Raw genomic sequence first — 144,179 nt, forward strand, 5'->3', positions numbered from 1 at the left:
TTGTCTTTTCGTGCTCAAACAGAAACTAACATTCACACACATTCATACACTGGCGGAACAGCCGCCAGGGGCGATTTGGGGTTCAGTATCTTGCCCAAGGATACTTCGACACGCCGGCCGGAGGAGCCGGGATTGAACCGCAGACCTTCCGATTAACGGCCAACCCACAGCCGCCCCACAGTGTGTGTGTGTGTGTGTGTGTGTGTGTATTAAAAATAGTCTATTACATAGGCTACTTATTGCAAAGTGGATGTTTATATTATTATTTCAGCAACTGTGGTAGCAAGTTTTCAATTAGGGGAGAGTACAATTAGTAACAAACATTAATTCTTAAGAAAGAAATTATAATAAAGAAAATAATTAAGTCAAAATAGATCTGGGGTGACGCTCCTTACACAACAAAGATTACTGGAATGAAGTTTAAGTTTGCCAAACTCAGAAGGCAGACACTGCAGCACACCCAGCCAAGTGGGTGCACGAGATGTGATTCACCTTCTGAGAGAGACAATCTACTCAAGCCAAACTATGGCCAAGGAAGCCCAAGCTCTTGGGAACTGAACAAGAGGAACAGGCTGGCTGAACTGCACGTGAGACAAAGCATCCATATATGCTGTATTAATCCACACACGCAAAGAATTGAACAGCACCTCCCTCCATCCTTCCAGTGCACCTTCACTGGCAATCTGAACCACATATTTTTCCTGTGATTTTATAGGTTGATACTATGCGTTATTACTAAAGATGATTTAGCATCTTCTCATATTTAATATGTTCTCAGTGGCTGTACTGGTCAATGCAAAAGTTTTCCACTTAATCTGATTACACAGTTCCTCAATCATTTATCGCTGTATTCATAACATTCATGGCTGCATTGATCCATTCATTTGTGAAACTGAGCTAAATGTTAACTACATTTAAATACAATGAGTCATGAATCATCTTGTCTTGCTTAGAATAACCATTTAATACCTGTATAAAGGATTATTAGCAAAACTTTCTCATTTCTTAGCAGCAGCGTTATGCAGGCATTCCCTGAGGTGGACCTAGCTAAGGATCTGAAGGACATAGATGTGTCAGTGGAACCATTACCTCTTCAAAGGAGTCCAGGTCTCAGCTGGAACCTCGAGACAGACAGTTTTGCCTTCTGTGTGTCCAGAGAGGAGAAGCCTTTATCCAAAAGAGGCATTCTCTCTACAGTGAACAGTTTGCTTCGACCCCTTGGGGTTTGTAGCACCAGTCACAGTGGGAGGAAGGAGCGTAATGAGAGAACTAGCTGTTGAACAGCTTGATTGGGACCCACTTCCAACAGTGAAACAGGAGCAGTGGACGCTCTGGACAGACTCCATGAGAGTATTAGAGCAGCTCCAGATTCCAAGACCTTGCATCCCTGTTTCCTTGGGTACAAAAACACATAACAGAGAGCTTTGTGTCTTGTGTCATTGCCGCTGTAGCCTAATCGAAAACAGTCTGTACAACTGGCGACAGTCATGAAGGATTTGTTATGGGAAAATCCAAGCTAGCTCCACGTCCAGCTCACACAGTCCCTCGTCTTGAACTTTGTGCTGCTGTCTTGGCAGTTGAGATAGCAGTCATCAAAGAAGAAACGGACATTGACATTCATTCAGTGAAACACTACACAGACAACAAAATTGTGTTAGGCTACATCCATAACACCTCACAACGATTTTATGTCCGTGTCTCCGACAGACTCACGTGGATTAGGAAGTCTTCTCATCCCCACCAGTGGAATTTTATTGACACTGAAGGAAATCCTGCAGACTATGTAACCCGACCAGTGGCTGCTGCAGCACTCAAAAGCACCAACTGGTTTTCCGGGTCGTCGTTTCTGAGGAAACCTCAGTAAGAGTAGAGAGACAAATTTGAGCTAGTATGTCCTAATATAGATGAAGAGATTCACCCTGAGGTGACAAACTTCAGTACAAAAGTGTCAGAAAGTCTGCTTGGATCTCATCGGTTTGAGAGGTTCTCCAGTTGGAAGTCATTGACTCGAGCAGTTTCCATAGTCATCAAGAAAGCAAAAGGTGTTGCACAAACTCCAGATAGTGTTTGCCCTCTCCCAGGGCAATCAAATCCCAAGACAAAGCTCACTGCGGGAGTTGACTCCGTTTCTGGATAGAGATGGATTGTTGAGAGTTGGTGGCCGTACATCGTACACAGACATGTCTTATGATGAAAACACCCTCTGGTCGTTCCCAAGACGCATGTCGCTACATTGTTAGTGAGTTATTATGAACGAGTTGCGTATCAAGTACGCCACTTTACAGAAGGAGCCGTTAGATCTGCTGGACAGTGGCTAACAGGAGGAAAGAGGCTTGCTTCTAGTGTGATCAATAAGTGCTTCATTTGCAAAAAAAAATACAAAGAAAAAGAACAAAAGATGTCAGACTTGCCAACAGAAAGATTCTCTTTGGAGCCTCCATTCACACACATGGGGTTGGATGTTTTCGGCCCAAGGACAGAGACATCCCGAAGGACAAGAGGAGGCCATGCAGAGAGCAGTGGGCCATTATATTCACCTGCCTGAGCACCAGAGTGGTGCACATTGAGGTCACGGAGACCATGACCACTGCAAGCTTCATCAATGGCCTCAGACGCTTCACTGCCATTAGAGGACCAATTAAAATGATCAGATTGGATCGAGGTACAAATTTCATCGGAGCCTGTAAAGAGCTCAATCTCAACACAGAGGATTCTGACCTGAAGACTTACCTCCATGACAACAAATGTACCTGGACCTTGCCACTCTAATGGCAGAGGTCACTGCTATTATGAACTCAAGACCATTGGTTTCAATATCAAAGAAAATGGATACACTGCACCTGCAGGAGACTTTGATTTTAATGACCTTGCCAACAAGCACCGGAAAAGGGTTCAAGGTCTTGCTGACGCATTTTAGAGGAGATGGAGGCAGGAATACTTAACGACACTTCAACCTGGGAAAAAGTGGCATTCTGAAAAACGTAACCTGCAGGTGGGAGATGTCGTACTGTGACAGTTTGGCTAAAGGTTATTTTGGGGTGCCAGTCAGGTTTCTCTCCTGACACATTAGATATTTTGATTGTATCTCAGAATAATATATTAACCCACCAAAGGACACACAAGGATACATACACAACGTTATAGACCCTCCCATTGAATGCAAGAAAATGAACAATAATGAAAAACCACAACTCGATAATGATATGCAATCAAAGGCAAACATGTATTTAAAAAAATGAGTGTTCCACAAACAATAAACACAACTTAGATTTTCACTTAGGGTTCAGTTCAGTTCTATTCAGAAGCAGTTCAGTTCATTGCAATTCAAACACAGTTCAGTTCAATTCCTCAGAAGCAAGAAAGAAAAACTGCCCATCAAATAATGAAAGGTTGCTCCAAAACTTCCTACAAAGAGTATGTATGGCTACATGAATGGGCGGCGCTCATAGGTGGTGCAACCTGAAAGGTGCAGGTTGTCACAGTACTGCTGAAGGACTCTCAAGTCAAAAGAACAGAATGGCCCGTGGGACTTATTGTTAAGACTGTACCCAGCCAGGATAATAAAGTACGTAAGATGGAAGTCAAGGTAGTCAAACAGGGTAATCCCAAAGTGTATTTGCGACCTACTTCAGAAGTCATCTTACTCGTCTCGTTTTCATGAAGACAATGTATAGTGATATAAAGTATCATACCAGGTGGGGAGTGTGCAGCCTTTCTTAGCATGCATATCTCCACCATTACTTCTGTTTAGTATAAAGCTGATGATACACGGGGCAACTTTTTGAGCAATGTCGCTGGGTGATCTTGCTGGTGGCAAGCAACTATGTTTTGAATGGATAGTGGCGGGCCGGGGTGGGTCAGCAGGGCTAGGGATTACGGTAGTAATCTTTACTCATTACCAATGATGGCAACATTGCCCAACAACATTGCTCTAAAAGTTGCTCTATGTATCATCAGCTTCAGACATATTAACGTGAAAAGGGCTTCCGCTTAAGATCAGCAGAAATTTTACTTCTTTCATTTGCTTTCTATAAGGATCCCTCCCAGTGTTGATGTAGCCTGACAAAAGTTGAGTTAAAGACCAAAACATGTTTAACAACTGTTGGTGGACATGTGTCATTTTTGGCATTTGCCATGTATACACCATTCTATTGGATAGCTATTTGCAGAGATTTTTAGTTTTAATGAAGAGCGATTGGTGGCGAAAAAAAAATTGCACAACCTCTGTGTGGCACAGGAAACTACTGGCCCAAGTTTGGTGTTAATTAGACAGACCAAGAAATGATATCACTTAATTTTGCATAGAGCCTTGGTTTGGCATGCGTAACTGTCAATGTTGCTGGGAATAAGGGACCCCCCCCCCTCTATTTTTTGTTCACACATATCTATTTTTAGTAGCTTATGCGTGTCAAATACTCTGTAGATCTATCTTCTTCTTCTTTTATTCCGTCGCTGTTACAGCTAATGTTCTACTTGCTGCAACCTGCTTTATCGTAGGGGAATGTAGCAAACATTTCCAATACGCTAAGCAAGGTTTCTTTTTTTTATAGAAGGTTATAAATATGGGAGATTTATGAGAAAATATTTCAATGGGAGGACAGCAATAGAGAATGGCAAAATAAGTGAGAATCGATTGACAGGTATGGCAATCTACTGGCCCAAGTTTCGTCTTAATCGATTAGACCTATGTGGACATAAGAAATCGCTTTGTATTTTGACTATAACCTACAGGAAGTCATTCAGTATCCTTTTTGGATGATCCAAAAACTTTTAAATTCTTCAAAATTCTCCTTTACTGGGTTGCAAGCTGCTTTACATGTGTGGCCCCCCTTGGGCTTGGACTCCTAATTAATCACACAGTATATTAAAGCATACACTCCATGGTTTGATTTGATCAAACAATAGTAAAATTGATTTTTACAGCTTAACTCTCAGGTCAATAAGTGAGTAGTGGGTGGAATTTGCAGCCCACCTGCCATTTTTTATATTTCAAAGTTTTACAGTTTTTGCTGCATAAACAGTCTTAGCAGAGAAGAAGAAGAAGAAGAAGAAGAAGAAGAAGATAAAGAAGAAGAAGAAGAAGAAGATAAAGAAGAAGAAGAATGGGAACAAAAACAATATATACAACAAAAATATGAAACACAACTCAATATAACAATAGAATATGGGACATGAAATTGCAAAGTTGGGGAAAAAGTGTAAAATAAAATAAAACAATGAGCTATAAATAGCATGGCAAGAATACCCACAACATGCTATTAATGAAATAAAAACACTTTTATTTCTGTAGTTGATTCTGGTTATAATTATTATTGAATCTAAATCCTGTAATAAGATTTCCATGTAGTGCATCAGTTTATGTGGTGGATTTTTTAAGGAGCCTCTCCTGAGCTGGAAACAGAGCTGGGCTACTCAGCAAGCAGCGAGCTAATAGCTGCAGCACCATCACTCATTCTGCTCCACTGTGTCTTTGAAGAAACCATTGTATCTGCCAAATCCATCAACCTTTCCCACAGAGGCATTTGCCAGCCTGTAAAACTGATCATCTACCTTGGGGATTGTGGACCATAGTCCGGAGAGCCATATTTTACTGCCTCCTTAAAAACTTAATGCAGGAAGGTGCCACAGGCCCAGCCATAAAAAAGTCACCATGAATAGGTGGCCGGGCCACTCTCAATCAGCCCAAAGCATCCTGAGACACTCTGAGACAGAACACATTTGGTGAATTTGACTATATCTGCAACACTTAATCAAGATGAAATTTAGTTTCTGGAAAAAAAGCAGATAAATGTAGTGTTCTTCAAGGTAAGGTGGTTAGATTTGCATTAGAAACACATTATCCTTTGATTTGACCAGACCAAAATATTATAATCAACTTGTGTCTTATCTGTACTATTCTTTTTGAATAACAATATGTACTTTAAAATTTTCCCTTAGGAAAAGAGTAAGTTCCCGTTATTGCAGATGGAAGACTACAGATTTACTATTAATATTTTTAGTATTTAATATTCATTGCTTTACCAAAGTAAATATAGATAAAAAGTAGGTCCTGCAAATTCTAAAATTAGAATAATTATTCTTTCCATTTTCAGAAAGTTTTGAAAATGTGCAGGGTCCAGATGTGTACTGGTAGGTAAGTTGGCTATAACCCAAATGAAATAAATCATTTTGATTTGGTCTGAAGCTTGTTTTTACCGATCGGAACTGCTGTAGCAGAGGGTACGTGAAAATGGCATTGAACTAATAAAGCAACAATTTCAGCGAGTGTCCCTGTGAATTATTTTTATTTACTTACATTTAGCTGATGCTTTTGTCCCAAGCACGCCTCTGGAGCAGCTAGGGGTTAAGCGTCTTGCTCAGGGACACACTAGTGGATATGTCACAGTGGGGAGTTGAATCTGGGTCTCTCACACCAAAGGCATGTGTCTTATCCACTGTGGTAAATAGTAAACAGAAATAAACTATCATCAATGGAGCAGTGCTGAGGATGAATTAGAATTTAAAAGTCTGATAGCTTGGTGAAAAGAAACTTCTATATCTCTTCCCAGAAGGCAGCAGGGTGAACAGGCTGTGGCTGGGTGGGTACTGTCCTTTAGTGTCCTTTGGGCTCTGCAGGCACCTCACCTCACCGATATCACTGATGCTCAGGAGATGGGTACCAATGATCTTCTGAGCAGTTTGAATCACCCGCTGCAGAGCCCTCTGGTCCTGAGCCGTGCACATCCCATACCAGTTGTTTCCAGTCAGCATGTTTTCTATTGCTGCTCTGTAAAAGCTGACAAGAACTTGGTGCGGGAATTTGGCCTTCTTAAGCTTCCTCAAGAAATACAGTCAGTCTTTAACTTTCTTCACCAGCGTGGAGACGTGAGACGACCATGTCAGATTCTCTGTGACGCTGATTCCCAGGAACCTGAAACTGTTCACCTGCTCACCTCAGCTCCGCTGTTGTAGACAGAAGTGTATGTCTGTATCTCTTTTTTCTTAAAATAAATGATCAGCTCTTTGGTTTTGTTGACATTGAGGATCCTTCCTCTCACCTACAAAACTCTTAATGGTCAGGCATCTTATCTATGGTTCCCCTTCGAGGGAACTCGAACTGCGTCGGTTACGACACTATGGGAACGCCTCTAGGCGAAGCAGGTCTGAACGTGAATGAAATCACTCCAATCCTATTGGCCTGTTGCTAGAACGGTAAGGTGTGACGGAATAACCGGAGGAGTATAAAGCACACCTGTACACACTCATCATTAGCTTTTTTTTATTCAGCAGGCGCTCTGTATGTTGTTTGAAGAAAGCTCCAGTCCTACAAGCAGTGTGTCTTACCTGAAGAAGAAGTCTACCAGCATGTCCGGCAACCAGATGTACAGAAGGTGTGTTTTTTCTTGCCCTCGGTACATCACGGATGGAGATTCTCATGAGATGTGTGTCTCATGTTTGGGGATGGAGCACGCACGGGCAGCTCTCGAGGGGGCTGCCTGCGCCCGTTGCGAAGCCCTTTCCGTGCGGGTACTGAGGTACAGCATGGCTCTCTTTCCGAGGATAGCCGGATGTGTTTTCCCCGCGGCGCGGGCCCTGCGGCCGCTGAGGCGGCCCGGCGGCTTCACTCATGGGTTCACAGCGTGATCTGTCGGAGGATTTCGGGACGGCTGAGGCTTTTTCCCGACCTTCATCCGCTGGCTCCGACGCTTCCTTCCCTCGTTCGGGAGCCCGTTTTCGGCTTCTCCCGCTCGCGGTTTTGGATCCGGAGACGCTGCAGCAATCCGACTCCGAGGAGGCGGACGTGCTCAGCGCAGTGGACGATGACTTCCGGGTGTCGGGGCGGCGTCATCTGGCCGCGCCCGACTATGACGTGCTGCTGGAGGTGGTGACTAGAGCCGTGGCTAAGCTCAACATCAACTGGCCACAGGAGGAGCAGACACCACAGGCTAGTGGTAGCTTGATGAAAGGTTTCTTAAGCACCACACGCCACCTCCACGCCGGTCTCTGCCATTCTTTCCTGATTTACATGATGAGTAAATCATGGGGCAGACCCTTCTCTACATGGCTTTCCACACCCCGATCACTGAACTACAGTAATGTGATGGGGGTTAGGGACCGTGGTTATGGGAGGATGCCTCGGGTGGAGGATGAGCTTGCGAGCTATCTCTCCCCTCGACTTGCGTCCTCCCTGGAGAAGCCGGCATTACCATCCAAACCATGTCGCACCACATCCACGCTTGTGGGGAAGGCGTACATGGCAGCGGGCCAGGCAGGTGCGAGCTTGCACACCACGGTGCTTCAAGCCTACCAAGCCAACCTGCTACAGGAGATGGTTCAGAGGGGGGGTCCCTCCGAGGAAGATCTGGCGGAGCTTCGCAGAACCACGAAGCGTTAGACGCAGTGCGAAGCGTTCCGCCAGTACCTCCCTCGCCGGTCTGGACCCAAGGCAGCTGAGGCTGCCAGGCGTAGGTCCCTTCCCTCTACGAGCTCCTACGGAGAGGAGGGAAGCAGAGTGTCGCTTCTCGGGGGCCCCCCGAGGAGCTGGGGCAGCGAGACGGCGCTCTCACCCTCAGCCGTCTGAGAGACGCGATCTGAGGACCGTCATCCAGTCCCGACGGAGCTCAGGGAAGACCGGGGTAGGGGAGTCTTTCTCCCCTCCCGCACCCCCCCCCACCCCCCCCGGAGGCCGACCGAGGTCCCCTCCGCCGTGGCAACAGGTGATGTTATCCCGCCGTTTACACGTTCAGGACGCACCTGCCACCATCGAGTCCGCACCGTACTGCCTGCCCCGAGGGTCTGCAGACGGACGGCATCCCGACTCACTCACCGTGGATCTTCGGCGGCTCCCCCCTGCCGTTCTGGGGCTTCAGGGGTCCACCAGAAGATCACACGAGACACCGACCACCAGCCCCGAGGGGCTGGTTCCGTTGGCAGACTTTGCAGACGCTTGGCGGAGCCTGACGAACATTTCTCCGCGGGTCCTGCGCACTGCCATAGATGGGTATCGACTACAGTTCAAAGCCCGCCCTCCAAATTCAACAGAAGAGAGGGGGTGGTTTGGACTGTGGTCCGCCCGGAGCAAGGTCCGGTGTTGGGACAGGAAGTTTGTACTCTGCTGAGGAAAGGGGCCGTGGAACATGTCTCCCCCCCAGACAGAGACTTCATAGTCCCCAAGAAGGACGGAGGGCTGCGTGCCCTATTTTGGATCTGCGGGTTCTAACCGGTCTCTGAGGAGATTCAGGTTAAAGATGCTCATCATCCCCGCCACCGTGACGCACATCCAATCTGAGGATTGGTTCGTCACGATAGATCTAAAGGACGCCTATTTCCAGGTCTCCATCCGTCCTTCTCACAGGAAGTTCCTGAGGTTTGCCTTCGGGGGTGTGGCTTACCAGTATCGGGTTCTTCCATTCGGCCTGGCACTTCCCCTAGCACATTCACCAAGTGTATGGATGCAGCACTGGCCCCGCTGAGGCTCCGGGGCATCCGGATTTCAACTTCATCGACGACTGGCTCATCCTAGCCCAGTCTCGAGAGTTGGCGGTTCGGCATCGAGATGTCGTTCTGGCTCGTCTGCGGCGTTTAGGGCTGAGGCTCAACGCAAAGAAGAGCGTGCTGGCGCCCACCCAACAGGCTACGTTCCTAGGGGTTGCATGGGATTCGACAACGATGCGGGCACAATTGTCTCCGGCACGTGTCGACACCATATTGGCTGCCGTGAAAGGGGTGAAGTTAGGCCACGCCATCACTATGAAACACTTTCAGCGAGTGTTGGGTCTCCTGGCGGCTGCGTCCAGCGTAATACCATCTGGACTGCTGCACATGAGACCCCTGCAGTGGTGGCTAAGGAACAAGGGTTTTTCCCCGAGGGGAATCCTCTCCGTCTGGTTTGGGTTACGCGCAAGTGTCTTCGTTCCCTATCAGTTTGGAAGGAAACTTGGTTCCTGTCCCAGGGGCCCGTGCTGGGAGGGTCTTGTCGCCGGCTGGTTATTTCGACAGACGCCTCCCTCACGGGCTGGGGCGCGGTCATGGACGGCCGCTTTGCAAGGGGATCCTGGCAGGTGCATCGATCCGAGATCAACTGTCTCGAGATGTTGGCGGTGTTCCAGGCTCTAAGGAGTTTCCTGCCCGATCTCCAAGGCCACCACGTCCTGGTTCGTTCTGAGGAGAGCAACACAGCGGTGGTGGCCTATCTGAATCACCAGGGCGGTCTGCGCTCGCGCCCTCTGTACAGACTGGCGCGTCAGATCCTCCTGTGGTCCCAGCAGAGGTTACTATCGCTCAGGGCGATGTATTTCCTGGGGACACAGAATCAGGAAGCAGACCTGCTGTTGAGGCAGGGGCTGAGGCCCGGGGAATGGAGACTTCACCCCGAAGTGGTGGAGCTCTTGTGCGAAGAGTTCGGCCCCATAGACGTGGATCTGTTTGCGTCTCAAGAGACTACGCACTGCCCGCTATGGTTTCTCTCGTTCCTCCAGCCCCGTTGGGTCTGGACGCCATGGTACATTCGTGGCCGAGGCTACGTCTGTACGCTTTTCCCCCAGTCGCTCTGCTCCCGGGGTTCTGGAGCGGGTCCGCCAGGACTATGTCGGCCTACTGCTCGTAGCCCCGTTCTGGCCAACCCGGGTGTGGTTCTCGGACATCATGTCGCTCCTGGACGGCCCGCCGTGGCGGGTCCCTCTGAGGAGAGACCTGCTGTCCCAGGCGCAGGGCCGGGTTCTTCACCCTTGCCCCGCCATATGGTGACTGTGGGTCTGGCCCCTGAGGGGGCACAGTACCTAGAGGCGGGTCTAACAGCCGGAGCAGTCGAGACCCTCCTGAGCTCCAGGGCCCCGTCCACACGGAGGATGTACGGCCTGAAGTGGAGTGTTTTCTCCACTTGGTGTAGGGAGCGGTCGGTGGACCCTGTTACCTGCCCGGTGGTTCAGGTACTTGAGTTCCTCCAGGACCGGTTCTCTGCTGGTCTTTCCCCTTCCACCCTCAAGGTGTACGTGGCAGCTATTTCATCTTTCCACACCCCTCTGAGGGAGGGGTTCTTGGGGAAACTTCCCTTGGTTGTACTTTTCCTCCGTGGTGCCCGGAGGATGAGACCTGCGACTCGGTCCAAGGTTCCCACTTGGGATCTGGCAGTGGTTCTTGGGGCGTTGGCTGAGGCCCCCTTCAAACCCCTGGAGTCAGCTGAGGCTAAGCACTTGACCCTCAAGATGGCCTTTCTCCTTGCTATCACCTCTCTGAGGAGGGTGGGGGAGCTCCAAGCGCTTTCGGTTTCCCCGCAAAGCCTGGAGTTTGCCCCGGGGAATATTAGGGCTATCCTGCACCCTCATTCAGGATACATCCCTAAAGTGCCTTCTTGTGCGGCAGGGTCCACAGTGCTGCAGGCATTTCATCCTCCACCTCATGTGACGGCGGAGGACGGGAGACTTCATCTGCTCTGCCCTGTCAGAGCACTGAGTATTTACACTCTGAGGTCCTCCCGTTGGAGGAAGGCTGACCAGCTGCTAGTGTGTTTTGGGTCTCCCAGGGCCGGGCTCCCTGCATCCAAACATACTATTAGCAACTGGATTGTTCAGACTATTTCCCTCGTTCAGGTGCGCGGTTTGCCTTCACCTGTGGCTGTGAGGGCTCATTCTACCAGAGGCAAGGCGGCCTCTCGAGCCCTCCTTTCCGGGGCCTCTTGCAGGATGTTGTTTAGCGGCTGGCTGTGCCACTCCGCACACATTCATTCGGTTTTACAGTCTTGACCTTCCTTCGCCACCTGGCACTCGTGCGCTCTCCTCTTAGTAGTGCCACTTTATTGCACACAGGGGCAGGCGGGGTTTCGGCACGGTTTAGTGGGTATCTCGTTCCCATAGTGTCGTAACCGACGCAGTTCGAGTTCCCTCGAAGGGGAACGTCTCGGGTTACGTATGTAACCCTGGTTCCCCGAGAAGGGGAACGAGAGACTGCGTCGGTCCGCCGCACCTCTCTCCCCGCCTGAAGCGCCTGCTTCATAGTTTAAGCTAATGATGAGTGTGTACAGGTGTGCTTTATACTCCTCCGGTTATTCCGTCACACCTTACCGTTCTAGCAACAGGCCAATAGGATTGGAGTGATTTCATTCACGTTCAGACCTGCTTCGCCTAGAGGCGTTCCCATAGTGTCGTAACCGACGCAGTCTCTCGTTCCCCTTCTCGGGGAACCAGGGTTACATACGTAACCCGAGACGTTTATAGCAGGGGTTCTCAACCTTTTGCAAGCTGGCCCCCCCCAAAGCTGATTCATTGCAGTTGGGCAATGTATTTAGTTATCCTGATGTTATATTTGATGTAGCTGTCTGTGTCTCACTTGGCCCTGAGTCTTCCTGCAACAAATGTTTGTGAACAAAGAACTGTTTTCAATGCTAACTATGATGACATGCCGTTGGAAGTCTTTTTACTACGTGAGTTTTAGAATTTACAACGTCTACTAGCTGTAGACGTAGTAAAAAGCATAAACTGCTGGCTCTGACTCTGTGGTGCTGTTGCCCTCATCTCTGCTGTCTCATGTTCACCACGTCAGTGCTAGTATTGGTGGTGCTGGCCAGTTGCAGGTACAGTACTTAAAATCTTTACTCAAGAAAAAGTATAATTACTCCCATAAAAAGTAAAAGAAAAAAATGTTTATCAGAAACAGCTGCAATATAGTTATTTCTAGGGAATACAATTTGCTTTGCTGGCTGATAATGTTTATCTATTTCTGTTTAATAATTATTTTCCTTTTTAAATCTCCATGAATGTGTTGATAAGATCAATTTAAAATATCAGCTTGCTGCCCAGCCACTTTTGGACATGTAGCCAACTAAACCGCTTTCTTTGCAGTAGCACAGAGCACAGCCAAAACAATCTGATTATTCCTAAAGCTTCTACACAATCTTCACAACGCAGAGAATTATTGTGGCAGTAACACGGAGCAGCTCGTTGTTGAAGCAGGTAACCTGCATACAGAGGAAGCTGTGCGTCACGCGTAAAACCCAACAGGACTGTTTTATCCACCATATTTTCTCTCTGTGCATCTCAAAAATTATTGTTTCCTAAATAAATAACAGCTGGTAGCTGCTGAGCGAAAGCCAAGATTTGTTTCACCGGTGACATTCTGTTCACAGTAGCCAATGTAAAAAAACAGACTGATATCAAAAGAAAGCGATGCTCTTTTCAACAACAGGATAGGCTACTGTTAATATATCAGAATCAATCTAGTGATCAGACTCAGATGTTACAGTGTGAAGTTTACGTTTGCTCTGCAGAGACTAAATACACTTAAATGCGCCGTTAATGGAAAGTGAAAGTAGGTGCTTTCCAACAGGCCAGCAGTGCCATGGTGTGACTCACTGGATTTCAGTTGTTTCAGTAGAACAATAAAGCCTTAAACTGAAAAGGTATTTGGCTGATTTTCTAAATGTTTGCATCCGCCCAGCTCATTCATATCTGTGATAAGCGCCCGTCTCTGTACCACAGAGGAAACCTGTCGCTCTTCTGTGTAACTGCGTGCACACAGCCTGGCTCTTTCGGTTAACGAAGCCCATTGCAGATTACAGACTGCTGAAATTATGAAGATATAAAGGGAAAATGTAGTGAAGTTAAAAGTAGATTACTGGCCCACAGAAAATACTGGAGTAAAGAGTAAAAGTAGACTACAGTTTTAAAAAAGGCTTTTTTATTTTATTTATTTTGCAAAATGACGTACAAGTCACTACCCCCCCCCCCCCCCCTGCAGCAGGAGTCCTCACTGCTGTCTTCAGGTACAAAAAGAACAGCACAAAATAAACGTAATATTGAGGCACCACATTTGCCTTCTGATGCATGTTTTCTACAGGCCTACATGATTTTTGTCTGCGTTTCAACCGTTTAATCATGTCTGATGCGGAATGTGTGATTGATTGATGAACTAGTCACTCAAACCGCCTGGCTATGAGCCAACTCCAAAATCACCCAAAAAAGTGAGGGGGACAAAACATAGATTTTGAAATGTGGGGGGGGACATGGCTCCTACGCGTATGGTCCAAACACTTGCATTTCAACATGGGGGGAATATTTGTGAATTTTGGATTTTGGATTTTTTTCCCTCCCTCCCATCATGCCTACTCTTGGTGGGAACTGTTGGGCTTCTGTAAATAGCATCATAGAGTACGGTCTAGACCTGCTCTCTGAAATCCGGCCATTGATGGTGCTGTCATCCTCAGTCTTCACAACAGAGTTCTCTCCATGTCGGGGGAGGCAGTTGTGGGTGTACAGCGTGAACAGGAGGGGGCTGAGCAAACAGCCCTGGGGGGCTCTATTCAGCACTATCCGAACTGACTGGGGTCTGTTTGTGAGGAGGTCCAATATCCAGTTGCAGAGCGTGCTGAGTTTGCCGATCAGTTTCACGGGGAGATTGTGTTGAACGCTGAGCTGAAATCCACAAACAGCTTTCTGATGTAGGTGTGATGTAGGTGAGGGCTGAGTGGAGGGCAGTGGAGACGGCGTCCTCTGTGGATCTGTTGGTGCTGAAAGCAAACTGGTGAGGGTCCAGGCTGGCTGGGATGTTGTTCTTTATGTGCTGAAGAACCAGTTTCTCAAAGCACTTCATCAGAATGGGGGTGAGAGCCACAGGGGGGGCGGTCGTTCAGACTAGACACTGCAGACTTTTTAGGAACCCTCTCCTGAGACAGCGAGATGTTGAAAACGTCAGTAACAACATCAACTAGCTGATTGGCTCAGGTTTTTAGAACACAGCCAGGGATGTTATCAGGCCCAGCTGATTTACTCATATTCACTCTCAGCAGGACTCTCCTCACATCTGCTGTGGATCCTGGAGGTGGAGTAGACTTTACAGCAGCCTCCTTGTTGAGGAGATCAAAGTGAGCATCAAAGGTGTTCAGTTCATCTGGTAATGTGGCCTCACATGATGGGGGAGCTCCTGCTTTTGCAGCCTGTGATGTTTTTGATGGCCTGCCACATATCTTTGGTGTTGTTGGTGCTGAGGTCTCTCTCCAGTTTCTGCTGAGGTCTCCGCTTTGCCTCCTTAATGCCAGCTTTCAGTCTTGCTCTGGCTGTGCTGTAAGCTTCTTAATCACCTGACCGAAAAGCAGCTGTTTTGGCTCTGGACAGAGCCCTCACCTCTCTGTTCACCCAGGCCTTCTGTTTGGGGAATGATTTTATCATTTAATGATCATCACATCATCATCAACACATTTGCTGATGTATGATGTCACTAATAATGTATATTCCTCAAGGTTGATGTGGCTCTCTGAACACACTCCAGTCTGTGCTCCCAAAACAGTCCTGCAGAGCTGCTGTATCCTCATCTGTCCACACTTTCACTGTTTTAATTGTTGGCTTGACCCATTTAATCAGCTGGGTGTAAGTGGGCTGAAGAAGCAGAGAAATATGGTCTGATGAACCAAAATGGGGATGGAGCAGGGCTTTGTAGCTGCCAGGAATGTTGGTGTAGACGAAGTCCAGCGTGTTTGTTCCTCTGGTGGGGATGTGGACATGCTGGTGGAATTTAGGTAAAACTGTTCTGAGATCTGTTCAATTAAAATCACCAGCAACAATGACAGGTTGTTTTGTCATGTGACTGCTGATGACATCATGCAGTTTCTGTAGTGCATTTTTTGAATTTGCATCTGGAGGAATGTAAAGAGCAACAACAATAACTGGAGAATACTCTGGGAAGATAGAATGGCTGACATCTCAAGGTTGAGATATCCCTGATATTGCTCTGAGATTTCTTCCTCCACCCCCAATAAAATGGAGGTGAATAGAATTAACTGGGGACAGAAGGGATTATTCCTTCTTAAGTAAATAGCCCACATGAAAACAGTACAGCACATGTGGATTAGCCATTCACCTCCATTATCTGAGCACTGAATTGCAAACAGATTTTTCACTAATGAAATTCTATATTCTATCTATGTATCTGCCTATACAAATAAAATCATAATAATTATAATTAATAAGTAATTTGTGTGAACACTTTTAATGGACCAGGAAGTGAAAGGCACCAGTGTATTTCAGGATAATAATCCATCTCCAGATATTAATATACTGTACATCACAGACAGGAGCTAAATGCTCCACTATATTTACTAACTAGTGGCTAAATTTGTCTGTCTACAAAATCTGCATACGTAATTACAACTTATGGGCAGGTAGCTGCAACCTGTAGAATAGGATTGAACACAACTGATGGCTGCTTGATTGAAACCAAAGGCTGTCAATTTATACAGCAAATATGCCCTGATCTGCAGTTTAGATTCCTCATTTCAATTCAATAGATAGTTGGCTTAATTTTGAATAATATTTATTGTGGGTTTTTTCCCAGAAAGGAATGCATACAGTATATGAGTAGGATCATCTTCCTCTCTAAACATCTGATTATATATATAACGCCACTGCTTATAATTTATTAATTATTATTTATTATTTTCTAATAACCAGAGTTTCTGTTCAGATGCTTTTGTAACCGTCACCTAGACTTCTTAATTACCTCTGCCATAATCGTTTATCCGGATTTGTCGATCAAGAGGGCTTCAGAGGAAGGCAAGTGCTTTGTGCTGAAAATATAATGTTTACCCTCCTAATGATGAAACCAGAGAGAAGATTAAGCTGGGAGACGATGTTTGATTTTCAGATTATTTTGTTGACATCTACCACATCAAGCCTGAGTAGCTTTTTACTCAGGATTACACACAGCATTAAAGGGAAAATCAAGGGGAAGTTCCCCTGTTTGTCAAATCAAAAAGCACCTCATCATCTTCAGTGAATTTGAACAGTTTTGATGGTGGGTAGCTGGGCTTTGGAAGTGGGGGTAGTGATATCTTTGATTTGATTTGAAGGCTAAATACAGAGCAGCAGAAAGTTTTATTATAGTGATACAATTATGTAGTTTTGTCTCTTTACTTGGATTAGAAATGAACTAGTATAAGGTAAAGTGCTGTAAAGTTATTGTCATATCTTACATTTTCTGTTTATCGAACTCAATTGACCTTTCACTAAGCCACGCCCCGAATACACAGCTGGCCAATCACAGCGCAGTATAGGACTCGCTCTAACTGAGGACTGACACTTTCATGGCTGTGCTCAATTGACTGTAATGCAAAAAGAGTAATTTTCTATCTTTTTTTGGCTGTATTTTTCCAAGATATGGTCAAACGCTGTTTCTAGGGCACTTGTAATACCGTAAAACTTCAATTAATAGACGATTCCCAAATAGCCGCCTACCTCCTTTGCTGGCCTGGTGTGAGAACACATTTTGACAAATAAATGCCTGCCTCAATTTAACGCCTGGTCTGGATGTATAAAACCTCTTTAACCCATTTATCAGTAATACAAATATTTATGCTTAAACTATGATCAATATGTCAGTATGGACATGCTGCACATTATTAGATCGGTTTTCTCCGTCGTTCAGTTCATTTAACGGAAACAACAAGCTTCAAAGTCTAATTCTTATAGATTTACCGATGTAACCTGCATGGTAGGCTACAAGAGAGGAAAGGAAAAAAAGTGCAGACTCCTGTCTGTAAGGGCCCACCCATCCAAAGAATCAAAACAGCTTTTCATAAAAATTAATCCAAGTTATGAATCCTGTCATGTGAAGCCCATCGCTCTCTGTCTGCTAACTTCTGCCACACTTCTCTCATCCTGCACTGCGTTTACATTACGTTGCTGCCTTCAAAATAAAAGCGCACGTGACGTTTGTCGGAGCTAGATCAAATGAATGAGGTGTATTTGATATAATTTGATATTTTTTATAAAAGTAATATTGTTTGAAATAAATAAATAATAAATAAACTTTTTCATAGTAGTTTCAGTTTTGTGCAAAAGGAACTCAAGGCCTGTCTCATATGGATGCCTGTCCCAAATAAAGGCAGGGCCAATTCAGTGATTTTAGCAAGGCTATAATTCAAAAAGTTTTATAGTAATTACAGTAGCTACCCAGAGAGGTTGATAGGAGAAGTATGATTTAGGCCTATTCTCTTTCCAAAACCTAAAATAAATCCAGAAAAATGTCGGCTGTTGATTGTTCCTAATGTAATGTTAGTTAGCTAACTAGCTAACTTCCTACTGAATGTAACGTAATAAAGCCCTACTGTTCTGCTTTTTAATGATTGTAATAATGAACAGAGGCCTACCCAGCTGTACAGGAACAGTGTTGATCTTTCATATCGTTGTCTTTTGTCTCAATCGTCAGGGGATGCAGTGGTTCACAACTTCCATCTTTCATTTTTTTTCACATCCGTTTCAGTCAGTTTGACAGCCTGAATACAACCTTCAAATGTATAATGCAACTGCAAAACTGTCTGCTTCTTTCTGAGATCGCTTTTTCCAACAAATTTGACAATATTTCTCCAGCTCTGACAGTTTGTCGGACATAGCAACAGTAACTAAGGGGGGCGGGGCTTAGCGAAGGGGCAATTGAACAGTGTTGAAAAGGTAGCCCTTTTCGTACATTATTTCGTACATTAAACAGCATTATTAAATATTTTTTCTTGGGTTGAGGCCAACCTGTAACAAAGGTGAGCCCACAGTAGTACAAGCGTACGACCAGTAGCTGATGCGTGAGATGGGGTCTGACAAAAGGAGGAAAACTAAAGTTGAAACCAATTCAAAACTGATTGCACATCAGGACAGATTATGTGACTGAGCCACAGGTTAGTATAAGTAATAATATAAAATACTAATGTGTACAAACATCAACAATTCTATTCTTAGTAAAATTTAAAATAAAAAAGAAACTACTACCATCTGGGTGTTATTATTTATTGTATTACTGGATAAATTGGCATTTTACTGTTCTTTCTGGAGCTAATTATAACTTTTAGATAATGTTGGGTAGTTTCATCTGTGGTAGTGAATCTTATTTTATAAACTGATGTTATGTAAAATGGTAATTTGTAATGTAACTCTTTTTTATGTTTCATTATGCGTCAATAGCACCTCAAACTGTATTCATATGAAATTTTGCCCAGCCCTGCTATGTGTTGTAATATAGTATACATGCATGTACATGTCAGTGATCAGGGCCTCACACATTAAGTTCACACAGGACCTCGCACACTAGGATCCGTGTTTTGAGGAACCGTTTTCCCATGAATCACCTCTATTTTTCATTCAGACAAGAGCAACAGATTAGGCGTGAAAAGTTTACTTGATGCATTCATAAATATCATATTATATTTCCCCAAAGGATACACGTGAATTGTGAAAAGCAAAGCCCTTGTTTTATAAATGGGTCTTGATCTTTTTTCCCTGTGGAGTCCAACAGGTAAACCATTAGACAGGCCTGCACGTTCCTCCTAATCAATTTACACAGCTTAAAACCATTCATCTCCATATCCCCATTTGACTTCTATATTAGATGCAAAATGTCAGATACTGTAATAATGGTGAAGCAGGGCTCAGGATTATTGCTTTACCCGTTATCTTCCTCTGGCGGTCTGCCAGATTCCTCTCTTTCTCTGTGGCAGTACATCAGTGTGTTGGAGGAATATTGTGCTCTGGGTTTTAGCTAGCAATTGTAATACAACTGACAGAATCTAACATGCCATCTAAATATAAAGAAGAACTTGACTTATTTTGGGAAAATAACCTGTTTGCTTTTTACTAAGAGCCAGATTGATTGCTTCTCTGTGTGTTCAGTACAATTTGGGGATTAAGCTTAGTTTAGCACAAAGGCTGAAAGCAAGGGGACGCTGCTAGCTGTCCCAAAAAAAAAAGAAAGAAATTCCCAAAATGTCTTAAGTAAACACATATTACATCTGTTTGACTGATGGGTGTATAAATAAAAACAACATGTGAAAAAGTGCAACGGAAACAGACCTAGCAAATAATTTGGAAGTATGAAGTATATGATTAGGGGCGGCTGTGGCTTAGAGATAGAGGTAGAGCGAGTGGCCACCCACTAATTGAAAAATTGGCGGTTCGATCCTCGGCTTCCCCCAGCATGTCCACAACCTTAGTTTCTTTCTGATGAGCAGTTGGCACCTTGCATGGCAGACTTGGCCAATGTGTGTGAATGGGATGAACGTCACACACACTGTGCACTTTGAGTGAAAGGACAACTAGAAAGTACACTCCGTTTACCGCTTAGACGTAAACACGGCAGACAAAATCATCAGTCTAAGTGGAGTGATGAGGACACTGTAATCTTCCTGAAATAAATATGCCACACTTCCATTAAGTTTTTGCTCTTCTGCAATGACTTCATGGCACTGACTTAGCGATCTCGATGAACCAACTCTGAATATTCACATAACTGTAGTGGTTGGAAAAGAACATTTTGCAGAAGTTCCAAATCCAAATGCAGTAAATTTGGATGGACACAGAGTTGAGTAAACAATCTCACCACTTAGCCCATTTAATAGCTATTCAGGAGCTTTCAGCCATATCACATGATCTTCATTAGAAAACGGAGTCTGCTCATTGCCATGGAAACAACTGCTGTTGCTTTTTCGCTGTGTGTGTGTTAGTTGCTTAGCTGTAAGAATAATATTCCAAGGAACTACATTCTACCAGGGTCTCCGTTATCATCATGTCATCATGTTATCATGTCATAACGGGGACCCTGTTCTTGAAAAGAGATGTTGCTGTTGATTATTGATGTCACTGGAACTGACCGGTTACGTCTCTTAGCTACTAAACTGCAGCTTGACTAAGCCATCGAACTAATCTAATCCTGTGATTTATTTGACAATAACAGCTAAAAAAAGGCACAGTGGTTCTCAAGTGAGTCATATTAGATCATAGATTCTAAATACCTCATTTCAGTACTGACTATTAAGCATCCATCTTTAGATTTTTAAGACAGGCCCTGAGACAAAGCACCAGAGCACCATTTTCTCCTGCACGTTCAGACTCTTACTGCAGTACTCCTGCAGATGATCTAACCATTTAGGCAGGATTAGTGTGTGCAGCTTAAGTTAATGGGAAGTGAGTAGTAGCCACGAAGAAACACATGGAAGGAAGCCAAATTCATATGAAAACCAAACTCATGTTTTCAAGAGACAGACGAGCAGGCTTGGAGACAGCATGTTGAGCCACTACTGGACTTACCAAAATAAATACTAAAACTGCTGAAAGATGTGATCAGGAGGAATCCATTCAAGCTCCTTCAACGAAACGGAATGTCTGGAAGATTAAAGGACAAAACAGGGAAGTTTGGAGGGCTGTTTGGACAGCTCTGTCTGTCTTATCATGTTTGCATGTACAAACACGCTTGCAAGCATGTCCACACGGTCTCACAAGTACATGCACGCACACACCCCTCAATGGTAGCTGTAATCCAGGAGAAGATATATAATAGAAAATGCACTGTATCAGGATTAGGATATATCTGTGAACCATATGTGTTTCTGTGACAGATGAGATGTTGACGATGATGAAACAAATTTCATGAAACAAAAACAGTGACTACATCTTTATATATTTTTGTTGATGAATAAACAGGAGGCAAAATTCATGTAGATCCATGACTTCTTTTCCTGCACATTGGGACATCTCCCCAGTAGCCAGCTCAGTTTCCCTTTGTTGGCGCATTACTAAACTTTTTTGCAGTTTACCACTGTCGCCCGTGACACAAACAAAATGGGCATCCATTCATAAACACATTGCTCCATAGTGCTATTACTGGTCAAAAATATACAAGGTACTTTAACCATAGTTCATTTGCCATAACCATGATCTTTCATAGCCTGCACAGACATTGTAGAAAGCAAGAATTTAAGGTTGGCACTGGGCTTAATCCTGGTTTTGAAGAATTGTCCATCATCAGTGTTCTTGTCTGGCAGCAGAGATGCAGTAGCAGTGTAGCACTAACAGTGCTGGAGCCTGGAACTAGCTGCACCAGCTACAGCCTTCATGAGCTGTGAGGAGGTGACAAGAAAATAAATCATAGCAAAAGCAGAGCTTGGCAGAAAAACGCATATATGTTTGGACCCACTTTTGTTGTGCAAAGAACGAGTAAGGTGTGTAGTAGCGTCAGAAAAGATCATGATGGCATCTTGACATTATTTGGGTCTTTCACTTTGAAACAAAATTGGAAAGGTTCAACAAACGTGTTCATGTGTACATAGTAATTCTGAATAAAATGTTTCAAAACTACACAAACAAAAATAGATAATAGATCATTGTTGGCCAATTAAGGCTACACTGTTTAAGTTCAGGTGTGCTTTACTGATTGGTAGTGTTCTCTTATTTTCCTGAGAGTATTTCCTATGACGGTTTCATCTAAAAATAAATATGTTAATCACAAAGAGTTTAATGTCAAGATGTATTCCTTAAATTAGTACCACTTTCTAATAAGGCAGCATTTTATAAAGGTTTTATAAGTTAATAATTACTGACTTTAATAATGGGTAATACATTTATTCCTAATGCTTTATAGATAATATTTGAGCACTTGCTAGCCAAAATATGTTAACTTACAAATATTCTACCTGGAATTAAACCAAGCCAACATTTCTTGTAGAGTAGATTTAACAGCATGGACAATTTCCAATTAAGTTATCATTTATACAGTCTATACTTATGAAGCAAGGACTTTTCAGACATTTTGAATTCAAATGGCAAATCTCCATCATAATGTCAATGCCATGTTTTCTGTTCCATTGGTCTAATTATAATGCATTTACTCAAGTTTGGTTCAAATAAGATGCTGTAGATTTGGGTTTAGGGACGTGTCGCTCTGGTAAAAAAACAATTTTGAGCTGGCTTTGTAAAACAGAAAAAAAAAATGTTTTATTAACGTCTTAGAACATATCTATGAAGTCATGGGTTTCATCTTGTAAAAACCCTTTATAAAGGCTGCCTTTAGTGGTACCCTTAAATTCTGTGACATCAGGAAAGAGAAAGAATCATTCTTAAATCATATAATCTAATTTGTTTCAAATTAAATCAGTCAGGTGGATTTACCCTGGGAGTCTAACTAAAATGCTCATGCATGGTTCAAAACTAGACTAAATTATTCACAACATTTTTGTCAACATTTATTAATGACATAAGAAAGACTAAATGTTTCTGGGTTTCTTTGACTAAGCTAGAACTACGTTTTCATTAACAAAAACAAAGATGTTGTCTAATCATGACCTAAACTCTGAAAATTCTGAGCTCACGATTATACCTCTCAAAAATAACTGATCAAATTAACACCACCCAGGGTATGACAAATTTGAAAAACACTGCAAAGGACACCCAAAACTTCGAGATTGTATTATATTTCCAAAAATATATGTACAGTCTATTACAAAGGTTACAAAGCAAAAGGAATTGTCTATGTAACAAGAAATTGTCTAATTAAATGATCTTATAGTTCTACTGTTGGGGAAAATACTTTTGACCAGTGAATATTCTCAATACTTTCATCACATAAAAATAAATAATAAATTGACAATTTGTAGTACTGTACAACAGACTAAAAGGCAAAATCAAAACCAAGTCAAAGTAAAGATGGAAATCCTATAGCTGTCTTTGGTCCTAAATGAAAAATTATGTACAACTGAAATCTTGTGGGTGGCAATAATTCATCTGCGAGATAGAAAAATATAGTGCATTTTCAATGTATTCAGAGCTCTCTACTGAGTAATAGGTGTAAAAAACAATATAAATAAAATTTACAAGTTTTACAATTAGAACATATACAAAGATTCCCTCAAATCTCAGCTCTCTGACACAATCAACAGTGCTGCACTCTTTGGAATTACCCACCACCTCGCCAAAATGGTGAAACTAATTTCCAACTGCTGAACCACAAGATTTGAAAAATAACTTCATACTCTATCTACTATTCCTGATTCCTACCAACCAACTAGATCTTGCAGGTTTCTGTTTTTTATTTTTTTATGTTTTATTCTTTTTGTGTTTTTGCTGAAATAGAGTCACCACAAAACCTTTTTTGTCCAGAGTTAAGCAACCTGAAGTTTAAAATGTGGATGAAACAAGCTGAAACAGACAGTAAAGTGACTTTGTTGGTGAAGGTTACAGGTGATGTGGACGCTGAAGTGATTGTATCCTGGCCTTAATCTCAATTTGGCTCAAACTGCTATTTCCCCAGCAGAGGAAAAAACGGGACAGAGGCATTCCACCCTGGGGTGTGAGGGGCCTCTGAGGGCCCGGTTTAAAACAGAGTAGGGGTGAGAGAGTGTGGTGCCTGTGAACTGCAGAGTTTTGTGCTGACTGAATGACTTTATGCCTGTATTCAATTCAAAGGCCTGGCCAAGGCCCAATTGCTGAGCTCTGCTGTATGGATAAAGGGTGTGTGACACAGGGGCTCAAAGCTGGTCAGGGCTAAGTCCTGGTGTCTCCTCACAAAGGTGAGTCCCACAGTCAAAAGTGATCTAAACGTACATCCACACTAAGCAGGATCGTTCTGAAAACACAGTTTATGTTTTAAAATGACGTCCATCCACGTTAGCTGTTTAGATCAATTCCATTAAGACCTCTGGTCTGGCTGGACAACAGCAAGAGAGCAAGATTTTGTTGTCCTTTGTTGGTGAACAACAAAACTGCATATAACAGTGGCGTCTGTGATCACTAATACAGTATTTTAATACAGCCGAACTTGACAGTTAGTCGCCCTCATTGCCTTTTTTCCTGTTTCTGTTGTCAGACATTGGGACAAGTGTAAAATAGTAATTTGACTGCACCTTATCAATAGTACATGTTTCAAAGGCAGACAGTACTTCCTACATAACTGTACCAATCTAGAGCTGAAACAAATAGTTTTAAGTCAGTAAATGTATAACTGACTGTTTGGTGTTGTAGTCCCTGTGATAGTTATTTGGACAAAACAAGACATCTGAAGATGTCAACTGGGCTTTGAGAAAATGTGATTTGTGATAATGTTATAGACCAATCAATTCACTGAGAAAATAATTGGAAGAGTAATTGATAATAAACATATTAGTTTTATCCAAAATCATTTGTTCTTTTCATGATTGCAAAGTTTTCAGGCAAAATACACTAAAATCAGTGAGAACACAGCTGTATTACTTTTAAAATGAGTGATCACAGAGAGGGTTATGCCCAAGTTATACATTCCCCATCCTCATGTCTGTGAGGCCGGGGCGAACCATCTGCATGCAGACCCAAAATATATGTACATACGTGAACACATCTGTCTTTGCAGCCGTGCACATCTGCTCTCTACATCTGTTTTAGGACTACAGCTACCCCTGTAGAGGTGACAGACCAGACGCTATCAAGGTAGGCTTACACCTTCTTTGTTTCTCCTGCTTTTCAGCCTTTTCAAAAGGCTCCACGCCAGCTTCGTCTGGACAGCGGGCCAAAATGGAGAGAAAAAAATGTGTTTTCAAATGTAGCTGGCTTAATGTGGACGCAGTTTAAGAGACAATGGAGAGAATGAAGAAAGCTACAAATAGATGTACTGCTTGTCAGTGAGCTCAAGGTTGATTCCTGATGTACTTAGGCTTTTCCTATGCATTTGAGATTAAACAAGTTGACAGAAATGACTGTAGCTGTGAAAATATAGATTTATCTCTCAGTTTTCAGCAGCAGTGACAGAATAAGTTATAATGGTGTTCTTTCTTTTCTGTAAACACCACTCCTCTTTACATGACAGCCGAGTAACTCAATTTTCTTATCAAAGAATGAATGCACTGAAACATACCTCGACATGGAAACTTTATCTCTTTTTTGCATTTGAGGTGGAGACAGATGGCACCGAATGGGCTGATTGGCTTTTAGCACATCATTTGCAAAGCCCCCTCATGTCTGTTCTCCATCCAAAGCCAATGGAAGAAAAGACGAGCAATCTAAAAGACACCTTAATGTGCCGTCACATCTACGCCTGTGAGGATGAGCGGCAGAGACACATGAATAAACAGGGGAGCTGCATGGCTGCCCACAGAGCCGGGACGGTGGTCCTGCATTTTCAGACCCAAACCCTGAAGGGCCTCTTTGATTTCTGGGCGGTGCGTTGGTGTCAGAAGATGATGTCAGCATGGCTAATCGGCACCTTTGTAGTGTGAAGGGAATGGCGCCTCTTTCATCTCTGCAGCCCCTCAATTCAATATTTCCACGCCATGTTAGATTTCCATCAAACGTTTAGCATATCATAGTGGCAAAATGCGACATGATTATTTCTCTGATGACTTGGCACGGCAGTTTTCCGAGCACTTTCCAAAAGGTACATTCCTTGCCTTTCCGGCGATGACTGAATCTTTCCTAAGGGTTTGACTCGGCATAGCACACACATGTGAGAAAACCTAGCACCTGAAAAACCTCAGGTGAGGACCATTTCTACCTGGTAATTATTGCTCTGTTTAGTCCACCTCTTCTTAGCTGACTCTGTCACTCGTGGCACTGAACCATGTCCGTGCACTTGATTTCACCAGTTCAAGTTCTAGATAAAAAGACATCACACTACAAGGAAAACAAAAAAAATATATAAGGAGCTTGTCCACCCTTAAAATAAACCGCAGAAAGCATTGTCATTGAAGTGCCTAAAATAGTGACAATACTTAATCTAACAAATTTTAAGGCAGTATTACATTTACACCTTTCTTGGATCCACCCTTAAAAAATGTATTTGTAGCTGAATAATGCACCAAAACAAACACTGTGTGCAACATTTTAGGCAAAAAGATGGCAAAACAATTCACGGTGGCTTCAATTTCAATACAATCTTTCAACAGTGCTGCAACATTTTAGTCAATAACCAGGTACCGTTCTGCATTTGCTGTAGTGAACACTAAGCCAAAGGATATTGCTACTCTGATATAAAAGTCTGGTGATTCGAAAAACAGTTCAGCCTCCTGAATCTTCTCAGTGCTGCACTCCTCAATTCCTTAATAAAAAAATTTGAAAGGTTGAAACCATGTCAAAACTCCACTCCTGTATGCTGCCTGCAAACAAGCATGTAAGGACAACATTTTCACTTCAACAGCACATGAAGGAAAACACGGGTCACTGCAAACAGTTCAAACAGTTCAACTGTCAGCATGTGTCAGCACAGAAAGTACCTTTGAGACTGCACCTAAAGAGTTCCCTCTGCATTTGGATAAAAGTTTACCCTGTTGTCAAGTCCAAATAGAAGAGAAAAATTAAACTGCTGTTTGGGCCACAACATATCAATGTGGCAGACAGAAAGAAAATTAGAAAAATGAACAAGTGAAACCACCGCAGGTAGACAAGTTTTTTTGTTCTTTTTAAAGGAAATCCATAGCCATGGTGTGCATTTAAATCATTCATTAAGTTAAAGAAATGTAAGCATCAAACTCCTTTCCAATGCACCATTTGATATGTGGTTGAGTTCATAAGCGCTTCTAAATAAAAAAGAAAACAAAGTAACAAAAAAGGGAGTTGTCTCGTCCAGGTAGTTTCTCTTTTGTTGCTGTTTTTTTTGCCCTTTTCCTCTCTTTAGTGGCCATAGAAGAGTTGGACCACAATCCTTCAGTGAGGAGCAAAGGAATGCTTTCACTCCAGACACAGCCGAAAGAGTCAGACATAACAGATGTCCATTTACTTTGACGATTATCCCGGGTACGTCCCAGGCACTGCTCCGGATGAGTTCTGTTTTTGTTTTCACCCTTTGTGATGCAGCCCGTTGCAGTCCATCACACCTGGACACCTGTGCCGTGGAGATGCAGCATCTGGGCTCTCATAGTCTGTATGCTGCTCATGATCTTTTTCTGATGGCCCACCAGTGTGATCCCCAAGCTCATCACGTCCCTGGAAGACAGGACAACACATCAGTATGGGGCAAACCAAGTCAGATTTACAGCCTCAGCCTTTTCATTATTCTGAGTGAGGGCTACAAAAAAGGCAGCTAGACGCAGCAGTCTTGTTTAGGCATATCAATAAATAAATTTGAGCATCAACTTCAAGGATGATGTAGGAACAAAGTATGACAGAACATCAAACCTGCTTTATCCTGTGAGAGTTTGGATCAGTAATAAAGCTTAACTATCACGCACAAGTCTGTTTAAATTTGTTGTGTTAACAAAAAAAAGTATTTATCAAAGTGATGAGGACTACTGTGGACTGAGTCTTTTACTAACTCAGGTGTTTGAAAAGGTGACAGTCCAAATCTACAGTACCTGACCCACCTGAGACTCTGACCAGGTCAGAGGCTTCAACATTTAAGCTTTTACAAACCTCCAACTAAAAGAGAATCTGGAAAGATGACAGTTCTTTTGTTTGATAAGCCACAGCTCTCTTCTAGTCTGTAGTCAGTTGTAACTTTGTACTAGTTGTAATTCTCAAATACAAGTAGTTTGGTAAAAAAAATTTACAGAAACACTTTTCTCACTAGTTCCAACCATGTCTACCTTGTTGTTGATGTTTTTCAACCAAACTCAATCATTTGGGCAGTCATTCAATATCTGGAAGAGTTGTGCCCTCTGAAAGGCTTTTAATTTGAAATATCTGTGTAGAAAGTATTGAATTTCATTTAGGCACTCAATGAAGAAACTGTAGAAGCTTGTTTATAAATGCAATTGGATTTTTTTTTCTGATATTAAGACAAACTCAGAACAATAGAGCTGTGGTTATAACATGAACTTGTTGAACTGATGGAATTAATGCGGTGGAAATGGACAACAGATAAACATGGAAGTGTTGGGTTTGCAATAACAGCAAATTAAAACAGAAGTCAAACAATGAACAGGGTTGCTTCTTATTAAAATATGATATCAAGCATACAAATGAAAGAGGAAGGAAATTAGGTCCTGTCTCTAATATAAACCAGCTACAAATAAAGGTCTGGTTCTCTCTGCAGTTTGGGTAAATAGAATTCCAGGCCACTGTTTGAAAATTGATGCCAAGTTACAGAAACACATCACCAGAATGCACAATGCAAAAAAGGTTGATTTGTTTACACAGGATCGTATAGAAGGATGTGAAGTGTAGGTGAGTTCACAGTCTAAATGTGGCTGGTATTAATGTTCTCTACTGATGTTTAACCACTTGGGCACTTCATATCTACTTACTCGATTGACATCCTGGCTACAGATTCCAGGGAACTGTAGCCAGCTGCTGTGAAGTTGTCTCTGTATCGCTCCATCTTGATGGCTTCCAGCCACTCTCCCACTGAGCGGAAAGCGGTGAAGTCTGGTGTGCTCTGATCTAACAGTGGACTAATTGGTCTGCGGGATGAGCACAGAAAGATGTTTATGTCTTATGTGAAAAGGAAACGTTCCACTGAAAACACAATCAAGCAGGAGACGAGACAAAACGACAACCAAAGGCATCCAGCGGTGCAGTAAATTGCGAGAAGAGGGGAAAAAAACAGCTGATTGGAGGCTTCAATCAATAGGAAATTAACAAACAGATGCAGCATGTCAGCTTTCTGCTTCTGGAAAATATTTTTGTCAATACCCTTTCAATCTGAATACATTCACCCCATACAGTCTCCATATAATAAAGTGCTTTTTCGCCAGCTGTAACCTCTGAGTCTCAATTTCACCTCGGAAAAAGTATGTTCTGACTGCAAATAGAATTCATCTGACAAATGTCAGAGTGAGGCCTGGAGTTCCCACTGCACTTAAACGTACCAGGAACTCATTATAGAGATTGATTCAAAAGCCCTGCTATTGACCATAAAGCCATGGAAGCTGCTCTGGGGTATTGATCCCCTGGGATTTATCTTTCATCTGTGAACTACAGGGGCTAAATCATCCACTGGACACTTTGGATCACCCACTAATGCGCTAAAATAAAAATTAAAGTTCTTTATTGCATGAAGCCACATTTTAAACTCAGTCATTTGAAGTTTTATTTGCTCACCTAGTACATGTTCCCACTGGGGTTTTCAAGGTGTTAGGGTTGCGAATCATCTTATCAAGGATGCCAACTATTTGATCGAATTTGGGTCGTTCGGCTCTGTCTTTCTGCCAGCAGTCCAGCATTAGCTGATGCAGGCCTGGTGGACAGTCCATTGGAGCTGGAAGACGGTAGCCCTCCTCTATCGCCTTTATTACCTGGAGAACGCAAAACAGATGAAGTTATTAGTATCAGCATTTAGTATTATCCTAACCATAAAGTGTTTGTTGTATCAGCCTAATCCTAACCCCTTACTCCTGACTCTAACCCTTTAGAACCAACCTTTAGTATCAAGCTAACCTTAAACTCTTTAGTATCAGGCTAACGGTTTCTGACAAAGTGAATAATTAACTACGCTTCATGTACATTTTATCCTTTAATCACCAAGTTTATAAACAGCAGCAGCAGAGCTTAATCATTTCTTAATCATTATATACAGCAGATGTCCGTGGCCCTAACCAGATTTGATGGTTGTGTGCCAGTTACAGTGAATGGGAACATGAGGACTCAAAGCAGAACTTACTGAAAGTAACTACACTGATGAGCTTTGAGCAGTAATTGTGGAGCGACAGGTTTCTCATCACACCCCATTCCATTACCACAATATGCCTCTCAGATATTAAGTATTTCATGTCTAACAGCTTCCTCTATTGAAATGAGGCTGCTGAGATTTTTTTCTATACTGTACCTGCCCCTTCTAGAGCTATTAATGAATTCCATTTCAATCTTTGAAGCCTGTCTGCAAAAAATACTGCCTGAAAGAGAGTGTTTTAAAGGGCCACTTCACAGTGTTTACATTTTATGTCCAAGTCAATTTACCAAAGGAGTACCACTCCTTTTGACGCCTGTGGAAACTGTTGTATGTCTTTCTTTGGCTCTAGAGGATGGTTGTCAAGTCTGAAAAAACTGGGGCCACGGAGTTTAAAAGAGCATTTACCAGGCGAGAAGGGTCTAACCAAAAACACTATAATATTGTATCATGGGAAATGTTAAAGCCAGTCATTTTGGAACGTGACCAATTCTAGGGACTAAAAGTGAGCATATCTTTGCCTCTGCAGCATCAAGTGTGCCCTTTCTTTTGTAATATCTGTCTCCACATTTGTTCCCCCAACTTTATGGAGAATTGTTGGAGGACCCCTTTAGGAAACATGGCCTTGTTTTATTAATGCTGTCCATCCCCTCTGTCAGTTATGACAAATCTTGGGTTTATCCTATTGATTTAGACCGCTTGGAAGAGAATGTGAATGTAAATGGATGGAAAGTCTTCATTAAAACAGTTTATTGCAGTAGCCCAGACAGACTGGGCAGGGTCTGGCTGTGTCAGAAATCAAAATGCTTACAGTTTTTCTGAATAGCCACACTGTCATAGAGTGGGGGGAGCTGCAATGTTGTTTCAATATGTGGATAAAGGTGCAGATTTTTAGATAGTCTCTCCTGAGAGGTATTAAAAAAAGAAAAGAAAAAAGAGTGCGAGAGAGAGAGAAGTTCAAAGCCTGCTTACTTTCTCACCTCTGCACAGCTGACCAGCTCAAGTGGGTGTGAATGTCGAATTGCCAGTTATGGAAAGTTAACCAAAAGGTCAGATACAGTCCCAATGTTGGAAAGATGTGAGCAAAATGTTATAATAATTCATAGGTGACATAGGTGATGTAAATTAACTTGGTGGTCACATTATGTCACCTTAAAAATGTTTTGCACACTTGATTATTGCATGTTGTATTGTGTGTTGCTTGGCACAGTCTGAAAACAATCGCCTGCCTTCAGTGCTAAACGCTGCAGCTAGGCTTTTAAACTAGGAGATGGCCTCATATTACATCCATTCTTTGTCTCTTCACTGGCTGACTGCAAGTTTTAGAACTGATTCTAAGATTTCACTGATGACCCTAAAGGCACTACAGGGTCATGCTTCTGGTTACATAGTAGACATCTAGAAAAGATCATTCCACAGAGCTTTTAAATCTAATCTATTGTCAATCCGCATCATGTATGCAGTTTAGCACAGAGTTCATTAAAAGTCAATGCAGTGAGAAAAGTAGGTGCAGCAGGCTCTTTGTTTTGAGCCTCTAGCTCCCATTCCCTTATTGTGTGGATGAGGAGCTGTGTACGTTTCTGCATATGTTCATCAGCTATTCCTGTCAGGACCACTCATACAAGAATGAGTCGTGGAGGGAAAAGGTGTCATAACACTGAAACTGTTGGGGAAAATGCAAATAATGTTCTTCCTCCATCCCCGGAGGATGTTTGCTGACATCTTGACAAAGCGCAAGAGTTCTGACATTGATGTCTGTCAAGAATTAGAGCATCAAAACACCACATACGCCACTTTACGGCGGCCTTGTTTAGCATTTCTAACACGTGATTGTTTAATCAGCAGGCCTCTGCTTTGGAGCACCGAAGAATCTTAATCATGTTTAGCCATATAGGAATTTTAAGGCCAGAACTCGCTCGCCTTTTCACATAAATCAAAATGTGTCAAGTGTCCGACAATAGAGAACAGCTTCAAGTGGTCTGGCTCAGTTGGACTCCCTCAGTGGGAGTTGGCAGGAAAGCAGGCAACAGCACTCAGAGAACTTCTGGTGAGTCAATCATGATAGCAATTTGTGACATTTGTAAAAAGAAGTGTGGGTAAATGTGTTCTTTGAAGAAGAATAGGGTGGGCAATGTCAGGAGTCAGCTATTACAATTTACTTGATGTTAAGGCAGGATTGGTACAAAATGATCATCTTGATTATGAATCACGATTACCCGTGTGAGTTTTAGAAATGCAATGAGTTTTATCCTAATAGAAATCTCTAAATTTCCCTTCCAGTTCAACCAACACCAGCAGACAGAGATGTGAACATTCTGAGACTCTGAAGCACTGTATTTATGGTGTGTGAATTTGTAGCTTTTTTTCAGAGCTGCATTGTACAGAGCCCTAATTGCGCACACAAGATTTCTTCTGCAAACAAATAATCAAGATAATAACTTGTGCGCACAAGATAAAAAAATATGATCATCTTTGAGGACATCGGGGCTCTGTAGCATTGCTACAAGTCGCAGGAACTAGAATACATTACTTTGACTGTATTGTGCTTGACAAATTGCTGTATAGTCACTCCTATTTAGTAAGTATTATCGTATCACTTAACACCAGTGTGTTGACTCATCTTGTATAATGAGGTACAAGAATAATGTAAACTAATTCAGTACACTATATTTTACACCGAAAGGTATCAAAACACCCTTAAAAGGGATCATTTAAGAATAATTTCTGAATGTGTAAGGAAATTGTCAAGAGTTTCAAAAAAAATCTTTGGCTGTAACTATTATTTATTTATTATTGTGTTATTTAATCATTTTGATTTGTTTATTTGATTGCATTTTCCTGTCAGATGTTTCTTTTTTTTATTTTTAATTTAGAGCAGATTTTTAAAAAGATGTTAAAAAAGATTTTTAAAAAGATGTTAAAAATCAAAGCAGCAGTCGATATCCTGACTTTTCGACACAAGCATGGGTCCAGCTCTAAAACTCTGGGTACTACATTTGGACTGGTAAATGCCCATTTCTTTCTTTACCTTTATTTAAAAAATGTGTAGTCTCTCAGTTCAAGCTAATATAACATAATGACATTCATATGACATGATCGGCATACCTATGTCTTAACATCCCTGACTTCTATGTCTAAAATAAAATACAATAAAGGAACAAGCAACAAACTGCACTCACTTGTTGCTGCATGTGTAATTTGTTCAGCACTGCGGCTCACAATGGTCACATTACTATAGTCATTATAAAGCATTAAGCATGACAAGTGTTTTTCATTGTTATTTATATTAATACTGTACCAGCATCATGTTCTCAGGTCTTTTGTGCGGGTCCTATTTCAGGGATGTTTCTCCTTCAGATGGATTCAAACTGCACAATAATAGCAAGACTTCTGAACTAATTAGGCCCTAGGTTAAGTCTTCACCGGGCTGTACTTGCACGAAAGCCTTGAACAAAACCCACAAATGTTTTAGTCGGATGACTTCATTAGGGATAAGTCAGGATAAATCTGTCACTAAGACAGTAGTTCTCCCAGATTAGAAGTAACATCCAACACTAACACTCTTTATTTGTAAGCAATAAATGATTAATGGTGTAGAAACTCATCAAAACAAAAACGTCAAGAAATAATAAAAATGATAAGATTGAACCAACAGATATTGAATCTTAAACTATATTACAGACAAAAAAATCCTTTAATTTGACAAGAACCACTGAATGTTTGGCATTTTTGCTCGAGAAATTACTTCAGTAATTAAACAATTGTCAAAATTATTGGTGACTCATTTAGTGTCTATTGACTATTTGCATCAGCAATAATACTGAAAATGACCGGACTGGAGTACTTTAAATAAAAATGGTTTTAGGTGAAAATATCAATTTAGCAAATGAAGTGAAGATGTCTTATCTCCAACCTAACCCTGCCTTTCACAAGGGTTACAAAATCACTGACAAAGGTCTGGGATGAGAATGTGTACTTGTAAAGATAAATCACATCTTCAGTACAGATGGAATAATAGTAGTCCAGCAGCAGAATGATAACACATTGTGTTAGTTAGTTAAGGAATTTAGTGACTCACATCTTGATTGGACATATCCCAGTAAGGCCGTTCCCCATAGGACATGACCTCCCACATAACAATGCCGTAACTCCACACATCACTTGCAGAGGTGAATTTCCGATACTGTATGGCTTCTGGCGCGGTCCATCGGACAGGTATTTTGCCGCCCTGTTCAGAAAAAAAACAGATCAGTGGCTGGAGTAAAAATCACATTCATTAAAGCCTGAATCTTCCCTTACAACAACAATTAGACAGTATAATTACACACAGGTTGGAAACACAAATGTAAATAAAAACAATGGCACCACTTTCAAGTAAGACCCTCTGTGGATTTATGAGCTGTAACTGATTAATTAAATCATCATTATTAAATCAGAGCTATAGCTCATTCATAAGAACAACATGTTCTGTGACAGATGACTGGCAGGTGTTGCTGCAGTGCTGCAAAGCATCTACAATAAAAACCATTAACTGCTTATTTACTTTTCAAACAATTTTAAATTATATTAAAACATTTACTTGTAAATTACTATTTAAATTACTATGTATTTATAAATGCAGACTTCATGGATTATTACAATATACAAAACTCAGGACCTTTTGTGAATAATAAAACAATTGTTTACACATTTATCTCCATTAGAAGTGCATTGAAATATTGCCCTGATATATTGTTTAACATTATACTTTATAGTTTTTACTTGAAATATTGGCTTGATATTTTGTGTAATGGTACTCGGGCTGATTTGTTGGCCTTTTTGCCTGAAAAACTACTTAAAATTTCTTAATAGTAGCTGAAAATAGGTTGGTTGATTAATTCACAAATCATTCACTTGACTAAGACCCATGTCCATGACCCAAAAGTTGCATTTGTTGTACTCTGTGCTGACAGTGAGGGGGAATTCATCATTTTCTATTGAGTACTTATTAACACTTCTTACTGCACACATGTTAACCAGACAGACCACAGTTCTTAACTTTGCTACCCAAAGTTGTTCTTATTAATGGCTGATCTATAAAGCACTAGTAAATAATTAATTAACTATAAATAATATATGAGTTACAACTTATAAACCCTTTATAAATGGGTGCCTTGTCAGAAAGCTGCATCAAAATATAGCTTTTTTAGCTTATTAAAAATGGTGCAGCCTACTTGGGAGTGCACGAGTACTTCTGCTCTATTTTCATGCACCAGCTGTGAATTGATTAGAGAATTCAGACAGGGCTCTGGGTAGAAAGAGCGAGCACTTTAATTGACTCACGGTTGTTGTGTAGACAGCCTCAGGATCGTCGTCTATCACCCTTGACAGGCCGAAGTCAGACACTTTACATACAAGATTGCTGTTGACAAGGATGTTTCGCGCGGCGAGATCTCGATGGACGTATCCCATATCGGAGAGATATCTCATTCCCGCCGCTATGCCCCGCAGCATCCCCACCAACTGGATGACTGTGAACTGACCATCGTGTTTCTGCGTGGCACAGAGAAACACAGGCAGGTCAGCCAGCTTCACTGACCGTGAGGGAAATGTAGGTCAAAGCACTGCAGCAGCTCTAGCACAAGATTCATGATATTTATGCGATGCACAGATCCTACTGCAGACTGCCTGCTGTCTGGGACACTTTCAAGCAAATGCAAAGAAAAGATACAAAAGACGCCGCTTTGAGCCTCCTGCGATTCGAAGGTGATACTCACCCTGAGGAAAGCATCTAATGAGCCGTTCTCCATGTACTCGATGACAATCATCACCGGTTTTCCTGGAGAGAAAAAAGAAAGATGGACAAAGAGAAAATGATTAATTGATAGCTGAATTTTGTTTGCTTACATAATGCCTCACAATAAACCACTACATCTAAACTGCTTCCAAGTTATTTTTAGCTGTGCGTTTCATTGGCTTTTAATTAAAAGTTACCATCTGCTCCTTTTATTACAGTGTCTAAATTACAAAAATGTTAAACAGGGAGTGTGGCTAATTTAATCAGATATAATGTCACTCTAACTATGGCGCTTTTACCTCCCAAAGCTAAATATACTCCGATTTTAGAGCATTTTTAAAACGCTCTCATGGCATTCACGGTTAATATTTTCATTTCACCTTTGAGTTTGATTACCTCTCGTCACGACTCCCTCCAGATGAACAACATTAGGATGGTCAAACTGTCCCATAATGCTGGCCTCACACAGGAAGTCCCGCCTCTGCTTCTCGGTGTAGCCCACTTTCAACGTCTTGATGGCGACTGACACGTCTCGCTTTCCAGGCAGCTTCAGCCGGCCGCTGCACACCTCCCCGAACTCTCCTGTGTGGGATGAAACAATTCCTGAGTGAGGGTGGGTGGGTTTAAAAAAACACTATCAAGAACTTCACAATGACACATTTATTAGTGTATTTCGAGACAAAGCAGCTGTGCAGTGGTGGAGTACAAATTGGAGTGCGACATCTTGTTATACTCAGGGGAGTGTAACCAAGACCTATAATAAGACATGTAGAGATGCATAGATACTGTCATTGACCGCCTCTGTAAAACCCATGTGGCAGCAATTTTTCAGCTGTGGGCATCTCTGCGACTGCCTCTACCAGACGCCCCCCACACATTAATTGCAATGAACTTTTTCCCCTCTTTGCAATTGCGCTATCAATATCCAATGCATAAAGCTGTGTCCCTATTCAAGGTGTAAATATTTGGCTGTCAGTGTGATATATGATAGCACGGAGTGACTAAACGATGAGAGCTAAGAGACACAGGATGGGCTCACCTGCTCCAATAACCCGCTCAATTTTAATGCAGGAGGCGTCCAGCTCCTTGGCAAATTGATGGACAGCCCTGTTTGGGTCCTCGTAGGTTTCAGGGTCAATGTAGGTTTTGGTGCCTGGAAATTTAACTGTAGAAAGGTAAGAGGATTACTGTTATGATTAAATATGCACACTGCACACCAGCGGGCGCTTGACAGGCAAGTGATTACTAAGGCCAATGATTCAGAGGGAACTGCTGAACAGTCAGAGGCCAGTGTCAAAAGGGTTTTCACACAGGAAAATTTTGCACAAATGGGAAGAAAAGATTTGAGTAACTTGTGCTTTTCTGAGGGAGTCAGTCCCCCTCCCTTGCAGCTGAGACTACTTTACTCTCTCAGGCGATGTTGGTTCATACACTTAATAATGCTTGGTAGATTTATGACACATGATATCATTGTAGGGATGAGGGGGTTGTTGCCCTAATTTTCTTTTTTTTTTTTTATGGAACCAAAGAAAGTCTGTAATAATTAGAATTTTACAAGGAGCTAAAAACCTAGTTGTGAAATGTAACCACTTCTGAATACTTCATGTTAAAATCTTAATTCCACTTTATAGCCTTGGAATTAAAACATTGAAAAACAATATCTCTGAATGTATGTGGTTTAAATTTCCAAAAAGTAATTTCACGTTTTTCAATTACTTGGCTATTTTGTAGGAACTGAGATTCAAGCTCCCGGTGTTTCCTGTCTAGGAAGATATGAGTTTGATCAGTTCTTTTCAGACTCCTAACTGATTACTGTCCTAGCACTGATGTTTGAATTTAAATGATCAGTCTTTAATTTTGGGTTCTGAATTTAACCAACTTGTGTTTTTTGGACAGATGATTGTGAGCAACTAGAATATAGTTGAAATTGTGAACCCTATAGACAGTACACTGTATACCACTTGAATTGACATCAAGAGTTGATTGTTTTTTAAAGTAAACTATTTAAAAGCTATAAATTCAGTGCTATTTACATTTAGGTATGTAGTTGAGGTTCAAATTCTTACAGCATTTCTTTTCAAACACTTTTTTTGCCTCTTGGGCTGTATACAAGTTGCCATATCTAAACCTAAGCCAACATACTGTATATGTTTTTGTAATGTATTTACATGGTTTCCAAATCGCTGACCTCCAGTACAGTTGAAATAATATATTTTTTAAAGTTTATGATGTTTGGTTATGAGGTAGTCCCTTGCTAGTCATAAATAAATGCACCATTCGGGATTTACTTGTTCATACACTGCTCTGAAAAAATAAAGTTTTCAGAACAATTTTGATTTACAAATAACAATGTGTAAAATATGCTAAAACTGAACACCAATGAAAGATACAGTAAAAACAACACTGCTCTTTGGAAGGATGCAAATTATTATGTTTCTAGCATAATGTATGAGGGTTTTGAGGGATAAGTCAGGTATTAATTATTTTGTTAAACATAAAGTCCATCCAATTTCAAATAACACTGATCCAGGAAGCGTGCATGAATATCCATGAAGTGAGAGCAGAAGCAGTTTGTAGAAAATAAGAAAAACAAACAGGTTTAGAGAAAGGAGTAGGGGGGTTACCCTTTTGCACAATGTTCCAAATTAACAGCAAATTACAGAATGATGCACTATTAAGGGAACAGACCGCTCACGGTGGCAATTACATGATAAAAATATAACCTGTCAGCTTGAAAATATAATGAGACAGTACAGCCGTAATACGCTGGATAAATTCTGGACCAAAACCACAGAACAGAACTGCGAGCTCATCCAGCTGGAGAGACATTTATTCTCTGCATGGAGGACAGACATGGAAGCCAATCCAAAAGTGTAAATACAACAAATGCATTGTATTTCAGCGAGGGGATGCCGGCAGCTGAGATTTCCCTCCAGTTGCTCCCATAATTGCTTCGTCCATCCGAGATGTCAGCGGATCTGATAGGAGATGTCTTATCACGACTTCCTCTCTTCTACGTGGCAGACAAATTGGGTCTACATGTTGAATTTGCGTGCTATCTGGCTTCTGTCCTCCTGGCAGCCTCTCGTCGTTTGATATTGCGTGCCGAAGCCTTCCATTAAGCCCGACACCGGCCTTGTTTGTGTTTTCTCCCAGTTGTCTTTTTTTTTCTAAAGCAGGTGGTACCTGAGAGCTGCTGAGGTGGATCTGTCAGATACTTAGCAGTAGCCACCCTGCGCTCACCGGCACTGCCTCTGCCTCAGTCCTACCCTTGGTGACACCCCTGACCCGTTGTTTCCAAATCAGCAGTTTGCCTACAGCGCGGATCATTACAGCTGTACTTGGGGAAGCTTTCCGCAGCTGTATCTCCAGGGGCATCATTAGGACTGGTGTATCAGTGTTACTGATAGAAGGCACCCAGAAGCAGCCCCAGCGACGAGGCAAACTGTGTGCACACCAGAAACTCTGTCGCTCTCTAAAACCATCTGAGTTATGGCTTTTACATTTTTAAAGGAACACTCCTTCCTCACGGTTCAACCTCTACTCCCCTGACAGCTGTCACATTCGTGCGTTTGTAGCTTCCTTACTTCTTCATCGCCACAGTCTACCCAATCAGCTGCAGATTTGATTTGATTTGATTTGATAGCCTTTATTGTCCCTGAACTTTGACTCAAATCCAATGAACTCGGATCAAACAGTCCAGCCTGTTGGTGCTAATGTTTTTTAAGCTTCCTGTTAAGTATGCAGTAATTGAGATGACTCTATCTGCGTGTGTGTATGTACATTATATGCAATATGTGTGTGCATTTCGGCTGATGAAAGCAGACACTCACACTGAAAGTAGAGCTCCTCGTCTCCCTCCTGGTCGGCTTTGCTGTACCCGCAGTGCCTGCACGGGGGGGAAGCAGAATCAACTGATTGTGAAGGGAGGAAATAAACGCCCTAAATTATAAGAATTTTAATGCAGCAACTAATGCCGCGCATGACAAATCTCTGCTGAGCAGCAGGAGCTGTGAACCCAGCCCAGCCTAGTAAAGTAGCTTAAGTAATCATGTAACACATCAAATAAGGCATGCACTGTAAAAGACTGTTGAACATGTCTTGCAACAGGAATTTATAATATAACGTGCTGAAGGTTCCCTCAAGCAGGTGATCTGCTTCACAAAGTTGGTCTTTGAGTACTAACTGAAAAAAGGGATGACATGGGACGGTGAAATAAGCCACAAATGATGGACATGCACTTACAGGCCAATGGCTTTGTCATTGTGTCTTAGCTGGGCATGCCACATTTTTACCATGCCTAGCTATTTTGAACTACTGTGGACTCAGGAAGAAGGTATTAAGTGGGCCTGAGTTAAGATTTTTATGTTTTGAAGCTCAAGAATGACCTTTCAAGCCATATACAGTATTACTGTTTTCAGAACAAATTAGGCTTCTCAGAAATGCTGTCAATTGGCATGTGATTGATAGTTTACTGTAGATGTTTTAAGTTTAAGCACTTTTAAATCATTTCGATTTTTTGCCTGTATGCCCACAGGTTTTTAACACATCATGGTTCTCTGTACGTAAGTGAATAGAGAAGAGTCTAAGTGTTCCAGAAATGTAAGAACTATGTTGACCATGGGACATTCTTAGTCACGGAATCTTCAAAATGTACTGAAATTGTTAAACAAAACAAGCCAATTTTCACAGAATCTGTCATTCTTTTACATGCAGAGCTAACTGTGAGCGGGAACTAACACTTGCCATACTAAACTGACAGAAAAAGTATTCTTCAGAAGTTGAAAAAATTACATAACATAACATAAAACCATGGTGGCATTAGATTTACGTCCTGTGTTTAATGTTGACAAACACTGAGGGTATAACGAAAAGAAAACAGGAACTCACAGTGGGGGAAAAAGTGGCTGCATCACATGTCTAGTTTTTGTAGCCTATCAATGGAAAATGATTTGCTGCTAACAGTTCCTCTTTGTCTAGATTTGATGATCATAAGGCAATATCTGAAGTTCTGATCTTTTTTACATGATTTCTATACAGATTTATGGGCCCTTATCTCCGACTGACATTAGAGATATTGCTATCACTTAAAAGTGAAAGTGACTTTGACACCAGAGGGATTTGTATGACATCTTTGTGTTGTGGTTTGACCAAATGACTCAGAGGCAAGGCTTCACAGCAAGTATTAAAATGGGGCCAGGGAAGGCTAATTGTAATAAACCCACTATTAAAAGTAAGCGCAGACAAAATGCCATTCGTGCAGATGAAAATACAGATGAAGAATGTGAATGTATGTGAATGTGATAATGACAATGGGCTTGGTGCTTTGTGATGGTGGAAAAACTTTCTGTGCCATTCTTCTTCCTGCCCTCAGGATCTCACACAGGAATGTGGAGCCAAAGCTTTCTCGCTCTGGAGTACTTAGTCTCAAAATGGCTATGCAAAAATAGAAAAAATGTTGTTAGGGCTGGAGAAAAAAAAAAAAAGGTGATGCATCACAACCCATTAGCACAGCATGCCACAAGATGATGGGTGCACGTGTGGGTGCATGTGACGAGTCCACAGACGTGGAGGCCTGTGAGTGACAGAAAGGCTAATTGACAAGCGCAGACTCACAGGAGCGGAGAGTCAATGGGGCCCGCGAGAGCGTACCTTCTCCCGATGATGAAGCCAAACACCATGAACACCAGGATGATGGTCCCCGCCACGGCCACAACCGCGATGATGATGACGGGGTTCTGCTCGCTGGAGACAATCGCAGCTGATGAGACGGACACACACATAAGACAGACATGCAGAAAGACAGAAATGCTCAGTGCACATCAAAAGACTTCAATCTGCAAGGCGTGATTGAGGCATGGAGATTGATAACCCCCCCCCCCTTCTCTCATTCCCTCTGAGGGAGCGGAGGAGGGACGCTTCTATTTTTGAGCCATCCTTATACACACGGCTCTACTGTTTCAGAAAGTGGGCTTAATAGTCCCAGACGGCAACAGCGATGCCCTTCATCTCAAACAAAGACACATTCAGGTTGGACTGTTTCCCATTCAGAGCTCTCACAGTGCTCAGACTGTTTGCGTTGACAAACTGCCAATTGCTCCAAAGAATGGCTTGCCGTGGCATCATATAAAGTCAGCGCGAGCGATGTATGAGTGGGGAAATTCATGCATTTTAAATCAAGTGGATCTGCGCCGTCAAAATGAAAGGGAAAGATTGTGTTGTGGCCTGTCTGAGGAGGAGGGGGGCTGAAAAAAGGTGGTGACATTCGATCAGATGTTACTCAATCAGGCTTCAATATCCCTCCAGGTGTCTGTTTCGTCATATTACACGCTTGCAGGTTTTGCTCTTGAGGCTGGCACAGAGGAGGCTAGTGGCTCACTGCGCTGATCAAGGACACTTTGACTGGACTACAAACTTCTAACCTTGTTAGAAGACACACTCTGCCTGTGGTATGAGTAATTAGTGTGTCCTTTTATAAGGAAATGTTAAATGTAAGCTGGGTGGGGGCATGTTTGGGTGGGCAGGTTGGATGTTGGGGCTCAAAAATAGTGACTAATGTGGTTTTCACAAATTAGAAGAAGCCTCTAAAATAAAAGAAATATGCAATGATATGAATAATAAAACAATAAATTAAAAAAAGGCAACCTTAATAAGGGGTTTAATACATTTGAGACAAAAAGGTTTATTAATGCTTCATGAATGATTTACTAATGCTTTATAAATCAGTTATAGGCCCACATAAAGAACCTCTGGGTTACCAGGTTGCGAAAAATCCTTTTGGCTGGTGTTTACTGCATACAACGGACCATTTGACCTCTTACCCTCAGGAGGAGTGTGTAAGTATCCTGACCAAAATCCATTTATTCATTTATTTACAACAACCCCTTTATTAATGACTTATTAAAATTTATAACTGCAGGTGACTTACTAACTGTTGCTGTTTAGATGTAACCAAGTATCTTATTTGCTTTCTGTCAATAGACGATCAATCTCATGTCTGTGTGTTAAGTAGCTGGAGTCATATTTAGCCTTGATTAGCATAAAGATCGGAGGTAGGAAAAAAAAATACATCTGCCAACACCTCTAATCTCACTAATGTAATACAGTGTATGTGTGTATTCCATGCACAATTTTTTGACTCAGTGAGAATCAGTGTCCAAAATCATGCCCTTTCACTTTTTCGCCCCTCCATAACAAACACAAAAGAGTTTCCTCTAGTGGTCGGTGGGTTAGATGGACACCTCATCACTGACAGGTGAGGTGAACCGTTTTCAAATCCATAAAAAAAAAGGACACAACGCAGAAAGTAGTGTATGTGACACAGCTTTTTTTCTACCCTACTGTGTATCCATGTTTACAATATTTTATAATGGCAGACATTATGACCCATAACACAAACACCTCACAGCAGCACCCCTCACAGCTAATGTATCCGATTCGATTTAAATGAGTTTACTGTCATCACGCTACAGCCGCTTGTCCTTGTGCTTAGTGATTTTTCCCATGACGTCAGCAATTTCTGTTCGCAAAGCAAATGATTTCCATAGTCTATCACTAAAGCAGCTGAAAAACATTAACAGGTCGGGCATAGGTCTGGAGTTAAAAGCCAGTGTTCCAGAACAATGTGTTGGTATGCTGCTGCGGTCAAACTCGCTGATAGGTGCTTGTCATCAGTGTATTTGGAGAAATACTCTCTGTGGCCCTTTGATTCAAAAGATGATCAGACACTCCTCACTAATTATTTCAATTTTCCAATATCTCCAGTTCGTCAATACAGATTTCACTTAAAGATGATAATTCTTGCAAGATTAGGATCATATATAACATAAACTAACTGCAAAATATATTATTCATTATTGGTGTACTGCAAAAGCTAATACAGAACATTTCCAGAAATTGTCTATACTGTTTCCTTTTCTGAGTTCACTTTTCTACTGCCATTTATAGTCAAAAAACAACTTTGAACATAATATATAAACCTAAATTAATAAATAAATATGAAGCATGGGTTGAATTTTACTGTCAAAAAGTCTGTGTGGGAATTAATAGAATGGAGGTTTTAACTCTGGGACATGGGGAAATACAAAACAGAACTGCATTGGGCAATGTATCAACAAGAAACAAGTAGAACGTCAATCAAGTTTTATCCTGTACTGCAGAATAAGTATAGTGAAATCTGAAAATGTCCAAATATTGACTTTAAACTATCTACAAATATTAATCCACAAGAATGTATTCATATTCGTTTACATTAAAAAAGTGTGTGTTCTCACATTGGTAGCCTGTGTCTAAATCCTACCTGTGGCCTCTTCCTTGGTGGTTATCTCTAGTCTGGGGCCAAAGGTGCCATATCCTGCCTCTGTGAAGGCCCTGATCTGAAACACGTAGGCCGTGCTGGGCCTCAGGTTGTTCACTGTGGCTGATGTGGACTTGGACCTCACTGTGGAGTAGATCCGGTCCTTCTGATCCTGTACAAAGAACAAACCATATTTTATTCAAAGATTCAATTTTCAACATCCAGCTGCTCTGTGAACGTCTGGGTTATAACCCACTGAAGTCTTGTTATCACAGCATCTTTGCTTCAAAAATACCGCAGATACTTCAGAGGATGTAATTACCTGCCCTTTGGAAACGCAACAGAAGTGATGTAACAAAACCATCCAACATTTAATAGTCATTTTATATTTACTCAGTATATATGTCATGAGTTCTGAAATAGCATACAGCTTATTTTTCTGAGTTGAGGCAACCAGACTTTTGTATAAAACAGGATGTCATTAGAGAGAGGGCCTCATTTCCAAATTTAGTATGAGTATAACTGTTCATACTTTATAAGATGCCTCCCTGGTTTCTGATCAGCTCCTGTTTCAGTTTGCAGTTGATGCCCCCTCTATGTTTACCTGCTGTCTTGATAAACTCAGTATAATGTGCATTTCCACAGAACTAATTCCATCAGTGCTTCTACTTTGCCTTGTTTTTTGAAAATCGCTTCTAAGCTACCTTCAATCAAACTTCCTGCACAAATGTTTCACATTAAAAGCCTTCCAGTGGCTCCAAGGGCAAAATCCCATCTTTCCATGGTAGACTTTTAAAGTGACATGCCGGTTGAAAGTGTTGCTTTTCACTGAGAATAGCTTCAACACTGTTTTTACACTGATGGAATTAGTGTCATGAAATGTGCATTATGTTCCATATAAGGTATTGAGCTACAACACAGCAAAAATGTTTTTTACCCAGCCTTTATTAAATACCAGCTTTTATTTGAGATTTTACGGTATTAATTAAAGAATGAAAATAAATTTTACTAAACCTGTGCATAAACTTATTATGCTTTACACTGATTTTATATTACATCTCTTATCTTAACTGAAATTCTTTTCTTAGGCAGCCTGCCACACAACACACTCGACATATGAAAATATCTTCTCCATCCAGGTATCCATTTGGATGCTCCGGCTGCACGCACTGTGTTCTTTTGTTGTTGATCTGTAAATGTTTTGCTCGGCAAAAACCCAAATGGAATGCCAGGGTCTGTTAGGGGTGTAGTTGTTGTTTCCAATTTTCCACTTTTACAGCTGGGCAGACCACAGCCACAGTACGTGACACAGGAGACTGATTCGTCAGTGCTTGCGAGAGGCTGTGGCCAGCAGCACTGGCATCAGTGCTCTGCTACCCTGCCTTTGATTTGCTGGGTTAAATTTGCTCCATTAAACCTTGCTGTAAAAAGCTGATCTGTTCAGACTTTAGACACAGGAAGGCAACGCTACAATCTCTGTAGAAGGGGAAAGGAGATAACAGTAACAGATTGCTCATTCTGGCAGTGCAGCAGCCACGGGTAGTGTGTGCGCTAACATGTGCGTGGGGGCGGCTGTGAAGGACTACAGCCTGATTAAAATCTTACGAGCATCTCATTCATTATTGCAATTATGAGACAAAGAAGGTACTTCCAGAATCTTGTGAATTCACAGCACACTCACAGCAGCATGCAGATAGAATACAAAACGAAGAGTCGGCAAAAGCGAGTGTGATGTGAGACGTGGAGGGGAAAGGCTTTCAGAAAGATGCACAGACAAAAACAGCAAACTCACTTTTTCGTAGTATTTGATTTCGTATTCCGTGATGACGCCGTTGGGTTGGTGCGGCTCCTGCCAGGAGAGCTGGATGCTGCGCTGCTGCACTTTCTCCTTGATGACCTCGCTGACCTGGGACGGAGCTGTTTAGACAAGAACATGTCAATAAGCAGAGGGCAAACCTTCTCTGCAAGCGCACGCATACAGCCAGCCACTAATCAGCTGCGCCGACTCCTCCACCGGCACTCAGCGGTCCTCGCAAGCTGACGATTATTCACAGGGACGCTTGTTTACACCTCATGATCAAAATTTCAATTACAGTGCAAACAGCAGAAGATAGCGTTACCCCAGCCCTTGGAAAACTGCAACATGTAGATTATGAATGACAATTCGGTTCAATTAATTCCAACATTTCCAGCAGAACAAGCAGGCACTTACTCCCCCTGATGACAGAACTATTCAGAAAGCCTCTTAGAAGGAGAGGGGGTGTACCTGTAACCTCCTGACACCAGTCTTATGCACACCAATTATCTCTGGCTCTTTGCATCACTCATTTTAAGCGTCTGGCTGCTTGGATTAAGTGCTACCACATTTAGATTTCCTAAACAGTACACACACAAACACACACACACACACGCACACACACACAGAGTAATATTCTTTAGTTGTCAATACCTAAAGGTGAAACAAGGTACTGAAGTTGTGTAGATGGAGCTTCCTACATCGGTGCCATGTCATGTCTCAGCGTTCAGCTCATTCACAGCTTCCTTTCCTGTAACTACTACCAATGCTACTGCTGCAACACCTCGCTCTGCTACTGCTGCAACACCTGCTATAGCAGCTGTACTGTTAGTGGTACTACTTCTGTTACGGATGTACCACCAACTACTGCTACAGTACAGTGTTGCACTTCTGATCTAATAATGCCAAGGCCACTGCTGCTGCTGCTCATGCTACTCTTCCTGCTATTATTTTACTATAACCACTGGAAGTGCTGCTGAATCTACTTTTGCTTTGTTTTTCACATGCAAATTGACTGCTGTCAACAAACCTATTGTAATTACTAATGCATTGATTACATGTAATTTAAGGAGAAGACAATGGTCCTTGTGTCCAGAGCATCGTTGATATTTTGGCTGTAAACAAAACACTGATCTAATTTCACCATATGATGTTGCTTACAGAGAACATGTTAGAAATCTGTTGCCTTTTTACACATCCTCCGGACACACAGCAACATTAGCCTTCATTTAGATTCTAGTGTCGGCCCACCTGTAAGAGCAATATCCACCCCACTTTTTTTTGTTCTCATTTCATTCGGGCTCATTTCCAACCAACTCCTGAGAAAAATATCTTTCGATGCTAAGAGTCCCACGATGCCTACCAAACAGTCGCTAACTTTGTTAGATGTTTATGACTGGGCGTTTGTTAAAAAACAGCTGCCTGCTTCTGCTGGAGATACAGTTCATCAGACGAGTTGAGGGCCCAACACCCAGCACAATGAGCTAAAAGATGCTAAAGTGCAAAGTAGAGTTGAGGGGAATTGCACTTAGTGATAATTCTTTGACTTTTAAATGTCATATTTTCTTAAAACCAATTAAAATATCTGCCAGTGTCGACACAGGATTTCAACCTGTTTCCATTCTCTAAAATTCAGGTTTGTTTTTCTTGATTTTAGAGCAGCTTATATTTTTCTTCATGATATACACAATCCTTTCTAGAAAGTACTGGTAACAAGTAACATGTTTAATTGAGGCGTTTTTAGGACTTAGTTATAAAAGTTAGCGATTTCAGTAGGAGATTTATAGTGTGTTACTTCTGCTACTAGATTTGCAGCTGTGCCTTTTGGTACAAATTCCATTACCTATACATCATTACCATCCTCATCTTGATTATAATCACTATCATTTTTACAGCACTTTTCTTAAAGACCCCAGCGAGGGAAAAAAGGGCAAGCTTTTTGTGTTACTAAACATCACCCCAAGGAGACGATGCTTTCAGAAAATATACTTACTGAAAATCTGCTCTCTGAACAGCCTGAAAATCCTTTCTGTAAACATACTGTGAAATCTTGATGACTCATGCTGCTCTTGGGGCAACACATATTAATTAACACGTCTTAGCAAGTTTGGAAAGCCGTCGTGGGGACAACTCGAACTCCAAGGTAAAAGCCACTTGTCAGAAACCGTATTTGATTTCTTTTTTCCTGGGTCTTTCATGGATCAGCGGAGTGCTTTCAAATGAGAGGGAAGCTTGTGAGTGACAAATTAATACCAAAGAAATCTGCAGATTGTACAGTCTTGTGATTCAAGTGACAAAGATATGCTGTATTTTTTTTACTGAACAACAACGAGAGACAAAACCCTTTTCCCTGGACTAGCCGAAGCTGCTGAAGTGTCTTTGTCATGCTCAGTGACCCAGTGGTAGTGGACCTCCGTAGCCTTAATGCAGCCTGACCTGAGATTGTTTTAAGATGACCTGCCAGTAATGACTCCGGCTGGATTAAAACCTCATTAGGCCTCATCGGTATTCCTGACAGTAATGCTCATGACAGCGGACACCGAAGACCTTGTCAAAAACCCGCTGTTGTGACATGTCCCCTCATAATCCACCCAAAACACAGGAACAATGTATCCTTTCTCAGCACAGTCAGCCGGTCAAAGGAACAATTAAGTTTTCTCTCCCAAGTCACAACAAACAGTTAGTGCAGCTTAGCCTCATCCAATTTGGCAATTGGCTTTCTCTGCCCCCCGTCCGGGCACGTCCTTGAAATATGGACCTTTCTCTTCCGGGTCCTAAATCTGGATCAGGTTTATGGGTGCTAAATGACACATATGTGTTTACTGCTTTAATCTGACATTTGCTTTCAACCTTCGGAAGATGTCTTTTTCTACAATGCATGTACACAGAGAAACATTATTTCAGTTTATATATCTCCACAAATAAAAGCTTGAATTGTCATACATGTAGCTGTACTAACTGAAAAATTGCAAAAGAGAGTGAGAGAGAGGAAGCGATCCTCATTTGTAAAAAAACACATACTTCAAAGACACATGGTTTTGGAGTGCCGGCAGAGATACTGCCAGGGCAGAGCTAGCACACATCATGGCGAGCTTCTTTCCCACACAGCTTCTTTTCCCCCCCAGAGTGTGACGCAGGCTCAGGCACCAGATCTGCCCCATTTACACCCCTTTGGCCCGCAGCTGTAGTAGCAATGACTCAGCCTCCACTCCCTTACCCTGCCACGGGTGACAGAGAGCCGGGCCCTGTGTTTCCACAGAGATCATGAGATCAGTGAACAGTATTAGCAGACTCAGTGTTCCACGGGCTAAAAGGTGATCATTTCAGGAAAGGGATTTTCAGAATTGAAAAGCAGTCATTCTCGATTTTTCAGGGCTGTGAATGAAGACCAGAGTTGAGCTTTGATTCTAAGAAAAGCCTGCTCCTCAGGCTCTCTCCCCTGCAGATCACTCAGGTGGCACTGTGTGACAGACATTAATGACAGACCTGATATCATGGAAACCAGAAGCAGCCACTCTCAGACTTAACATACCTGTGGGGCTTAGCATGGCGGAAAATTGTATAATTGTTATGCCGGTCTTATAGAGACTGTTTGGGAAGGCATTTGTGCATTAATTTTGCAATATTAGAAAATGTGTCGGTGACCCTGAAAACCTTCCCCTGTAATGCTAACTGATCCAGAAGCCAGCCGCCACCGTGCTCTGCATGTGAATGTCTTATGAATACATTAGACAGTGCGTTTTAATATCCTCTTCTTTCGCTCAGCTGGCTGATTTCAACTCTGAGGCGAAGAGCAGAGCGGAGGTAGTTCATTACATAAGCATGTTTCTCTGCCGTGCTTACCTCATGGACCGTACCAGTGCTATAAACTCGTGTATTAAGTACTGCTGTTTTCCAGATGTGCTCACGTAAGGCCTGTGATCCTATCTTTGTCGAAGTGCACAAGATCGCTGGCATGTAGCAGCGTTTCAAAGGTTTTTAATTTGAGCAGGAGATTGTAACGTCCCCTTGAGGATATGAACAACAAAAAATCCTTTGGGCCCAGTATGGGCACATAAACAACCGTAAGGTAAGCAACACTTACTTAATTGTTTCCTCACAATTCAAACAGTGGAAATGAAATGACATATTTGGAGGTACTGCACACATATGCAGTCTTAAGGTTAATATCCCGCTTTGCTAGCCGACTTTGCTCACCGCCATGTAAAGTATTTCATACTTTGAATGGCATTAATGCATTTCACATGTCTATTCAGTTTCCTCTTTCATCACTGCAGAACTGAATGTTTACAGTTCAGCGGAGTCTAGTTGTTAGACTGAGGGATCATCTCCGGCAGCCCGTGAAACAAAACCCTGGCGACAGTTTGGTCCCGGCTGGTTGACACTAACGAGGTATGACATAATCAAGATTACTTCTACTTGATGTTGTGACTCCCATAACATGGCGCAAAGAAACTGCTGTTAACTGTTGCCATCTTGAGAAACGTCAATTTAAGGAGTGCCCGATCCCATAAAAAGGATGATTGTGGACCCAAATTACGCTCTTTGTGGGGATTACAAGACATGGAAGTAAAGGTGCACTCCAGCTATTTGGTACTATACTACCATAAAGTTGGCAGACTCATAAGAGACAGATTTGAATAAGAATGGTCAAAATTGAAGCAGCAGAGGCCAAGAGATGCTGAGCTTTTGGTCCTAGTATGAGGCAAACTCCAAAGTACTGGATCCTGCATTTCCCACAATGCAAACGGTATTATTTTGTTACTTTATCCTACCTAGTAAATGCACTGTTTATAACTCTTTCTGTTCCATTTGATTCTTTTTCCTTTTATCCTTTATTGTCTTTTCTTCCTCTGTGCTTATTTTATTTTGGCCATATTCTCATTGTATCCTTGTCTGGTTGTATTTCCTTTTGTAAAGCACTTCGTAACATCATTAAAACAATCCTGTATACAGAAAGTTTATTATCAATGTTATTATTTCTGTTGAAGATTGGTGGAATTCCCCTTTACAGTCAAGGTTAAGCAGTTTGGGTGGGTTTTGCTCATGGTTAAATGAAAACCACTTTTGCTGAAAGTAAAGACTTAACTCGGGCTCAGAAAAGTCGCTTGCATGAGTTGAGAATTGTACGTGGGTCGCTGGATTTGAAGGCAAATGTATCGGAGCAGTCCATCTGACCTCCACACCCTCCCTTTCTGCCACTGTTTCAGTGTGCCTGCCTGCTCCTTGTCGTCTCCTCTCCATATAATCTTCTCCTGGTGGGGAATGTTTGTTTCACCCTGCCCGGAGAATGCAATTTGCATTTTAAGACAGCGCCATCCCTTCACCATATTTCATGCGACCCCAGCTGGTTTTTACAGCAGAAATGCCTATGTATGTTTGTGCGTGGGTGTTTACTTGCCTGTGTGAACCCAGCTGAAAGCGCTCGCGTGGGTGGATGTTATCTGCCCCAGCTACTCTCCACCTGTCTGCTGAGCTGGCCAGACGAAACTAGCTTGGAGCTTAGCTCTGAAGGCCATTCAGCCACTCAGTGGGCAACACACCTTGAGGATTCTTGAATTAAAAGCAGAATTCCCTTTAGTAACCGTGTGCACTTGGAGCACGCTCAGTGAGTCACAGAGCGAAGGGTAGAGACAATAATAGACCTGGGCTCTGATGAATGTGAGGGGAACTGTCAAAATTGGTGTGACAATTTTCTCTCTATTGCTACAGGGCCAGCGTCTCGCTGGGGGCTTTGAGGCTCCGCACGGCATTGCATTTCACCAGCCAGTGCCAACCGGTGCCATGTCACCTCTGCTTAGATCCAAACAGGGATAAAAAAGGAGGACTGATGCAGTCAGAGGCACTATTCATTCTGTGTGGGGTTTGAGGCTTTAACTTGAATCCAACATCCAACAGTGGTTTGTTTTGTAAAGAATATTCAAGGCCTAGTCCGGAATAATCATAGTTTTGTCATCAAATTAATGTGGATCACTAAAGGTGTTATCACACGAGTATTTCTAGCCTTTTTTTTTTAGCTAATTTTGGCTTCTGGCCTACAAACTCACTCACAACGTCCACTCACTTTTAATGCCAAACCTAAACCACCTGGTTGGTATCTATATTATCAAATCTGATCAATCTAATTTGTTTATAAGCTCTCCATTTGAAAGATCATGTAGAATTTAGCCGGACAAAGCTACAGTTGCAGCGTCCTCCTATCAAAGGCAAATGATATAATTTCGGGAACATTTGTTAGCCTGATGATTCCTATTCACCACAAACACTTGAGGTGGAGGTGCATGATATACCCTTGAACCAAGTGTGTTTGAAAATAGAGTTTTAAAGAGCCTGGCAGAGGACGGAGCGCTCGCTGCATAACAATGCCAGTCGAGGCAGGGACACCTTTGGTGACCATGTGGGGAGGTCAAAGGCGGCTCCGTTTGAAAGCAATTAGCTAGGACTGATTTGAAGGAGACCTAGGCTGGGTCTTTCATGTTCTATAGGGCTGACAGTTCCAGAGGTGATGGGATGATTATTAATACATATCTGATGCTTCCACCACTGACAGCTCAACACAGCCATCAAATTTCCCATCATTATTTCCCAGTTGAAGGACCATATCATGGTCATATATTCACATCACTTCTCTGGATCAACAGACTTTTTTTTTTTAATGTATGGTAAATGGACTTGTATTTATACTGCGCTTTTCTGCTCTACTGACCACTCAGATTGCTATACAACACTTGTCACTGATGGCAAAGGCTGCCATGCAAGGTGCACTTGCTCATCAGAAGCAATACAGTGCCTCCTATCCAAAGTGTTCACAATTATACTAAACGTACCCACCGACGGCACAGCCATCAGGAGCAATTTGGGGGTTAGTACACAGCCACAAGAACACTTCGACTGGACAGGGGGAAGCTGGGAATCAAACCTCCAATTACTAGACGACCCGCTCTACCAGCTGAGCCAGTAAGACGTCATTATTAAATGATGGTGGGATGTGTCTGGCCATAAAAGAAGCACATTAGATGTCAATGAGAATTTCTTCAGCTAATAGAATCCCTCCTTGAATTCTCCCTGCGTTCAAGCAAGTAAATGTTGTGTGGTGTGTGATTTGCTGAGTGCATCACCCACACCTAACAGCTTAAGTATAGCCCTGTGCGCTACTGTGAAGCCAGGAATCAGCATCACAGTGGAAGGTCAGCAGGGAAATTGCATTCATGCTACACAGACATGAACACACAAGGCGCACTGTGCATGATTGCCCCTCCAATGCCTCCTGACAGGGACATCATTTTAACCCCCAGTGGTGCTCCACGCTACTCGCTCTCGTATAATATCAAAATGCCATTCAGTAGTGTAACAGATGCAGAAATCATTGGTCAGCTTTGTTACATAATTGTTAAGCCAGCAGGGACTCCACTTATTGAAGAAGCACTCAGCTTCCCTGTGTCAGTGTCCAAATTAGGGAGCAGGGCTGGCAGCCTATCATCAGTGGCTCTTAGCACACTCCTTGATTTCTTCAAGTAAGCTAGAATTGGGTCTACAATCTGCACATCTCGTCATCCTTTTCACCAGAGTCATCCCATAGTCAAATGTTCACAATCATATCCATCATAGTAATGGTGAAATGATGGCTCTGTTCACGCAGGGAACCAAAATCGATGTTGGGTTGATCCTTTCACAAACGCACATTTCTACATATGGGCATGAGTGCATCTAAAACACGATGAACAGAGTTATAAGGGTGACAGTTTTTGGCTTTTACAGATTTTAACAAAAAAATAGACCAGCTTTAAGACATTCTAACCAGATTAAAAGTCTCAACGCAGGAAAGTAGGAACTCTTCCATCGATGTGTGTTAGAGCCTGACCAATACTGTAATATAATATTTGAGGCTGATACTAACATTGTTTTCATGTTATGTTCCTTTTTTACATAAACACTTAACATCTATTACTTCTACATTCATACAGATAGATATATATCTGCCACCTTTCACTTGAAATGATCTAATAACCATGATGGTTAACCCAAGTTTTCAATACATTAATGCAAACATTTTGTACATCCAACGTTGTTGTAATGTAGTCCTGAATAATTTGCACATTGCCCACAATAGCTTTATTTAACCCAAGATATTAAAAAGATAGCTACCTAGGTAAAGATAGTACAGAAGACCATCTGATTGTTGACACATTTCTTTTGTCAAATATCCTCAAAGGTACAATATTTTCTGTCATTTATATAAAACTGGGTCCTCTAGGGGCGAGGACAGTTCAAAATATACTTCCAGTGATAGAGAGAAGAGAAAATGTGAAAATAAAAACATGTCAAATGGCTGATTACGATTCTACAGAGTAAGCCAGAATCCCCCCATTCTGCCGTGCAGGAATCCTCCTGCTGGGCTCATTTGGATTTGAAGGCTAAAGCCAAATTCCCCGGTGCACAGGGACACATACATGTTTCCTCTTTTCACAGTTCCCACATATGTATATGAGAAAACATATAAGCAGTCAAGCATATCTGATCACAAGCAATCAGGTGAGACGTATTTCAGTACCGGCAGGTGTGAACTGTAATTTCCTCCTCTGTCTCGCAGAAACCAGGTCATGTTTTAGAAGGTCATAATGATTAGCTGGGCAGATGGGAAACAGCAATATGACTCAAAGGACAATGACATGGAACATAAGCTAAATGAGTACTGCAGCTTTATTGTGCCAAAACCGTCTATTCGCCACAAAATAAAACTGAGCCTCTTTAAAGTCCTTAACCGTTCACATAAGAAACACAGAGCCCAGTTGTTTGTAATAAACGTCCCAGGCTACCAAATAGAACATTTGTTGACTTATACTGGCGATCATAATTATAGTAACAATACACAGCAGGCCAACATGTGTGTGCTAGATGTTATGCGATGTGAGGCGGCGTGGTGAGGTGGAGCTAAACGCTTTGAGATGCAGGTTTGTTTCAGGGAGGTCGGTGTCTCAGTGGAAATAAATGACAGGGTCCAAAACAGAGAGAAAGCTCTGAGAGTTTGTAAATAAACCTTGGTTTTCTTCACAGGCTGTTTTCCATCTGAACCCACTTAATCAGAGTAAATCCCCGAGAACTGCCTTGGCTGCATGATGTGCAGCCTGATAGCCTCGTTCTTAATTTCTGAATTTCCTGAGATCTGCAGAATTCATTGCCCAGAAAGCCTGATGAAGTCATAAAAATATGCCATGCTTGTCCATATCCCTTTTGATGGAGAGCTGTGTTATAATGATGCTATCTAGCTCCGGCTCAGCACACGGACTGTCAGAGAGAATACACTGTGAAAGAAACGGGCACGGGCCAGATGAGAAATGAAAGCACTGGTACTTGTTATAATGTACACGCTTGGCTTTGCTTATCCGCTGCCTCGCTGACCTTTCTGCTACAAGCAGCTGCAAGGCATGTCTTTTCAAATACATGACCAGGCTAAGCAGAGATATGCGTTTGCATACACAGTGGCTTTATCATTTATCTTAATAAAACAAAGACTGCGGAGTAAAAAGGCACAGAGCCGATTACAGCGAGAGCCCGGTGCGGTGGCTGTGGATATTTACAGGAGCCGCTAAGCAGCCAAACGGCCTTCCACCTCTTTGCTTCCCTTAAATGTCAAAGCACAGCCTGAGGACCCTGCGCTCCAATCTGAAACCCTGATTAGACATCTGAGCTCTACAGGGATTGATAAGTGAGATAATACACAAAATGCATTGTGCTGTGGACTGATGGTGCACACTGGGTCAGAATCCCGAGGCACTGCTATTATTTTGAGGTTTCAACCCCTACAGTCACACTTATCTGTGGCTTCACACAGAGGCAGCTGCTCCTAACTCTGCTCTTATTCCCTTATTATGAGAGAAGAATTCTAATGTTTGGCATCCGGCATGACAAATATTCAAATTTCAAATTTAAACCCACCACCGCAGTTTTGCAGAGTGAGGGGACATCATAAACATCCATTTATTATAAAAAAAAATACCTCTGTCATCAGGAAGATGATCATGTTAATCAGTGCTCATATGCTCTTTAATCAGAGTCTTGGACAGGCTCCATCCCAGGGAAATCATACCCACGGCCCCTCCAGCCGCCTCTGTCATTTTGTACGAAGCAGTCTGGTCCAAGATACCACTGATTGCCAACAGATCTAGGCCAGCCATGCAGCTCTCCAAGACACCATAAAGTTAAATCAAATCAGAGCCTGAGACAAGTCCAGGAAGCACTAAAAATCACCCTGCTCATACTCCTGTGGACAGTTTAACAGTGTCACAGGGCTGCGCGATGTTGGAAAAAAATTACTTTGCAATCTTTTTTTTTCTGCGATATTTATAAAGCGATTTCTCCACATACATGCAGTGTGTTATTCATCTACAGATATACAATTATATACAAATAACAGTCAGAATTGTCATCATTTGGTTACTTTAAGTCTATCCTCTTCTACCACACTTGGCTCAGCCCGCTGCCTCCTCTCCAGAAATCAGCTTTTACGGACAAAAATAAATAAATAGACAATAGTAGGGTTATTTACATATAATCTTTGTGTGTTTACGAGTTTCTAACATTAGGCAAAGGACCAGCACTGTGGCAGTAACTTTTTAACCAGCAAACGCTCAAAAAGCCGCCTTGCGTAACGCCTGCCTCCAGCAGCCAGGCGACCTTATCTGTGACAGTACCCACATTATGTGCAGGTGATACGCAAACTCTACATGCACAGGGATCATTTCCCAATGTGGTCTGGTGAAGGGGTGAACTTGATCAGTTTATCAAACAACCAAAACAGGCAGGCGGCTTACATAGGGGCCCAGATTGGTCCCTGTCTGCCTGACTGAACAACATTTTGTTCTCTAGTTTAATATTTGGAACAAAGTTTGTTTGTGTGTCTTGACTGTTTTTCGTAACAATCAAAGCGTGGGGGAAAATGACTGTATAAGGGCCCACTAGAGGTCCTTGGCCCCTTTGTGATGAGCCATCAGCGCTGTGCCTGGTGCAGCCCTGTTGTGTAGGATGCAGAATGTGTCATGTATGAATCTGTCAACAAGTTCAGTTGTCTGCCAGATGAAGTGACAGCCACACATTCCAAGTTTGGTTACTTCAACACAGGGCTGGTGTTTTGATAGTTCATTTTACAAGAGGACACAAAACTATCCGCCGGGGGGGGGGGACTTTGACCCAAGTCCCTCTAGCGGGTTAATCCGGCCATGGGTGCAGCTAAAAAAACATAACCTGGGGCTCCAGGCCCAGGTAAGCCATTGCAGAATAAATATGATACTATCAGAGAGTGTGGAATATGGTTATTTTAAATTAAAGTAGATTTTAAAAGATGGAGAATTATGACAAAGGAATATCTGTAATGAAGCAGGGTCTCCTGATGCCCTTGTGTTTCTGATGTCTCAAGGTATTAATGCTTGATGTCGCATTCACACACACAGGTCTACGCTCTGACTCTTTTTTTAGAAATCCCACACTGATCCAACAAATGCCGGCTTTAAAGCTCCGCCTAACAACACCTAATTCTGCCTGTGAAAATACCATCCGGACGGTGATAACGACCTTACAGGGGAAGAGTATAGAACTCATTTGACTGCACACTTGGTTTGAGCCAACCGAGTGCATCAGCAGGAAATCGAGCGGTGCATAGCCGGAGTAAATGCACCTGGTGATAAAGGATAAGACTGGAACGCCCAGCCGGCTCAGCAGCAGCCCTGTAATCAAGGGGACGACCTGATGCTGGCAGCCGCGCTCGTGATGAGTAACCCCTGAGCCAGACACTCCAGACAGGCCTCCAGCCAGACGGCATGTGGGAGAAAAAAAGATTGCACAAAAGCCTACTTAGTGGCTGACTGTAGTTTTGGGGATTGGCTTTTTTTTGTGTCTGTCATCAGCAGTGAGCTCTTCTATCACTCATCTGTCTGCTATGAGCTCACTTGATGTCTTCTTTATGCGCAGACAAAAAGCAAAATGACAGGACGTGAAGGGAACCAGACGGCAGCGCAACGCTTACGACTGGGTGTGCCGCTTCACACTTGACAAAAAAAACACACGTCAAGCACATTTGTCCTGGAGGAATACTTTCCACTGACAGTAGACCGTGTGTATCACTCTGTAGAAAGTGTTGATCCTTCCTTCAAATGACTGACCTCCTGAGCCACATCTTTTTTTTTTTCTGTTCTGCTAACTTATGGAAGCAGCTAACTGATTATGATTAATGACTGCTAAGCACAGAGACAAGCAGTAATTCCATCTCTGTAGGGCTTACGATACCGTGGGATTCAAATAATAATATCACACTTGCTTGTAACAATCTGTTTAGATCAAACTCATAACTGTGATTTATTATCAAGTGTCGTGTAAAAGCTGTTTGCGGTGTGAAAAAGTGTCAGAATCTAACAAGATCTGCTTATTCCCAGCATCGGGACAACGCAGGCTGCCCTCTAAGCCTCCCAACAGTGTTCAACCGAAACTGTGCTGAGTGATTGGCTGCTTGTAAAGACAAAGCTAGCTCTCAGGTTACCCGGCTGAACTTGCCACAGATCGACCCTGGCTCCCTCTGCCCTACAAAAGCACGTCCACTGCCCTTTGTTCCCCCCTCCAGTCAACACTGTCTTCCAGAGTCAGACTCGCTGCACGGAGAGGCACCTGCTAGATAAACAAAAGGGCTCCCACAGAAAGCAGGGTCCAAGTCCTCTTTTCTTTTCTGTGGGAAGAGGATCATGATGATGCCAGGGTGTGACCAAATGACCAAATATGACCTTTGACCAGGGACAGGGAGAGAGTAGGGTCGCTGAGGTGGGAGATACTGCTGTCTGCCACTGTGCTTGCTCCGAGTTAAAGGAATAATCTGCCCGTGAGCATCTGCAATGTTGGAAAGAAGGTGCTTTCAGAGAAGGCCTTGCTTTTTTTGCTGTACTTGATTACTAACTGCGAAAAGCAGGCATCTGCCCCATGGACCCCAAAAGCCCAGAGTCAACTGTTTTAGGTATTTTAATTAATTGCAAAGTTAATTTTCATCACTAACATACACTATCAACAAAGGCAGGTCATGCACTATTAGCTAATGTTGTGGCCCTGTCTTCAAAAGGGGCCCTGAGTCACGGTCAGGTTTTAAGACTTTAATGGTTTTATTTTGTATTGCACTCACATGAGTTGATTAGGGGTGGCTACTAATAAGGATTAAATCTTCTCTCATGGCATAATTATCTTCACCAGGCGTATGCCTGGAGGGGATCATCTGTTTGGTCTTGTGTGTGTGAGCGTGTGTATGAGTGTGTGTGTGTGTGTGTGTGTGTCTGACTGTCTGCCTGCAAGCAATTTCGCATAACACTGGACCCATCAGCCTAATGTTTTTTATGGACATTTTTGACTGTGTGCTCTGGCACCTCTCGTGGTTACAGTGATTCACAATTTAGAAAACACTATTTTATTGACTGATGATTGGCTTTGCCTGGCTGGCAATTTAGCTATATCAGGTGTCTTATGTCCAAACATGTTTAACTTTTCATGCCGTTTTTTGTGAACCTACCAAACTTTGAAATGTGAAACTTATTGTTCTGCATGAATGGTTCTGGTTATATCCAATTGGAATTAATAAATACTAGTGCAGTGCCTGTTCACAGGAGCCAATGTGACGCCTCCCTGCGCTTTTTCTTCAAAATGTGTCTCTCACATTGATTTCACCTACAACAGGGTCAGCAAATTAAATACGTAAATAAATAAATTTGATACCGGCTGGGGGTGAAATAGATCTCAGCAACAGTTACTCACATAATCACTTGCTCTTAAGTGACTGTGCCTACAAAATAAGAGCACAAGCGATGCTTTATTTCGAGGTGAATTGAGAGTTTTTACTTTGAAAAGCTCTGGAAGACATTCAAAAGAGTCTGTGGCTTGTTTGACACACCTCTGACAAAGCAGTCAGGAAACATGAGATTGGACTCCCCTGAATGAGAAGCACAGGACTTTCCTCTGCCTGGAGATGCTGGGGAAATGAAAATAAGCGTCCATAAGTTGATGGATGTTGATCAATCGCCGGGATGCACACACTCCAGCACATGCTTTACTGTGACCAAACACACAACCCTCCGATTGAAAGGCCTGTACACTACTGACTGAGCTAACCAGACACTATTAACTACTATGATGACCCCTGGCTAACAGCATTAATAACACAGAAACAACATGACAATGGTGGAGATCCTGCGCTTCCGTAGAACTCTTATAACTCTGTTTCAACACATTCGTTTCTAACATATATCAAACCTGCGTGATGACGATAACTCAGATTCAACAATTCGCTGCCACATCGGAGCGAAGTTGAAGAGCGGAGCGGCATTAAACCCCGCCAGTGTAAGCAGCTCTGCTGTGCCCCCGCGAGAGCTCCCCGCCATCGCTGCTGCAGAGCTCCACTCAGCTCTGTTCTCTAGTATATTTATTAATTCTGAATGTGCTGTGTTGTGTTGCATGCTCAAATTGCACTGAAAGCGACACTGCACTCCTCTGAGTCTGTAGCAACACACCCACCACGTTTGAAGTTGATTGGATGAATGAATCAAAATATAAACACACACACACACACACACACACAGATTTCTGCAAACTGAGACTACACTATACAAAAACAACGTGTTCAAGTTGCGTACTTTGTTCAACGAACACTCCAAACATTACATTTATAATGACGTAAAAAAGAGAATATTTCCAACAGGACACTGTTCAGAAGTACATAATGGACAACAATGTTTCACTGATCTAAAAGGTGCTTCTTTAAACTGCTGCGATTTTACACCAGCGTTTATCACGTGGAGATATCCAATCACAGAGGGGACAGAGATACCCATTTCTCCAGCCACAGAAGCAGACTAGAATTCCTCGCAGCCGCAAGACTATTTCAGTCGGGGTCGTGACTTTCACTTTTTCTCCCACTGTTGCTCTCGCCACCTGTGCATAAAACCTACAGCTGACAGCAACAAGTTCACGCCATCTCTCAGAGGGCTGTCAAAAGTCAGGGAAATCAATTACCTAAGGCAGGCTGAGGACCAACTGTCAATATCCAAAAAATGAATTCTAGCCTATGTTCAGTAGCGTACTGGACATTACAGCTTGACGATATATTCTGCATAAGAGCATCTGAGCATGTTCTTTTATAGCTTATGTTTAAATGATTCAGTCTTAGCAGAACCACTTATTTAAAAACACCTGCAGCGTCTTTGATTGCTATACTTATTTTCTGTAAAAGTATTTGTTGTTTCTTAAAAGCCTGTGTGTTCATGGCTGTGTATATATGAATGTTGTGTGAACAAAGCTTCATTCTTCAATAGCCATAGCTCTGGCTCACTATCATTATAATGATGTCATTATTGTGAGATAATTAGCCATGAAGACGTTTCTTGGGAAACAATCTCATAGCTTGGACTTTCTTCATCGAGCAAAGTGTCTCAGTGTCTCAATTGCTGCCAACTTTATATTGGACTTGATAAGGACTCTTCTTCTTTGGCTGGCTCCAGAAATTTTATTCACAATATCCACTGTGATCACTTTGCCTTAGTGCAGGTAATACGAATAACAGACTCTCTAATGAGATGTCAGAGATCATCAGTGAAGCTGTGGAGAAAAGGACTTCAAAACACAATGAGCTGAACAACATAACACAGCCAGTACGCTCAGGGTGGCACCTCGTGGCAATAAGCAATGCAGAAAGGTAGTTTTTGGAACAGCTATATTAGCTGTACAATGTTTTGCCATTTTGGCTGTTTCATGGCTTTGTGGTGAGCTTATGGAGAGCTGCTTAAAACGACAGAAGCAGGGAACAGTCACATAAAACTGCGGGCTGAGCAGATGTATCGCTCTCTCTGCTGGGTAAGAAAGAAGCCTGTGGAAAGTACAGTACCTCCTTGAAGTCGCCAGACTGATTAAAGTCTGAAGATTGGCCAGACAAAGAGAAAAAAAAAGCTCAATCTGTACTTAACTGTGCTTTTTTCGTTCGCTGGGAATCATATTTCTATTTTCTTTAAGAGGGGGAAAAGAAGTAGGTACAGTGCAAAGAGAAGCTGTCAAAGTGGTTATTTATGGAGAAGAAATAAAAAAAGGCAATAAAACCTATTTCCTAATCTTTCCCTGCTGCATACCATGCTCTGGTCGGATAAATTCACAGCCTCTACATAGAAATAATCAGCCGTCAAAGCCTTGAACACATGGTGTTGTCTCCTAAAATGCCCGGCCTAACGCAACTGCCATTAGTCACACAGGGACAATTAAAAAGCTGCCCCAGCCTGTCCTTTGTGAATCTGTCTGAATTGCCTTAATCCTTCACTATTAAACTCAAGAATAGTTGGTGGGACCATTCATATCTATATAGGCGACTGCTCTGCGCCGCAGCGTAGCAGAGCTGTGTGGATTCAGGCTCAGAAAGCAGCAGCGGGTGGTGGTGGTGGGGGGGGCTGTTTGTAATGCAGATTGCCTACTAGAAGAGGACCACCAGCAGTGTGGAGCACAAACACACACATACACATTCATACAGTATGTTGGTTTGTCAGTACATCAGGCTGAACGTGGCCTTGTAGTAGAAGTCATACATCAGCCAGTCAGTGTTGTTCCCCACTGATGTGATGGAAGGAGGTTTAGGATTCTACTCAGCAGCCGGCAGAGGAGTCAGTCTGCCTCAGCCAGCATTAACAAGCTGATGAAAGAATTTAATTCATATTAATTACGGGTGGGTATCAAACCTCAATACTTTTTTGGTACTGGCTTGAATATGTCCTTAGCACGTACTGACATTTGGCAATGTCTGGTCAGATTTATAATCTTACTTATTCCTTGATCAGGTAGTTCCCGATTTAAATAATAACTGCTAATTTTGGACTACTTCATTTGGCAAAGTTCTTGGGTGGATGCATTAAACATTTACGAAGTTCAGACTTTTTGTTAAAAGAAGGAAGAGTTTTGTAGAAAACTTGTTCCTCAAATGAAGTAAATGTCAGGTTTTATATTTGCAAGAATATCAAAACTCAATTTAAATATTACCTAGCCCTACTAGGCCAGGTCACAACACAGTGAAAGTGGCACGGCAATGTTCATCCATCCTTGTTAAGTAGGTGGTGCTAGAAGCTAGAAGACCACGACTTAGCTTTCTTGGATTCAAACAGGCATCATATGATAGCCGAAGGGCTTGAGATTGCTAATCAGAAAATGTTGGAATTGGTCCGTCTATAAGTCTGCAAAGTTCTTGATTCTCCACAGTAATCTAACAATTACAGAGAGAGGAAGTCTTCCGGGCCAAGAGGAAGTCTTGCTGGCTAAGGAAGCCCCGAAACAATGTGATAGCTGATTGGTTCTGAGATTTGTCACAATAGCTCTACAAGCTGTTTGGCAGTCCAATGACGTTCAACTTGACACAAATTTGCTGTTAGTTACAAATCTTACACTCTCCAAAATGTGTATTGGTGGGAACCTACAAACCCCCATATTTGTCCAATCATAACACACACACACACACACACACATTTGTATACAGTATGTAGATACAGAATGTAGACTAAACCAGGGTGATTATTATTGTTTTTTAATTAAAATCAAATCCAAAAACTTCCCAATATTAATCTCATCTTTACATTAAGCCCCAAAAGACCATGGCAGCTTATTTTGCCGTAATCTGACAAAAGTAGAAATGTATGAAAAGTTTTCACATGATACTTGTGAGTCTGAGTTCATGGCTGTGAGAAACACATACAAACGTCGGTGTTTTCTCTCCAAACAAAGGCCAAGTAGGATAACAGCGCCATATGAAATTGGGATGAAGCGTCTTAAAGTTGTGTTCCGCAGTGATTGACAGAGGGCTTGCAAACTGAGAGATGAAGCCTAACATCCTGATTAAGGCCAGCAAGGTGTCACATCATTGTCAGGCTTTGTGTATTGGCCGGTGGATTTGCCATTACTGTAATTGGTGATTTCTGTCTGATAGGCAGCGAGGGAGATGAGGCTTTAGACTTAGTGGGAGGGCACGGGCGAGAGTTGGCTTTTCAGGGTGCTGAGCTTCTCCCAAACCCCATCCCAATTACCCCAGGAACAATGACAGACAGCGGCTTTTGCCTCTTTGTGTCAGACATCCGGTGTGTTTATTTAGCGTATCTCCAATCCACTTTGTCACCAGTTAATTGGAAAGCGGTGAGTTATTTTAATGCAAATGCAAGACATGTTCACACAATTTAAAGCAAGCTACCTTCAGTTAGCTTGAGGTGACAAAATGACAAAAAGTGTGTTGGCAGTCTGGGGGAGAAGTCTTCCCCTTCTGCAGCACAACATGCAAATGCTTTCAGAGTGTGGGGGGACAGACTTTACAGTATGCACTTGGTGCTGTCACTCTGTGGACTTCCAGACTGAATTCATGTGTTATCATCTGCGATTTAATTTCAGCCAGAAAGCAGAGGATGTTATGTGTAATGTGTCAGATTAACAAACCCATACAGCTGAATTACATCCAGACAATGGATTAAGTCACTGAATCTCTCAACCTAGATGTTATTTAATTTCGCATAGTAGACAAAATCAAATAACGTCATGACATTAATAAGTAATTATCTCTCTTCCTGAACCCTAGGAGTGTTTTTGCAACAACAAAAAAAATCTAAACCTGCTGAAAATACAGAGGTCTCTGCAGGCCTTTAATTTCATCTCTCATCTAGACATCTACTGCCAAAATATACTGGTCTTAACACATTGTGACATACTTTTTGGCAGCATTCGATGGCGAGGAATTTACAAATTTAATTAGCTCAGTCTCTAAGGATACAAGCTCTTCCAACTTTCATTTAGATGTAATCTTTCATCGGAGAATCCATTGCAGCACACAGTTCTCACAGAAGAATAGCTATTCTCGGTCTTAATACTTCACGACATGCAGCAGAACTGGCTGCTTAGTTCCAGAGCAATGGTAGAAAAAAACTGAGAAAACAACGCCCACCCACTTTCGGCAGAAGGTTTAAGCATGTTTGACAGTTTTTTTTTATAGATATATCAATAGCTTTTTCCACCATTGTTGCAGTAATTTGCTGGGAAACTATAATTCTACTAAATGTTAGAGCAACACCACAAAACAATTGTTCCACTGCCAAAGCTGCAGAATATCCAGTATGTTTTAGGACCGAAAAATACAGTTTCGCACAGCCCATGGTGACATCTTTATATTGCTTATTTTAACACAGTTTTAAAAAGTCAGTTTAATAACAAATAAGATAAAGGCAGCCAGCAAATCCTCATTTCATACGCTGGAACAACGTAGTGTTTGGTATGTTTGTTTTCAAAACAGTTAATTGATTACCAGAAGACTTCGCTGATTAATTTTCTTTTAATTAACTCGTTAATTAAGTGAGTTATCGTTGCAGCTCTGGTATGTTCCATAAATACTAAGATCTTGACCTAATTAGTGTACCGGGCTAAACTGACAGTGATTATTTGATTCCCAGGGGATACCAGACCAAAGAAAGTCTGCTGAACCGGTTGTCCCGTACGGATACGACCCCCCTGCCTGTAAGCACTTTCTCTGAAGGTCGTACTCCTGCATTTTGTCAACAATATCTGAAATCACAAGGTTAAATGGACGATAATTCTCTCCCAGCAGGACTCATGGTGCTTCAGACCCAAACACTTCAGACTAAGTCTTCGTTCCAGGTGTCTAACAATGCAGCAGAATGAGCAGAGAGGACGGGTGGGTGAAGGAGATCATCTAATACAAAGGGACTGGGGGACTTTGCAAAAGCTCTTGGCTGTGTTACCTTGTCACAGCATCCCTCGCGCCCTCACTAACTTCCTCTAGCCCAGATGTGAAGCCCATCTGCTCCACAGCCAATACCAGCGTCCTTTTGGATCCTCGGCTGCCATAATCTTTTTACTGTTGTTTTCTACCAAATACTTAAAAGCAGCCTACCAGATGGCCGTTATACATTCCCTCTGCTTTGATAACTAAAAGGTTTTGGTACACTGCTGGTTAAAAGCAGTAGAAGTACAGCTGAGGAAGCTAGCAGGTGTGCAGGACTAAACTAAGTCTTGGTCAGGCCCTGAAGAATTGGAGGCGACAGCTTTTGAGGGTCAAAAGGTTGTCCGTAATTGCCAGCGGCCTGTTTGAGCAGAGGCAAATAGACTTTCTGAATTTTTTTCCTTCCTTTCTCCAAAGCCAAAGTGGTCTGCCACAAACTCATTATGATTTCCAAGTGTGATGATCTGAATAAAAGGGGAGGGGGGTGAAGCAGGGGGTTGAAGACATAATTAGTTTTCCTCACTGCAGGAGACAGTATGCTGATGAGACAATGAAAGACAGAAAAAAAGCTGAGCTGTCAATCTCCCCCAATTCTTTCATCTCACAAAGCACCAGTGAGAAATGCTCACAGACCCCCGAAAAATCCCCACACACCCTGAAACCGCAATGCACGACTGGTTTACGCAACGCAAGCTACAACCACCGGAAGAAGAGGAAGAGTGCTTTCTAGCATAAGATAACATAATCCAGGTCACGTTCAGTGACAGTGCTAGAAACGGATAAAAATGTTTAAAACTGCAAATACATATATCTAACACCAGGGTCTATTTATATAAAAGTTTTCAAAACCCTCAAGCATTTTTGAAAGGCAATTTACGAATACCAAGTAAAGTTCTTCACAAAGAGTGAAGAATGTGGCACATCAATCATGCAACGTACTTCCCGCACTTAAAGCAGTAACCTTTAAGAGCAGCTTTTAAGTGATCCCATGATTGATGGTCACATGTACTATGCTCGCTGCCGAAAGAGCCAATCACACACAGGATTTAACATCTACCCCATTGTTCATTCTTGTGTTTTCTCTGAAATATTATTCCATAAAAGCCAATTTAGATTATTGAAGTTGAATCTTATTTGTGTGAAACCTATAATATCTCCAATAGCAAGTAACAGGTGGTCCACTAAAACTGTCCTATTCTCAATTATACATATTGCTTCATATGGGTCTTCATGACCAACACTATCTTTTCATTCCAAAACATTTCTCAGAAGCACTGCTGGATTACCAAAGTAGCCCCAGGTTCACTGTGTGGCAGTCCGATTGAGGTAATTTAAACAGCGGACCAAGCTAAAAACTAAATAACTCACAATTGAGATGACTTCATGAAGGGTTAGAGTTACCCAAAAAATATAAGGTTAATATTCACCATCTTTGATGTGGTCTGCACCAAATCTAGCTGCTAAATGTTTCACTTAATTGAATCCATTAGTTAATATAAAATATTGATTAGTGCCACTTTAAACTGGAGTATTTTCTTTAACAACATTTGATGAACAGGATGAAGGGTTATTATTTTATCTTTCACTTAATTTAGAAATGTTGCTTTATTGGATGCAGGCTCAGGTAGAAGTTGCTGTTTCCTGTATGTGATAGATAAAATGTTCACTTAACACACTCTCTGCTGCTCTCTGCACCACCAGAGAAAACACCATCGCCTACAGGAAACAGCGATCAAAGTTGAGCTATTGACTGGGGATCGCCGCTGTGTGTGAGTGTGTTTTGTCCAGTAGGGGGAATTCACTGCTCTTGGCCACCTACGGCATGCAACCCTACTTGGCTTTTATTACCCTTGGAAGTCCTTTTAACTCCTTCGGCAGGAAATGAAACACTCGAATGGCTCTATTGCAAAGTGCCGGAGCCCTTTGCAGCCAGAGCTGTAACATTCCCGAGCATGTGTTCCATATAAAGCGAGGATCGGGGAGTCACAGGTGCATGCTGACAGGGTGTGTGTGGTATGTGTGTGTGTGTTTGATTGAATGTAGATGAGAGCAGAGACAGAGTGCAAGTGAGTGTGTAGATAAAAAGAGAACAGGAAAGAAAGTATTTTGGTGTTTACTGAGGCCTTACAGTCACCCGTGGGCAGTAAACGGAGAGCGGCTGCATTCCAGAGTTAAAGCCAGCTGCCTTCACTGACATCGGTCATCGCTTGAAAACACACAGGGCAACTTTAAATATGGAAGTTGAAGTTCACTTTTCAGTTACTGTTTTAGAGAGGAAAACAACTATGTTGACTGTTTTATGATTTACTTCTAATTTATTGTTGATTGTAGCACTGCAACTATATATATAGATATAGATATATAGAGTACTTTCCAGATCACTTGAATTCCAATTTACAATATAAAACAGACAAAAGCAGCTAATCAACACATTTGAAGAGCTTAAACTAGTGAGTGTTTGGCAAAGAAGAAACCTTCTCTGCTTCATCAACTAGCTTCCAAATTCCTTTATTATCATATTAGATGGAAACGAAGGTTGCAAGGAATGGAACTTTCACAAGAGCAGTGAAAAACATCAACATTTAATGATGAATAATCAGGTGTGTTGCTCTGCTACAATGAGACTTTTGTTTCTCATCTTGAGAACACTGTCTGTTCTGAGAGCTTCATCGTGCTGCTATATATGTATACTCTCACCGCAGCTCTTTTGTTCTCAGGTCACACTGTTATTTGTCCCACGCTTCATCTGCCGCACCAGACTGACTACCTTAATTAGCGCCACTCACGGAGAGACATTAATAAGTGTCCAAAAAATCCGAGATGGAATATATTAGAGTTCCATTTTTGTCGACAGTGACATTTCTCATCAACTACCCCTCAGGTCTATAATTTCACTGAGTGAATACTCTGCTCGTGATCTGTCACCCCGTGGTGGTGGCACAGCGAGAGCTCAGGAGGCCATTCCCCTGCTGTGTACTGTTATACACACATGGAAAATACAATAAAAACTCAGACAGAACATGTCTGCTGCTCTTTTATCAAGGGCAGCTAATGCTTCTTCACAAAGCAAGTTCAAAATACCAAATAAATACATTAAAGGGTCGATTCACCCAAATTACACAAACAACATTTTATTAAAAATGTTTACTTTCTTTGTTCAGTTTGAGTTTTCTCAGAAAAAAACATTTCTCCCTGCACCCCTACACACACACAGGTGAGTGGAATTTGGTTTATGCTGCTCACAGCTATCCCTGTTAATCCACAGATCTGCTGTCAATCAATTTCTAACTTTTGTTTTTCCTAAAATGGGCTAAAATCTGCTCCTTTTTTGGCCATAATTCCTGGGAAACTGCAAAAATGTTCGCAGCTGAAGGCTAAATACTGACATTTAAATGCCATTACCATAGACTGTGATAATCTAAAATGTATTACCATATATTATAATAACTCATTAATTCATCTTCCACAGTTCTGTGTTTAAAATCAGACTTACTTTGTGGAAAGATCCCAGTTTTGCCCAGAAAAGAGAGACATATGACTTAAGAGGAAGTAAACATTTCTAAATCACGGGAAAACATTCAACCCTTATTAAAAACTGCTGAAAGTGAGGTAAGTGTGTCCCCAGAACATTGTTTCCCACTACTGATGTGTTTAAATTTAATTTTTCATTGGTTTTACAACCAAAACTGAAATTCCAATGACCTCAATGTGTTCTGGTGGGGCAGAGATCACAAGCATTTATACACACCGCAAAACTGAACAAATTCAGCCAAAACTATCTGCATGGTTTTATTTGGGTGAACTGACTCTTTAACATCCAGCTTTATTTTAGGCATTTGAAGTACTTGTCCTGAGGACTGTTTTAATTAACATGAAGGGACATTACTGAACTAAAAACAGAGCTTGAACCATCTGTATGAAACAGGCTGAGTGTGCTCAGCTGTAGCATTCTGAATGAAATGCTTGTGTTTCCTCAGAGGAGTTTATTTTGCTTCCTTGTAAAGACAGGTTTGGTGATAGAGGGATCATAATAATCTGTCCCTTGCTGACACTTCAATAACTTTGCACATTTAAGGCATTCGGCCGATCATTTCTTCCAGAGTGAACTGCAGTGGCAGCTCCGAGTCTAGCTTTAAGACATAGGCTGCTCTGTGTGGCGAACTTGCAACCTTCACCTCAGTGGACTGTCACTCGAACCACTCAAACCTGTCGCCAACATGTAAACATGCAGCAGAGTCTAGTCAAACATTTCAAGGGCTGAGCTTCCTGCTTTACGCCTGCAGAGAAATCCTTATTTGTTTACAGAAGGGTTTATGATATCACACAATACACACACAAATTTAATATCCCATAAACATTGATAAGTGCAACAATGCTCAGGGAAACTTGTTTAGTGGCCAACTTCTGCAAAAAATAAGTTGTCAAAAGTCTTGGCTGATAAATAAGAGCGGCTCATGTCTGCGAGAGAAAGAAGGGATTGCAGAAAGGTGAGCGTCTGACTGAAAAGCTGACTTGCTATGTGGAACGTAAACAGCAGATTGACTGCCAGAAAAAAAACCTTGCCTCAATCTCTTTCTGCTGCCTCGCAGAAGTCTGAATAATTAAAGCCTGGTCGGTGTCTGCTCCGGGGGAACACAGCCTATAGGATAAAGCTGAATGCGAATCAGCGCTCCCCTTTCAACTTCCACATATTCCCAGCTGAGCCCAGAACATCAGAATGCTGCAACTTTTCAGACAGTTTTTGGAATGAAATAATATTGCTCTCTGCAAATGTTCCAAATTAATAACACTGCATCCAAACACAAACAAACAGGGCTGGAGACAGAGTTTCTGCGGAAATAAACTGAAATAATCCACAGAAAATAAAGAAGAGTCAAACAAAAACAGAAAATTAATAAAGAGTTACTGGACTTGCAATTACAATAACAGCAACACTACTATTAGAAGTCCACCTGCTGAGGTACGCCATGAGGAAAATGAAACATGATGTCACGAGGATTTATCAGGTTCTTTGATGTGATTTTAGAGTCCGTTTTAACTCTCCTATAAACATGATATTAAAGTCAGCTGTTATTCAGCTGCTGAATCAAAGAAATAAGGATTTTGATGCATGTGAGCGTTGGAACAACACGTCTTCAATCTTAAGACAACAACTTGATTCTGACTCCCTTTTTGTCTGATTCTCTGAAATATTTATTTGCATGTTGTACAGAGCTGCTGCAGCTCTAAAAGTACTGGCTTTGCTTTATCTGTTGGGCCAGACATACTTCAAAAAGGGCACTGAGGGCACAGGGTGGCTCTGTTACCTCAGAATTGTCCTTATATGTTCAGGACATGGGCAGATGTGGTTAAAATGGATGTCACGTGGCCACTCACAGACCTAGTGGCTACAGGGACAGTCATCCAGTGCCACTGATGTGTTTTTAATAGTTTTTAGCCAACAATGGAGCTCTATGGCACAGAAGAAGAAGATTTATCAGGCTGTGGGCACACTCCTCCTACTTGTTAGTAGCAATTTGTTGACGAGAAGAAAAATACAGATGCTGAATATCAACAGAAAATATCTGCAGCTATCAGCCCTCTGAACCTGCACTGGCTGAGACTATTCTTGACGACAGCCCCGCATGGATGTGTCTGCCTGTGTCCTTTCCAAGGCAGTGGAACAGCCCGTCGCTCTGACAGGCTGCCTGCACCGGGAGAAAGGACTCTCCAATGGCTGTGATAGGGACCAAGTGAAGGGGAAAGAGGCGACGCCAACTTCTATGAGGGAGGGCTCATTCAAGCACAGCAGATTCGGGGGGATTTAGGGAGCTCGTCTGCCAGCAATAAAAGGCTGAAACAGGATACTTGGTGAGATTAATTACCTAGATAGGCCACGATAATGCCATTTAAATGGGAAAGTAATTAAAGTGCACCTTCCATGAAAATTATTCATTGCTGACGGATTGGGTGACAGACAAATCAGGAGGCATTTACAGAAAAGCTACAGGTTAAGTGCTCCGAGATGCTGGTCTGAGACCACCACAGTTTTATTGCAGCTGTTGAATCTTGCTGCTTTGCCCAGCTCTCATCAAATTACTGTGAGCATGTGGAGCAGGGATGGGGGGCGGGGTGGAAAGAATGGGCTCCCAGGTAACGTAAAACCAGGGACAAATGCTACAAAGGAGGATCCGCTTAACTAGAAAATTACACTGGCTGGCACTGGTCAGTAGGGACCGCTCAGAATCAATCAATCCTTCTGTTTAAGGCCACCAAAACCGGGATAAATCAATGGCCTTATTGTTCCCCAAGTGTTACTTTCACAAATCCATTTAGTGACGATAAAGTGTCAATAAAGTGGCCATATAGATTACCAGTTTGCACCCATGGACATTTAATATTTTAATGATCATTTGTCTCTTGTAGAGATCATTTGTCTCTTGCAGAAAACCTTGCTATCTTCCTTTCTGAACTCCAGACACTAAACTGCTGCAGGACAGTGAAGCAGACTTTGACTGAAGCAGCCAAACAAAACAGGAATATTTGCTTCTCACGCAATGCAAGGGCAGAGAGGCTTTTCAGATCAAAGAAAATGCTTAGCTTACATTCTTGTGTGCCTCAATGCTTTTCCCCCTTTTGCATTGAGAGATTGAACTAAAGAAAATGGCCTGTTGTTCTCCTTGAATGTTTAAGTAGGTTTGTACTTGAGGGGGACTATAACATCAGCCCACATTCACACAGTGTTCCACAACAAATGACGAAGACTGGCTAAAAATAAACACAAAAGAAAACTCTTTTTTTTTTAAGTGTGAAACTTGTATCTTACAAAAATCTGATGCAGTATTATGACTCTTAAAATGTGTATGCTATCATGTATGTTTTGAAATGACAGCCATGGTATTCTTGGTATTTGGAAACAATCTAGAGTCCTGTAGTCACGACCCCCCTGCCGTGACTCCTGGTTTGAGTGTAGTTTTGGGTGAGTGTGGCGTGCTTGGTGTGTTTTGGTTTGGTCTGTCTATGTTCTCTCTCTCTCCCTCTCTCCCAGTCGGTGGCTATGGGCGTTACCTCCAGCCCTCCATCCCTCTTGGTTTGGTGCCTTTCCTCACCTGCCTGCCATCAGCAATCAGCATATCTGACCACTATCAAGCCAATCCGCCATCCTTCGACAACCCAGGCCTCACATCCAGACCCTGCTGGATCGTTGAGTCACACGCAGTGAATCGTACCAGCCAGCCTTTTGTTTGAAACTAGAACGGCTGCCTTTTGTCTGCTTGTCTTGCCTGTCTTGTTAACTTTTGTCAATCTCCGTCTGTAGATCTACAACCGTCAGAATCCCACCAATGCCAGCAAGGCAGACTGGCCGGCCAGAGTCAGAGCCAGCCACGTTTTTGGATCCTCTACCAGACTCTATTTCACTCTTCCACCTGCTAAACCTGCCAGTTCAATCCAGCAACACTTGCTTTGGATAATAACCCCAAAACCCCGACGCTCTCTCCAGCTACATTCTGAACCTGTGAATAAACTTTACTGCCTGTCTCTTGTCTGTTTATATGTTCTGGCCACAAAACGTGACACCTTTCATATTTTCAACTGGTTATGTAAATGAAAAGCCATGACGGCAATCTTACACCACGCTGTGGGGGTGACTGGTGGTTGCAGTGGTGTGTGGTTTTTGTGCGAAGGGGGCGTGTCCAAGCAAATATAGAGTGTTAAGTTGCTCTTTAAGCCTTCAATGGCAAATATGTGAATGACAAAAGACTGTCAGCAATGTTACGCATTCAATTTCTCAAAAGGGCTCAAATTTGAAATGATGTCTTTATCTTATCAAATGTTTTGGAATGATGGCCGTGGCATTGTTGGCATTCTGGGACATTTTTAGTAAAACTCACCACAGTCTAAATAATGCATCTGGCCAAGTCCTGTTTTCTGTTCTGACTCACTCTTGGAGCCTGTGAATACTTTAAAGCACGGCTTTTTATTGTGAAAGTTGCTATCTTAATGTAACAGGCTTTGTGCTGCTGGCTAATACAAGCGGTCAACATTAAAATCTATTTCCACAGGCTCTTTCTTCCACTCATTATGTAGTTTACACCTCTAGCTGATTGTACCTAAACCCCATTTCAGTGGTATCAAACCGAACATTTCCACACGGCATGTACACACACACACACACACACGCAGGTCCTGTAGTCTTTCCCATAACCAATTTCAAATCCTATTTCTGTGCCCTTCTCCACAGTGATTTTTCTGGCTCAGAGATGTGAACGCCCGCTTGAATAAATATTAATGGTTAATTCTATGAGCAGTGCCCACTCACAAGTGTGCTGGAAGAACAAAAGGCCTTGTTTACAAGTACGCTTCAGGAAAGCTAAGGCATGGAGGGCCTCTGAGGGCGGCTCTGTGGCCCCGTTGACTCACAATGGAGAGCTGATTGGAACTAACTCTTAACTTCCAGCGCACAGTGGCGGGGTTTTGATTGGCAAAAATCCTCAACACAACAAATTTCTATTCAGCCGCTGCGAGGACGGAGATGGCAAAATCAAGCCTCCAACCTCACAGCCTCCAACTAAACTCGTTTAAGACAGAGCTGAGAGGTAATTAGGTTTCTGGGAACAATAAGCACTCAACACCTTATGTAGCTTCAGCCTTGCTCCAGACATTTCCTTTGGTGTAATTAGGGGAGGTGTGAATTCCTCATCAGATGGATCACCATCTGCATTCACACACTCTATGTTCATTCCCCCAGTCACCAGCTACGAGCCTATGTTCACGCTGCTTATCGTGCAGGAGGTGGAGCTGGAGAGGGATGAGGAGAGGGCTTCTCGTTCTAAGGTTCTTTCCGTGCTATGGCTCTCCAGCATGCAAAGGTTAATCAATTCTGAATGATGAGCCATAAAAGCTTTAATAATACAGCCATTCTCTAAAGACAGTCCTGCATGCTTGCTCAGGATGGACCGACTGTTTTAGGAAGCTCCGACATTCCAAATTACAAATCGCTCAAGCATTCCTTAACAGCCCAAAGAGCGCTGGACCCAGTGAGGGTCCAGTGAGCAGGACAATGAGCCCTGCAGCGCGGAGATAATGTCCGCTCAAGATGGGAAACCAGAGAGATTCATCACAAGGCCATCAGCATCAACCTAATGCCAAACATTCACTTGTGCTCCTGTCGAGTTTTGACTGTAGTTCCACCACTATTCTCAGATCGCAGAAACCAGCTTTTCTTTCCAAACAAAACTTCTTAGAAACGATGTCAGTCGACAAAGTCCTTAATTTGACAGAAGAGACAGCTGTTCATTCCCCTTTTCCCACAACAACCAGCCAACCTTTTCTTTTAACTATGACCCACAGATGACCCACGCGTCATTTTTGCAAGTCTCCAACTACTGACAGCTTATAATCTGCTGTAAATGTACTCTCAAACCCAGTGTAATGGTAACCTAATACGCCTGTCATATGCCAGTAGCCCACGTTAATAATTAACAAAGCCTTTCTCTTGCTTTAATGCAGTAGATCGTGGAGGAGTATGTTACACAACCATTTTTATAGTCAAAGCAAAGTCTGATTTTAACCCAAATTTTGTCAAACCTATCCAAGTACTTTTGTGCCTAGACCTACTCAAACTGGCCAGGAAAGACATGCACGGGTAAAGTCCATCAGAAATTATATTAACTTGTTGCCAATGTGTTATAATCCTGCACAATAGACTTACATTGATTTTTGGTCCACATTTCTCAATCAAACAAATCTCTTTGATAGGAATTTAGTGGGAAAACATTCATCCAGCGTTAGATCGCTATTGGGCAAATGCTGACCTCCTTTCAAGTATCAAGTATTCGAGGGATCTTTGTGATCTTTTTTTATGAAAATGAGTAAACGTATAGATACTGAGGATTGCAAACACATTCACACATCAAAACTTTAATGGAACTGATCAACCAAATTATCAGCAATCTGATCCACCATGGCCAATTACCCTGATTACAGTGTTATAGCACTCTAAATGGTGCCACTTTCTCGAAATAATAAACATGACACTATCTTGGCACGTTCTTTCACAATAGCTAATGGCTAAATATTCCACCGGGTTAACTGAGTAATTGTCTGTTGTCAACATGCCACGTATAATTATGAGGGACTCTAAAAGAGCATGTGTTAATTGTTTTTTTTTGGCTTTTTCTTGCAGCTTGTCCTCTTCCCGCCACCCTCGTGTCCTTGGCCAGGCAACCCCTCAGCACATTCCAGCGCGTGTCTCTGTCACGAAGCGAGCATCATGAAATAAATCATCCCGCACGCATCCATTCAACTGAATGCCTCTTTCTTTCTTTCTGTCTCTCTCACACATACAAATGTGTAGTAAACTGAGATATTTACTGTGCAATAAAACGTTTTTGTGGCAAACCACAGGTCCTGTATATTTTAAGAGAAAGGTGGCGGGTAAGCAGCTTTACTTAACATTAAAAAGATCTCAGGAATGTGACTGACTAAACCAATATGATGATGATGTCAAAGCAGCAGGACGTGATTGGCTGTCAAACGGCAGAGGGCAGGTGTAGTTAGCCAGAGACAGAGGTTATACATCCAGCTAAAGCTTCAGTGCTCTCTTTGCAGACTCCTTTTAATCACCATAGTCAGAACAGTCTTTTGGACCAACTGTGTTTCATGGATGCTCAAGCATGAAAGAGGAATCGTGTTGGGTGGATCCATAGAAATAATGAATAAAAAAGGCTTTAGAGTTTGTCACCGCAAAACACAGCATTTTAATTATGGTAGATTCCCTTGAGACTGAGCTGCAAATACAGTACTGGCTCTTTAGGTACCACTGGGAGTCTGTATCATTGCTAAGCTAATAATGTTTGCCACTGTAGTGCAGATATACACATTAAATTAATCTGGGTAATATGCATACTGGTTTTATTGTGTATCATATCAGAGTATGCTCATTAATGCTAATAGGGAATCATTACTGTAGTTTGCATATGAGAGGTTTTTAAAATTAAACTGTCAATCGCTATGTTCCTAATGCCTAATGCTCTCTCAGCTGGAGCTGTGCATGTGTCTGAGCCAAACATATTACAACTTCAGCTTCAAAGAAATAGTTTAGCATTTTGGAAAATGTGATTATTCACATTGTTTGTGAGAGTCAGACAAGAAGATCAAAACCAACCTCATGTCGTCAGTTTTTGTGCTTCAAGTACAAAGCTGAAGTCAGGTTAGCCTGTCTTGGCAGCTAGCAGTTCTGAAAATGACTAACTATTGTACCTTGTATGTTTAATCCATTATAAAACAGAAATCTAAAGGCAACAATTTGCTTTTGATGGGTTGTAACAATTCCTTGATAAATAACAGTTTAGCATCTTTTTTATTTTATTTATTTGTATTGGGATGTGTTAGGTCTTTTGGTCGTATTTTGTAAGGGTTGATTGTACAGGGTACAGGTAAGTTTGTAACTATCCTCATCAGTTCAGATAAATGTATATTGTCACTGTAATGGCATCTTTTAATGCATTTCTTTGTGTTACTGTCCAATAAAATTAAATAAAATCTTTGGCTGCAGCGCTGGTTACCATAAAATGTTTGTGTATGGATTAAATAAATGAGATAGAGTGCATTAATTGGGGAGCTTTAGAGGTGTTGGTAGGTGTATTTTTGAACATTGAAAAGAGACAGGATAGTTTCCTCCTGCTCCCTGTCTTTACGCTAAGCTAGGCACATCAACACACATTCATTAAAGTGCTGTCAATCTAACTCTTGGAAATAAAGTGAACACATACATGTATTTCCCAAAAATGTTGAACTATTTCTTCAAACTGAAATAAATGAGCAAATATCCAGAAAACATCAACTGTTTTCTGATATAAACTCCACATTTCCTTCCATAGCAAGTGCATGTGCAAAACAACATCACTTTGGTGTAAGAGTCCTCACCTGCTTGACCAGTAGCGATGCTAACCGCAGCAAACAGCCTCTGCGTTCGGCTCAGGTCTGACACCCCGTTGACAGCCTCCACCTCAAAAGTGTAGTTGGCGTGGGCGAGCAGATCCATGACGGTCACATAAGTGTCTACTAATCCTGACTGTGCAGGAGAGTATCCCACATTTGGTCCACACGGAACACACTCCTCGGGTTCCCAGCTGCAGCGCCGGCATATAACCCTGTAGGTGACGTCGTTGCGGCCGCCCGTGTCAGCCGCCGGGTTCCACTCCAGGCTAACTGTGGTCTGGTTGATGTTGTAGACCAGGTTCTGTGGCGCTGAGGGAGGTCCTGTCAGAGAACATGGACAAAGCCGGAGTTAAATAACTGGGTGCCAAGGAAAGTGACAGCCAAGAGTGTGCACTGACTGGATCTGTGCTTTCCCTGTTTTCTGAGAGAGAAAAAACACTATAGGACATGCCAGGTCCAGCCCTAGAGCCAAACACTCACTCAATTATAATAAGACTCAGACCCAGAAAAAAAAAAAATAGCACAGGTACACTGAAAGGAAGTCAGCTCTGGCAGGCACCAAGGTCAGTGTCAGAAGGCTGTGAAATCAAGGATGAAGCCCAAAGTTTCAAAGGGAGAATAATTTCAGTCAGAGTTCATGCAACACAGCTTTTATGTCTCTGTTTTTATGAATTGTCATTACCGGGACAGCACACCCATCTAACCCCCTCACTTCCATTTCCCCTCATCCTTTACACTATAAAATATTACCATTAAATTGATTACACGATTTTACAGTGAAAGGGTTTTTCCGTTTAAAGTCAGGTCCACTTACATGGTCTAGTTATCACATTCAAAAACATTTCAGAACATACAATACAAAAAGTTTTTTCTAAAAATAGTTTTGGGGGGGATGTGACCAAGGATGTAGAGTGGGTTCATCTGGTGCCTTAGCCTCTGCCATCACTGTATGAATGTGTGTGAATGGGGTGAATGTGAGATGTAGTGGAGAGCGCTTTGAGTGGTTGGAGGACTAGAAAGGCGCTATACAAGTACAGTCCATTTACCATTTACTTTTTTGTAAATGTCAGATTGATTGTTTAATGAACTTAGAAAATTAAGTTGCTAAAAATGATAATTTAATTAGCTAATTAGCACCGGAGCCTGCACTGTGTTTGGCTTAAAATTATTCAGAAAGCCTTCTTCGTTATTTTTTTATTTGTCATTTTATTTCATGTGTCAAAGCACTTCAACCAGAGATCTTATAATCATGCGTTTGCACTGATCGTGACTTAATGAAGCTGCTAGCAGTACAGCAAAAGTCGTAATGATTTGACAGGGTAACAAATTAGATATCCAACTTGAAGCAGCTGTACTAAAATATGTTACCTAAATTCAGTACAATCAATCAATTTTAAAACACCCATCAGTAATAGTTCAGTTAAATCAAACTTTCAAAGCTACCTTCATCTTTTCTTTCACCAACCTAAAGATAAAGTTGATGTCTGTCGCAGCAGCAAACTAATACCTGTTTACACACACAAACACGCTACATTAACTTCAATTTGGAATTATGTTTGGTGCCATCTGATGAATGACAAATGAATCTTGACTTCAATGTTTTTTGTCTTAATTTTGGAACAACCTGATGCTTTTTTACAGTGTACTCATGCATGCAAACATAGCCAGTGATTCATCCAGATGGACTAAGGGCTTTGTTTACATAGCAATTGTTAACAGCTTAAAATCTGCAGCTGCTATGAGAATGATTGAGATGGTTACATGGTCAGACAAATGCTTAGCTGTGAAACAGGGGCCACAGACAATCACTCTCCAAAATCCAGCTATCCCAGCTGGAGACAGTGGCTTTACTGGGTTGCCTTGGAAAGGTATATCATGTAGACAGCAGACACTTAAAGTTAATGTCTTCCAAAAAGAACTGAAAGACTGACTCACCCACAGAATTTAGCAACAAGATTTAAACCTGGATTATCACTGCCCTGTAGCTGCGATTTACAATTTCACTTGACATACAATAACAACTAGCTCCATGTCATTAAAAGTGCACAGGACCACAGACCATTTGCCTGTAAATATCCACATGATGGCGAAGAGATTAGCTCATCTCGTAAAACAATGAATAACAAATTGCTGCTTTCATCTTTCAAATTCCAGGCTGTTGGCTTTTATGGCTCCGATGTTGATATAAATAAGCTCCTCCTAACGCAGTAAAGATTATATGACTTGTATTCTTTGTTTGTGAATGTTTTAAGAACATCTTTATTTGGTTCTCTGGGGATTTAAACCTTTCTGTTTTCCTCAGGAAATATTCTTTGAGGGAATCTTGGGGAGGGACCTCGCAACTCATTAAATTTGTCACATTAACTAAGAAAACAGGTCATACATATGCATAGGCCCAAAACTGCTATCACAATATTCAGGCTCATTAATACAGCACTTAGTTGTTTTTCCCTGTTCCACCCATTAGAACCGAGGGGCTCAATGGAGACATCCATATTCATGATTATCGGGTAAGATAAGAGACAGACTGTGGACTGGGAAGATGAAAGAGCCACCTGTGGCAGGTGAAGTGGAGACGAGTGACTGCTGATAGCAGCACTCGACTTCAGCCTTGGCACTGACATTCGACCCGCGCTCTCGATCTTCCTCGCGGACAAAGGGGAAGGTGTGCCTCGGCACATACGCCCACGCACATGTGCACACTCGCATACCACCCACCTGAAGCTCAGGGATCTTTTATTGTAGCATTTCCATGGCCACGGTAAGTGGTGATAACATCTCATTTTGCTCGTGCCACTCTCAGGTGCCACACATCAAAGCGGTGATTTGTTTGCAACAAGATGCAAAAGGAAAATTAGATTAGACTGACCCCGGATCCGTGTGATCTTTGTCTTGTTTTTTCAGATCACACGACCCTGCAAGCTTTGCCTTTCTTCCTTTAAAGACCCTCAGTGTCCTTCAGCTCTCTTTATCATTTGTCACTTTTCATATGTAGAACGCAACAAGTGCAATGCCATGAATGCTTGTGAGGAGAGTGTCTGAAAGAGTATGATTTGCTTGTCAAAGACTACGGAGTTCTTGGAGAGTTCTTGGCCGGAGATAAAAGTCAGAGGAAGAAGGCGACAGAGGCAAACCTTCTGTCCAGCATGTGGCCACTTACAAAAAGGTTTACACATTTCTCCGTCGAGACATGACAGGATGACGCATCATCTGACCGATTTTGTTATAAAGCATCCTGAATGCCTGCTTCTCTATCCTATCTTTCTGCCTTGGCGTCACTTTGTTTTCGCTGAAAATGCTCTGTCTGGACTGGAGTCTTCACCTACAGCACAGATTTGCGCCCTCCGCTGTCTGTCTGCTCATCCCTATAGCTCTAGGGCTTGTCGCTCTCCCTCTTCTTTTTACTCTTTTTTGTCTGTCTCTCACTCCCCCACTCTGTTATCTTTTCGTGTTCTCTCCTCTCACCCCTCCTCCCAGTCAAGTTTCATTTCACGGATTAGCCTGCCAGTGCCCCCACAGCCTGAAACGTCTCAATCACTTGCTAGCTTCCCTCCAACGCTGCCAGTGTGACCAAGCATGGGTGAGTGTGTGTGTGTGTGTGAGAGAGTTTTTATTGTTGTGCATAAAAATGGAATATGTGCATGCACAGTTTATGTTTCCTGCTACATCATTTGCATGCTTACATGGAACTTGTGATTTTGTGTAATAAACAAAGAACTCCCATGTGGTCTTCAGCTGCACAGAAGCACATCTAATAATCCACCATATAAAAAAAACACAGTATAGTAGCTGATTGTTTTTAGGTCATGTTTCAAAGCCCATCTCCGTTCTGTGCCGAGTTGTGAGACCTGTGTAAATCCAAGCTTAGGAGAGAAGAATCCAGTGCTTATCGGCCTTCAGAGGAGTTCGGGGGCTGACTTAACCCTCCACAGCCTATTAGCTGGCTGTGCTCTAATTGGAGAGCTGAGGGGAGTGGGGCGGCAGGGGTGAGTGGTATTCAAATCACCCATGAGGTAATCCTCTCTCTACAAATGTGTGCTGTGACCCCTTGACCTAGCCTCTAATGATGTGGCTGCAGTAGAACCTGTATGAGGGAAGCCATGCAGAAGAGGAGCTAAAGCTGTAGGGCCTGTCTGTGAAACAATCAGTCTTACAACAATGACCAACGTCACTGTGACTGGTCAAACTAAACACAGACATAAACTCTTAGGTTTCCTTATTAGTGGTGGTATTTGTGAATCTTGTTCTGAGTGAACTGGCTACAATCCGTATTTGCGTGGCGTCTTCTAATTACAATGTGGACAAAAACACCTGCAGTAATTTACATTGAATTTCCATGTGCGTGACCAGCATGGGGACATAAGGCTTTATGTTTTGATCAGCATTATTTCCAAATATTGGATCCAAGTTTAGTTTAGTGTGGCATTCAGTTTTGGTCATTTTGGTGATATGTTTTGTATTTCCCAGAATAAATCTAAAGGGATTGTTTTCATTTATTACAACTTGCGTCTTATTAGTATAGTTTAAGGTAAAACTTCTATTGATTCTATTATAATGGATGGACGGACGGATGACGCAACTAGGCCAAGCGAACAACTGCTCAGAGACCTAAGACCTCTATGGTGCCCAAAGGCACAAGTACATTGTGGTCATTTGATACATTGTAAATGTGTTTGGTTCACTGAAGCACAATATAAATTTACGGTTTTGGTACGGGTATTAGTTCTACATTTATACCATACTTGTTACAAAAAACATAAACCTTTCCTGCATTTCCATATTCTTGAGGCTCTGACATGTAAAAATGCCTCAAGTCAAAATCTAGATTTTGCATCTTAAAAAATGTAGTTGATAAAATGCTTTTATAGTGCATATTTTTAGATAAGTTGCTTTCAATCAAAATATAACCCCAAGAAGGGGCTCACAGCTAGGTTTTGCCCCTGGGCCTTCTTGCTGAATTGTGGGAACATGGCGACGCTGCTACAACAAGGTCGGATGGGGCAAGGAACTCAAGCAGCCACGCTATCAGACAGACAATAATAATCAATAATAATCCCATCTGAAAGGACAACTGCACGACAACGGAAACGGGTGGATTACATTGAGTTCCTCTTAAAGTGAGCTTCAGTCTGAGAGTAGAATAAAAAACAGAAGTTGTGTATGAATGTTTAGATATTGTGCTTGACACTGGATCTGATATTTGGTAGCAACACTAGCCTCTACATTCTGCAGCCCTTTCCCAGTCCCAGAGCAACTCCAGGCAGGACTGACCCTGTGACGGATGTCAACTTGTTGAGGTGGCACATTTTTAAGGGGGGTTGGGAGGAGGAGACGACTGCTCACAACTGCCCTTTTCAGCTTCTAGCCTGCACCAGTACTGCTCACAGCTGTTGCGTGATTGATGCCCACTCCCCGACCTGTCAGCAGCTCCAGTCTGTTCCTTGCTTCTGGAGAAAATGTTTCGTCCCCGTATATCTTGTTGTCTTTGCATATGTACGGCGTGGACAAACATTCAACAAACAACGCATTTCTTTCTTCCGCCCACTCTCAACACACAACACATGGGAAACAATGTATTTGGAGCTATGTTTTTGGAACTTCTTCCTTCATCTTTATTCAGCACGGATTTGGCTTTTCATGTCCCCACATTACAACTTCATTTTCTTTCAAATCCTCATAGACACATTCTTAATCTCTGTGTGCCAGAGATCCATCTCACTGTTTTGCTAAGGCATACGATATGGTAGCTTTACAAACCCCTATTTAAAACAATCTGTCAATCAAGCTATTTGTTCAGGCAGTGCAAATTCATTTTCAATTACTATTCACTCCTGGTCTGGATAAGGCATGAAAAAAAGAAAATCACAGTGACTGTTGGTCACACTGACTTAATCCAGCGATGAATGAGGAAATGCACGTACAGAAAGCTGTGCAAAAATTGCACTGGGTGAATGAGGAGGAGGGTGAAGCTATTCATACAAGTTAAAAATACATATTTACATATAATGGTATGGGGTCATCAAGTGTGGACTCGAAGTTAATGAAAATGAATAATGGAAAGTGTGCATTAGGCAACTTCAGTAATTACTGTGCTACTTGGCCAAGGTGATTACCCAGAAGGGAACAGCCAGAGGACATTGCAAAGAAGTGGGAACTTTCTCCTGTTCTCATCACTCTGTGTGAGTCCTGCCCTTGATCAGTAGGCGATGTTAGAGTGAAGCGTTAACATCCGATTAGGATGGTTGGAGAAGTGAGTAATGGACCTGTCTTTTAGAACAGGATCTGTATGGTTGCCTCTGTGCTAAACAGAGAGATTGGTGGCTTGTGGTCATTGGCCGGCCCCGGATTTGCTTAGCCTGAGTTATGTCCTGGTTTGTGTCAGACGGTGATGGGAATGGAGTTTACAGAGAAATCTGAGCAAAGAACCTTATTATGTTCCAACGGAGCTCACTGATTTCATTAACAAGACACCGGTCATTTTCAAAACCAACAATTTTGGTAAGAATCTTGCCATTCTTACCTGTTAGGAACTATTACGAGCTACATTGTGTGCCCCTTCATGAAAAGGTTATGTAACTGAGAGTTCAAGAGTTAGTTGATTTAAAGACATCATCATTGGCATGACTCAGACCAAAAGGAATCTTACCACAAGCAGCATACAAACATGTCTGCTGTTGAGGTACACTATGTTTACTTTTTGAGATAAAACCATTGAAATGTTAATTTGTGACATGCTACATGTAGTGTAACAGTAGCACAAGTAGAGACACAAGTTGGCCAAATGACTCAGTGATGCCAGTTACAAAGCAATACATAACCTTTCTAAAGTCTGCTACCAGTCACACCAGACCAAGTGAGGCTGTGGCAGTAAAACCAGAGTGTACTGAATTGAGCAACAAAGTGTTTTATTTATTATAAACTCAACTTTTTATTTGTATTTTTCCCCTTTACAAAATTACTTTAAATGACAAGTGATAATAATGCCTGCAAGCTATTTTAAGAAAATGAAAGGGTGTCTCACAGGGGTTGCTATATTTTAGCATGTAGTGAATCACTTTACACTGTTCAGACAATCACATGTGATGCAATTACCAGGCGGCGCTTCATAGAGGTGTCACATCAGTTACATTTCCATTCGGAGTTCTTGAAGAAAAAGTTCTTTGGGCCCACAAACAGAGTGTAATAGCAATGGGGCAAAAAGGAAATGGCCGGATCTCTGGATAGTACCCTAGCAAATGTACAGGGGGGGCAGTTTGAGACAGGCCAAAGCACTGAGAACATTTCCTCCAAAGTTTTCAAGCATGGAGAGGAAACAAGCATGCCAAAATGCTAAATAAAAGGGCTGACATTTTAATGATGGATAGTACTTGAGGGAAATCACAGCTCGATAATGAGAGAGCAATAACTTCCTTCTACAAGTTACGATCTAAAAATGTTTTTCTTGCAACCCTCTATCTTACAAACTTTTTGAATTAAAATATGAGTCAACAGAGATGTTGCTCAAACAAACGGCTTCACAGACACCCATAAATGACAAAGACTGATTTTTGATATCAGTCCAAACCCCAAGCTGCTTAATCCTCTCTTTGATTCTGTGATTGAATGCATAGCCAATAATACAAGCCAATGCAGCGCTATAACATTCTTCTTTTTGCATATTATCTCACCCGCAGTCTCTCTCTCTCTCACACACACACACACACACACAAACATTAAAGACTCTAACTTGGCCTACTTTGGGTGTTCAGGGAAAAAGCGCCACTGTTCAGGATGTGAACCAGGCATGCTGATTTTCCAACATATGCATATCTGTTTATGTTGTTTTAAAATCAGCAGAAAATGGTACAAATAAATTAGCACAATCTGAAATGTTAATTCATACGCCCTTATTCCTAATAGATTTGTCAAAAATGAATGACAGAGGTGTGTGCAGCCAAACGCCTGTGGGCCTATCTAGAAGTTTTGTGATACATTATCAGTAGAATGAAGGCACACAGATAAGGTGCAGTGATTACGGTTAGGGCTGCTGTTTACCACCAGAGATAAAGCAGAGTGCTAACGTTGCCCCGCTGGGGTGTGCACGGTAGCTGGAGACAACAAATAACAACCAATAGCATACAGCAGCACCTTGAAATAAACCTTTTTTTGGATTAGGAAGCAAATTAGCCCCACCCTTCAGCCTGAATCCCCCGGTCTGTGTAAATAAGCCATCAATGGCTGTCACATAACTGGCCAGGACAAATGAAGATGCAGGGTGCTGCCTGGGCTGCCGCTGCTGACTGTAATTGCAATCTTTCAGACGGGAAATGGCAAATTGCTCCTCTCATCATTAGCAAGCAGCTAAGACAGAAAACAGACATGGAAGCCTGCAAACATAATTATAATGACAAACTGGGAGGCAGAGGAACTGCTATGGAACACATCTGGGACTTTCATGAGACCACTGCAGACTGACTGAACAGGTCTGGAGTGATTTTTTCCCTCGCATGTGTGGCTGTTTAAATTCAGATCCCGGCAAGCGATCTGCACTATGTTTACCTAGCGACGGCAGGAAAGACTTACTTGTGCAGGCCACAGACGGAGGGTCAGAGAGTGCTCTGTAGTAGCCGTCCTCACAGTCGCAGCGCCAGGAGCCCTCACGGTCGTTAAAGCTGTGCGCCGGACAGCGAGAGCACTGAAGGTCCTGGGAGGAAGACTTGTAGAAACCGCGACCGCACGCTGCAGAGGGAACAAATGAAAGAATGAGGCCGAGGCAAAGACAGGACAAAGACAAAGAAATCTGAGTAATGAACACTGTTTACACAGACAGTATTATGTGGGGATCTCAAGAAAAGTATGAGTGACTCCCAAATCTCTGTATAAGGTCATTTGCTAAAATGAAAACCAGGTGGGGTGTGGTGCTCACTTTTACAATTTGTCATATTCACTTTTTGAAAACGAGTTATGAAAAGTTCCACAGAGTGAATTTCCTTTCAAGACTCTGATTCATTTGGATAACTGTTACAACTTTTTAAGTTTAAGTTTTAAGTTTAGAGTTTAGAGGGGGAAAAAAGTTACCACCGAGCACTTGATTAGATCCTGAAGCTTGACATTTTTTGACAAACATTTTGGATCCCATGAATTCTGCCTTATCCCTGTTGTCATTTGCTCAGCTGTACAATACAATGTATTTCCTTTTGTCAGGGGGAAACGTTCACTGCAGTTTACATAAAACCAGCGCAGACAGCTAAGAATGTAAACAAGAAGTGCGGTGTTTTAAACTGATACCAATGTTTAAAAGTTGAAAACATAAGTTGTTGATAAGTGTCCCTAAAATTTAGTTATCAAAGAATTGTGACCAAAATATGTCCTAAGTGGCCCGTTTAACAGTAGAAAAGTAAACTTGTCTCTTTGGGGGACAAACAGTTTGAGTCGCTGTTTATAAATTAAATCAATCATGTTTTGGCATTTCTGTACTGTTATGTCTTGTTAGTTATCAGCCGACACATACCAACACTGACACATCTGCGATAATCAGCCAATAAATGAATCAGTGGCAGCCCACACCTAATTTGGCCCTTAATGGGTTAATCCTGCTGTGCTGGAACCAACCAATAAATAAATAAAATGATACCCACCCTTAACCAAAAGCTCAAGAGTTACCTGGAATTCTCACAGCAAGTTTTATTCTCTCTCTGAATGTCTGGAGGTGATATTAGCCCTGTGCAAACACGAACAGGGCATGACAGAACAAACCATTGTGTTCTCATCTTGAAGCAGCCAGTATTTGAATCAACCTGCCCCCTCTGGCTTCATCAAGCAGGCTGAGCCATGAAACGGCATCGCAAACCTCATGTTGAATTTGCTCAGGGATAAACTACAACCTCTCACTCGCAGAGTGAAATAACAAGGCTATTTTTATTCTGATGAATCCTCAGGTCAGTGGAGAGGTCTGTCTTGTTTATAACAAGTCCTATCTCTGAGAGGAAACAGTCTTCAGTCGAGCGGAGAGATTATCGAGCACAAGCACATGGATCATTTCAAAACTGCACCTTTGACCAAGACGGTAAAAAAACTTGAGACTGATATGACTAATGAAAGAACACTCATCATTGCCTGTGTGGTGAGACAGTAATTTCAAAATTACACTCAACCCAAATAATTCATCTTCCCACCATGTTTCAGAAGTTGCAAATGATTCTCAGGTCCCAAAAGAGCCATGAAAGCAAGTAATGACAAAGGAACAACGTAATTGCCAACAAAATACAGTGATTCACTGCAACCTCGCTGTGAATCACATGCATCTGTTAATGTTTAAATACCAGTACGGAGTAAAATGTCTATTCTGGAGATGGCTATTTTAGCCTCGAAGTCGACTAATCCACAGTGTGTGCGCGAAACAGAGCTAAGCCTGGTGAAAAACTGCAATCTAGGCCACATGATGTCTTAAACAATCGGCAAGAAATCTATGCTTCCGTGAATAGCTCTGCATACAATCAAACAATCAATCAAATTACACCAAAAATGGATTTTACATGAGCCACTTGGGGAAATGAGCAATGATTTTTGTAACACCCCCATTACAGATCTCACCTCCTGTGACAGTTCTGGAATAAGAAGGCGGCACAGAGGCATCCCAGTTTGCTTGTTGTAACATTTCGAGAGTGGAGTACACGAAAGCCTGTCGTTCTCCATTTATCGCACTGCCACAGCCTCGTGAAACAAGACTTTTTTTTTTGGAAAAAAGACAGTCTGCTAACTCTTCACATGCCGCTGCCTTTTACTGTATTTACAGTTCTGATCAGCGATGCCATTTGACAAACAGCAAAGAAAACCATATTTAGTTGCAGCATCTGAAAAGCAGTGTAAACACTCCCCCATGGATGTTGATAATGACGCTGAAGTGTTTTCCACGGCAGGTTAAAGATCGGCTAGATCAAGCTTAAGGCGATGCTTTCTCCCACCATGCCGGTCTGTTTAAACATTCTGATAAGCTAGTGTGTCTGTTTGCCTTTGGGTTTCTGAGAGCTCATGTGCTGGGTGGCCGGTGTGCAGAGGGGAAAAGCCCAGCAGGAACCAAGCTATCTCCCACCGCGACCGCCACTCCAGCAGACAAGAGGATCCACATCCCAGATTAAGATGAGTACAGGGCCGGGCAGGGGAGAACTTTACTGAATAACTCCAGTTTATAGCAGCTTCACTCTGTTTTCATAGCTTTCACATTATTTCTATTTCTTATGTCGTATGTATGGTTTTTCTTTTACAGCCTTAATACAGATCCCAATACCCAAACTCAGGTCCAATGCCAGCACTCTTTTTTCTCCCAAATATAAAAGCTGTAAATCTGTCAGTGTAAAACAAATGATTAAGACCATTATGTTGCAGTCTATGAAGTAAAGTTTGTGAGTTCATTGACGTCAGAACTAATAATAACAATGGCCCAAACTCTAAAAAAGACTCCAGTTTTAATAAAATGAACTTTAACTCATGCTCAGGAGCAAAACACAGTTAATTTTCTATGCGTTTTTCTAAGTTTATCGGTACACCAGGCTGGCTTTAGCACTCGGAAATATTTACAGAAGCAACAAGGCAGCAAATGAGGCCTCAAAAAATCGAATGCCTGCACGACACAGGCAACTAAGTGTTTCTGCAGCTCTACCCAACACTGGCAGTGCATTGAGTGACAAGTACAAACACAGCCGTCCCGGCCCAGCATTCCTGTCCCAGCGGCAGTGGCAGCAGCACAGTGCACACTGACTCGCTGTTGGCGAGTTCTGTGTCTCTGGCACCAGATGCTGAAGAGACGCTCTTAGTTTGAGACAACAGGATGGGGTGATAGTGAGTGAGACTGCAGAAACACTTTCCCTCTGAGTGGAGATATCTATGAACCAATTACATCAAGTCTGTTTACCAAGTAGCCTTCTTAACTGACAAAATGACTGACACTTTACTAACAAACACTGACACACAAACAAATAAACACTACAAGACTTTTTACTACTTGCATTGACTTTGACAAGAGGACTTACAGTCCAACATATAATCCACAATGACTCCTTGAAAAAAAAGGACCCAATTTATATGCCTGGTCTTCTTGCACAGATAAAGGCCAACTAATGGCTTGTGCTTGACGACATGAGCCCAGTGGCAGACACAACAGCCGTCTTATTTACGACACTGAGAAATTAGTTAGTCCTTAGAGAAGCGGGTTGAGGTTAAGCAGAGAGGAAAAAAATATGCAAGTCTTACATTCCAGCCAGCTCCTCGGCAGGCTACAGAGCCAGCATCTGTAATTTCCCTTCCAGTGGTCAAGCACTTTCATTCAGTGATGTGTGGGGGGACGAGCTGCAGTCAGCAGTTTTATACAGAAAGAGGAAGAGGAGCCGGAGAAAGGAGAGGTCCTCGGAGTAGTGGGCTAGAGATTATCAAACGCTCCCGTGACCATAGTGTCTCAATCACAGCACACATTGACCCAGAGAATAAACCAAAGTCTCCTTATCTTATGCAGACACACATACACAAAAAAAGGGGGAAAAGCGGATTTCTGTATTTTTGTAAGATCTCTGTTTATTTCTTTTTCCTCCAAGCTGAGTTGCTTGACATTCTTGCATTACATCCAATTTCTCTCACGCTTTGGCAGTGTCATGACACTGTGAGGGATGGGGGGGGGCGGGGGGCAGCAATGACTCCTTATGCAACAGCCTGACATATCCTTTCCTGGCCAAAATGGAAAATGATTTCCCGTGTCTGGAGGTGACGCCATGGCACTTTTTTTATTCAGCCTTCACTGACAGATCGGATTTCAAATCTGCCCCTTTCTGTGCAGTTTTCAGGTATCAAAAAATTTAAACTGAAGCCGGACAACAACCGTCCTTGCTTGCTTTTAACACACAAATCCAATCTATGCCTGTTACCACTAAAAGCCACCGTGAGACGCCATCTTAACCTTGGGCCTGACATACGGAATTCCAAACTTGCCCTTCTTGTTTCTGTTTAGTTTTCTAGTATATTCTAGGACTGGGGATGAATCTCAATACTTTTTAAAGGTAGCCTACCATCTGAAATGAGTTCATAGGATCAACTATCAAGACCGAACCAGACAAAGAATGCTCAGTCAGGTTCTGTCCAGGTATGGTTGAGTTTATACTACACTGGGTGTGTGCATAGGCAGATGTTTTCACAGACGAGCAGTCACCATGTACGATGCATGTGTCCGGTCCATGTGGTTATATATTTTATGCAGATGCAGAAACATGTTGTTTTGGTATTAGTACCAAATCTCAGGTATTGTGCTGGTGCTGCTATTGAAAACTTCTAACGATACCCTGTCTTGGAGAAACTGGAAACTGAGCTTCCTTGCTTGCTTACAACCCACAAATCCAAACAAGGTCACAATCCTTATCGTTACTGATTATGGAGGACTGTAGCTGGTCTAAGCAGGACAGCTGGGATATTGAGTTTCTCCCTATCTGTCTCAATATTGCTGCAGACAACGCTCCAAGTGAGCTGTACTGTGGGAATGTGGGAGAGTCCCTCTGTTTTTTGCAGGCAACCAGAGCCAGAGTCAGAATGACTAGTGTGGGCTTTTTTGTCTCCCCGGTTGTAGCATGATGAGTCCTGTCAGGGCCAGGGCCTCCCCCCTTCTCCAGCCGCCCTCCCGTCCGGTCTGATTATGTGTTAAATCCGCCCATGTGTCGGGATGGATGTGGAAAGAATGCGCGCCGAAGGGAGCCGAGCGGGGCTGCAGAGACCCGGAGAGAGCAGCCTGGAGATAGCACCCCATTAGAGTGATAAAAGAGGCAGAGGGAGGAGAGCAGCCGACAGGACCAACAGGCAGGCCTTGCCGCTGATGAATGCCAGGTGGAATGGGTCAAGCATGATAAAGGAAACAGTTTATTTTATTATTTAAAAAAACACCATTGCTTTCTGTGAAACTCTTGCCATGGGCGCTTCCTCTCCGATAGGGAAATGTCTTTATAAATATCAACTCTAAACACAGGCCTGGGATGATGGGAGCCTGTCGCCTGTGGTTTATAAGAGTTTCCTCCCAGTGTCGTTTCATTTGTCTGCACAAGCTGGCCTCTATGCATACCTCTGAACAGGACTGGGAATTCTTTGATATGTTCGTATAGCTTTATTTTGGATTACAGAAAGATTTTGGTACTGATATTAAATTTGTAGAATATTTGATCTCAGATATTTTTCTACAAATATTTGTCCTGGGGGGAAAAAGGCGCTGGCTTGAAAAGCGTCCCGTGTCAAAATGTAATTTTAAGACATTCTTTTTATGTGTGTTAGGGTATATGTTGTAGATTTCCAAAACAGTGTTTAATCATTTTTTTTCACAAATGTAATCTATAGCAAGGTGTTTTTTTTCTAGAAAAGGGATAGCAGCCACAGACTCCCAGAGAGCGGGAGAAACAGGTTTAATACGGGCCCGGCAGCTCTTTCTTTTCTTTTTCTTTTTTGCTCCTTGGCAGGTTAATCCCAAATGTTAAATGTTGTCTAAACAAAAGCAGTCATTTAAGAAATTTGACTAATTTGTCTAAAATAGTTCAAATAATGAACTCCCAAAGAATGAGTGAATAATCTGAGCAGAAATTCAAAGCCAGATTTTAGCACTTGACAGTTTTGCAAGTTGCAGACCTCGTGCTGCCTGTGAAAAAGAAAAGCATTTTCTCCCTCAAACTTGTCTGATCGCTTCTATTACACTGCAATCCGTTGTTAATACTGCCATAAACATTCACCGTCAGCTATTTCAAAATACCCTCTGTCTAGCTGGATGCTCAGACAACCATGAAATGCTATTTAAAAACCCAACTCCTGTTTTATGTTTTTCGGTTTTACTTTAAGGGCATACGATTAGGACCATGACCGTTGCGTTACGACTATAGAGGAGGATGTCAATAGCTCACACAGAGCTTATTTCTTATGCATTAATGTAGCCTGGGGCCTATGTGTGTTACTCTGATTAGATGTGACTTATGTTCTTTGCCTCAATAAATAGTAGGCCTCGGTGTGGACATTCATCAGGCTCTGTTTACTGGCATTTTATGCATGCTGAACTATGGCTGCGTCTCTTTTATGGACTAAAGCCTGTGGTGTTCTCCCCTGCAATGTAAGAGTCAGTACATCTTGGGAGTAACGTCAGAGCAACACAGGCCGGCAGACCTGAGAAAAATCCTACCCGAGTGTATTTCTCCGACTTGAAAAGCCAAAGGACAGCTCAATTGATCACATCTGGCAGGTGATGTGTAGCTGCAAAGGTTTTAGAGAAATCAAGTGCACCTCGAAGGAAGACATGAGTTATTTAAGCTTACTGCAGTGCTTTCTAACCTTTTGTTTAAAGCTCTGTACCCTCTAAAACAGTATTAGATATTTTCTGATATTACGCTCATTTTTTTATTTTATATCTTTACATTTTTTATTTACAAACAGGCTTTGTTTAGTCTGATCACAGGAGCAACAAAGAAAGCAGCAGGTGTTTGTCAACCTTTTCTTTTTCCTCCGAGCCCATTGCACTGCTCTAAATCTTTCTTTTTTTCTTCCAATAAAGAAAGAGATGCTCTGCAGCTGGATTTTGCCGGCAGACATGTTAATCTCCCACCTATGAGAGGCGAGGCGCCTATCCAGCTCCGGGAAACAGTGGCAGATCACACAAAGAAAAGGAAAAGAACTGAGGCCGTGCTGAAAATCTCTTCACGGGACAGAGATTGAGTTTCAATGTCAAACCCCTTCCAAACAAGCTCATTTTCGAACACCTCTTGCTTTGGAAGAAGCAGGGAACCTGGGGCATGGCTACAAAAGAGCCAAAAAACACGTCGGACTAAAAGGAGCAGCTGAAACACAAGTTAAAGCGGTTAAAAGAATCTGATGTGACATTGTGCTGGATCCTTCCTTCACCCCACACATACTTGGAATGGCTCTGTCTGGCTGCCGCTGCACTCCACATATACAGACAACCAACCCATTCATCCGAGGTACCTGTGCTTAGCGGGAGATAAGTAGCTTTCCATGAGAAACAAAGGGAAGATTAGCATTCCCTTACACTGTGTTGGAGGGCACGCAGCTTTGCCCTCTGAACAGAGAACACCCAAAGGAAGTGGCTGCTTGGTTGTTCACAGCGAAGATCAAAGCCAGACACTAATTAAGTTATACTAAAATTTAAGCTAATGCTCCTGCTGCAGTGCTAAAAGTAATGCTCCAGCCAGCCCAACAAGTCTGAACTAAAAGTGGGCCAATTTGGAATTAAACAACAAACTAATGAACAAGTCGAGACTATCGTCGCTTGAGGTAATCTATTATGTTCATTTGCATAATTCATTTATATTTGTTTCAGATTACATTCACTGTGAAACAAGTGACTTTAATTTTGTCGGTTTCAAGAGGTCAGTTTAACCCAAAGAAGAGACATAAAGTTACCTCTAGTGGCATTTGAAGTCTGCCTCCACTCTAATACAGTGGAAGTAAAATAGTCCCTATAAAACTGTTATTATCCAGAATAAGTGTTTATTAAGTGCTTCTGGACTGGAACCCGGACTTTGAACCAGGTAAAACAAAAAGTCAACATTACATTTTTTTGTGACGTATAAGTGAACTTGTGAAATGACATACATAGTTATTTTAACCCAAACCATGATATTTTCCTAACCCTAACCAAGTACTTTTTGTGCCTAAACCTAACCAAATCGCAACGTTTCACAACTTTAATAACGTGCCATTTCAAAATAGTGATTTTTCAAAACGCTAGACTTTTATTTTGAAAGTGTAACCGGACCTTGCATATTTCTTGTTGCTAACTTTACCGGACGTTGCATATTTGTTGTTGCTAAGCGTTGCTGACTTGACTGCGGAGCCCTAAACGTCTAAAAATGACGCAAAAGGGGTACCGAGGGCGTTAAAAAGCGATGCCAAAGGGCCTTGACCAAGCGTCAATATGTGATGAGTCGGGAGTGAGCACGTCTATCTTGTCTTATTGTCAACAAATCTCATAGAAGACCAACACCATAGACTGTCACCATATACAATCCTGCTGTTGAAAATACTCGAACAGATGTGTATTAGTGGTTGTGTTGGGTTTGGGGCTGAGTGGTAGCAAAGTCAGAAAATACTGAGAGACAGGCTGAAGTTGGCTATGGTCTTTTCATGTGATTTGATGACAAGAAAAATATAAAATAATGCCAATCTTATCCACACCTTTCATTTTTAGGATGCATCTACAACCCTGCAGCTGCTAAGGTTTGTGAAATATAAAAATGAGAAAATAATATGATCTCACTAAAGACAACTGCTTCAGTTTCATTAGAGTCGCTGCTGACAGCAAAACAAATCACAAACAACAACTTGAACACCTGTTTTCTCTTTCATCTCTCCTGCTGATTTACTGCACGGATTTAGAGGTGGAAAATGAAGGCCATTTTAAGATTAATTTACATATTTTACATTTTATTACATCAGTGAATTTATAGCCTCTCATTCCGCCTGCGCAGGAGCTGCATCTCTGATGTGCGCACAGTCCTCCTAAAAGCTCTCTGCTTCTTTAAGCTATCATGCGGAGTGAGCTTTTTGAAATGGATTCTCAGTGACATGGAAAATGTCCCTACCTAATCGTCTTTTGTTTAGCTCATTTAACTCACATGGAAACAGGAGAAAGGGCCCTTAAGGCCCTTTAAAGGATGAGGTGGTCAGCTTTAAAAGAGAGCCGTGCTAAAAGAGACCGCTGATGACAGAAGGACTCTCTGCATTCTGGTGATGAAAGCACGGGGTCCAAAGGTCTGACCGATCCAAAGCCCCCTGCAGCCCAAGCGGAATCGCCGCTGGAAATGTCCCCAGTCAGCAACTGAGTATTATCTCTGAATTGTGCCAATGCCTACCAACCTCCCTGACCCAGCCCCCCCGCCCATCCCAATCCACCACCCCCCACCCGCTGGTCCCAGAGCAGTGACACAAAAAGACACCGGCTTTGATGCCCACAAGTGCTTGTGCAGATCTAGACTGCTCGTATCTGGAAGAAATTGCAGAATGTCCTGCAACAGAACCATCCTAAGCACAGATCTGCTTCCTCTGCCCTGGATGTAAGTGAGAAAAAAAGTGTAAAGTTATGTAATAAGATATTGATTCTCCTCTTAAAGGAAGATTGAAGTGCAGAGCCAGTGGTCCTCCCAGAGGAGCAGCTCCACTGACAACTGGGCCCTCCCCACCGCCTCTAAAGGTAGAGAGACCCCGGGCCCGGTCACATATCACTTTTCCCCTCATGCCACAGGGACACAACAAGACATTGTCTTCTGACATGGAGTTCGCCTGTCTGATCACATCTCCTCTCAAGCAGTCAGCGGGCAAGCAATTACAAAAATGACATCTGTGCCACAGTTTGGATAGCTAAAAAAGGGCAAGAGTTTAGAATTTCAAGAGGTATGGATGAGGGGATCGATGGAGATGTCTGAACCTGTTAGTGCAAGTGGAGATGAGGGCCGCTGCACCACGGGGAGGGCTCTTTTGTCATGCAGGGAGAGGGGGCCGGAGAGGTGACTCCTCTGGCAATCAGGGGTCAACTGCTGCGATCATCCATCTTCCGTCTTGACAGTGTCCTGTCAGCCGGGGTGCTCATGTTACTAAACACAACAGGCAGGCCTCCATTGTGGCGCTGCGCTGGTCTGCAGCCATGTGTAAATGAAGTTAATATTCACTGACCTCATGCATGGACAAATGCAGACCCCGGTGTCACCTTGGAAATAACGCTATCTGACGCAAAGTCGCGGAGGTCTCCCTTTTTGGGGGGGTTCAAAAAGTCTCTAACTAGACTGGCTGACCATATGCCTTTTGTTTGTGTGAGAATGAGGACTGTTTACTTCAATTCTGTCTATTCATGTTATGCAACGTAGGGTCTCAAATTTGGACTGGCAGGTCAAATTCCAAGACCAGGATACTGATAAGTCAACACTCCTCCGTTTTTGTCTTGCTGACTTGAAATTGCATGAAATAGCTGGTTGATGTAATTTGCATCTAAAATCACACGCTTTGTTCTCAAGAGTCATTACTCAGTCAAATCCGAACGCGCCGTGCATGCACATACTCTGGGAATCAGCGCAAAGTACTCTAAATAGAAATATTAGTATCTCTAAGTAAATGTAAATAAAAGCCAGAACTCATCCTGTCACCAGATGTTGCAACACAACCGTCAAATGTGGACCTTATCATCAGTCTCCAGTAATCCTGCTGATTGTTGTCTGTACATGTTTTTTGACAGGACAAAGGCATAGAAAGTCCTTTCTACACGGTCTTGTATCCCTGCATCACAATATTACTCTATCCATCCATTGCAGTCCTTGAACATGTATAGTACCACTGACATGCTGTGTCTCAGAAGACAAAATAATCTGACTTTAATAATGTCTGACTATGCCCTGAGCAAAAAACAGCCTTCAGGAGTTCAGGAGTTAAGAGCAACGAACCACAAGCTTACTAGTATTTGGAAAATATCCCCATGAGATTTGTTTTCAATGCTCCTAATAGTGTTTTCTGAACAAGGTTTGTGTGCCTACAGTTGAGTGGAATGAGCTTTCCCATCGGCTGCTTGATATTCATATATGCATGAGTCGGTAGCTGTAGCTTATCAGCAGAGGTGAGAGACAAACCCATTACCAGTGACCAGAGACTGGCTGCCTCGTGTCCTCCTTTAAGCTCAGCTCTCGGTGCTTAGATTGTGGGTTTCAGACCCATCTTTACCTCAGAGATACATCTATAAACCTGGAAACCAGTCGGAGAAAATCATGAAAGCTCTTTTGTTTTCTTGCCTTTGTTTCAGCACAGGAGCTGCTGCAGCTCGTATGAATTTAACTTTGAGACAAATATTTACCAAGACCAGACTACTTTGTGAACGATATACTGAGGAATTTTGTATTTAATTTGACTTGTTGACAGGTCAGCCGGATCCCACAGGAAGTGCTGCTGGCACCCGCTCAAGCAAGTGTACGCTGTGAAACAACGTATTTTCGCTTTTACTTCTCATCTGGAAGCATATCTTTAAAAAGGGGGCACTGGATGTGGAAGTAAAATAAATACGCTTTATTACAGCTTGCCAATGCTGCTATCATGCTGCTAATGAGAAGGACTCAGAGTAAAAGAACTGCACAGCAATACAGTAATATCTCCTGGTCATGTGGTGGAGATAAGTCTACATCTGTTCACAGTACAGTAACTCCAACTGAAAGGTAACACCCTTTCTTTCATTTGAATAACCATTGTTCTCTGTACTGCAAAAATGTACTATGAAATCACTATTTCTTTGTTTTGTCCACCTACATGCAGCATACAGAGCACTCACAGCCTATTTTTGGGGCGATACTGAAAATCCTCTAATGTAGGACATCAGTACTAAACTACTTTTAGGACAGTGGGTGCATCGAGAAAGTAAATGATTATGCTTGATGCAGATATGTAATCCATAATGAAAACTAATAGTCCTGGACAGCTAACTAAAACTAATTACAAAAGTTACTAGAAAAGTTCACCAAAACCAACTTTTCTAGTGTTTTCTGTCTTTTTTTATGATAGCACACCAAATATCTTTGGAGTTTGGACTGTTGGTTGCACAAAAAAAACTCATTCAAAGATGTTGCCATGGGTGATGGAAACATGCAATGGGCATTTTTCACTGTTTGCTGACCAAATAATTCATGGATAACAAAAGAAAATGGTAAAAAAAAAAATGAAAACAATGTTAACTAATAGTTATAGCCCTACAATTTTTCTAAATGTTTAGCCAGAGAAATAATAAAAAATACCCATCACCAAATGCCAAGCTGACATCTTCAAATGTCTTGTTTTGTCTATTGTCGGCAAAATTGTATAGTCCGTGTACAGTGGTATGACAATGTAAACCATAATTAATCTAAACATTTTGGTTTCTCCAAATCTCATGTCTCAAAGTCCTCCTAAGTGATCCATTTTAGGACACTGTCAGTTGTACTTTGAAGTAATATCCTGAGCAGAGAACCACATCTGTGTGTCTGACTGCTACCTGCCAGGCCAAGACAACAAGGAGGAAAAGCCTCGGGCTGTGGAAGAATGCTAGTATTCACAGGAGGCAGACACTGGCAGTGACAGGACGAGCTCCCATCCGTCACCAATTTATTTCAGTCTTGAGTGATTTAGGTCCATTTGGGTCTCCTGTGGATTCGGCACACACCTGTCATTTGCATAATTAAGCTCTGGAGCAGTTGTAAAGACAGCCATTTGGTGTATTAAATTCACACCTTATCAATCAGGGGAGCATCAAGATGTATGAGGACCTCCTGACTCTTGCCTTCCTGGCTTCATTTGAAATGCTAAGTGCAGCTTTATCTCCAGGCCTGGAGCTGGGCCTGGCCGGCCAGCCCGCCTGGTTTCTTCCATACACGTTAGCTGTCGCGGTCAGACCCCAACTGCTAAGCCCACTCCCTCGGGGTTCCATCATCAATCAGTCTCCAACTAACTTCTGTCCAACTCCCTGACAGTCGAGATGGATGGTGCCAGCGTCTACAGGATGCTGTATCCTCTCATTAATTCTCTTGTTAGCATGCGCCGATAGCAGCGAGATACGCCTGGTTTTATCTGTTGTCTACCAGATAGAGGCATCTCCCTTTTTTTGGTCGAGGGTCAACAGTTAATCATTTCTCAGGCACTGGTTACTTAGTACCACAATGATGTGATGTGTCAAAATCGGACAACATACATTCCTGGGACAGAGTGAAACAAAGACCCCAATGTCCTCCCACAAGGGCCCTCTCTCCGTCTAATCGACTCTGTGGCTCCACTGCAACCAGTAGCCAGCGCTAAACAAGACCAGCGGATGAATGGGCGCTATTTTCACAACACGCACTTCTTCGCAAAATGAAGCCCGCGCAGGCCGGGGACACTTCAACTGGCCTTTTTCAACACCCATTACACTGAGACCACTGAGCGCAGCGGGCGGAGAAGAAGAGTGACATTTACTGGCACAGATTGCCACACAAAGAGTTAAAGAGAGACAGGGGGAGGGGGGGGTGGGGCATAGGGGTGAAAGACAAGGGGTCCCTCTTTGCTGACGGTGATGAATGAGTGGATCACAACACGTTTCGGAGGAGGCCTTTGCATCCACAGAGGGGGCTCCTCAAATGACATGACTGACAGCTCAACTCGCTTACTCCACCTGCACCCGCCCTCTGGCTGAATATTTTACTCGGCGGCCATGTTATCATCGTGGCGCACTGCAGATACTAAAATAGGCCAGTTAAGGACCGTCTTAGAGCATCTAGGGAGGCAATCTACAGTAAAGATGTTTGAACGGTTACATGAAAATGCGCTTTTTTGCTGGCTAGTGGAAAAGTTCAAGGGATGGAATAAGGGGGTTTGCAACAACTTTTATAAGTTTCCTAAACCGACATTCTGACAACTATACCCATTTTATGCAGCGATTGGTCAGATGTGCAGAGGTGTGAAAGTTGGATGGGTTTGAACGTCCTTTTTTCTTATTCTTTATATTCCACCACTTTTTATGCGTACATAGCGTGCACTGTTATCCCCATTTGTACAAATGTTCTCTATGACAGCAGACTGCATCTTCAGCACATTCAAAAACAGGTAGAAACACCTGTTTGGACTGAAACTTACTGAACACCACTATAAAGATGTTCTTTTACAAGCTAGTCTGAGGTCCAAATGCCAGAATTTCACATTTTTAACGGTCACAGCCACTTGAACTTATTGCTCTGCTGTTCAGCTGATAGAAATACTTTGAATAGCTTTTAGATTGTGCTGGGGGAAACTACTGAATGGACAATTTAATGTCAGTGGAGCTGCTGGAAGAAGTGCTGATGGTGCACCGTGATTCTCATTTTATTTAGATTAACTACCCCTTAATACAAAGGCTTCTCATGCCTCAGTGGAGATAAAGCTCATAAAGGTGCAGTGTCAAGACACGAATTTGATCCACATACACATTAAGGAGCCTTCCTCCTCAGGTTTTAAACAACCAGAGGGTAGGTTGTCTGTACTGACGCCTGTATCGAGGTATTTGTTTCAGTTGACACATGAACAGATTAATTAATAAAGATGCAACAGTCTTCTGTTCTGAGGGCTTCAAGACATAATAAGAAAAGGTAGCTAAAATTACTTTGACAAGCCAGAGCTATTGATTGTTCTGCCGCATAGCTCTCCCTGTGGAAATAAATCGGGGGGCTTTCTTTCCACCAAAAGGCACAACTGGATCTTACATCTATGCATATTAAAACAACAAGAACAATAAAAAGCAGCTCCACGGGGTTGAATCAGCGATAGCCGACTAACATTAGAGACATAGCACAACTTGAGACGGGCTGTGCTGCTCTAAATTACATGGCCTAATATATTTCATTAACACACCTCCCTCAGTGGGGTCTCTAATGGATGACAGCGTGGCATAAAAGCTTGTCTGCCAAGGACACTAATTTGTTCATAGACGCATTCCATTCAATTATTAATGGCTGCTGCTTCCTCATAAACTGCTTAGATTGAGGTTGCCCACTTTGCCAAAAAAAAAAAGAGCCTCGGCTGACAAGGCAGGCCACTTAAGTTCTGTGACCTAAGTCACCTCCTTTTAATCCATAATGATTTTTGAGTCAGGTGGCCACTGAAAATAATCCTCTGAGTGTTTAGTGACAGAAAGCGTGTTATTGTTAAGTGTAGCAGCACAATCCGGCACCACAACAACGAAACACTGAGCCACAGTGAGCGTGTATTTTCCCTTCCTGTTGGGCTCCTTCCTAAATATCCTGAGGCCTAAATGCCACAGTAGGGCAGCTATTTGTTTTTCCTCTCTGTCAGGGTCATTTGGCCAGGGTAGAAAGCTGCAGAAAGACGGGCTGGACTTCCTCTACACCTGTGTATTCTGCTGGCGAATGTCTAGGCTTGCTGCCAGTAAGAAAGAGAGGAGCTAAACTCAAGTTATTATTTAACCCCAGTCCCAACAGATTCATGGCTTTATATTAAGAGCCCTGTAATCAATTAACACAGATTCCAATTATTACACTGAAGATGTCTGGCCTCAATACTTTATCCATGCTGCTTTAATCCCATTTGCCAAAACCTCTATTCAGCCAGCGAAGCCGAAATTGTCATTTACCTGCTTTACGTAATCAAAACACAAATACTCCCCAGTTTATGATATTTTTTTCTTGGCATGCTTTTTGTGGTGTGAAATCCAGGATTCATGTTGAACTAACTTTTAGATATCAGTCAGGGGGGACTGATATCTAAAAGTTCATTCAACAAGAATCATCTCAAACTCTGCGAATCAGTCAATACCATTAGCTACTACTAAAAATATGTTTTCACTCTGAAAAGGCACTCACGTTCACATGCGTCCCCTTTCTGATGAAATCCAGCTTTACATATACATTTCCCAATAGGCACCAGCCATTCCCCTTCGGCGCTGCAGTGCATCTTGGGGGAGTTGTCGGCCTCCTCCTCCGCGTCGCTCACGCACATGCCCTCGACCTCCACCAGCGAGGAGAACTCTGATCCAGTCACGGTGTCTGGGAACGTGGCCAAGTTCTCGATGATAGACCAACACTTCTTGTAATACACTTTGACAGAGACCAGGGCGATACACGCCCCTACATCCTGGAAGGCCAGGTAGAAGCCCCGTCTGGACAGGGGGCCAATTATGCGCACTTCTGTATTTAGCTTCATCTTCCTCTCGCCCAGGTCGCCCTGAGTGAAGCTTTCATCTGCGGCGATGGTATCAATTTTCACGTACTGGTTCTCCCGTAAGCTCCTGCCCACCTCCGAATCTGTTTCCTGGTAATACAAGTTGAACGTCTCCTTGCAAGTGCCCACCACTCCGGGTAGGCTGTTACAATCCCTCAGGGTAAACTTCAGTTCCACAAAAATTCTCTGGGCATTGCCCTTCTCTATCCAGTTAGTCCGAAGCCAGTTATTCTGATTGGGCTCCATGACTTGGCAAACCTGGTATGTGCGAATGGGTGTGTAGTTCTCATCCAAGCCGCTGATCTCTTCCCACTGAAAGAAGACATAAATGAATACATTAAAGAGCGACATCTTATTGAATTTAGATGTGAAAGCCATCACACTGAAATACGCATCTAATGACTGGCAATCAAAGTGGCGGTGATTACACTGTAATGAATATGACAAAGGCATGATATATTTCATTTTATGTCATTTCAGACAGTACTACAGTATACTATAAACTGCAGTGAATGAAGGGAGAAAGCCGCTGCATTTTTATCGCACAAACGCATCTTTAAAGAACGAATGTGCTCAGTTTACCTGCTTCTGCTCACATTATTTATTTAAAAAGTTTCTCACAGCCTGCTTTTAATCAGACTAGCAAGATGGAAGTGGTTTGCTTAAAGCCTTTGTGCTCTGCAAGTCAAAAGCAGGGCGAGTTTAGTGGCAGAAACAACCTCTTGCATTCTTTATCTTTTACTCTGGAGAGACTTATGTGAGCAGAGAAATAGACATGATAGAGAAATTACCCTTAAGTATGCTTTGCGCCTCAGTTAAATATTATTATTCATATCACAGATGTATCACATCAGAGGAAGCTGGGGGGAAATATAGATATGGAGTACATCCGCGTGCCAGCGATGCAGAGATTCTGCAGACTTACCCCATTGGGAGGATAGGAGATCCACTCCAGTTCTGTCTGCTGTGCCTTGGAGTCCAGCAGAATCACTAGTGACAGGAAACCGAGAGGCAGGTGGTTAAATCTCACCGGGGCACCAGGGCTGGGTATTACTGATAGGCCACACATCGGTATCTATAGCGTACATATACCAGTGACCTAATTTCTAGCAGCAGCAGTTAAAGCAAAAACATTCTGTAAGAATATAGACAGCGTAGCAGACAGGTCCTAATGTCTGCGGGGGAACTTTCTGGGAGACAAATTAAGACACTGGCAATGCGCTTAAAGAATAAATTAAGTCTATTGGGTTGCTAGTCAAATGTGTAGATTTATTGGAATAATTACGCATGAGATAAAAGCCACGTAGTCCATTAAATGTGGGTTTATTTTACGCACCAGTTTATTAAAACTAACGTGTGGGAGTTGTTGCGTTAAGGTCCCACATACAGTAGCCAACAAAGTCAGGTATAATTTCAGCTCAACACGGCCCTAAAACGACAGCGAAACCACATCAAAAGCGGCGTATTTGCAGTTTTTGATCTGTGAAGGAGATTTGTCAAACCAGTCTGCTTTATGTTCTGGAAGCGTGCGAGAGCGCAAAGCTGCACCACGGCGGTTTTAAAAAAAATGAAGTTGTTTAATTGTGCCTAATATCAGCAGACAGTTCCATCATGAGAGCGAGCAGCAGCCGCAGTAAAAAAAATAAATAATAATAATGCTCCGGTCATATTTTACAGGAGACTGTCGGATATGGAGGTCTGTGAAACACCGACTATTTACAATTCCCATCAGCTATAATCGACATCCAGACCGCGCTGTTATTATGCTGTAAAATCAATATCTGCCAAGTGATTTAATGGTTTACGTGTACCCTAACATAATTACATTGAACCACAATCCGATCAATTAAAAGTGTCCATTTTCAGCCATTTGGAGTTCTTAAATCTCCTCTTATTTTTGGTGTTTTATAGCATTTGTTCTGGCCAATTTGAGCGTCTGAGGGAGATTACGGCTCTGCATCAATCTGATGTTCTCTTTCCAAGAAACAAGACTAGACAGGACTGTTAGAGCCGAGGCCACTTAGGAGGAAATAGCCCTCCGAAACTGCGGCCACATCACCGGCGCACACTTTCAGGGCAGCGAGCCTGCTGGGACGATCGACCCGCTGACATTTGCCTACCTGGTTTGTTGTGCTTAGATTGTGAATCTTTAACCAGCAGGCTAGTTGTGCCAACAGCGCTAGAGAAAAATATAAACAAGAGCTCCTGCGTCTAATCCATGTTCTACAGCGTTTGATTGCGGTGCGTAAAAACACGGCGAGGTCCGGGAGCAGACATCGCTGTCACCCCCGCACACCGGCCTCGTTTGACAGCACTGGGTACAAAAAAAACATCCACATTTTGAGTTATTTAAAGACAACGCGGGATTTAAAGAGAAAATAGAAAAAAAACAAGGAAACTGTCTGCCGGATTTGGAAACCTCTCACTGTGGAGGATGTCTTCCAAATGCGATGGGATGGAAGAGTCCAAACTTTAACAACTTACCTTCCTTCGCATTCTGAGCTTGCCCGCCGTCTACATAACAGCATACATGAAGGCAAAATGTAATCCAAAGACACGAGATAGACCTGGAGAGCATGGTGCAGCCGCGGATTTCAATCTAGACCGTAACTCGCTTTGCCACCGTCTTGTGTGCTTCCCATTGACGACACTAAACCGGCTCTATGTACAACAATCCGCTGGTCCCCACTCAAATAGCGTCTGCTAAGGCTGGGAGGAGACTGTGGCTCCGGGGATGTCAGTCAAGGAGACAGGCGGAGGGATTGTCCAATCGTAACGCGGAAAAGGAAACGTCACGACAACTGGGGGCCAATAGGCGCTTGGAGTGGGAAGGGTTTTAGGGGGAATGCACGGCGGAGGAAATGTTGTCACAACTTTGGTCAGATATTTTCGGTTTTCTTCAGGAAAAGGGCAAGGGATGCTGGAGTGCAGTTGGTGTCTCGATACTAACACATGCGCACACCACAAAAGGCTATGCCAAGAGGAAGAGAGAGGCAGAAAGAGCTCCACCGTCTTTTTCTTTCTTTTATTTTCTTATTATGGTAAAAGTTTTGATCAGAAACTATTTTACTGTTTTAACACAAGCTCCACTTTCATCCAAACACACGTTCGAGCAGGATAGAGGCATTTCCTTCTTGTTGCTGACATGTGATTATGTTTTAAAGCTCCTGGTGAATTTAGCGTTTTTCATTCAAAACAGATTTTCGACTCTTATATCCTGGGTGATGAATTATGCAGTGATCTGACTATATCCTGACCTGGAGGAGGACGTGGGGCCACACTTGCCGGAGCCAGTCACAGAGGAAAACTATAGGCAGCTTAGGGCCTCCCCATGCACAAAGCATTTTTAATGTGTGTGTGTGGGGGTTTTGTTTTTGTTTTGTTTTTTTACAATATTATAGGAACTTTTTTTGTAAAAAAATTAAGATTTGCCTTGCAGTTGAATTATAAAATAAGTACATCAAAATAATTACAATATTTGAGAACATTTTAATTTGCCATTAATTAATTAGTTACTTTCCACCGCTGCCTTTTGACAGTTAGGATTTTTGCAACTCTGTTTAACACACATAGTCTGCATTTACACTAATCACCTGCACAGAATATATCCATTATTGTTCATGCCCCCCCACTGTGGACTTGATATTAACAGACTGTGAGTGTGTGTGTATGAGGAGACTCTAAACGCTCAGCTCTGCGGCTCCAAAGCTCACAGTAAGTTGTAAGCTAACTCCCACTACAGTAATCAGCCCACGAATGGTACCGCCACCACTGGATATGTGCAGATTCTTCACCATCAGCACAAAAGATCCTTTAATTTCATTGTGCAGCCATGTGTTGTAGAATGACTAATAAATGTACCTTGAAAAGTAGTGGAGAAAAAAGTAAAATTAGTTGTTTTCTTTATATAGTCCATTATCACAAATTTCAATCTCGGAGGGTTTTACAATTTGTACAACATACCCTCTATCCTTAATTCAGATAAGAGAAAACGCCACAAAAAAACATGAAAAAATTAAAACATTAAATGGGGGAAAGAAAGGAAAATTAAGGAAAAGCAACAATGGGGGAAACAGACAAACATAGAGGAGGTTGAACTACAATATGGAGAAAAAGAATGACAATATGAAGAAAATAAAGCACACAGATACATAAGTATTACTCGGTTAATTTGTGACAGTGTGTGAGCCAAATATAGGATCTGATGGCGAGACGTTATGGTGGTTTTAATCTGTGGAAGGTCACCGTAAGTGAGGGACAGTCCCACTGAGAAGGGCCATTCCCACGACAGGGCCTGATTCATTATTGCTCTGCTGCTTGAGAGACTTTCAGACTTTCAAGATGCAATCGCCGGGGGTCTTAAATAACAAGCAAAGATAAACAAAGGAACACAATTTAAAAGTCTAAAGTTAATTTCCCACTTTCTTGGATGACTTGGCATATCACTTAAAAATTAAAGCATAAAGCGGAGCTCATTATCCCTTTATACATACAGCATTTGTTGCAGGTCACTAATTAATCTCCATTACTTCCCAACAAGCAAAACAGCTGTAATTATGGCCAACAAATAATGATTAATAAACTGTGTACATAAAAATGGACAGAAGCAGACAAGGACTCACTTCAAGGTTTATTTGCCACTGCTTTTTCTGTTTGTTTGTTTGTTTGGCCTGTTTATTATGCAAATTGCAGCTAATCCTTTTTGCCCTTGATACACAGAGTCCTGCATAGCAGTGTATAACTAATGATGGCCGAATTAATCTGGATTAATGTTACCTTTATCATAAAGTGTTTGTATGACACCATCATTACGTCGCTATCCGTCAGTCTGTGTGAGAGACAGGATTTCAGAGGCTTTGGTGAAACATACACAGTTTTAGGTTTTCAGTGAACAGCATTTGAGTATGACAACATTGTAACACTGTGGTTACCTCTGTGTCTGCTGTCCTCAGTAATGTTTCTGGAAATGTTGACATTTTAGGGAGCCTGAGAGGAGCACGCAGTCCACAATTTTTTTAAAGGTGTATTCTGGCATTCTTTAAAGTTTTTAGACAAAGGGATTTTGTATTTCTTCAGCAGAATGAACTTCCTGGCTGTGACGGGGAACGCCATTTAGACCATCATGTAAGGATAAAAAAAAAATAGAAAAAAATGACAATGAACAATCAAATAAATAAAATGTGAGAAAATAACATTTTAGTTATTTTGTTGTTTGGTCAAACATGTCTTAGGAGTGTGGGGTTGTGCCGACCGTACTGCCACACAGAATGTTGATATTAGCAGATTTTGCAAAACCCAATGACAATTTCTTTTTAATGTCCCTGTCCTGCATTGTACTCACCAAAGTAACTGGCCAGAACTATTCAATACCCTGTATTAAGAAATGGGGATTGTCCTTTAAACTGTGTACAGCAGTGATGCAGTACTCTCTGCACTGCTTTTTAGGATTTCAGTCAACAATATTTGATTATTTTGCTTCTATTGTGACGAACACAGGCTTCATTTCCTATTTGGAATGTATTTTTTAAAAGGTTCAGTACAAGATGAAGCCCAGCAGTCATGTATAATCTCACTGTTTGCCACTTTGTCTCTAAACAGCCTGACTATCTTTACAGCAGCTCAAACTGCCTGACTAATGTAAGATATCTCACTGAAATGGAAGCTGTCTGTTTCACCTCATAGTAACCTAACCTAAACATGCTCACTGTTGCCATGGCGTCTTCTAATTAAAGCCTCCCTGCTCTCCTCATATGGAAGTGACACTAAGTATTAGAGTTATTATGTTCAGCACTGACAGTAACAAAGCTGCCATCGCCTTGCCTTGTTGTTGCCAAAATTGATTGGCTAACAGAGAAAAGTGTAAGTGTGCGACATGGCAAAGGTCGCTCAGAGACGGCTAGCGCTGTGTAACTTTGCGTGTCGTTGTGCACCAACTCTCTGCCAGCGGGGCCTTTTCAGGCTAACTTAGGTTCAATAGCTCTGTCATAACAGGCAACAATGACGCGGGAGTGGCTGGAAGAAGACGCAGCTGTTGCTGTAGCTGTTACTGCATACTGTGGACTGACACACACCTAATGGAGCCAGCGTTTGTAGGACCCCCCAGCTATGTAGATATCACAGACAGTCGACACAACTTCACATATGGCCATCACGTGACAATTTAAATGTGTATCCTTTCTGTGGATTGATCAGTCCATGATAATCATTGTTTTTCAAACATCACAATTAACATATACATATATAAATATAATATATATATATATATATATATATATATATATATATATATATGTATATATATATATATATATATACATATATATATAAAAAATTAAGTATAACAATAGCATTGCAATAGTTTGCCTGCTCAGCACTTACAACATTTTAATGCAAGCTGCTGGCAAATTTACATTCTGCTTTTGATTGACTCGAGCTTTTCAATACAACTTTATTCAGCAGCTCAAGGGTGAAATTTCCAGTCAGATATTGGAGAATTACGTTCTCGGCCTGAAAAGGGCTTGTAGGGATATTTACTTTTTGGAAAATAATGAGCATGAGGGTTAATTTCTAGAATAGTCCAAAGTATCTTAATGTTAAGGTTCATTTACAACCCTTTTGTGGTGGAAATGCTTCTCAAAATCTTTGACTATAAACAAAAACTATACATCTATTTACATCTAACGTCTATTTGAGTATTTGTGTGCTTTTTGTCAAACTACAGAAAATGTGCTTTTTTTGGTGATTAGTCAAAAAGTTCTTGTGGGACAGGGGTGAGGGGATGTTGGACTCATGACCTCAGGATTTCTAAAATCCTGTCTAAAGCCACATGATCTGTAACACGGCATCAGAGTTTCCCCTTTCAGTTAACCAGGGCTGTGGGTCACCTGGAGTTGCAAACCCACCATGAGAAATTTCATCAGCTCTGGTGTCAGTGGAAAATTTCAGCCTCCTGTGATGGTCTAAATGTTTTAAAGCCTTTTAATTCTCAAAGAAATCGCAGTGAAGTACCAAAAAGTAGGCCTACACATAGACAAACATTTAGAATTTGTATTACTTTCCAGATCTGTTGAACATTCATCCAGTGTCCTCATCAGCAGGCAGCACTTAACTACTACTCCCAGTGTTTCCTCCCTCCAGGCTCGAATTCCACTTCTTAGACAGAGTCCCACAGACTGCTGAGATGTGTAAAGAAATTGGAAATACTTATGTACACAGTTGTATCTTGTTTCCACGCACCTCTCAGGCAGTAGCGAACAAGCCGTCCACAGCCGGCGTGGCTGTTTGTAGGCTGATCCTGGCATCCAGCAGGCAGGGTGGGGGCAGTCTGAAGTCTGCCTGTCAGGCCCCGGAGGAAAACACCACCCAGAGCTTTAATAGCGACCATGAGAAGCAGCCCAGAGTCCCTGTCAAACGGCGGTTTGGCTGTGCAAGCAGGCAATTTGCTTCTTTTTATAGATTGGTAATATGGAATGGCTGTCCCAGAGGAAATCTCAAGTGTTGAAAACTCAACTGGTATTGTTGAGGGGAAGCTCAAAGCCATTTGCACCTGACACCGATTTTGTTGATATAATCACATCGGAGTCTGTCTGCGAGTGAAATTTTAAAATGCAAAGAACCAGAGAAAGAGTAATCATTCCACACAAAATTTCCCCTGTGTTTAAACCCGCATGTGCCTTGGGTCGCAATTATGAAAATTGGTTCGTCAGGAGGCAAGGAAGTACACCAGAAATCCACATTTCTTTGTGATCCAATTAAGAGATTCAAAGAGAAAAGTGTGCAGTTGTATTTTTTAAAGCACATTTGTGTCTGGAATGTTGCTCTAGTTTTTAGTTATGTAGGGACAGCAGAAGACCGGTGTGTTGATTTTAGTTGATGGGTCACAGGATGCGTGATATTGCAACTTCAGAGTGAACAAATTATAATTAAAACTAATTTTTGCCACAGTGCAGAGGAAAACATTTTTTTTGCTGTGATTACAGGAAGAACAGCAGCCACAAAGGAGAATGAGACACAAACAGGTCTGATGGAACCTCAAAGGACTCAACATTCTCCCTATTCATAAAACACAACTGTAGTAATTGATGTATTTGTATTTGAGGTGTTTAAAGAAATCCTTTAAATTCCAGTTTGATATTTCCATGCAAGTGAAAATTAATTAAAGCACTAATTAATCGGCCTTGCTCACATAAGACACTGCTTTTTTAGTCAAATTTCAAATTATTCCAGGATCTTCGTTCACTTTAAACTAATACTTTACGCAAAAATCCCTTTTAGTTAGTGAAATGGTCGGATGGCTGCTTCGTTTCCTATGGCACTGCTCTTTTCAGTGTGATTGTGGGATTGTTGAAATCACTGTTGACAAATGAAGATAGCCAGACGGGAAACACGTGGTCAGTTTCACTCCACATCATTCATGTGTGGCAACGCGACTGGCTCTTCCACAGTCATTGTGTTGTTTGTTTATTTTGGAGTGATTAAAATGACTTCCTTTTAGTCCCACAGTCGAGACGCCTGAAAAGGAACTCATGTCAACAGTCAAAACCCGCCTACTTTACTAGCAGAACATACTGATTCTGCCTAAATGTAGTATGAAGTATGCAAACAGAAGCAAAACTTGCAGTATGCCTCGGACCAGTCCACCTCGAGTACTGTGTCCCACAATGCAAAGCGTTGGAGCAGTCACAAGAACTGGCCTTTTTTTAAATTGTGATCTTTATATCAGGTGGTCTCAACAAGTGATCATTGTTGAAATGGCGAAACAGCACCATCCTGCGCTGTTGGTAGATAACAGGAAATATAAGTCAGTGTTAGATTTAAATTTGTATGTTCTACAAGTGTTCTACAGGTTCCTTTTGACAGCTCGCTAAGGTAATGCCGTCTTTGTGTTATCAAACGTTAGCTTAGCAGAACACCTCCTTACTCGGACTGTTATTTTACTAGGTCTACTTTAAGTATTGAACAATGAAGCTGTTGAACAAAGCACGCCGTGGTTGTGTAAAACATACATAGAGATACAAATCTAACTTTCTATAGGTGGACATGTTTATGCAGCTCTGACACAGAGAACAGGGGAGAGGCAGAGTGATAATACACCAAACTGCCATAACATTATGACCATAAGCCCGGACACTGTGTATGCACTGTGTGCTCTGACACCTTTCTATCAGAACCAGCATTTCAGCAGTTTGACCTACAGTAGCTTGTCTGTTGGATCAGACCACACGGACCAGCCTTCACTCCCCACGTGCATCAGTGAGCCTTGGCCACCCATGACCCTGTCGGTGGTTCACCGCTTTTCCTTCCTTGGACCAAGTTTGATAGATACTGACCACTGCAGACAGTTTTGTGCTCTGACTCAGGCCTTGATTATACTCGGGAGCATACGCGGACACAGACAGCTGCGGACCTCACAGACATGGACTACTTCTGTTTATACTACCTTCAGCAGTCAGATTGGCAGACACGTTCCACACATGCGCAGTAGATCAGTTGTTGCCCTGGCAGCTCTAGTCGCTCCAGTCTAATCGAGGCTTCAGTCATCTAGCCATCACAATTTGGCCTTTGTCAGAGTCGTTCAAATCCTTACACTTGCCCATTTTCCTGCTTCTTACACATTTTTGAGGACACAATGTTCACTTGCTCCCTAAAATATCCCATCCACTGACGGGTGCCGTGGTAACGAGATAATCAGTGTTATGTTACACCAAAACTATGCGTTTAATTATTGTTTATCACTTGCCCAATTGGGCAAGTGAGTTGCCATGTATACTTAACCAATGCGGCATTTTACTTGCCCCGGGCAATCGGGCAATCCTTATTGAGCCATGCTGAATAGGCTAGAAATACCGAATGTTAGTAAAACAGTTACCATGGTCAAAATACATGAAACCAGAATTGTTCCCATTTTTTAATTTAATATTGAAAATGTTCATAATAAAACCACAGAACTGAAAAAGTCGTCGGTTTTCATTTCTGAAATCTGGCCACTTTAAATTAGAGTTAAGGCCACTTTATACTTCTACAGGGTCGGAAAAGTGAAGCCAATGTGGAAGTGCCTTAAACCTGCATTCAACGACCAGGAGGGGGCGAGTCCTGCAGTTGCAAATAGAAGTCTGGTTCCATTAGAAATAATGGCAAAATGAGCCTACTTCCCACTTGATTTATTACCTCAGTAAACACTTTCTTAATGAGCTCATGATCTCAATTGTCGGTTTAGAAACCCCGGCGTTAACTAGCGTTTTGGCGGTGTAATTGCAGAGCGAGGCCGACTCCAATGCAGTATATATAGTATAAAAGCTGACAACGGTGTAGGTGCAAATGCTCAAGTATAAATTGGCCTTTAATATGAAAAATTACCTATGACTTTTACAATGCTTTTAATTGCTTAATTAACGTTTCTTTGCTATTTATTCCTACGGTTACTACTGACTCAGCATTGGCCATTTTGGAGTTCCATAACACTGGAGATGTCATGGCACAACTGGAAACACAGTTTAGTGACAGGATTGTACAGCTGCTCATTCAGCTATAAATCTCTTTTTATGAAGTGAAATAGGATTAACAAGGCTCCACGGGGCTCGTATCGCCTTGCTCAGGTACTCAACATATCAGACCGTTAGGTGTACTGTAGGCTATATCACCCAGATCCAAATCTAGCAACAGTGTCAAGTTACTTAACTGTCTGTTCAGGGTACAGGGTGAAGGAGTTAGTTAGGGTTTCCATAGCTTGAAAGAGAAGAAGGTGGCCCCCTTGAATCCGAAGGATGCTCAGCAGAAAGGTGTTTTATTTCACTGTTTCTCCAGCTGCCTGTGCTGCAATGCTGACAGCATCCAGTTTAGGTGATACTTGGCCTGTGTCTCCCCCGGGCAGTGTGTCCAGCGGCTGTCCACCCAGACACAGCCTTCATCCACGCTGACTGTCTGGCACTCAAGACCCCTGAGAAATAGATGTCCTCTTTTCTTAAAATTGCTCTTTAATCAGCTGCCCGCACAATGGGCTGACCATTTTAACATGCAGCTGAAGCTGTTGTAGGTATGGGAAAATTAAATTTTGTGTCTTGCTCCGCTATCCAATGTCTGATTTTTGCTGCATTTTTCCACTGAAGAAAAAGTTCCTTCAAGTGCTTTTCTCTGTTTTGTAACAACATCCAACAGGCAAAGGCCATTTTACTTCATTGTAGGGAAGCACACAGAATTAGCATACCCAGTGGCATGCAAATATATTAATGCCCCTGGAAATAGACATTTGACTCTGAGACATTCACATATATTGCTCAGAGGCACACAAAAGTCAGAATGTAACCTTGAACTCCTAAATATTTTGCTCTGCACATCATCTGGACATTGTGCTTCAAGGTCCAGTCTGTAGTATTTCAGAGGATCTATTGACAGAAACACAATATAATATACATAGCTATGTTTTCTGTGGAGTATGAAGACCTTACATAATGAACCGTTGTGTTTTTATAACCTTAGAATGAGACATTTCTATCTACATACATGGCCTTACATGCACGTCGCTATGATGTGCCACCATGTTGCTACACTAGCCCAAATGGACAAACTGCTCTACAGAGCATGTTTTGTCACTATGTTGATATAGGCGAAGAAGATGGAGTAGTAGCAGTAGTAATAGTAGTTATAGTAGTAGTCGACAGGTTTGTTAGAAGTAAGAGCAGTAAAATTTGGAACAATAGAGGACCACCTGTGTTATTAAGCGCAAGACAGAGCGTGCCGGCCACCGTAGCTTACATGCTTGGAAAGGGAGGGGTGAGCAGTGACTGATGGTGCCTTCATGTGGCATTGGAATAACCAGAATTATTTTTCCTCCTTCTATCTTTTTTGCTAAAAGAGTAGAGTTAATGGCAAACGGGACCATCCGAGGTGAGCAGTTGGTTGCAATTTACAACCCTCACCACTAGATGCCACAAAAACTTACACACTGAACCTTTAAACACACGAGTATCTTTCTTTCCTTCTGTGACCAGAAAGAAAAATGGCAGTGTTATGGAGGTTTACTTTAAAACATATGTTAAGAATCATTGGTACATGTAAGTGATTGCCATTTCGAATGTATTTGGAAAACAGTTACTAAAGAATGACCTGGGACTGTGGTGAAGACTACCTAAATCAATTTAAGAGTATGCTGAGCAATTATTGATTATTTTCACCTTAAGCCAGGGTGACGTAATGGCTGTGCAATGCACCACTACCCTCACAAATTCAGCAAAATTAGACATTTTATTTGTGAATATGACTGTGAATGTGTTATTTGTGAATTATGGTAAAATTAAGATGAATGTTTATTGCATATTTTCATTGTGCAGGTGTATTATTTGTTTAAATGTACGACTCTGTTTAAAATTTTAAAATGGCATTCATTTTGATGAAGGGCCTATGATGACTTGTTTAGTCATCAATTGTGGACTTTATAGCTCAGACCTGAGACTTAGTGGTCACTTGAAAAACAATGGGCCTGGTACTTTTGTTATCTGAATAAATCAGCAGGCAAAACTTCAATATCTTCTCCAATGAAGACTGTATTATAAAAACAATGAAACTTAAATAAATATGTGGCAGTCGATATTGACTACCAGCTATATACAGCATGCTACCCAGCTGTATTCTAACATTAACTTAGCTTTCCTTATTAGCTAGGCTCCTTGCATGCTTGCTAATAACTTTTTTTAAGCTGGGTCTCCGACATTGACAGCGTCGTGTTGAACAGATTTGTGCAGCTGTGTTCATGAGGGAGAGGGAGAGAGAGCGAGAGAGAGGGACAGTGAGCGAGAGAGAGAGACGGACGAGCGAGAGGATGTGCTGCGCGAATGCGCTACAGTACTCAGCAATCAAATATGATTTTAATAAAAGAAATTGAACGTATGGGAAACACAGAGTGTTTTAGAGAATTTGTGGTATTAAACAGTTTGACTTTTCTATGTTCTCTCTTTGGATGGAATTCATAGGTGGTCCAGACCTAAGTTCCGAGTTGTATACCAACAATTTGCCTTTCCTCACAAGGCAGTTTGACTGAACTAGCGTTCTTCTGAATAAATTTGGAGTTTAAATAATTCATGTTAGATAATTCAACAAAAAAAAAAATACAAACTGAAATACATTCCATGCAGAATTAATATTCTGTTCACCATATCATTATTATCGGGGCTGCCAGTTTACCTCAGTGTATTTATGCAGGTTGCAGTCAGGGGTCCAACCTGTGTTGGTGCACCAGACAGTGTAACATCACCTACTGTACAGTACAATATTATGTCGTGCCCTTTCATCCGCCTCCCATTTAAATTGTCCTCTTTATTTCGCTCACAGTACAGTGCTGTTCTGATGATATGTTGGTTACAGCTGTATTACTATATTTTGTAATTGTTTCAGGATCCCTAATATGACTACTGATACTGCTAATCTTGTTCTGTTTTTGTCTGTTGACTGACAGCAGGACTGTTTGGTAACATTTTTGCAAATGAAATGTGTTCACAAACAGCAGAACAGATCCTTACATGAACATTTGTTTTTTGTTTTTTAGGGTTGTAGGTAGTTTTTTTGATTATGCTAATCACCAAGTCTCACAAATAAACACCTCTTCCATTAACATAATAGCTACAACATTTAAGATCATCTTCAGCTCAATCAATCAATTCGCCAAGACCTTTGTCCCAAGCTATTCCCCACTGTTTGTCATCATGCCTCTTTTCCACTTGTCGATACGAGCACCATGGTATCGAACATACTGAGCCTGTAGCTCCGTGTGGCGCCAGGACGTGTTCATGTGTGTTGTACTATACGGTGTTGATGGCAAAGGAGGAATGGGCAGTTCTTTCATTGCTGCTGGTTGTTTCTAAGACACTGTGTTTGCTGAAGGTATTGAGTTTGCGTAAGTGAGAACATGCAAGAGGAGGGGGGGCTGCGCAGCGAGTGCACGAGCAGTGATTAACACTGTGACAGAGACTGCACGTGGCTCTGATTGGTTGTTTTGACCAGGGAGCGGTAGATTCTTGCAAATATCATTAGGAGCATTTTTTCCCCCAGATTATCTGCTTCATGTACTGTCAGGATGTAGGTACAGTTTCAGCAAATATGACAAAAAGTTCTTTTAAAAAGAATTCCCTCCTGTTGCTAAGTAAGTCACATGATACAATCACATTACGTTAATTAAACAGTGACGCTGCAAAACGTTGCTGTTCAGTTTACGCAACAAGACTACTAAAAGATCATTGTTGGGTTAAAATAAGTACATTACGTAAGTCATGTAACTTAAAACTTAACGTTGACTTCTGGTTTGACAAAGGACACAAACCAACCAACAGACTATACTGCTCACAACAGTTACTACGATAGGGTGACCAGATGTCCCCGTTTTCCGGGGACAGTCCCCAGTTTTGGTGGCCTGTCCCCTTCTGGAGCTGTCCCCGGAAATGTCCCCGTTTTTAACTGTGTGTTAATCATACTACATAGACAGTATAAGGTGTTAACAGACCTGAAATCAGATTTTACATGGCCAGAAAGACTGGACAGCAGAGCAGGCAGGTGCCGTGCCGAAAACTGATTGTCCGCTGAAAAGCGATTGCCGTCCGCGGGAGCGCACACAGCAAGTTAAAGCTTAGTCTCTTTACGACTACAGCTGCTTTTATCTGGATCAAACAGACATAATGTGCAAATAAACTTTATGTCTGTGGTAATATCAATAATATCAATATGTCTTTGTGATACTTTAACATTTCTTTTAACAGAAATATCCCAATTGTTTTTGCAGTTTATAGCGTAACCAGGCCTGACATTTACGTGATTATAGGCAATAATAGAAGCCTGTTGTTGCCTGTCTAATACACTTTTTTATATTTGGAAAACGGAATGTAGCCTATAATCAACATGACTTACTGCTGAGTTATATATAAAATAAACATGATCTCTTTTGCAATTATCCATATGACTCTACATTACTTAACTTGCTGTGTACTGACAAATCCAGTCCATTTTAAATGCTGAAATACATAAACATAAAATGCAGTATTCTACTTGACAGAAAGTGATTGCAGCCTCTGCTTATTGACTGGAAAGTTATTTCTGCCCTGAAATTACTTGATTATATTCATGAGGGTTATATTTGACAGATTATAACTCACCTAGTACTTTTTACCTCTTAAAATACCTTTAAATGGCCAAAACAACACACAAAATACCCTTTTTTTTTTTGTAAGGACAGGCTGACAGAAAATGGCAACTGGGCGTGTCATAAGTGCAAAAAAAATTGAGCTTGCTTGGGACCGGACTTAAGTACATAGCGCTGTCCTGTCTCATCCATTTGACTGCTAGGAATTACGTAGAAAAGTTATTCAACATCCATCAAGAAAATGGGTAGAATCCTCAGCAGGTTTCAGTCAGTCCTGAAGCTTTCCAGCAGTAAGGCAGCAGCCTTGGGAGAAACCTGCTATCATTATAACATCAATCGCCACTCGCCTCCCTCAAACACCTTCCTCACCACCACTTGTTTCAGCAGCAGTACATCAGCACTGACTGAGGTGGAATATGGGAGCAGGTAGTCATCCTTTAACACCGGCTCCAGCCTGTGTGTATATATTAATGAGACGCCACTGGCTAGCTCCAAACTTTTCGGCTCGTCTCTGTCATTTAAACACTCCACGTGCACTTTTGACTCCTGATTCAGTTCAGTTTGCCCTTCAGGGAAACAAAAGGGGTTATATAAGATTTATAGGGATCGGCCACATGTAGCCCTTTTATCTTCTGATTGGGATAATTACCGGTCAGAGGAGGAGCAGTGAGAACTGCTAAGTGGATCATTGCTTTGAAGCAGCTCTGCCTAAATGAGAAATGGAAAGCATTTGTAACTTACTAAATTCTACCTCTTCTAATATTGAGCTTCTGTTTCAATCTGTTTTGTCTGGTTTACATAATATGCGTTTTGCATTTTTTGCTGAATCTGTTTAGCCTATTTAACAATAAAATAGTATCTTCAAATCATACTTTAAGAAATAGTTTAAAGGGGAAATACGCTAGCTGTATGCCCTGCTTCCAGTCTTCATGTTAAGCTAGGAGAAACATGTCCTGACTCTATCTCTGTACTTTACATACAGACATTCTCATCTCACTCTTGGAAAGAAAGCAAATAAGTGAAGGCCTATCTCCCAAAATGCCAAACTACTTCTTAAATAATAATATATTAACATATGTACAGCTAGCCGACATCTTGTATCATGTACATTGAGCATGCTAATGTTAGCCTTAAGATTCTAAGTGTTAGATTGAAGTTAGTTTTATTGTGCAAATTGGAAATTGACTTTACTCAACCACTGTATTTGAGTACAACTTTGTTTGGTTTCAATTTTATATTTCTTAAACTCAACTGTTGTCCCCATGAAATCAAATTCAATCAATATTTGCAACAAGTCCCTCTCTAGCTTTGTGTTTTTACAAGAAACACATAAATATCTGGAAGCAAATAGCACTCCGGTTTCCGTTTCATGGGAACTTTAAAACCTGTTTCTGCCATATTTATCATATCTGCTATATATCTTGCAATGTGGAGCACGCCTTCATACAGTTCAGTCCATTTTCCCTTCGTACTCCATATATGCATGTTATTTGTGATATCTAACACTCAGGCCCCTTTCTGTGCATATTTTCTTCTTCATAGTAATGTGTAATGTGCCACACTGTACTGTTTTTCATTGCTTATAACATCGTTACTGGGAACCTTCACATTTTCTTTTGAATGAATCAAGTTATATCCTTTTTATTTACCTTTTTTTCTTGGCTACATTTCAGATGGAAATATTTTACCTTACTACATTTACAGGATCTAAAACATATAATCAGGTAATAAACTGATTGCATGTGAATACACAGTGTTGATTAAACTACCAAATTTTATATGAAATATTTCAAATTTGTTCAACAGTCTATTACTACTAATTTTATTATACATTACAATTTTTCCTATATTGTAACATATTATTGTTCCTCAGTATCTTGTTTTCACACACATCTCACCCTCAATTCAAACTTCTGCATTTATACTGTATGTCCTGATTTTACAAATTTTACTGAGAACTTCTTTACGAGTGCTGACCACTTTCTGATGCAGTGACCATTTGGCATAAACCCTTTTTTAACAGATATCTAAGATGTGCCCTTAAGCTTCTTTCACAATAATGTGGATTGATGACACTGAAACTCTCCACAGAAAGCAAATACTAGCACTACCAGTGAATCATCTTTAATAAAATGTAGAGGTTGCAGTTGTATTGTTGTAATTTAGCCCTTGACTATGTTTACATTGGCATTAATATGCTGGTGGCATACTTTTACTCAGAGAGAGGTCACTGTTGCATGGCCACTTCCCAGAGCGACTGAATTAGCATGAGGAACTATGCCACATGTTAACTTGTGTGACTTTGGGTTTTGCATGGCTGTCAGAACCACAGAAGCAAGACTTTGTTTGTTTTTCTGTGATGTAGATTGGGGTGGGGGGCTACAGAGAGGAAGGAGATGTTGTTAGAAAATAACATAACTTAGCTGACATAATAACATCATAACACCTTAAGAGATTTACATTTTATAGATGTTGTACAGAGAACTGCAAGTCATGACTTTTATCTGTCTTGGAATCTTGGTTATTATACTGAACCCAGAAGACTTTCCCACCTCCTATTCCCAAGTCTTTTCATCTGCTATCTCGTCACATATGCTCGAGGCTCATTGGAATTAACAGCTTTACATGTTTATTGTATTTGCATACATCTGATAGCAACAGATTGCAGAGTGAAGAAATGAACACACTTCAGAGACAGAAACCTCAATGGTCTTTTGAAAAACACATTTCAACTAGAAAGAAGAAACGAGAAAAGAATCCAAAAGAGAGAAAAGTTTAATAAGCAAACAAGCACAAACAAAAGATTAACATATAATTAACATAGATACAGGTAACTGGGAAACCAATATATGAGAGAGGAGGAGAAAGTCTATTTTTATATAGGCAATAAATGATTAATGAAGTAAATATGAACATAGTGACATAAAATTAGTCAAAAATCCATTCTGAAAACCTAAATGAAGTACATAAACCTTGAAAAGGGAGACAGGAGAAACTTTTTGATTGCTAATAAAGTTGCAAAGGAGAACTATAAAACCTTTGCAGCCCTATTTTTGTGTTTGATAGAAGGTGGGGATTGAAACTGCACATTTATGATTATGTGAAATCTGTCTGCGTTGCTTCTAAGCCAAGAAAGACTGTTCATCTTCCAGGGTCTGCAGCTGGGTCACACACTCCCCCCGAAAGAGCCAACATGTTTTATTACTTCCCTATAGTAAATCCATATGGATTCACACCTTTCAATCCATTACATGTCGCTGTCACCAAACATATCCAGTGTGAAATAGTGTCCATAACCTTCCATGATTCGTGCATAAATCCCTTCACTATGCCAATAAGCAAGAGGAACAGTAATGGACTTATTGAAGGTTGTTATGGGATGAGAAGGAAGAGACAGTTTGAGACACCAGTGCAGTGAGGAAAAATATTGTGCTGAGAAATATACTTTATGAAATTAATTTCTTAACATCACATCACTTTGTTTAATCCAGCATGGATTACTACTTAATTAAATGTTGAGTCCCGTGTAACCACATCATGATTTTTCTACTCATACAAAGGAGACAAAAAATACCTTGAACTAGAATGGACCTGCCCACATGCAGCAACGCCAAGACTCCCTGATGCAATAGAATGTGCTCCAAATGAACCTGTAAACTGAATATAAGACCTGTTCTTACGTTTACCTGCCTACATTCTATGAATATCTACCTGTCAAAGACATTTCTGAGTGCTTCCACGTTTCAGCAACAGATGCACATCAGCACTGTGTGAAAAATTCATTTGAATGAGGCCACAGTGATGGCACATTGGGGCTCTCGGTAAGCAGGACTCCAGGTATAACACGTATGGTCATCTGGTAATGAAAACCCAGCTCAAATTTTCACCACCATCGATCAACACACTGCATTGGCCTTTCCAGATGTACAGTATTTTCAACTGCTGCAAAGTCTTTTGTTGTCTGATAAGCCTTAAAAATCCTGCTTCTATTGCTTAAACCAGCCTTCCTGGATCGTATTTTGTTGTCTTGTCATTACTCAAATCGACATGCCCACACAAAATAAAAGGCACACCAACCTCTTTTCTGTTTTGATGCACGGCAGTTTTCAAGAAGCTAAATATTCTGTGACCAATGAGATTGCTCATTCGGGTTATGTCAGGGACTAAGGAAAAAACTGGGAACTAAAAACTCTTTTGTTTAAATGGATGTTGCAAAGGTAGGAAGGGAGACTGAAAATGCCTCAACGTCTGTCTCCAAAGTAGGGATGATCTGCTGAGTGTGCTTATCAGTTTCTTATCTGCTTCAGTACAACAGCACTGAATGAATTTGCGGAGTTTATGTTCACTTCCTAAATGTACTCCCTTGTTCCTCTGGTTGCAACGCAGGTAAGGTTCCTAAAGCCGCGTTTCGACCAAAAGTACCCCGGATCTCTTTTCAAGAACTAAAAGGTTCCTTCAGCACACTGTTGTGTGCGTTTCCACCGCGGTCTAAAGACTTGCATAAATTAGGCAAATTAACCAGCTGACATAGGCTGTAGGCCAGTACGCAGCACAAAGCGATGCACAGACATCATTATTTAGTAACCACTATTCATGAGCAAAATTTATAAATGAAAATCAGATTTCATTGGACTATACTGAAAAACTATGCTTGACCATTAAAAACAGCTTTTTGTGTGGGAGTATAATGGAGAAACACACAATAACATTTGTTACAAATTTAATAGCAAACTGGATAAAACCATCAACTTCAAAATAACTCCAGCACAGAGAAAGCATCACAAAAATAAAATTGCGACAGTTTGGAAGGTTATTAAAACATTTCACATTACATCTGTGTCACCTGAGCATCGGAGGAGCTTTATTACCTGATGTAAACAGCTGTTGTTTTGGAGAGGAGGAGACCGACTTCAGCTCTGTGTAAAAACTTCCTGACTGATGAAGTCCAGACCCACGCTGGTGCACGCTGGCTGCTATTTCCGAGCTATACATTTACGTAATGCTGACGTACGATCTCAGGCAGACATCGGCAAGACTTGTGTGCTATCTGACTGTTGATTGTGATTTATTGGTTTTCAAACAATGGTGGACAAGAGAGGAGCAGTCGTTGAAAAACAGCTTCATTTAAAGCCAGTAGTCTCTACTTGTCCATTCAGAAATTCACTGCAAGGTAAGCCCTGCCCCCCAAAGTATCGGTACTTTCGGAAAGTACTACCCCCGAGCAGAGACGTTTTGGGTGGTTAAATAAAGACCCTAGAACTAAATTTAGACCCTGGTCCCTTCGGCAGAAACGCAGTGAGTTCCTCTAAAGGTCCCTAGTTCCAGGGTATAGTTCCTTTGGTCGAAACGCGGCTTAAGTTCCTTCAAAAGTTCCTGGGTTTTTGGTTAAATTCCTGCCGTGCAAAATGGTGACCACTGGCTTGGTCCTGCTACATTTTAGTTACTTTTGCTATACAAACTTTTAATTCTAGCACGAGTTAACTATGACAGTGGTGGCAGATTTACCACTCCAAAGTATGAAACAATGGGTCCTGGATTTTAAACACAGAGGTAGTCAAAAGCAGGCTTTTGACTCAATTCTAAAAGTGTTTCATGTGTCCAAAAAAGTTAGCTGCAACACAAAGGAGCTAAACCCTATCTGCGTAACCGGTCAGCATGCATATTTAATTAATTAAGGTTAACCTTAAGGTTAGCAATTAAAGTACGGGAGGGATGGGGTTGGGGGGTTAGGGATAGCTAGCTAGCTACTTAAACTTAAACTTAAACTAACGTAGCTAACCCTATGTAGCTAACATAGCTAACGTTAGCAACGATGTAGAATGGTAAGTAGGGCTGAACGATTAATCGTTTTCAAATTGAAATTGTGATTTGAAAGAATGCGATTAGCTAATTTTGAAGACGGCAATTAAATGTAGGTTAATTATCCAGCGCATCTTACCTGTTTTAAACAGTCATGCAGTTACAAATTCATTCCGTTGTCATCCTTGTGTGACAGACCTGCTCGCCAATCAGAATTGCCATGAACCTCCTGTTACGGTCCTACTCACCAATCAGAGCGGGCACAGGGCGTGTGCATTTTACAACAACAAACGAAACCAGGCGTCAACTCACACTGGTGTTTCAGCAGCGGAGCATTTAGCCTACACGTTAACGCAACATAAGTCAATGCAGTCTAAACGGCATGAAATGACACGTGAAATGCAAAAAATGCGTAGGAATACCAAAATGACTTAAGAAATCGGCGTGTTATTCATGCATCTTTTCATGATACCAGGCTGCATCTGTGGTCGGTGGCTACTGAAGAATGAAAATGATGTGGACTGGCCCTGGTTTTTCACACGCAACAAACCCTTTTGAAAAGAGATGCAAACAAAAAACAGCAGGCTGTAGCTTCCAGAACACTTATTTGTGATACATGATGGTCTACGGTAGGTCAGAGAGTTTGCCTCTGTCTACAATACACAGCAAGAACCTTGGTATGTTCAAGTGAGATCAGACACACTATACATAGTTTTGTCTTATTTCAAAGAAGGACCTAAGGGGAGCTGATAATGTGGAATCTAAAGACAGAAGCAATAAAAAAGTGACAGTATGATTTGTGACTAAGGGGATAAATACAAGGATGTAGACGACAGACACAGGATGAGATAAAGATTCTGATCAGCTTATGATCCAAAAGATGCTTAGAAAAGGAAACAAAAGCTTGACCAGTGTCAGGACTGACAAGACAGGACACCACGCATGAATTTACAATAATTGGAAAAGCCCTGCTTCATACAATGTTATCAGATAATTAAATCAGTTGTGTTCACATCATCCTACATGTCGGATTCAACATGTGAAATCGAAACTGCCACTCCGACCCACAAAACGATGAGAGAAGACACAGACACTTTATTTCAAGACATATCACAACATCAGAGGATTATAAAGAAAAAAGGAGACCAAGCAGTTATTCTTCTTTTCGGGAGGTTTGCTTAATAATAGCCACCATATAACAAAGGCAATGTGAAAAACGAACTTTATGGGTTGGAGCTGTTAAAGCTGTAAAGTTATATATGCCGTTAAATTGAAATCCTGTTCCCTTGACATAATAGATAAGGCATCTGAAATTATAATAAGTCACTTTAACAGCTCATCAACTTTACAGTAGCCGCTGGTGTGCATGCTGCTCGACATTTCCGTGGCTTGAGGGATTACGTGTGACCTGTCAAAACTGCTGAAACATGAGTGACATCCAGTGACAGCTATTAAAACACATTGGCGCCTTAGCATCCCTCTCCATGCAGGTTTATGAAGATGAGGGGGGGGGGGGAGCATTGCTTTTATAAAATGCTCCCTCTTTTCCCCTTGGTGGTTTTGCACAATAATTGTTTTTCCACACCCTTGGGCTAGTCATCAGTGTAGCTGCCACATCACCACATGATATTCATGATAATCCCATTAGTCTCTCTGCTGCAGAGTCTCACAGTCCAAAACTTTTGATACAGTGGATACAGTTTTTAAATGTGTTGATTGCCTCTTCGGTTTCTTGTCAGGGCTTGGTGATCTTTCTAGACTTACAGCTTTTAAAAAAATATATCTGATGACTTAAGGCAACAGTGGAGCGAGCTTGAATCCAAGTCGTGCACAGGCATGCTAATCACAGTACCGCTCCTCCTCCTCCTGTGGTGAAGGCATGTTTTTAAAATATATGTATGCAGGTCACGTCCATCCAACATGGCTTTCACTGGTCAAACAGAGCTGCCCGCTGTGCCTCATATATACAGTCAAGAGACTGTTTCCCTGCTGAAAATGTGTTGCCTCCACAAATATACAACTAATTGAGAGCACATTAATACTGTAGCAAAAGTGTCAGCACTGGTCACTGCTGGAGGGAAGATTTTACTTAGTAATACAAAACTCAGATGAGTTTTTCTAGACAATATTGTCTATTCATTAAATGCATTTGAAGAGATGCACTTAAAAAACACAAAAAATGTATTAACCCTGCTTTATTTGTAATATTAAGGCCTGATACTGCTAATTGAGAAAACACAGTGTCCTTGTTTGCTAAGCATCAATCATGTTCTAAAATAACTATAATATTTCATGGCATGTTTTTTTAAGTAATAAAAGGGCTTTATGTTGCCTTATAAAAGAATTGAGTTACTTCAACTCGTTTATTAAATTTAATCCTGATGAGTGCATTCATCAGAATCGCCCTTAAACTAAACCTGTTGTTACCCTCTTCCTTTGTCCCTGTCCTGATTGTTGTTATGTCGTTTCTCGTCTTTCACATCCTGATAAATATCTCTCCCAGCATTCTTTCCTTTCATGACCTGTCACCGAGAAAGTGTGAGCTGTGAGAGTGGGCGCGTCAACTTTGTGCGTGTCCCACCCACAGAATTTACAGACATTATCATCCTCTCTCTGTCCCTACTTGTCTTTCATTGCAACTGATAATCAGTTGCTTAGAATACCACATACCCCACACTGACATCTGTCACATACAATCATTCATCGTTTTGATGTCTGGCAATACTAAGTTGTTCAGACATCCCATCAGATTGCTGTCAACTTTATTTTCACCTGCAGTTTGTCATCACAAGAATTAGAGCACACTCACAGGTATAAACGCTGCAGCTTTCCTACTTTCTCTTTGGATTCCATTCCAGGTGATGTTTGGCAAATACCAAAAATCTACTAAATTGCTGAGGTAGTGTTAAAATGTTAAAAGGGGCACTTATTTGCCAGTCACAGACTCTAAGGGGTAGGGGCCAAAATCTCCATAAAAAGCACTATTGGGATGTCTTAGCGGCTCAGTTTCTGGCCTGTAATTGTAACATCTAAAGCCATGAAAACGATCTTGCTCCAGAGGTGCTTGCAGGTCACAGAGATATGATGCCTCGCTCGGAGGACAGTGAGACCATTTTTCAGCCAGAACAAGGAGGGTCCTGTCTGCTGGTTTTTCAGTAGGTCTGTCCATCTAACACTTTGTTCATGAGCAAGAAGCCTCAGCAACTACAGGGCAGATTGTTTTGAAATATGATATATAGGATTTAATGCTCCCCAGAGGACAATTCTTGAAGGAGTTCGTGACCCCCCCTCTGACCTTTTCTACAGCATCACTATCAGGCTACCATTTCAGTCTAATGTCTAATGGGTAGATCAAAATCACATTACCAAGCACATTCATACTCCCCAGAGAATGAGCCCAGGAGGGTTTACCTCAGTGGGATAAACCCTCTGACTTCAGCGTCTCCATGGCTTTCCCAGCATCACCCTGAGGACAATGATCGTAAGCTCTAAATCAGTCTTTCCATTGACTTGGTGCGATGTGAAACAGAAATGTGTGAACATTCTATGAAAGTCCTAAGAATTCTAAATGACAAAACAGGCCTTTTGTCAGTGCCTTCCACAGTAACCAGAGTGAAGATTGGCTAAATTTTACTTGATTAAAGTTAGGAATAGATCGTTTTCATGGTTAAAAGAAACAATTTTTTGACGTCGACTCCCCCACTGGTGGCTACAGGCTCCCCCAATCCTACTGACTGCCTGTGTCATACTCCCCAGGCTGCTGCTATCCACTTCCTGAAAATTTGCCACATAGCCAAATATTTTAGTACAGAGAAACTGTTTAGCAATAAGACCTGATTAATATAGCAAGTTTTGCAAACTAATATTAAAAAACATTTTTTATCGGTCCCCAACCTTGAAGCTTGCAGCTGGTGTTAAGCTGGCCCCGATACCATTTCTCCTCATTGATCTGTCCTGTACCAATCTTCTCACTGTCGTTTCTGTGGTTGCCATGGTCACAGAGTGAGATGAAAAACTTTCATCCACTCAGCTGACACCAGCAAACACCCACGCACCTCCAGCCGCTCTTTCTGTCCTTGCCGCTGCTGCATGGACTAGCATGGTGGCACGGCTGCCATCTATTTTACTATATTTTTTTCTTGAATATCCACACCAAGATTATCCAATACTTCAACTTAAGTATTTGATGTACTGAAAGAATGATCAACAACCTGACCAACATCGCCCTCATAGAGCACCGCGAACAGGCTGAAAAGTACAGAAGACAAGAAATGACTCTAATGTTTGTTTTTTTACTGTTTCTTTAAAAACAGCTAGTTGTGTTTAGTAATTCAAATTTATATTAGTTACACACAGTTTCAAATTCTGTCAGATTGAGGATTGAACAGCGGTTTGTGCTTCGGAGGATTCAAGTCTCATTTAGCTCGTAGCTTTTCAGGTGACCGATGTGATCAGTGTCCAGTTAGCCATGTTCCACTGTTCCAATCTGAAAAAGGCACCCACAACACACATACATACAAGTCCATATACTCTCCACTCACTGTGGATTCACATGTTGCATGATTGAGAAGGGACAGCTCTGACTTTGGCAAAGAAATCAAGCCAGATTGGTCTATTTGGATGTTTTTCACTTCATGTTATACCATTTTTTAACATAGTGCTCTTTGCTTATTGTACCTCATAATATTGGATCTTATCCAGGTTAAAGGATGTCAATCTTTTTGATATTTGCAGAACATTTCAGTATATGATTGCAACCAAGCAATGCAAATATGACACGTTATGACTGGAAAGCAGAAAGTGAACCAAGATGCAAATGCCACTCTTACATTGATATTTGAGTTTTGTTACTTTTGTCACTTGTCTCTTTTTAGAAATAAAAACATTTTCACAATTGAATATGAATTTATGTTCATAATACATTTCTTGTATAACCATTGCATATTTTACATTTTAGAATAAGCAGGATGACTGAATATGGGTACTTTTCTCTTTCTCTAGCTCTAAAAGTCTGAATTTTCAACCTGGCAAAGAGAGCAGTAACCCAGAGGGTCCATGGTGTGGCTAATAATTTGTGGTCATCTAATAATATTTTTGGTGTTGTTGCTAATACTGTATCTGCCACTAAAACACACTATTACATGAAATGACAGGGGCCTTTATGGGGTCTAAGCCTATCTTGATGCCCAGGCCAACTAACGGGTTAATACGGCGTGCCTACTATTACCGTTCATAACCACTTCCACATGATTATTGGTAGATATAAGACAGTACAAAGATAATTAGGAGTCAGTGGCAATCTGCATTTCTGACAGCTGGAACCAATCATAATTTTACTCACATTTGGATCATTTTGTAGATGTGTTTAGAATTAATCACATTATTCACTTTGCAATTCCCCGTTCTTCGTTCACTGATGAATGCATTACTTATCATTACTCGCCACTTTGATAAAAACGATGGAATCTGAATAATATTATAGTTATTAAAGTTCTCTCTCTGTGGTCATGTTCCTACGAGGCGTTCAGGATGTCCTCCGGTAAGGAAAGTCATGTGTATCTGAGAACACACACCTAGCCGCTCCTCCCACTGCACTTCCTGTGTTTGGGCTGCTACCTCTGGAAGCTGGATGCCTAAAGGAAAATTAATGAACGTTTGCTACAGGTCTACTGCAGTTCTCTCAGCAGGTAGAAATGGGCACACTAACAGCCCCGTTTACTGCTCGGTTCACCTGTGGCTCAAATCCCTGCGAGGAGGTTTCTACGTGTACTTAAGTGTGTGTATTTTAAAGAACTGCACTCAGTAGTGCATCGTACAAACTGTCATCATGAGCAGACTGCTGCGCCCTGTTGACACCCTTCATCTGAGTAACATGAAATACACGACAGCAGCTTTCCCTAGGTGTGGAATACACCGCAGGCCTATACTGGACTATTTGTAATATTATTTACACCGAACAGTTCCCACCATGAGCAAGCACTTGGTGACACAGGCAACGGAAAACTCCCTTTTAGCAGGTAGAAGCCTCGAGCAGAACCATGACTCAGGGAGTCTTCACAGTGGCTAATTCACTCACTTGTCTGCTCTGACTCAAATCCATATGTGGCTGGTAAGTAATGTGGCTGACTGCTAGTACAGTATCGGGAAAGGCAAGGTGTGTTCTTTCTTCATTTGGCTGTGACTCACTGGCTGCCTGGCTGTGATCCTAATAGAGTAGATCCTGAACAGCTGTGGTGAGGCACGCTTTATGGATAGACAATTAACAGTTCTGTACAAACAGGTATTGATATGTTTGCATATTGACATTTATTTTCACTGCCGCAAGGTAGCTACAACAGAGCACTTCTTTTAACATCAGGCTCACCTTGAACCTTCAGCTTTGATGATTTGTTTTTAAGCTTTGTCTTGTCTAGTTTATTATTTATATTTTGTTATTGTTATTACCCACATGTACATACATTTACGCAACCCTATCACCAGACATCAACATCAGATTCTACAAAGCCCCTTATTACATTCAATTACAAAACATTTTTTATTCTTATAATGCTTAGCAACTACAGCATGGTAAGGTTAGGTAAAGATTGTTGTAATGGTTGTTTTTTGTTTGTCTTTAGATGTTTTTAACAGGCCTGAAACACAAACAGTTTTATACTTCTGCAGAGAGATTTCCTTATACAGCTCTGTGCAGTAGAGGCTGTTTTTCTTATGCTGTAGGAGATAAACACAGACAAAAAAGCTTTAATGTCAAGGAAAACTTAGTGCCTTTGGACCAGTAGTTTATGGCATTCACTATGTTGTCCTCTGCTATTAAAGTGAGATTTTAAACATCTCACAGAAGTCGTTGCAGTCACATAATAGTCAGAACAGAACAGTCCCCCTGTCCGAAGTGGAGACAGCCAGCTGTTCTATGAGGTACACTATGTCATTTACACACAAGGTACAAGAAAGAAAAGGTCTGACCTTTCGGAAACAGAGTCCATCTTGCAGGGATGTGATTTTTCCGGATTAATCGGAATTCCGTATTAAAGGAGCTGGCCGAGTGAAATGGAAAGGATTTGAGGACGTCTATTGTCCTCCGTTGTAAACTTTGTGCGACCAGCAAAAAGTTTTTGACCGTGAACAATTCTACATTTAGCCTATACTTAGGCTAGTTGAAGCATCAGCTAAAGCAACACATCAACGATAACCTCAGAAAGAATAAGTGGCGTTATATCAGCCAGTAGTAAGTAGAGTAATGTTAGCTATTAGTTTTTTAAGCTGTGCTAACTTGTAGGTAATAACTATATTATTTCTGAGTAAATTACCCCACACTGAGTTGACAATAAGGATCGGATAAATTGGGTATGTTTTGATTATTGCTTGTTATCGGCTATCAAATGTTTACTTTGACTTTGTTGTCGATTGATCACTCATGTAGTGTATAACTTACAGTTTGTTGTATGAATGGTTGCTGTTTAAGTCGTCCTTACGTTAAAGGTTTTGACACATTGTATATTAATTTCTTGTAAATGGTTGTGACAGGGTTTATATAAGGCCGTTTCATAAGGCTTTGATCCGCTCCTCATCAACAGACAGGCAAACAAGGGCTCCGCGAGGTAACCATGGCAACGGCTTCTGTGTTTAATTGTCCTGATCCCGTTAAACTGTCGCGGTCGTTCTCGTCTCACGCACGTGCCCGCCTGCTGTCACAGCTGAAATGTCAAACGTTTTCCTACAGTTTATCAATAGACAGAGACTGATCTGGCTGTTTGATCTGAGTTTCCTGAATAATATAACTGTTTCTTTAACAGTCAGGCCACCAGGTCTTAAACAGGCAACAACCTTTGCTGCTGTCTCTTATTCATTAAAAATAATCTATTAACTTCTACTGAACTAATTTGAAAGTTAGTTGTTATATTATTTAGTTATAGACTCAATTATTTCATGTTGCATGTTGCACATTTAGCAGTTGAAGTTTGGTAAAAAATGAATTCAAAATAATTATTATAGAGAGGTTGCAATGGGGCAGTGGATTAGATACTTGTCTTTGATTCCCACTGCAACAGTCTTACACTGGGTCAGTTTAACACGTTCCCCCTGTTGAGTGCTTGAGCTGGGATGTTGATGAGCAGGTCACTGTGAAGATGTGACCACACTAGTCACTGATTTCCATTGCTTGGCCAATCTGAGTCCCATTTTGTCCATACCAGACCTGTAGTAGCAGCTTTAAGACCAAGCTGAGCCAACTGGCTCCTATCCTGGCTCTCATTATCTTCTCTGGGTGATCACTGCACCCACTGTAGTGCATGGTCTGGTTGATCGGCCCAGGTGGAATGTCTAAGGTCTTTAATCCAAACCCCAGCTTCCTTTTCCAATGACTGTATTTCTGTCAAAGGTAATATGCTTTTTGGCAATAAAGCCGGAAAAAAATCATCTTCTACATGTGCCGCTGGTTGCACATTTTGTTGATGTGTAGAAAAGAAAGTGTCTTTGTGATTTGCTTAATGCAATTGTGTGTTGGATGTCAAAGCTGTCAGTCCAAACTTTGAGAATACCATCCGCTCTGACGGAGAGGTGATTACCAGTCTGGTAAGACCTGGTTTGTCCTGTTGAATCATCACAATCATGATCAGTTTCCCTATCATCCTCATAGAGAATGATTAACAGACAAACGATTGCTTCACAGTGATCCACAGGTATCTTGTTGATAGGTTTGGGAAGGCTTGATTTTTATAATCTATGCTTTCCGATGCCTTATTTTTACTCCATCAGTGTCAGCTTCCTGAAATTTCTTCACAATCTGTAGAATATCCTTAGCAGTAAACATTTTGTCTGTCTTTGTAAATTCACTTCTGGTTTCCATTGGAGCCTCACCGGGAGGGTCTTCAGCTATTTCTGTGTGTCTTTCCATTATTATTGTGATATAACCAATTAACCAGTTAAATAGTGTTCTATTCTTGGGGTTGAAATGTGAGAAATCCTTATAGACATTAGGGGTTACCATGGTGTGATGTTGTGTTTCTAATTTCCAGTTCAGGACAATAGTTTTCTTGGCGATTGTTAGGGTGGCGAGCATAGGTTTTCAATTTTGGATGGGTGGGTTAATTGTTGAGAGGTCTCCTAGTAGACTGTGTGGAATGCTACTGCTCATAATGAGAGAAATTCTGTTAATGACTTCTTGCCAGAAATGTTGAGTTAGTGGACGGAGCCAGATGGAGTGGAGGTAATTATCTGTGGTGTTTAATGTGCAGTGTGAGCATGTGTCTGATGTGAGTCTGTGAATCCCTTGCTATACATGATGTGCTGGGAGATATGTGCTCTATGGATTACCTTGTGCTGTCTTCTAAGTTCTAAGTTAGTATTCTTCAGCTCCTATTCTGCTTCTTATATGAATGAATTGAGTCGGATTTTCTGCATGTGTGCTCCTGAGTCTCGTGCCTACTGCAGTGACAACACCACAGCTAATGAAATGGAGTTCATTAATACCAAAAAAACGGCTCCGCCCAGAACAACACAGACTCCAACGCAAATGCAACATAAGGATAAAAAACAACAATGAAGTTCTATGTGCTGAAGGCTGTCAAGCCAAACGAGAATCTAATCATTGTTGGGTGAAAGCCTTGAGTCACGAAGAGACCTCCTCTGCTTTGTTTTGAAACTGGCAAAATCCAGACTTTACTTTCATCCTATTGGACAGGTAAACTAACATGATGGCATCATCCATCAGCCGAACCCGACTGTCCAACACCCTTACTTTCAAATTTCCTACATATAGGGTACACTACATCTTGATATATTATGTGCATATGCAGTATTATGTACATGTATACATATCCTTGAGTTGCCAAATCTGTGGATAAAGTCAACAGAAATTAGCACCTAACTGAAATGGCTTTTTTAAAATCTGATTTTAGAAAAGAAATTATATTTTGGACATACCAGGTCTTCATCTGACAGCTGCAATACTAACAAACAGCTGGAAATAATGTTTTCTAATTGTCAGCTAATTAATTTAATTACCCGCTTTTATTTAAAAGACTATAATTGGCTCTTAATTTTGATTATGTAAGAGTACTTTAAATGTTGACCTAATCAGTGAATATGATTACGTTGGATCTTGATTTTGCATTCGACCAATTTTGTCACTATTATCTCCCAGATTTTGATTGCCCAGAATTAAAAGAACAGCCAGCACATCCATCTGTATTTAAATGCTACAGCTCAAAATGTCCATTAAATGGGTAAGTGTGGGGGAAATAGCACTTAATCTGTCTGATTAGGCAATAATTATTTCATTATATACACTGCTGTCTATAATGTCAGCAAAAAAAGACCAGTGATGTTTGTTAGCCCACTGTACAACACTGAAGGTCTCTCTTCATTCAATTAATCCACACTCACCATGTGCATTGAGAAAATAATTGCGTTTTCATGTTCCATTATTCATAATTTTATGCAAAAAGAGAAAACATCAGCGCTAATCAGGTTGAAATGAACGCGATCAAATAAGTGGAAGGGTGTATTTTAGTGTGGAGAAGACATTACAAATAATGAGCAACACACTTGGGAGTTACAGGAAATCAGCCAGGGGCTTGTCTTATCCTAATTTACACTTCAGAGACTCCAGTGATGTCTGCTGGATCAGGGACTCTAGTCTGAACTCCCATTGGTCACATGGCACTTATCTCAAAGAGGATTATCATTAACCTCTGCATACTGGACAAATTCCCCACCCTGCTCCCTCATTGTCTCCACCTAATTATCCCCAGGTTTAATTGGCTAAATAAATCACTGCTTTGCTGTAACAACTTTGGTGTGGGTTGCATGTCTTGAACTAAATAGGCAAATAAATATATAGAATCCCGAGGTCAACTGGACATATTGGAGAAACAGCAGGGTTAGCTGAGTCAGGAGGCTGCAGTTATGTCTGTAAGTTCCAACTAGCTATAAATCCCCAGTCCCGAAGTCCCCATCTAGCTTGCAAAAAGCCAAGTAAGGGCATGATGAGGTTGTGTTTGGACCAGTGGAGAATTTCACTGAGGTACTGTGCTGCTATGTTGCTAATTGATTTATAGTGCTGTGATAGGATTTTAGAGATAATCAGAGTGAAATACTAATGAACCCTATATGCATTGCAGTATAATTTTGGGCAGACAAAAGCTGGGAAACATGGTGAAAAACCTTGGTCAGCAATCCAAAACAACTCACAGTTTCACTGCTGCTATGACCAACATCTACAAACCAACCTATTGGAAAACTATTTGAAATGACACAGAATATATTGGCAACATCAAAAGCACTGTCCTGCTCGCGCTTCTCTGGGGCAGAACTTAAAAACAGATCGGCTTTAAGCTATGTTGTAATTTTAGCACGTGAGCTTGCTCACAATCACAAGGTAAAGAATGTTTAAAGTAATATTTACTGTTAATGTTCACTAGGTCAGTTTAGCATGTGATCATGCAAACATTTGCTAGTTAGTAGTAAACCAATGCACAGCTGAGGCTGATAGGAATGCCATTCATTTTGCAGGTATTTGGTCAAAAACTAGACTACTGGACGAATTGAGATTTTATTTTATTATTTTAGCTGTGGATTATGAATGTGTGTAAACCTGGTGGTTTCTAACCAGTCGTCTGACTGCTTGTGTTTCTCGCCCCGTTGGAATCAGATCTTAGCAATTCACTTGAGCGCAATGTCATTATTACAGCTCACCCCAAAGTACACAAATAAGACCCACGTTGTAATCTAGTAACATTCTCCTTTAAATGGGGTCTGAGGGGTGTGCAATGTGCCTTTATATTGCACATGCAAAGGATTACTCCAGACTGATGTGATGACTGTAAAAGGATTCTTGGGTCCTGTGGAAATAATAGTGGTGAGAAATGTAAGTCTGTCAGAACTCCGATCTGCACTGAGCACATATAAAATGGTAAATACGTTGTCAAGCATGAACCCTGGAATTCCAAGAGCAAGATTGGAGGCACGGATCTCGTCTCATTTCTCTGCTGCAGTGGTTTAAAGGCTGTGAATAGCTATATTGGCGGCTCTGACGCTCAGGTGAGACGCAACCTGCGGTGCATCTCTGAAATATCTTTCCAGATCTGTCACAGATGAAACCTGTGTTTAATAAAGGCAGTGTGTTGTCAGTTCATAAACAGGAGGGTTTTCACACCATAACGGCTTATCCAGGGGGATTTTCTTGCTTCTATGCATCTGCTTAAGATTTCCTTCAAGATGGGATTGTTTTTTTCTTTTTTTGTCTCTTTTTGAGTCAGGAAGTCCAATGCTTAGGCGGACAGCATGAGTCTTGTTCTGTGTGGGAGTACATGTTAGAGAGTAAATTGCTTTGACACATACTTTACCAACAATTTCTTTGTGATAGAAACCAATGAATAAAAATCAGAAGCTATTTGCTGTCCAGAAGTGAACAGTGAAGGACAGAAGAGGCTCTTTTAATCCATGTAATGGGTTATTGACTTTGACCCCAGGTGGAATATATTTGCAGACATAGGATGACACTTTTTACTTACACTACAGTTCAAGCAATAGAGTGGATCTACACCTCTTATTTTATCACCTTTACTCTCCACCTTTAGGATTCTGACACGAGTGCAGATAAGCCATTTGCTGGAGAGGACTATAGAATGTCTTTTGTACCGGTTAAATAGTAGAAATACAGCCTACTACTATTTTTACCACCACTACTGCCTGTACTACTTGCTAAGTGTTAGAATAAGTGTTGAGAGTAATTTACACTAAACTGTTAAGGACCTGCAAGTCATATTTCATTCTGGGCCTCCCACATTCAGTCTGCCTTCACTCATACATACAAGCACTCTACTGTCAAACGCATACGTGCATTTTGCAGCCCTATCACCTAAGAATAATGTCCATATCCAACATAACAGCTAATGTGTTTAAAATATTGAGGATATGTTTTAATGAACATATTTGAAAAGTCTTAAAATGTTCATGTTTGTGTGAGCAAAACGTTCTGTGAATTCATTTGATTTCCCTGCAGAACTCACTGTTTGTGTAATGTAAGTGTTTTTAACATTTTTAGAATGTTTGGAAAACTCAGAGCACTTTGAAAGATTAGGGGAAGACTGAGGTCTTGGAAAACAGGAAACATCATGCTTTATTTGTTTAACTCGTGTTACACTGCTTGTGAAATAGCATTTCTCTACAACTAGACTATTAAGGATCATCCAGCTTGACTTCCAAGTGTTGTCTGTCTTTTTAGCAGTAAGTACTGATGAAAACAAGAGTATACAGCCATGCTAGACACATGAGGCTGTGCTTTGAGCTAGTCTTGTCTAGATGGTAACTCTAGATTTGCAAACTCTCCCACATGCACACTTGATACAGTAGCGCTTGACTCTGCAATGGCAGATATACCAGGAGCTGCTGTTAAGCAGGTATAATGTTTCACTTTCTTTGCATACCAGCATTTGCTTTTGCATGAAACACAAAGTACAGCTGATGCTGTTCCATTAGTCTTCTAGTTAGTAATTAAGTATTGGACAAATTAACACTTTGAACTGCTGGTGGCACTACATGAAAATTTATGGATCACCAAAGTTATTAGAATTCATCTTGTGAGGACCATGAATGTTGGAACCAAATGTTGCAGCTGTCCATTTAATAGTCCAGATGCCGATGCTTTCAGAAAAAGTGACAAAGCGTAGTTATTTGATGCCAAAGGTACAAGGTGCATCTCTATGAGGAGCTCTGGGGCATCTTGTACAGACCGGAGGTGCAGCTAGCTAAGCTAGGTATGTTTGTGTTAAAGATGGCAACAACCCCCCGAAGCCCCCTAACCTTACCGTAACATGTTAGAGCCTAAGCCTAAGTCACTGACTTTATGCATGTTGACTGGCTAACCCTACAGCTGTGCACAGGGTTAGCCTCCTTTGTGTTGCTGCAAAGTAGCAAACGGTGGCGTTTCATACGGACGCTGAAGGGTACCTTTAGTGTCAAATAATTACACTTTGTCACGCTGTACTGAGATGAGAACACGTTGCAGAGTTCATCAAAAAGTAGTGGACACAGCTAGCATAGCTAAAATGTCAACACTGACTTGTAGCATGAGACAGAACTTGTCACCAAGAAATAGGAAATATGTTTTTTTGTAAAACTAATGTCATACTGCTTGTGGAATAGCAGGAACAGTAATCTCTCCAGTCATGATGGGTCATCCTTCTTGCAACAAGGTGTTGACAATAACACAAAATATTTTTTAAAGTTTAGCACCAAAGTTCATTCTTGACTTTGGAAATAGTGGTTTGACTAAAACAATCCAAACTCAAGGTCCACCAACCAGCTTTATTCTGAGCTGGCAACACTGTCACACATCAGCAGATGGATGTTAACAAATCAACCATCTCTATGACAACTGAAGAAGCTTATTGTGCTGATTAAGACTTTGTGATACAGTTGAGCATTTTGTTTTGGTCTGATTTGAAGCAGCTGGTTACCGGAGCGATCTTCATTTATCAAGGTTTTTTTTCTTACTACGACCAGGGTGCGAACTATGGGGGAGCCAGGGGGGAGTTTTACTCCTCTTAATAAGACATGAGCTCCTCTGAAAACATGATTTTTAATATTTTGGGGGGTCTCTAATCGACAATATGCTATTTTTGCCATTCATTTCTATTTGTCTAGCCTATCATCATGGGTCATACATAAATCAGTAGCGGGCTTCATCCAGCCAGACTCGGGATCACCGACCTTCTGCAGCACGCCAGGTCACTCCCGCGACCTCCTCTCTCTCGCCCAGTGGAACCGCCGCACTGGACAGTCAGTGGTCATTCCGTCTGGCTGGATGAAGTCGAACGCTCCTAATCCATTTGTTCATGCAGCTGGAGGCTCTCCGCAGCAGCGCGCAACTTTCTAAATTCTTCCATCTCACACTGAAAATAAAGGTCAGGTCCAAACAGTGGAGAGAGGCTGAACGAATATTACCCAAACCTTGAATCATTAATATACAGCATACCAAATTAACTAATAACAGTTCATGTTTGCTGTGTACCATTGGATGTACTGACAACTATCACTGAATTCATTTGCTACTGAAAAAATCTTAAAAACCGGAGGACTGTCAGGAAAGCGTTCCTGTTCCAGTAGTGAGTTGAGCCAATAGCCTATAATATAGCTGCAGCCTCCAGTACTGCAGCTATATTATATTGTCCTGTTTTTCTTATGTTGATGTTCAAGCTCATCTTAATTACATTTAATCAGGCACTGCCATCCCAAGTGTATCTACTGCAGGTTTATCAAGCGTAACACACAAAGCTACACAAATCGGACTCATCAAATATCAAAATCAATATTTTTCCGTTTTGGTTTTAAAACAGAAAACCAAAAAAACAACTTGTTTTTTTGGTTTTGAAATGAACTAATGGATGAACAAACTAAACACGGATTTTACTGATTTCCTTTTGTTTGTTTCCATTTGTCCTGTAGACGGCACAAAAACACCATCCTTTCAGGGATCAATCAGGCATCATTTTAATTTTAGTTATATTTTACATTTTGTGTGTAACATAATTTTGGTTGTTAGGTTTTGTCATTGTCTCGTCTTGTTAGGCTGTAGCTCTTTTTTCAGGAATACATTTTTTACTAATGTATTTTGTGGGAATATTGTGACTTTTTGTGATTTCTGCAGGCACTGATAATGTATTTTATCTTGATTATGAGACTTGTACATATAATGACAGCATGTCAGCATGATGTAATCAGATTGGTGTCTACATATACCTTGCTTTGTTGGCCTTTTGCCAGCCTGTTTTTATATGCTATAATAACATAGTTGTAAGGAGATATATGTTAAGTGTTTATTAATATATTAATTAAATGCCCTTATAACCACATTACAGTGTGTTATAAAGCATTTGTTTCATGTTTATATTCTTTTATTAATGCTAAATGGGGAGGTTGGAATAAAATGTTACCATACTAGGGTTATGTTTTGCAAATTGTCTGTAAATTCTTCTTACCATGTGTAATTTCTTTGTAAATGTAAAATGTACACTCGCCCTCACGTAGTCCTATCTGAAATTCCCAAATTCCCAGAAACAATACTGAGTACATGTCCTAAATGGTAGCTACAGCCATACATGAGTGAATCCACATGAATGTGAGAGTGAAAATAAGTTATATACCAATATCAAAGAATTCTGAATAATGATTTTGCCAAAAACAGGATCTAAACAGCACTTATATATAGAAATGTACTATTTCTGTAAATAGGGATGACTGGCAGGATTGTGGGTCTAAATGTAATATGCAAATGATAAATAACACCCTCTTTTGTGAGGATTCTAAAAAATACTAAGCTGCATCCCAAAGTCTCCGGTCATGATGCATACATTTAAATCCACACTTCCGATCTAGTTTGTCGTGTGCTTCCCACACAGCTAAAGGAGAGATTATATTTTTAAAAATCGACTCTGGACCGCCATCAACCGGCTATTTTCTAAGGTTGAATAGCATGTGTGATGCTGTTAATTGCCACAGTCACAATCCCATGTCAAAGTTTGTTTTAATTATACAAAACAGGTGTTGCAGAGCAAGAGACAGATAACAGAACCATCAACCGCATTTGCAAAACAATGAATATAATGCGACAGATTTGTCCGTCATTTAAAAGACTTTGCATAATTATGCTCCCGTTGAATAATTCACCATAATTACTCATGCACTAATGCTCACCAAGAATAGAGAAGTGTGCAGCAAACCGTCAGCGAGAAAGTATATTTGTTGTAATTGTCCTGTCTTTTTAACCTCCAATTTGAGAGGCCAAATGTATTTAAATCTGCATTGTATTTTCAAATTCTCTTTTGGACATCACATTGTTGGACCAAATACAGGAAATGATATCAAATCAAGCTAATGAAAAACAACCTATTCACACCGAGGCGACGGGAAACAAGGTGGCAGTTTGGGGCAGTCCACATAAGCCTTTATTCACTGTGGGGTTTTGTCTTTGTTTTGTTTTTTATTCAGACACTTGCAGTAATTGAAGGTTTGGTTCTAGTTCAAGCCATTCATTATATACATGTGCTTGAAAAATGCATTAATTCAAACTGAAGTTTAAATGTAACTGTCTTTGCCTTGGAGCAGCAATAGAGAAACTTGTGATTAAACTGGTCTTTTTCCTGTCAAGTTAAAAAGATGAATCTGGTCCATTTGGCCTGGAGAACCTGCTTAAGCCATGGTCAAGCTCCAGTCAGTTCTTGGCAGCCCCACAGGGCCCAAAAGGTCTGACTGAGGTGTTTTTAGCCCCAGAATTGTCAATTTCTGATTCCTGTCTGGGAAAGGTAGACACCCCTGTTTTTCCTCCTTTCTCTCTTTGAGCAGGTGCCAACACCTGAAGGTAAACAACATGCAGAAGGGCAGCGGGGTCAGCACAGCGTCTGGACTCAGCCTCTCCCCACAGACCGAGCCTGTCAGAGCCTGGATCCAGCCTGTCTGGAACACTGAGAGGAGCTGAGCCACCGCGGCACCTGGGCTTGACACCATGTCAAGCGCTGGGGCAGTGACTGTCATGGAGAAGGGGGCTGCCTCCTGGATCCCAGGCTCAGTGTTAGCATGCAGCCCCCGTGTAGCAGGGCTCATGTTGTGGAAGCCCCTCCAGTCAAAGGCCGACAGCGGCTTTGCAGCGGCTACATGCCCGGTCAAATGAACCCATAATCCCTGGCCCAAAATTTTAGGGGCGAGGGAACAGGACAGTAGGCCTGCTCTGGCACACAGGGTGGTGCCTGGCCGTATCAAGGTTAGAGACAGCATGAACCTCGTATAAGCAGTCTCATCTGTAGTCCTGCAGGTGCACACTGCAAACTACTGTGGAGGCGCACAGGGCTGAAATAACAGTGCCTATGTTCCTGCTGCAGAGCGGAGAAACAAAATACACCGTCAAAATAGTCAGTCTCAGAGTTATGGCAATCCATAAAACATATGAAAAGTGAATTGAGTTGCCGCACAGCAACCTCCTCTGAATAGGCAGGGACACCGTTGGCTGAAGAGAAATCACATGAATGTTTTCCTTCAGCTATTTACACTACATCACCTTCAAACAAGGCTTTGAATCTTTTCTCTCCTCATATTTCTTACTACTACAGTCAGACACACACATTCTGGTCTGCTTGAAAATGTTATTTATCGCATCATGTAGTTTACTCACACTGCTGTTAAATATTTTATATAGTACATTAAACAATTTTGTCCTTAAAATATGATATGTCATATGTTGTTTTAATTCATTTCACTTTAGGGGATATAAAACATATACGCTAAAATAATTAAAGTGGATCCCCTCCACTCAAAAGTGTGTTTTTCTTATGTTAATGTACCCTAAAATGTCAGACTTTGACTTTACTGACTTGTGTCTGTGTGTAAAGTTTGTCACTAGATGGGTTTGTCCATATTCTTCTACTGAAGCCAGTCACAACCAAGTCAACAGCAAAGTAACCTGAAACTTCCAGTGCAGAGAGGTCAGTACACAGAGTGAGAGTTTTCACCAGCGTAGGGGAAGTTTTGACAGCAAACATGGTGTCTTGGAGTGCAGTTTTTGGACGTAAACCAGACCCTGGAGCTTCCTTTCGCTAGACACTACGTAATAAAAATGTGACAATGTGAACACACTGTAACATTTTTGCAGGTGTTGGACGTTTTACAACCACTAACTCTGTGTCAGTCACTGCCAGCTACAAGCTAACAAACAGCATAAACATGTAAAAAATGCTAACTACACTTCCTTCTCTGATGCATCTGCTTGTCACCGGTTTTGGTGTACAGCAGACAGAGATGCTCAAAAGTCTTTGAGCTAGAGTCCAAGTCAAGTCTCAAGTCACTGAGCTAGAGTCCAAGTCAAGTCTCAAGTCTCTGAGCTAGAGTCCAAGTCAAGTCTCAAGTCACTGAGCTAGAATCCAAATCAAGTCTCAAGTCTTTGAGCTAGAGTCCAAGTCAAGTCTCAAGTCACTGAGCTAGAGTCCAAGTCAAGTCTGAAGTCTTTGAGCTAGAGTCCAAGTCAAGTCTCAAGTCACTGAGCTAGAGTCCAAGTCAAGTCTGAAGTCTTTGAGCTAGAGTCCAAGTCAAGTCTCAAGTCACTGAGGTAGAGTCCAAGTCAAGTCTGAAGTCTTTGAGCTAGAGTCCAAGTCAAGTCTCAAGTCACTGAGCTAGAGTCCAAGTCAAGTCTGAAGTCTTTGAGCTAGAGTCCAAGTCAAGTCTCAAGTCACTGAGCTAGAGTCCAAGTCAAGTCTGAAGTCTTTGAGCTAGAGTCCAAGTCAAGCCTCAAGTCATTGCGCTAGAGTCCATGTCAAGTCTGAAGTCTTTGAACTAGAGTCCAAGTCAAGCCTCAAGTCTTTGAGCTAGAGTCCAAATCAAGTCTCAAGTCTTTGAGGTAGAGTCCAAGTCAAGTCTCAAGTCTTTGAGCTAGAGTCCAAGTCAAGTCTCAAGTCATTGAGCTAGAGTCCATGTCAAGTCTGAAGTCTTTGAACTAGAGTCCAAGTCAAGCCTCAAGTCTTTGAGCTAGAGTCCAAATCAAGTCTCAAGTCTTTGAGGTAGAGTCCAAGTCAAGTCTCAAGTCTTTGAGCTAGAGTCCAAATCAAGTCTCAAGTCTCCGAGCTAGAGTCCAAATCAAGTCTCAAGTCACTGAGCTAGAGTCCAAGTCAAGTCTGAAGTCTTTGAGCTAGAGTCCAAGTCAAGTCTCAAGTCACTGAGCTAGAGTCCAAGTCAAGTCTGAAGTCTTTGAGCTAGAGTCCAAGTGAAGTCTCAAGTCATTGAGCTAGAGTCCATGTCAAGTCTGAAGTCTTTGAACTAGAGTCCAAGTCAAGTCTGAAGTCTTTGAGCTAGAGTCCAAGTCAAGTCTCAAGTCACTGAGCTAGAGTCCATGTCAAGTCTGAAGTCTTTGAACTAGAGTCCAAGTCAAGCCTCAAGTCTTTGAGCTAGAGTCCAAATCAGGTCTCAAGTCTCCGAGCTAGAGTCCAAATCAAGTCTCAAGTCTTTGAGCTAGAGTCCAAGTCAAGTCTCAAGTCTTTGAGCTAGAGTCCAAGTCAAGTCTCAAGTCTTTGAGCTAGAGTCCAAGTCAAGTCTCAAGTCACTGAGCTAGAGTCCAAGTCAAGTCTCAAGTCATTGAGCTAGAGTCCAAGTCAAGTCTCAAGTCACTGAGCTAGAGTCCAAGTCAAGCCTCAAGTCTTTGAGCTAGAGTCCAAATCAGGTCTCAAGTCTCCGAGCTAGAGTCCAAATCAAGTCTCAAGTCTTTGAGCTAGAGTCCAAGTCAAGTCTCAAGTCTTTGAGCTAGAGTCCAAGTCAAGTCTCAAGTCAGCTAGAGTCTCAGTCTCAAGTCACTGAGCTAGAGTCCAAGTCAAGTCTCAAGTCATTGAGCTAGAGTCCAAGTCAAGTCTCAAGTCACTGAGCTAGAGTCCAAGTCAAGTCTCAAGTCTCTGAGCTAGAGTCCAAGTCAAGTCTCAAGTCTTTGAGCAAGAGTCCAAGTCAAGTCTCCAGTCTCTCGGTTATAATGAATGTTGTATCACCTGCTGCGTTCAATCCAGGTTGCTAATAAAACTGCATAGCTATAAGGAATTCTGTAACTGTAACCTGTTTTTCATTTACAGAGCACAACCATGTCATGTGCAATGCAATTACTGACAGCTTATTAACTACTGTAAGTCAACACCAACTCTCAAACCAGCGTAATGTTAACTAATTAAAACTGTAACTGTTACATGATCAACAATAAACCTGTAACCTGTTTGC

At 41.7% G+C, this 144,179-nt stretch overlaps 1 protein-coding gene across 2 annotated transcripts; it reads right to left on the reverse strand.

The window, feature by feature from the left end:
- Nucleotides 1–23,163: 23,163 nt before the first annotated feature.
- On the reverse strand, nt 23,164–105,195 carry epha7 (eph receptor A7). Of its 2 annotated transcripts, none has more exons than XM_038726207.1 (17): nt 105,005–105,195; nt 103,446–103,510; nt 102,163–102,832; nt 86,399–86,554; nt 77,822–78,157; nt 46,150–46,274; nt 44,361–44,529; nt 41,714–41,822; nt 39,895–39,950; nt 37,101–37,214; nt 36,458–36,643; nt 36,042–36,103; nt 35,608–35,817; nt 34,364–34,513; nt 29,721–29,914; nt 28,925–29,080; nt 23,164–27,665 (listed from the first exon to the last, which is right to left on the reverse strand). In XM_038726207.1, the coding sequence occupies exons 1-17, from the start codon at nt 105,096–105,098 to the stop codon at nt 27,551–27,553; spliced, it is 2,967 nt and encodes a 988-aa protein (XP_038582135.1). In that variant the 5' UTR covers nt 105,099–105,195; the 3' UTR covers nt 23,164–27,550. The 2 variants fall into 2 exon arrangements, with proteins under 2 accessions (XP_038582135.1, XP_038582134.1); XM_038726206.1 differs by having other exon boundaries at nt 37,101–37,226.
- Nucleotides 105,196–144,179: the final 38,984 nt, after the last annotated feature.

Source organism: Micropterus salmoides, unplaced genomic scaffold (genome assembly GCF_014851395.1).
Source record: "Micropterus salmoides isolate LMB-PRFRI ecotype aquatic unplaced genomic scaffold, ASM1485139v1 Ms_hic_scaffold_18, whole genome shotgun sequence".
NCBI lineage: Eukaryota > Metazoa > Chordata > Actinopteri > Centrarchiformes > Centrarchidae > Micropterus > Micropterus salmoides.

Bases quoted from the DNA above. Each gene is read 5' to 3' on its own strand.
- epha7 (XM_038726206.1), bottom strand. From the start codon at position 105,098: ATGCTCTCCAGGTCTATCTCGTGTCTTTGGATTACATTTTGCCTTCAT. The intron at 41,823-44,360 runs GTAGGATTTAGA...CCGTCTCATCAG, and splicing joins CACCAAGGAAGAGGCCACAG to CTGCGATTGTCTCCAGCGAG. The intron at 36,104-36,457 runs GTAATCAAACTC...TTTTCTCTCCAG, and splicing joins GGAGGGAGTCGTGACGAGAG to GAAAACCGGTGATGATTGTC.